The sequence below is a fragment of the Colius striatus genome, chromosome 2 (genome assembly GCF_028858725.1).
Source record: "Colius striatus isolate bColStr4 chromosome 2, bColStr4.1.hap1, whole genome shotgun sequence".
Classification (NCBI taxonomy): domain Eukaryota; kingdom Metazoa; phylum Chordata; class Aves; order Coliiformes; family Coliidae; genus Colius; species Colius striatus.
The window spans coordinates 32,083,774-32,227,952 of record NC_084760.1 but is presented as its reverse complement, the minus strand read 5'-3'; the positions used below and the strand labels follow the sequence as shown (position 1 = coordinate 32,227,952).

The 144,179-nt window shown below is 41.2% G+C and overlaps 3 protein-coding genes across 3 annotated transcripts; 2 read left to right on the top strand and 1 right to left on the bottom strand.

Annotated features, from left to right (window-relative positions):
* Nucleotides 1-44,279: 44,279 nt before the first annotated feature.
* Nucleotides 44,280-59,287, top strand: PDIA6 (protein disulfide isomerase family A member 6). Its single transcript, XM_061990019.1, has 13 exons — nt 44,280-44,353; nt 47,101-47,242; nt 48,294-48,351; nt 49,375-49,501; nt 49,996-50,102; nt 51,517-51,650; nt 52,056-52,170; nt 52,975-53,115; nt 53,845-53,929; nt 54,023-54,095; nt 55,943-56,101; nt 57,978-58,074; nt 58,808-59,287. Exons 1-13 carry the CDS (start codon nt 44,320-44,322, stop codon nt 58,874-58,876), a joined length of 1,341 nt encoding a protein of 446 aa, XP_061846003.1. The 5' UTR covers nt 44,280-44,319; the 3' UTR covers nt 58,877-59,287.
* Nucleotides 59,288-60,279: 992 nt separating this feature from the next.
* On the bottom strand, nt 60,280-80,605 carry ATP6V1C2 (ATPase H+ transporting V1 subunit C2). Its single transcript, XM_010208079.2, has 12 exons — nt 80,456-80,605; nt 78,820-78,887; nt 74,011-74,096; nt 69,290-69,384; nt 68,305-68,396; nt 65,456-65,554; nt 64,317-64,385; nt 63,118-63,210; nt 62,616-62,709; nt 62,230-62,327; nt 61,484-61,613; nt 60,280-60,628 (listed from the first exon to the last, which is right to left on the bottom strand). The coding sequence occupies exons 1-12, from the start codon at nt 80,582-80,584 to the stop codon at nt 60,533-60,535; spliced, it is 1,149 nt and encodes a 382-aa protein (XP_010206381.1). The 5' UTR covers nt 80,585-80,605; the 3' UTR covers nt 60,280-60,532.
* Nucleotides 80,606-87,255: 6,650 nt separating this feature from the next.
* Nucleotides 87,256-141,640, top strand: NOL10 (nucleolar protein 10). The gene is made up of 21 exons (XM_061989803.1): nt 87,256-87,334; nt 87,819-87,864; nt 88,599-88,697; nt 89,802-89,879; nt 91,671-91,708; nt 94,401-94,537; nt 95,294-95,359; nt 96,753-96,813; nt 97,323-97,408; nt 97,765-97,843; nt 98,982-99,131; nt 101,412-101,478; nt 111,542-111,594; nt 127,863-127,989; nt 129,674-129,753; nt 129,936-130,034; nt 130,677-130,766; nt 132,193-132,366; nt 132,741-132,988; nt 138,162-138,264; nt 141,214-141,640. Exons 1-21 carry the CDS (start codon nt 87,269-87,271, stop codon nt 141,331-141,333), a joined length of 2,067 nt encoding a protein of 688 aa, XP_061845787.1. The 5' UTR covers nt 87,256-87,268; the 3' UTR covers nt 141,334-141,640.
* The last annotated feature ends 2,539 nt before the right edge of the window (nt 141,641-144,179 follow it).

Genomic DNA, 144,179 nt, shown 5'->3' with positions numbered 1-144,179 from the left:
CACGTAACAGAGCATCAATTTGGCTAAAGAGTGCAGTGATGTGTGCAGGTAAGAGAGGATCTTTTAGCACTATATGAAAACTGCAGCTTGGCAGTATTTCACACAGACCTATCAAAGGTCAGAATTTAACCTAATAATCATATTTTGTTTAACAAATGTATCTTCTTCTGATGTGGAAAGAGCATTAGTTTCCACGGTGTTTTGAAACATAGCAGCACAAATAATTGCCAGAACCATGATTTCTAAAGCTTTTTGTCACCGCTCCTCACTCCAGCATCTTGAGGTGTTCCACACAGTTGGGATTCTTTCTCAAACGATCTGCTTTACATGCAAAAATATGAACTTTTCATATTCAAAAGCCTCACTCCAGTCAACATGCATTTGAGGTGCTTGAGGAAGGGAAAATGAGGAAATAATGTGCTGCCAGTTACCGTTTAGTCAAACTGATCGATCCATTTCAGAACAGGGGTGACTTTGAAGGACACAATAGTGTTGAGATTTTAAGACATTTTCTTTCACAAGAAGATGAAGATAAAAGTAGCAGATGTCAAAATGCATGAATTGTGAATTACTATTTAATATTTCAGGGAAGTGACACATTAATAAAGACAAGGGCTCCTTCCTTCTAAAAATAACCGCTTGTTTTTAATGTTGTAACGAGAGCGTTCAGCATTTTTCAAGTCTATCAGTTTTTAAATCCAGCAGGTTATGTCAAGCTGAGAGAAGAAAAACTGACTCTGGCTTTTAGATAAAATGTTGGGTTTTTTCTAGCTTAGCTCTGATTTTGCAAACAAAGTATATCCCCCCCACCCCCGAAAGGCAAACCAAAGGCAAGCTATCACCTTGGTATAATGCAAAGCATGAAATCACATCCTAGCAAAGAGAGCTCCTGGGAGATTAAAAAGTGCCTAGTGTCAGGACCACTTCAAACAGTGTAGGATCATCATCCTGCTGTATTGTGCAAGTGGGCTTTCACATGTAAATCTGCTAAGACTAAATTAATAAATTAATATTTGTGAGCTTAGCTCTGATCCTTTCTCCTTGGCTTAATGAAGGACTAATTCCACTGAAGCCACAGGAGCTACACATGTGTGACTGAACCCAGAATTAAGCTCCATACATGATGATTTTTATGGATGATTTTTATGTTTTGAGCCTGCACTCCCAAAGTCCTCCCTTTTTCCATGGAAGCCCCTGACAACATTCAAAAGGGGGAAGTGTGCATTTATACTTGTACTCTGGAGGTAAAAACAGCCTCTTGACTTAGGAGTAAAGAACATAGCAAATGTCATATTTCTAACAGGACATTAGCATTTCCTAAGTTTTCAGCACAAGTGGGCATAATGCCCAAAGTTTCAGAAAGGGAGGTCTTTTTTTTAAAACAAGAGAGATGTTAGGGAATTAAAAGAGAGGGGGGAATACGGCTCAGAATGAGGGAAAAGGGAAAAGAAAGGAACTGTAATATTTTGCTTGAATGACAGGTAAACTTTCTGTGTCTTCACTGCAAAACAGAAAAAGGTTTTGTGACTGTGAGGCATTTCACAGCACAAAATCCTAGCAGAGACAAGGTACTGATTGCTCTCTGGCAAAGCCAGTCAAGGCAAGCTTTACATCTTTATCTCACAAGTTACAGTGAGATAAAACCCACCGTGTCCTGTTTCTGCAAAGGCCGTATGTTAACAAAGCTGTCCTGGTGTCAAAGAACATCTTGATTTTCCATAAGAGTAGCTATGAGACAAGGCACTTTTAAGCATTCAAGAAGAATATCCAGCTACATTGCTTTATAGGCTCAGAATTCAGAATGTAATATTGGCCTGCAAGGTAGGAATGAAGTGGAGGTTTTGTGGCTAGTTCATACTTGTACAGTTCTTGCCCTACCTTCTCCAGAAATACAGAAACTGTTCTTAGCCTGAAAAAGAGGCAAGAAATTCACCTTCTTTCCAGTTAACTAGCATTTTTTCTTTCTGTTCTTTTTTTTATACCCCACCACTTTTCCAGCACCCATGCTGTAGCTCTGTAAATAAACAACATGATAAAATGGCTTTTATATGCAGACCTAGACACATTAACAGATGTAATTATATATAATTATACACGATGTTGACTAGATTTAATTCTAGAGCATAGTGATTTTAGAAAAATAAGTCCTCTTGTTATTCCCATGACCAGTTCAAGATGAGCATAATATCACAAAATCACTATATGGTTGAGGTTGGAAGGGACATCAGGAGGTCATCTGGTCCAACGTCTCTGCTCAAGCAGGACCACCCAGACACAGTTGCCCAGAATCATATCCAGGTGGCTTTTGATTATCTCCAAGGACAGAGACGCCACAACTTCTCTGGGCAATATGTGCCAGGGCTTGGTCACCCTCACAGTAATATGGAGATAGCTCATTTTGGAGAAGCATACATTAGCCCCTTGGTCAAAAGACCATTTCTGCTTCCAAAAAGCCATTCAGACACACTGGAACACCAATGACAGCTGTGATGGAGCTTTTTATGATGACTGAAACTTATTCCTAGAGTCCACTGGAATTCTACATCTGCAGGGGTCAAACTAGTCAGCAGACATCTATGTCTAGGGAAATGAGTGAAGCTTTTATCTTGCCTTGCATGTCCACAGCTGTCACTGTGCAAGACTCTTAGCTGTCTGAGGGAGTTTCAGTTTCCTATAGATTTAGACAACTAAACTGCCTCTAGATCTGCTTCAGCTACAGAGGCTGCTTAGGCACCTCAAACTCCTATAGCTACCAATATGCAGGTACTTAAATGTAGTTACCCCAGTCTTGATTTGAATCCCATCCTGTCTCTGTTCAGTTCTAAGGAAACTTTTACTGACTGTTCCACACCTCAGTGACTTACATTTCTAGCACTGACATAAAACCAAAAATCTACTGTTGAGAGTTTTTAAAGGAAGCAGAAATCTTGCTTAGTTTCATGTCTTTTGCCTCCGCTTATCTGAGAACTGAATTGGGATAGCATCTGTTCTAGGCATGTTTAGAGTAAATAGGGCTGGAGCTATTAGTTTAGGTGATCCCCCGACAAGTGTTACTAGTTACTGAAGTGGAATTGGCTGAAGTCCCCATAATGCTATGCAGTCTTCCTACTAATCACATTCTGATTCTTATTCTCTTGGCCAAGCAATTCAACATTAAATACTCCTGCATCTAGTTTGTTATTGGATCTAGATTTACTCTTCTCAAAGCAGCATCTACCTTGGCAAAACCACAGTGGACCACTGTAGTATACCCTGGTATGCCACATTACATGGCATTGACCCTATTGAGATGTAGGATGACACGTGACACAACTTAGTGAAGAGCTAAACCATGGGGTCCATGACCTGCCCTGAAGGTTATGAGAGATTTACATGAGGAACTCTGCAGCCACTGACATGATGACAGTTGCTGAGCAGAAATGGAGGTGTACATTTTTGGAGAAATGGAGGAACAGAGCTCTCAGCTTTCATTGCAGAAGAGCTAGGAAGGGGAGCCTGTCAATAATGTTTGAAAGGTGGCTTGGGGCGACTCAGGCTTCAATTTCCTAGAAATTGTTGCTGCTGTACAGCACACAATGCTGGGGCCAGCAGCCAGCTGGCGCATCAAGCTCCTGACATTGTCACACAAATGGACTCTGGCTGGTAACCCACAGGAGCAGAGGTGGAGTATTCAGGGGGCTGGTGCTTGACCTCTCATCACTCCTTCAGAAATGTAATCTACTTAAATATCTGAGCAAAGGGTTGCCTCACTATGACAAGCAGATGTCTTCAGTGTTTACTTCTTGCCACTGTCAAGTATATTTAATATCATCTTTCTGTTTTAAGTGAGCTAAAGAGCTTATTTAACCCTAATCAAAAAACTACAGCTTTCCCAGACACAGAAAGGTTCAGATTCAGTGATTCATGCCATCTACAGAAACATCAACAAAATCTGGCTTTCTTATTATTAAAATGATAGATTTTTCTTCTGAATGCCACTTCCCTGCATGTTAATTTTGATCTGGTTGGGAAAGTGAGAGGTTATTGAAGCTATTAAGCAAACATCCCCGAATCAAAACAATGGGCTAATTACTTCTAGAAGCATATGGCTTTTATTATGCATGAATTAGTTACTAATTCACTCGTCCTGAATTTTAATATCCAGCTAGCAAGCTCAGATTGGTTTTACAGAAACTTTTGTGTTTTCCCAAATTGAGAGCTTTGCTGTTTACTGAACAGTTCTAAATAGTAAATAAATATTTCATGAGGTAATGGTGAAAGCATCCAATTTTACACTTTTTAAAGAAAACAGTTTATTGAACAGCAGAATAAAATAGCCAACTGAACCACGTTCTCCTCAAACTCAGTCTAGAGCCTAGGGAAAAATGTGTTGCTTCAACACATCATAGAGTAATTTTCTGGGTGTCAGAAGTGGAAGGGCTGCAAGTGCCTCAAGCCAGCTAACTCCAATTGCTTCCCACTGCCAAGGGCATGCAGTCATCAGTGACTCACAGGGTACATGCAAGAGAAATGAACTTTGTCTGTAACCAGGAGAAAGAGTAGGAGGAAGGGGGCAGGAGGTTAAGGGAAATCTAGTCTCTCTATGTCTATGGGAGGAAACCAGAACAATGAGGCTGCAGTCCCCCTGACAATCCCCCTTTGCTTTTATATGAAGTTACCATGCTCATTGTTACAGACAAGCAGCTCTATTTTTTCTTGCTATTGTCACGTAAAAGCATGATAATAGTGGTAAGGGGCAAGTCATTAATACAGGGACATTTTGTAGGGAGTCAAGCTCCCCAGAACCTCTTGCTGTAACTCCTTCACTGAAAAACAGTTAATTACAGAAATAGATGGGTAGAAATGGGAGAAAATGCAGCTCATGTCTCCAGGTACCTCTAGTAACTCTCACCAGGAACAACAGGCAGAAGATGACAATATCCAGGGCCAAATGAGGGCTGGGAGATATAAGTCCCTCTCAGCACTGCACATGGGGCAGCAGCTCCCAGTGTGGGGTTGTCAACAGTACTTGTGTAGGGTATCACAGAATCACAGAATCTTGAGGGTTGGAAGGGACTTTGAAAGATCATCTAGTCCGATCCTCCTGCCAGAGCAGGCCACCTAGAGTAGGTCACACAGGAACTCATCCAGGTGGGTTTTGAATGACCACAGAGAAGGAGACTCCATAACCAATCTGGGCAGCCTGTCCCAGTGCTCCATCACCCTCACAGTGAGGAAATAAATGTATTTCTTTGGAACCTCTTATGTTCCAGCTTATACCCACTACTCCTTGTCCTATCATTGGACATCACTGAGAACAGCCTGGCTCCATCCTCCTAACAGCCATCCTTTACATATTTGTAAACATTAATGAGGTCACCCCTCAGTCTCCTCTTCTCTAAGCTGAAGAGCCCCAGCTTCCTCAGTCTTTCATCAGAAGGGAGATGTTTCACTCCCTTCATCATCTTGGTAGCCCTGTGCTGAACTCTCTGCAGCAGCTCCCTGTCCTTATTGAACTGAGGGGCCCAGAACTGGACACAATATTCCAGATGTGGTCTCACAAGGGCAGAGTAGAGGGGGAGGAGAACCTCTGTCGACCTACTATCCTGTTCTTCTGCATCATGGGGATGTGGGGCATAGTCTCACCCCAAAACAGCCTCCCAGATGTGACCTGCTCAGTCTGCAACATTGAGCACCAACATATGAACCACTCCTCCCCTACTCCATAGGAGAATTGTCTCTCTAGAGTTGTGCTTCCTGCAGCCATGGGGCACTAGGGAACTGCCTTGGACATTTATTACAGAAGAAGAATGAGATCTAATGAACCAAAATACAGAATTTGGGATACAGCCAGCTAAGGACTTGGGAAAGCAGATGATGATTTTGTTCTTGTTATGGGGTCTTGAAGATCATTTCTTTCTTTCTTTGTAATATGTGTGCATTGTGCTATGTGTTCCTCTCTCAGAGGTGATTTAACAACTTAGCAGGCGGTTCATTTTATTAAAGTGGTATTGAAATCTCCTCAAGCCACTTTGCAAAGTCTCTGGTTACAGTTTTTTAGAGACTGCAAACATGTTTCTATGTCATCTCCTCAGAACAAGACATCTGATAAATCACAACTGTAAGTTTTTTTCTTTCTACTTATTCCAGAAGCCCAGTGGAAGGTTGTAGGAGTCTCTGAAAGAGTGCAGGCAGCGGGGAGAAGCAAAGAGTCTTGTTGGCAGAGCAAGAGAGAGCAACTCAAGTGCTCCCTCTATACCTTGATCTAGGGTGGCCTTCCAGAGGACACAGCATTCCCAGTGTCATTTCTGTGCCTGGCCACCACCAGCACTACTGACTGGCACCAGCTGCTGTAGATGCAGAGGAAAGATGTTACATGTCTGAATCACATCCTTAAAGTCCCACGAACACTTTAGGCTTTGCTGTGTTGGGACCTCTCCCTCAAGGGTACAATACCACATGGTGAGTCCTTCAGTGAGAGAGCCAGTTCAGGAAAGTCCTGCCAAAACCCCAGCTGTGGCATCCTGTCCATCCTCTCTATCAGAGGCTGCCCTCTTGGTTACATCAACCCAGTGTTGGTATGATCATATTGTAAGTCAGAACCTGTGAAACTCTGAAATCATCAAGTTCTTCAGAAGTACTGTTTCGAGTGATGTCACCTAGCAGATGTGGGCTGTGCAAAAGAAGGGCACTCCTCAATACAATCACCCAAAACCCAGGTATTTTGTGAACAGTGAAACTCCAGCTTCTCTCTAGTCAATGAAGAGAAACAGCATCTCCAAAGGGAGATCCAGCTCTGTGTCTTGGGATGAGTCAGCCTCTGGAGATGCCTGTTTCTCTCCATCAACAGATCCAGTATGGTTGGCATACACTGACATCTAGCCAAGACTGGATGAGATAGTGTCCATCCAGATGTTTTTGGAGAGGGAACAGAGGATGGAGTTGCACTTAGTAAGACAACTTCTCCAGGTGTTGTTATGGGGATATCCTTGATCAGTTTTAGGGGCACAAGTCTCAGCCACAGTTCTTCAGCCATAGAAGATCCCCACTGCAGCAGAAAGTGGTCTACAGCCTGTGACTAGAGAATGAGGGTCTCTGGCACTAACATAGCCCAGTCACTCTGTGCAGTGTAGGAGGTGAGTGTCTTACTGTGCTCTGCAGATGCTGCTGGCTCTGGGTCTCTCTCTTTCAGATGAAGGTATACAAGAACAGGAGTGTCTTTTCAGCAGAGAACGTGCCCCCTTCCAGGGTGCCCCCTTACAAACTGTTCCACATCACAACAAGGAACAGCTTTTTGAAATTTCCAAAGAAAAAAATGTTATATTTGTGATCAGTAGAAAAACAACCTGTATGTCTTCAAATTTTATATTGCAGGGAAAATGCTACATACCTTAATAGGGAATATGTGTGTTATTACAATGAACATTTTGGTCTAGTAGTCTAGATTTCAGTCTGATGCATTTATGAAATTGCAATGAAGAGTTTTGGCTTCTCATTGGAAATATCCGAGAAATTGATTTGTTCCTGTAAAACATTGTTTCAATTTAACCACATTTTTCATTGCAATCTGGTTCTTCAAGAATTTTCAGGACATATGAATTACAGATGCTGCTGCTGGTCTGAATTTGTCTCCTATATAAACACATTTCCTGTACCACACTGCATTTGCAGATAAATCCTCTTTCCCAATATAAAATAAGGGAGAAAAAAAAATCAGATTAAGAGAGATGATTTTAATGTTAGAACTGTTAGAAAATAGATTGATGTGTTGTCAGAGTGAAAAAGAGACCCAGAGAGTGAAAGCTAGGGCTGAAAATGTCAGATTTAAAATAAATCCAGCCAGGCAAGTTGAATTTCAAATTGTTTCATAATGCTACAGTGACACTCTGAGCAATAATTAATTTCTCTATTGTTTGCATTCAGTGAAGAATCTTTTAATATCCTGCAATTTATCATTCTAAAACTGAATAGTAATGTAATTCTCTCCATTCTAAATAGAGCTGTAATTGTTAAAAAAATGGTAAAATGCTTTAGTAATTCATTCCAAACTGCTGACATCGTTATTCTTGGGACATTGTTTTGTGATTTGTTGATGAAATATTGAGATTGCTTCATTAGGAGGCCAAACTTGAAGGATTACTAATCAGTAAGCAGAAGAGACCTTCAGGCCTTCTGATGAGGAGGTGTGGGATCCCTTTGCTCCATGTATTTCAGACGTGGGGTGTTTCAAAGTCTGCTCTTTGTTATGCTGGCAACTGTGTTTCCGTGGGGTTATCCCAAGCGTGTGCTGTGTGACTAAGAGCAGAACTGGTCCCTTGCAGCAGTGTACCAATTGGTTACGCACCATGAGCTTCTTGTGTTTTGTGCTGTTTATAGCTATTTGCTACTCAGACTGTGCTGGTGAGCTCAGGTATCTGAATCTGGTACTGTATTAAAAACCAAGAAATGCTCCTAGGATTTGAGTTTCTTTCCCTTTAATTAGACAAAAGTTACCAGAGACATCAATTAATGAGACCAGGGACTCTAATCATTCTTCTTCTTCTTTCTCATTATTATGTCTTAAAATATGAAGTGTACTCATATTTATTACAAAGCTCCAGCTGCTCCTAGCTAACCATGCAGTTTAAGGACAAAAGCTGCATAGGTGGATTAGAAGCAATTTCCCCCCATACATTTGCAGTATCACTGTTTTCTGAATCTCGATGGTATCAGAAAGCTAACCATGCCACCAGTCTCAAAAGCTCATTTATTACTGTCTCAGAAAGAGAAGCAGAGTAGTTAAAAATGCACAGTAATTTACTGCTCTTATGATCAATCAAGCCCAGCCAGCACTGACTGTTACACTGACAGGATGAAAACACGAGTCTGCCCGCAGCACTAGCTCCAGGATTGCTGGCTGGGATCTCATCAGCCTGGAGACAAGCGTGAACGTTGCCAGCTGGAATCTCCAGGGAGTTTGCAAAGAACCAGCTAAGAATGTCTGCTAACTCAGAGGCAAGCAGAGAAGTATTTAACACTTTCTTAATATCCTTCAGAGATGCTCAGATGAACTGAAGGTTGAAACCCCACCAGAAAAAAAAGGGCATCTGGGAGCTGTTAGATGAAGAAAGATTGTCTTCAGAGGGATTCAGAGAACTTAGAGAAGGAGCTGTGGAAAGCAGACAGGTTTTCTTCTGATCTTGTTTACCCAGAGGATGAAAGTTGAGCCAGTGCTGTGCAGCATTGCCCAGCCACCATCACTATGAATCCCTGGTCCCTAGGGGTCATGGAGACCATACTTCCCTGTACCTCTTTGTTCCAAGGGGATATCTGAAATAAGGGAACATCCTGATCATGACTTTCTGCACATGAAGGTACTGACTTAGTAGGAACAGTCACTTGATATCTAACATAAGTCACAAGAAGTCCCTGGCTCATGCTACTTTTCAGATCATGCCCATAAAACCTTTGTGAGACTTCTAGTTGGTCTGGGATTAAATCACACCATGTTTTTTAATGTAAATTCATAAATGATCAAATTTAAGGGTCTTTGCCTATTAATTTAATAGTCTAGAGGTAGCCTTCTGTAATTCACATAGTCGATACCTACCATGCAACTGTGGAATCTTCATGTTCATGGGAGTTTTGGTACAAAAGTACTAAGAACTAAGATCATTTAGCATTGTAGAAAGTTGCAAAAAAATCCAAAATACTAAATGCAAACCATTCTTCTACATCTCACATTTTCAGTATGAGCCTCATAAAATCAGTAGCAGCTACTCTATCCTTTATCTGAAAAGAGTTTACTGTGAAATAATGGTCTTGAAGTCACCTTTCTGTACTGTGAGAAGCTCCTGAACCCATGGACACACAACTCTCCAAAGTCAAAACTGGCTAACGAGTTGTCCCTATGCAGCCTAGGGACAGTGGTCTCATTTGGCAATGTTCCCCAAAGGTGGCGAAAAAGAAAAAGGAATAAAAAGCTTTTAATATTGTTGTGTATTCTCAAGGAAATTTTAAAACACAGAAAATTTAAGGGAGGTGTACTTTTGATTTTCCTTGGTTTAGTCTTTCACTGGATTTACAATAGTTATGGATTAGTACATATTTTCTGCATAGGTATCAAAGCACCATGGTGATGGCTGTGACATAGAAGCTGAGATAAGGAAAATGAATTTGAAGCCGTGGTAGACTGACAGGACTCTTAATCTGCAGGAGAATTATATCTTTGCTAAAATAAGTATTGTAACCATGACATCCTTGCTACAGGGATAACATCATCCATCTTCCTATGAACTTGTAGGATAGTTAAAAACCTTCGGGGCAGACATACCTCTCAGTTCAGCTCCAGCACTTAGAATATTTGTGTATAATAACTGCATAGTTACAGATGAACTTTCAATAAAACCCCTGATCAGCATCACAGCTGCATTTGTGTTATCTCAGAACAATCTCACCAAAAGCAGACATCCTCATTTACAACTATGGGACACATTTCTCTAAACTGCAGCAATGTAAGTGCATCATCTCATTCATCTCTGTATTCCTGATGAATTAAGTCTAGACTACCAGTCAGGGGGTGGAGGAGAATCTGCCTCATGCAATTATCTGCATTTTAAAAGTGAGTGTAGACACTGGGACTAAACAGCAGGAAAAGGCTCTTACTCAGACTATGCAGTCAAGGGCAATTGCATTTGTGATCTGAGTTTCTTGTCTCTAACTTCGTGAGTCAGTTTTGCCATTGCTATTACTAGATAGATCAGTGGAAATATTTTGAGTAGCTCTCTTGTGCTGCACTTTACGCTACATCGGACCCCTACAAAAGATGTGTGCTTAATTTGATTAGATACCAAGTGAGGCTTCAGGTTTTGCCCATGCATGTAGTATTAGAGCCAAGTGATTTTAACCAGAGCTTAAAAGGGACTTGGCTCTTAACTTTATCACATTAGTAACAGCTAAGGATGGATGTGGTTTGGTTGGGAGCATTTAGATTTGCCACATGATCATTGCTTCAGATCCAGTCAGGCTCAATTTACAGATTCTTTTTGTCCTTAGGACAGCTGCACTTAATGTGCTGAGCAAGAGATCTGAATATTCATAAATCATTTCCCCGGGCTATGAGTGAGGGGCTATTTGGCAGGTATGAAAATGGCAGCCTGGAAGGCAAAGTCTGTAAAAGTTCTGAATCTAAAAATTCTCCTAGCCCTTTGGTTTCCAGAAGTGCTTTCACACACAGACACAACAGAAAATATTTTGTAAAGGAGTACAGGGATAGTGAAAACAAAAAATCCTACCACAATGTAATTGGTCCTTATATTAAGCAGAATTGTTACCTTGCAAAGATTGGATTTTGCCCTCATCCTTATTTTACAACATGAAATTCTGTGACTTCTGTGATGCTCTTCTTGACTTCTTTGATGCTTTCTGTGACTTATGTCCTAACTCAAGTCCCTCCGATTCTGTAGGAATGCTTTCACTAACTTAAACAGAGCCATTACACTGAGCAATGTAATAAGCAAAACTAAGACTTCAAAGCCTGTTTTTAATTTAGTGTTTTAATACCTTGCCTTGCTGTGGAAACTGAGGACAAAGAGGACTGAGGATTCAGTCTATTCAATAAAATCTTCCCTTAGCATTTCTATGCCAAATTAAAATAAACCAGTCCAGTTTAATCAATGAAAAGCAGACTGATTGGGAGTGGTTAAAACAAATTACTTACATTCATCTTCTACAACTCAGAGAAAAAGGGGAGCATATGGTGTTAAGTGTGCAGTGAATGCTTTGCCAGCTATTTTGGAAGGAATAGAAAAGCGGGGAAGGAGACATTAGAACATCATATGAAATCAAGAAAATACCACATATAAATGTTTGTGTTGCACTTTATTTAGACTGGACCAACTCTTAAAACACAGTTTCTTGACATCAATTTTATTTGAAAGTTTTTAGCACTTCCCATAACAAGTCATCTTTTTTTGGTTTTTTTGATGCAGTTGAGTACCTATATTGCACAAATCCCTGGGAAAGATGAAAAACAGCAATGCCTGGGCTGAGTCATTAAAACCATTTTATTGTCTGCACCTCATAAGGTCTTTCTGCTGGCCTGAAACAAGTGTCTCAGCAGCTCAGCCACAGCAGCTTTAAACAACTAGCTTCTGCAAGCTACTGCAGGTACCTTAGCTGTCCAGCAAGAAGTTACCACCACAGGAATTTTGCTTGTGAGGCATTACAAGAGCTCACTGCACATGAGCTTAACTAAGGACTCTAAAATCTGCTAGGATGTAAAATAAAACACTTGCAGGCTCTGAGTCAATTGCACTGTCTATTCTGATAACCAAGCAGATTGTACAATGTGCATGATCCCTACAGTAGCTTGCTCTTAAAAACAGCAAGTCAAGTGCTGGCAGTTGTTTAAAGACCAGCATAGTTGGAATTCAGTAGGGAGAACAAAGCTAGGCTGGTTCTTACCTTCTCCCATGTTCTTTGAAGTTGCAGAAGCTGGTGATCCCCACAGTCATAACATCGTGTTGTCTCACAAGATGGGAAAGCCACTTTTCTATGGCCCTTGAGAAAGAGATGTTTGATTCAAGTAACTAGGGAAACGTGTTCCCAGAATACTTTAGACATCCCATCCATGGGACAATCTGATAAAACTCTGCAACATGCTGTAAAACCCTTCACAGAAGCCATCACTACCAGCTCTCAAAGGAATGATGGCTATTAGTCCCATCTCAGCTACCACAGATCCCACAAAGAGCTTGGCATAACCGAAAGGGTGGTCTGGAGTCTATGAGTACTGCCAGAGGGATTTTTCACATAGTGAAGGAGGAGAAGTATTTCTAACATTTCTCCACGCGCAGAGACTGCTTCATCTGCTACATCCATGCCTTGGAGTAAACTTCTTGCCCTCACATACACCTTGAATAGAAACCGTTTGCTCAAATTCAAATGAAGGGTTTGGTCTTCTGTTTCTATGTACCTGCTGGCTCAAACACCTGGTAGAAATAGAAATGAGAAAAGACAGGTACAAGACATCTTTAAATAAGTCACTCTGAGGCAGAGAACAGCAACCCAACTGTTGGTTAGAAAGATACTATTTCAAGCTGCCAGCTATAATTAAACAACTCTTTTTTGTAAGGCAGAAGATCACAAGCTTCCTCTACAGCAAAAGGGTTTGATTTTTAATTAAGTTGCCAAGGCGCTGCTCCCATAGCCAAGCCTGAGTGATCTTGAGCTGTTAGGGTCAGACTGAGGCAGATGTGTCCACATTTGTGGTGGTTTAGCTGGGTGCCAGGTGCCCTCCAAGTCATTCCATCACTCCCTTTCCTAAACTGGACAGGGGAGAGAGAAATATAACAAAGGGCTGACAAGTTGAGATAAAGGGCAGGAAGATCACCCTGCAACTACCATCATGGACAAAACAGACTCGGTTTGGGGAGAATTGGTTTGATTTTATTAACACACGATCAAAACGGAGAAGGGAAATGAGAAATAAAACTTGAATCTTAAAACACTTTCCCCCACTCCTCCTTCCTGAGTTTCTACCTCCTCCCCACCAGCGGTACAGGGGATGGGGAATGGGAGTTACAGTCAGTTCATCACAGATGGACTTTGCTGCTGCTTCTTCTCTGGAAGGGGCCTCCTCAGTCTTCCCCTGGCACAGTGTGGAGTCCCTCCCCACGAGAGACATTCATCCATGAGCTTTTCCATTATGAGTTCTTTCCATGGGATACAGCTCTTCGCAAACTGTTCCAGCGTGGCTCCATCCCACAGGATTCAGCTCTTCACAAACTGCCCCGACGTGGGTCATCCACCAAAGAAATAGTCCTTCAGGAATAGACTGCTCCAGTGTGGGTCCCTCACAGGATCACAAGTCCTGACAGCAAACCTGGTCCAGTGGGGGCTCCTGTGTGTTCCCAGATGCTGTCAGGAATCTGTTCCAGTGTAGGCTTCCCATGTGGTCACAGCCTCCCTCTGGCATCCACCTACTCCAGTGTGGATTCCTCCCCAGGCTGCAGGTGAGCCTCTGCTCCCCCATGGCCTCCACAGCTGCAGGGGCAGAGCCTTACCATGGGCTGCACCATGGGCTGCAGAGGAATATCTACTCCAGGCCTGAAGCACCTCCTCCCCCTGCTTCTCCACTAACCTTGGTGTCTGCAGAGATGTTGTTCTCATGTTCTCACTCCCTGTTGCTGCTACAGTTTAGTAACTGTGCAGCAACTTCTTACCCTTCTCCAAGACATTTTATTCACAGAGGTGTTACCTCCATTGCTAATTGTCTCAGCTTTGGTAAGCGGTGGATCTATCTCAGAGACAACTGGCATTGCTCCTATCAAGTACAGGGGAAGCTTCTAGCAGTGCTTTGTTTAAAGAAGCCACCTTTCTAGCCCCCTGCTACCAAAACCTGGGCACATAAACCCACTACAGTATTTCACAAGAAAAACTATGTATTTTAATGAAGACTTCAATGGTCAGCCTTTAACACATTTAACCTCTTTTATCTTCTTGCTGTGTATCTTTGAACAAACAAGCAGCGTAGTTATTTGAGTAGAGATGCTTTGAATTACCATGGTCTGCCATGAGCCACTCTGTCTGAGAGGGAACTTTCTCAGTAGTGAGGAGCTCACCAGAAGTGCAGGTGAGGGGCAGGACCCCAAGGTGTCTGGAGGGCTATGGAAGGAAGGAAACGGGATTACAGTCAGGGAACAGCACAAGTGGAGGTGTATTCATGGGAAGGGCCTCTCTGTATCACCTGTCCTGCTGGGACCAGTATCTCCCAACACCTGGGGTAGCCACCCTGCATCCCCCTGCCATCTCCTCTCCCCAAGGGTCAGGAACCCATGGACCCCACTCTAAAGCAGGGTCACACCCACAGTGCTGCATTTGGGCAAGATACCACAGGGGAACGGGGAGGGCGAAGGAAGAGACAAACTCCACTCTGCACACCCAGTGTCAATGCTATTTTCTCTCTCTTTCCCCACTCATACCCTTCATTATTTACTCTGATGTTATTGTTCAGATCTGTAATTGCACTGTTCTCTGAAGCATATGTCTAATAGTCAGTGAGATAAACAAAGCCATGTTATTCAGCATAGTACTGCTGCCTTGAGCAGAGCTCCACAGCAAGCTCAAAAAAGATGGGCTCTCTTGTGCCTGCGATTCTTCCTTTTCCAGTAATGTTTAAAGTATATAATTATGTGCCAGATAATGAGTTACCTTATTTGACATTTGTGAAATGTCAGTGTTACGCTTCCTTGCGTTCTCCTGCAAGAAAGGCAACATTTCTGTGAAAGCAGTATGCCGAAATGCCACTTGAGCTACCCCAGCTGAGGAGAGCTGCTGGGATCATCTCCAAATGCTGCACAAAGCCCTCCTGCACAGCACAGAGGGCTGAGGGAAGGTTACAAGTGTGTTTTAGTGTAGGATGTGGTTGGTGAGGGTCAGATAGGAGAGGCTTACCTACCTAGAGACTAGGTTTGCACATGGTACGGAAAACACAACTAAATGAAACTGGGACACTTCTGTCTGCAATTACCAAAAAATATCTTTTTGTTCTCTAAGAGCAGCAAACATGCTGCAATTCCAGTAAGGACTGGAATGCCTCCCTTAATTATTTCCAAGAACCCCCATGTTTTTCCAAGGAAGAAGAAAACATTCCCTAAAAGATATGCTGCCTCCTAAAGCCCAAATAAACCTTTATCCTTCACTTATAATCCAGTCAGTCCCTCTGCTGCTCTTGATATCCTTTTCCCTTCTAACTCCTGTCATGTCCTTTCTAGTCCCCACCATCTTATAGCTACTTGTTGTCTAATAGCAAAGGCCATCAATTGCCAAAAGTGATGACAGCAGTCAATGCATCCAACAATCTCTACATGTGAGAAGGGGAAAGGAGGGCTTTTTGTATTCTCCATACCTTAGGTACCATGAGTCCTCCACTGGGTTCACCCATGAGCACCTTGTGACCAGGAAAATTCAAAATTTGGACCCTGCAGGCAAGACACAGTTATAAGGCTTTGTTTGACTTTGCTTGTGTTAGAAGCTTGAAACTCCGGAGAGAACACTTATATCTCTGTCTCTTCATTCGCCTCATTTTAAGTCTTATCTCTGTATATATAGGTTTCTTCCTTTGGCAGCAATGTTAACCACCAGGAAAAAAATGATGTAGAAAGAAAAGGCATTTATTTACTTGTAAACCTTTTACACACAACTCCCACCCCCTTGGCACTCTGTCAGGAAGTGGGACAGCTTGAGTTGTTTAACAACCCCTCTGTAGTCTGTATACTCTTTTAAGGTTGTGTCTTTGTAATACCTCCTATCTCTAAATAAAACACCAAATCAACTCAGCATATAAAGTGTACCCAGTCACCACCTTATATTTAATGCTCTGTTTCTGAAAACTCTTTTCTGCCCCACAGGTTTTTAAACATACATTGATGTCGTGCGTCTAGAAAAAAGAGGTGACTCAGTGACAGCTAAAACCACTTAAGCAGTCATTTGCCTCCAGACACAGAGCCAGAGGCTACATGCAGACAAGTACTTTTCATAGTTCCTGATGGAGCTGTTCTACACTAATATGAATAATCTCTTTCTGAATTCCTACAGCACATAAATTATTACCTCTGTTTTGTTCTCAGGGGTTTTTTTCTTAGTAATTCTTAATGTTCCCTTTGCAGTTGAATATTAGCTCTTTCCTGAGTTCTAGTAGCTAAGTCAGGGTCCATGGCTGTGTGTCTTGCTAGGGTCATTTCCTTCCCTGTGCATTACTTGCAGTCACTGACATAGAATTTCATCTGTCATTTTCCTACCAGGTCAGTCAATATCATGAAGTCCTCACTGCAAGAAGAGCTCTAGACACTAGATCAAAAATTCAAGTTGAAAACAAACCAAATTTGTTGGCTGAAGTGGTGAAAATGAGAGAAATAGAAGGATGATTGCACATTGCTTTACAGTACCTCATCTCTGAAGAAGCTGTTTTTCAGCTGCCTGCTTGGCAGCACAATTTGCAAATCACTTTTTTTTAACCAGAGAGGAAATTTTCCACCCTGCAAAGGATCCATACTCATACACTTCTCAGGTTCTTAACACAGGCCCTAAGAGGAGCTTAAGAAGTGCTAAATTTTATACTGATCTCAGGAGAGGAAGCATTCACTAAGCCCACGTTTGCTCAAGAAAACTAGAGACTTCTGGGAGAAACCCCTCCTGTGTCCAAGACAGAGGCACCAGCTCCACAGAGGCTCTGGCTGATACTACAAACTGTACCCGGCTGCTCTAAATGGTCACCGTGCCTGCGGCCTGGCAAATGGCTCTTGGAGGTGACATCCTGCCAAGGGCATCACGCAGGAGCACAAGCAGCTGAGCACAGTCCTGTGCTTTGAAAGGACACAAATAAATACCAAGGTGGTCACATCTTTTAGCCACTGAGAAAGAATAAGAGCCAGATGGATTTTGGTTTACATGGTAGTTAAATTATTTTACAAATTGATCCTGGAAGATATAATGCTATACATAGCAGAAACAGAAAAGGAAAAAGCAAATGTTTCCATGAGCAAGAACAAATCCCAGGAACTACAGAGTCTGACAGCTCTAATGGCACTAAATTTTCGAGATGACTTTAGAAGGTAGAGGCTCTACATGTAGATGTAAGGTTCTATTTAATTATTAAGGTCTCCGTGGAGTAATAAGAAAATGGGAATCTACTAGCTATTTAACAGTGAATAGGCATTGAGACATGAAATAAAATAATTTAACCCTTTGTCTGCGTGTGCACACTTACATGTCTGCTCACAAGCATTAGCAAGCCTATAAACAGTGTTCATTCACACTCTATAAACACAGCATTCCACTTTTTGGCTTGTGCAGGCAACATACTTCCCTATCATTAGTATACAGCACTCAGGCACTTCTGCACACAGAAATTAATAGTGAACAGATCACAGCCCATAGCCAGGCACATAAATAAGCTTTATACTTTCCATATATAAAGAAACATTTGTTACTTACTGTAAGCCACAAGAAATTAAATGGAACTATACTTGCAGCTTGAGGACCACTGCTAAATGTCAGGGGTTTCTTTTTTTTCCTAAATTGTATGTCAAAATATTAGGATCGCTAATTAGATCTTGAAATAATGTCTGGTAACTGATCTATGTTACAGCTTTAGAAGGCATTTTTGTGCACGTAGTTGAAAACTAAAGTTATAATTTCTCTAATATACAGGATTCCATTTACAGAAGGATCTATCTGCGTTGTATAGGTTTGTGCTTTATTTTTTGAGGTTGGCAATGAAGGAGCAGATTTCATTTTGGTCAGAGGTGAAGTGCTGTAATACACATTTTTTTTTTTAGATTTTCCACAGTATTGTTCTGTTCCCCTGAACTCAAGCATTTTAGGATTTTTAATCTCATTATGATTAATTACATTACTGTAATTCTAAATAACATAATACAAATATTAATATGGAGAAGTTGAATGCGAGTAAAAAAGGATGCTATTTTTTCTTCAGAATTTGGTTTCTTTCCAGCAAAATAAATTGAATTTTTTTCATTTTTCCTTAAATTTCCTTTTTGTTTAGGTATTAGTCATTTCAGACTTTCACATTTAAAAAAAAAATACCATCTTAGCACATGAACTAACTTGATGAACTAAATAAAAGACCAGAGATCTAAGGAAATTGTTTCCCCAAATTTGATTAGACAAACAGGCTTCCTCTGGAGGTCCTTGGAGACATCCTCCTCTCCACTAGGCACTTTTTGTAGTCATTTCACTCAATTTCTATGTTTTCTTCTCTAGGCACAATTTAAATGACCAGATTATACAGGACACTCAAAACACGTAATAATAGAGCCCCAGTCTTAATGACAGGAAAGTAATTGGGCAGTAGTTATTCCTGATGCTTGCATAGAAATGCATTTCAAAAATAGATGAATGATATTCACCAATATTTCCTCTCATTTATGCTCAGAGCTTTTAGTATCTGCTCAACAGCAATAAGCCCCTGCTAACTACCTATGTCCTCTCCATGCTGCTATGAGAAGAGGACCAATGCAGCCTCTGAATAAATGGGTTTCAGCCATACCTTAGACTACAAGTTTTACACCCAGGATATGGTTTAATTATCCTATAGTATGAGAGTCAGTTTTCATATTTTCATAGTGTGTACTGTGTACATGCAAAGGTATTTACACATTCATTGGGACTTCCAAGTGCATTTAAACCCTTGAAATTGTCAAGAGTTCAATCGTTGTACTCAAGGCCTACACAACCTTCACAGCACAAATTTGCCTTGTTAGGCACTTAAATATTTGTTAAAAACTGGCACCACAACCTTGCAAATGACAACTTTGCCCCAAAACTTGTTTTTCACGTGTTCAATTTATCATTATTATTTTCCCAGTATTGAAAAAATAGCTGATTCCTGTATCAAAGTACTGCTAGAGGTGAGATCTCATTCTTCTGATGAGCTGCCAGCCCAAACTCTGGAAGTGGCCGTGTAGCCTTAACATAACTTCCAATACCCAGACAGAAATAGCCCAAACCTCTTGGTTCTGTGCTGACCCTAAAATTTCTAGCCACTGCTAAAATAGACTTTTTTTCCCCTAAAGTGCACTGGGATATATTATTTATCTACAATGGTTAGGGTTTTTTGTACTGTGTAGGATTTTTCCCCAGTGGGAGCACTGACAACTCTCTCAGCAGTAAGCCATGAGCAAAGCTGAGGTTCTGACTCATATTTCCAGGTAGATTTAGCCAGGGTGGCTGAAAGAGTCATTGCCCTGCTGCCCACACAGCCAAAGCAGCACGGTGGCAACCCTGTCTTCCCTGTGCAGTGCAGCACAGCACAGTGTGTTAGCACCCGTGTCAGCGTGACATGAGAGTGGAGCCAGTTGCACTAGGATGTCAGGCTGTGAATCGTGGCCTCTAGAGGTGGACAAGCTCTCTTTTTGGCTGTTCCTTCTGTGGGGATACTGACCACTCCAAGAAGAGCGGGGCAAACATAGCTCTCCCTGTGAACATCAGCTTTAAAAGCAGCTGGAGCACAGGCAGGAGAGATGTAACAGCTACTGTGCTTCAGAGATATGGCTAAGAGGAGGATGTAAAAGCAGAATCTCTCAGAAGTCCAGAATAGAAATGAGTCTTGTAAGTGGCACAGACCAGTTCCCTCTCCTGCTGTCCACTGTGATGAAAAGCTGGTGAGAAATAGCTGCCATTGGCAACACCATGAAAAGGGAATGAAGTACTTTTTGGCTGTGGCTACATTAATAAATTAAATAAGGTCTCGCGCTCTGGCCCCAAAACCAACTGTAATGCATTTAGATGTTCCCAGTGTTAAACTGGACCAGGAGGCATGCTAACAATTTAGCTGCACAGAAGACTGTGTATCTGTGCTTGGATCTCTGCCATTGCATGTTTTTATTTACTAGAAGGAGCAAAGTCTGCACATAATCCTACACTGATATTCTTCAATGGGCAGTGATTTGTGGGACTTTTGCAGCTCCAAACTCCATTTCCTCTTGGCTTGGGAACTGTTTCTGGTGTTTGCTACAGTCAAACCTTTTTGGATTTCCAAGAATTTCTGCAGAAATTAAAACTCTAGGTGCTGGCATCCTGTTGCTCAGCCTCTAAGAAGAACAAAAAAACCCAAACAAACCAACAACAAACTACCCAACCCCCTCCACACAGCAGGGTCTGTCATTACCTTGCTAATCAAAACAAGCACTGTCAAAGGACCTGCTGAAAGGAGATTTAGGTACATATTCAAAGCTTGCACCAATTAAAAAAAATTGCTCATTGCCTAATTCATTAAACAGTTGGAAGCAGAAATGAAGCTTTAAATTTAGCAGAGATGCTACTGCATATTATTAACCATGGTCTCTCATTAAGTGGTTGTCTATCATTCTAATGAACAGCACGAACAAGAGAGGATAAAATATAATCTACTAATCAAATTGTAATCTAACCATATGTAACCGAACAGCTATGTGGTCATTTTTTCAAAAGATCAACTGGTGGCTTTATCTTGCTATTGCTAATTGACTGGGGTTTCACTGCTTGAAAAGAACATGGATTATTTCCATATCACATTCTTTACTGTCACAAATAAGGACAGAAGAGTGCTCAGCACTTGAACAACAAGCACTGCCAAGGGATGTAACTTCACTTGCTATCTTTGTACTCCTTTGCATTGACAAAGGCCAATTATCCTCACAGGGTAAAATCTCCTCATGTGACTCAGGTTCCATTTTTCTCACGGCCAAAAGAGCTGCTTTGTGTAGATGTTACATGATTGACCTCTTTATATGCTGGGTTCAAAAGCAAATTTGAGCAACTCCTATCTGCCGTACTCATCAAACACAAAAGGCAGATCAATATCCAATTGCTCAGTCTCAGTAGCGAGCTAGTTGTTTCAAAATCACCTATCAGGGTTGTACTGAGGCCAGTGGTTTCTCCCTGTGAATGATGAAACTGTGAAGGTAAATGCTGCCTTTGTGAACCTTGTAGCTGAAGGCAATATTTGTGGTTGGTACTCTTTCCAAGACAATTTAGTTTATAATGACCCTTTTTTTTTTGTAAGACTTGACTGAAGCTGAATCCAAGGGATCAATTTTTGTGTATATGTGTCTTTCAATGTTTTACCTAGCTTTGCAAGTCAGAAGTTGGTTCTGGGGAAAAGTTATGCTCTGTGATCTCTGTGAAATCCTGCCATTGCCTGAACTTAGCTCAAAAGATTCCTAGGAAAGGATATTCAAATTTGAGCTTGCATCTAAAAATACACTAATGATAACTGTCTTCCTCTCAAATCCAATCTCCTGTCTCCTCCCATTAAGGAAATCAATTCCAGACGATCCCAGGGTGACAAACCATGCAAGAGTAAAAATGGTAGCATTTAAGTGATGTAATTGTAGATAATGGAAAGTTAGTTGCTCATGTGTCCGTTTGTTCGGCCACAGTCATATCACAGCCCAGGTGCAATTGCAGAGGGTAATTCATTTGACTCATGTATGCAGATCTCTTAGCCTGAGAGAAAACACCTCCTGGAAAAGCCTAGTTGTGTCCACTGACTACAAAGAGTGTCTCAGTTAATTAGTTTTTGTTTAGACACCTTTTGGGCAGATAGTTAAGCGAAGATGAATGCCACCTTACATCTATCATTCGTGACACAAAGACAACAGTTACATATCAGAATCATTTGTAGTATGGAAGAAACCACAGGTTTGAGTTTTAAGTCTGCACAATTATTTTCTAGGCTCCCTCTTTAATGAGGTCCTCAGTTCTCGACAGGAATGAACTTCACTTGATCCTCCTTTATTTTTCAGCACCGCTTAAATGCATCAATATTTGAATCTGGGTTTCATAATATTTGGTGCTTTTAACAGGTAGCTTTAAAAAAAACCCCTATCCTACACTGCTTTGTTTTGCAGTTCCAAGAACACCACAATTCAACATTTCCTGGAGTTAATTAAGGGTTATCATTTTTCTTTGCTCTGGAGGTTCATTTTAAGACTGATCGAAAAATGGCTAAAAGAGCACTTGAAGATAGTCTTTTCTGAAACAGATTGTTAATTAACCTTCCTCTTTTGTGTGCTTGCTAAAATCTACATTGCTCTTTTTGCTAATTACTCATCTCTTAACCTGTTATTTAACATCTATGCCCTTGGCCTTCAGATCCAAACCTTCGTCTTTCTTTGGCTTGCAGATGGTTCAAAGGACTAGTCCTTTAGTCCTCCATGTCACCCTCTCAGACTTGGCTACAAGGAAGATTTTGGAAGCTTCTGTGAACTGTCAGCATCTTTCCTGTTTACTGCATTTCTGCTTTATTATCAACCGTTTATTATTAGTGCAACATCTTAATTTGTATTAGATTTTGTGACTGTCTAATTATTGTTAGAAATTCAGTACAAAGCTATCCAAAGTCACAGAATCATAGAATCACAGAACCTTAAGGGTTGAAAGGGACCTTGAAATATCATTTAGTCCAACCTGCATGCCAAAGCAGGACCACCTATAGTAGGTTACACAGGAACTCATCCAGGTGGGTATTGAATGTCCCCACAGAAGGAGGCTCCACAACCCCCTGGGCAGCCTGTTCCAGTGCTCCCTCATCCTCACAGTGAATAAGTTTTTCCTTATATTTATTTGGAATCTCATTCCAGGACACTTAAAGGACTAAAACTAAAAGAATTTCAATTACCTATTATAGGAGTTGGGGCTTCAATAGAAGAATCATAAAGGAAAGGAACAATGGTGTGGATCAGTGAGGGAGTAGCCAGAGGAGAGCCTAGGGATGGGTGGGATGCTACAGTCCCAAATTAAGATATTCCTATTCCTTTCATTTAACAAGTTAGCAGTACAAAGAGCTGTTCTAGTCTTCCCAGTCTAGTTAAATAATGCTGTAATGTTTTCCCAGAATATACTGCAAATAACACAACCCAACACCCACCAAAACCTTTCCTGCAGCTTTCATCCTCTGTGCCCCTGTGCCTCTCTGCCAAGCAATTAGATTTGCTGTCTGCTGTCTTCATCTAGCACAGTTTAAGCCTCAACCAGTCTTGTCACTGCTGATCTTGTCACAGCCTGATCACGTTAGCTTGTGATTGATGTTACCACACTGCCAATAGACTTGGGAAGTAGCCTATTGTCTCCAAAGTCCAATACATAATGGGATATTTGTGTTTTCCATTTAGCTTGAAAAGTCTATCACAGTTTTTGAGTTCTAATAGTTTTGGAATAATACCCTATTCAGTTTTGTCTGACCACATTTGCAAATAGCAGCATTTATCTATTAGGTCAGGAAAAAGAAACATTAGTAAAAGATGTCAATGGTAAGAAGACTGGACAGCTGGATTATAGAAACAAAATCACTGATAAACAAGGAGGGTGTCCTTTTGACAGAGAATAGAGAAAAGACAGAACTACTGAATGCCTTCTTTGCTTCAGTCTTCACTGCCAAGGCCAGCCCTCAGGAAGCCCAGTCCCTGAAGGATAGTAGAATAGTCTGTAGAATGAGAGGCTTTCCTTTGGTGGATGAGGAGGAGGCTAGAAACGTGCTGGGAAAGCTAGACACCTACAAATCTATGGGAGCTGATGGGATGTACCCACGAGTGCTGAGGAAGCAGACTGATGTTATTCTAAGCCGCTCTGCATCATATTTGAATGAACATGGAGAATTGGAGAGGTGTCTGAGGACTGGAGGAAGCAATGTCACTCCAGTCTTCAAAAAACACAAGAAGGAGAACCCAGGAAACTACAGTCTGGCCAATCTCACCTCCATGCCTGGGGAGGTGATGGAATAACTCATCCTGGATGCCATCTCAAAACACATAAAGGAAAGGATGGATGGTTATTAGGGGGACTCAACACAGATTCAGCAAGGGTAAATCCTGCTTAACCAATCTGATAGCCTTCTGTGAGAGTATAACTGTCTGGCTAGATGAGGGGAGAGCAGCGGATGTCATCTACCTCGACTTCAGCAAGGCTTTTGACACCATCTCACATTACATTCTCATCAGAAAGATCAGACAGTGTGGCTTGGATAAATGGACAGTGAGATGGATTGAGAGCTGGCTGAATGACAGAGCCAGAGGGTGGTGATCAATAGCATAGAATGGAGTTGGAGGCCTGTGGCCAGTGGAGTTCCACAGGGATTGGTTCTGGGGCCAGTCTTGTTCAATATCTTCACCAATTACCTGGATGAGGGGACAGGGTGTACCCTCAGCAAGTTGGCTGATGACATCAAACTGGGAGGACTGGCTGATTCCCCAGAGGCTGTGCTGCCATTCAGCGGGATCTCGACCGGCTTGAGAGTTGGGCAGAGAGGAACCTCATGAGGTTCAACAAGGACAAGTGCAGAGTCCTGCATCTGGGAAGAAACAACGCCATGCACCAGTACAGGCTGGGGATTGACCTGCTGGAGAGCAGCTCTGCAGAGAGAGACCTGGGAGTCCTGATTGATAATAAACTAACCACGAGCCAGCAATGTGCCCTCGTGGCCAAGGCGGCCAATGGCATCCTGGGATGCATCAAGCAGAGTGTGGTCAGCAGGACAAGGGAGGTTCTGCTCCCCCTCTGCCCTGGTGAGGCCTCATCTGGAGCACTGTGTCCAGTTCTGGGCTCCTCAGCTCAAGAGTGACAGGGAACTTCTGGAGAGAGTCCAGCACAGGGCCACCAAGATGATCAGGGGACTGGAGCACCTTCCTTATGAGGAAAGGCTGCGGGAACTGGGGCTGTTTAGTCTGGAGAAGACTGAAGGTAGACCTCATTAATATTTACAAATATATAAAAGGTGTTTGTCTAGAGGATGGGACACCACTTTTTTTTCTGTAGTGTTCAGTGATAGGACTAGGGGTGATGGGCATAAGCTGGAACACAAAAAGTTCAGTTTAAACTTAAGGAAAAACTTCTCTCCTGTTCAGGTGATGGAGCACAGGCTGCCCAGGGAGGGTGTGGAGTCTCTTCTGGAGGTTTTATAAATCCACCTGAACATGTTCCTGTGTGACTTGATCTAGGTGAACCTGCTTGAGCAGGTGAGTTGGACTTACAGGTCCCTTCCAATCCCTACCATTCTGTGATTCTATGAAATCTAGGTATTAAAAAGTAAGACCTTTACCTTCTGAACTGAGGAGTTTCTTCATGATTGTCAATGCCTCTTTCTACAGTAAGGACAAGAGTCCATCTCCATTTACACTCATGCTGTGGTCTTGTCTTTCTCCTTGGTCTCAGCGGCCCTATTTACAGTTCAATGCCACAGCCACTGGGTCTCTACTCATCAAGGGAGGAATTTATCTGGACTAATGCAAGTGGTCCACTATCTGAATCAGTAACTTGTGCTGTTGTCATCAATGCAGAGGCATGTAGAAGTTTCAGGCTGTGATTCATTTGGTTTATTTAGATGTCTACATTAACACGTCATGAATCACATCTTAAAACTGTCTGTTCCTCACCAAAGAGTTGAGAGTGACAGTGATTTAACCATATATTGTAGATATCTATACCCTGTCAAACAAACCCCAGTAGAGGCATCATCTACACTAATGTTGTAAGCAGTATCAGGGTAAACTGGCAGAAGCAGGACAGACAAATGCTCTCTCAGCCTCCAGGAAAGGGTAACAATGTGTCACCTGTCCACTGGAAAAAGTCCTCAGTCTGGGATTGCTTCTCAGTGTTCACAAGTGGTTTGGGGGAATGCTAGTTGAATGACAGCAAAGCGAACATTTCTAGCAAGTTAACAGGGCACAAGTCAATACCCATGTCTTGATGCTCTTTACTTAATATATATATCCAGAGTGACACAGCTACTATTTAACAGAATCTTGATGTTGTATTTCTCATCTTTAAGTGCTAAAACAGAACTTATGATCAGGAAATTTTGGTAAATTTCTCTCTTTTCTCAGGACATCTTGGAATCTCCAGAATCAACACCTTCTTACAGACTGTATTGCTTTGTTGAAATGCTCTACTGCTACACAAATCACAGTTTAGATCATCCAGTAACTTTAAGGATTGCACACATCTCCATCTGTTATTAAATGTTTGCTTACTGGCCAGGAGATTATCCCTCCTGTCTCTCATCTTGGTCCCCCTGATCACAGAGACAGAGCCAGGATTGACTGGTGTGATGTGGTCAGAGCAATGTGCCTGGTTTATTGTTCTGCTCCAGCTGTGGTGATCAGGCACAGGGCAGCCCATCAGGGACTCCCAGAGAGCTTCACTCACAAGATTTGTGTCCTCTTCCATTCTTTTCCTCATTTCTTGACACTCCTTTTCACCACCCTTGTATGTCCCTTTCTCCACCTTACTTTTCTTTCAACAAAATCATCCCTAAATGCTTTTTTCTCATTGTCCCAATTTTGCTATATCTGCACCTAAATTTAGTCTTTCAGTGCTACATCTTAGTATGTACTACAGTGTACTACAGATACTACACCTTATATGTACATAGTGTCTCTAGGCACTGCTGGACTTGCAAGATTCTACTCCATAAGACGTCCCAAATACTTCTCAAAATATCCCTCCATTTATCTGTGAGGCTCAGCTAGTTCTCACATAGCTCCCTCATAATGACCTATGAAATCCAACCTTCCACAGCAGCATGAGCTCTAACTTTTAGCAGTCTCTCATATTGCCAGCTGCACATACAATAGTTTCTCATGTCACATCCCATAGTCTTCCACATCCTGCTCAGGCAGCCTCACCTCAGGTCAGTGTCCTGCAGTCCTAATAAAGTACATTACTCATAAAAAAGGTAAGCTCATCTTGGGCTAGGAGCAGCTGATGACTATTTATTGTGTTATTTGGTGTTTATTGCTGTTACTACGAAAGCCCAAGGCCATCTGTTCTAGGAAGCAGTGATATTCCTCTCCAAATTACGTGAAGTCCTTTGTTAAATTAATAGATGCACTTTAGCCCTGAAAGAATGAACTGTGTCATGGCTGAGGATGAAGGAGCAGGTAGGAACATCACAGCAGATGTTTCACTGAAATTTGTAATTAAAGCAGAGCTAAAACTCCTTTAGTTCATATTTTTATGATTAAATTTTGTCTCCATAACTCCTGCAGTAACTCTTCAGGGGACTATTATATTGTCTGTATCATATTTTTAGAAAAATATTCCCCCAGTTATTGCTAGGGAACAATTTAAATTTCTCCATTCTGGATTGTAGGCTCAGCTTTAAGATTTCTTCTCATTGTCTGCAGCCTAGCCCACGTGCATCTTTACACCATTTCTTCAAATAGAGATCATCTTAAAACTCGCCCACAAGAATCTGACCCCTACATATTTACCTGACACCAATCCTAGACAAAGGTCAGATTGGGGAATTATTCCCTTTCTGAAAGAGCAGAGCAGAGCAGCACATTCACAGACGTTGTTATTTTTTGACCTCTTTGTGCACAAGAAGTTCTCCGATGCTGCCCCCTTGCTGGGCCTCAGGGGATTCATGAGTGAAGAGTCAGTATTTATCCTCTGCCTCACTAGAAATGCCACTTCTGTGGCTTATTCCAGGTGCAGCCTCAGCCTGTAACAGCACACAAGTCTTGTGCTGACCTGTCTTACAGGAGATGAACAAGGAACAGAAGATAAGTCTACAGTAAGAGACAGAAGTTGCAGTCAAGCCACTGTGCTGACTCCCATGTCCAGTCCCTTTTGCCCAGTTCCCTGGATCCTCACAGCATGAAAAGCATGAAGTGATTTTGAATGACAGTTCTTTATTTCCTTGTCTTTATAGTCTGAATTAATGAGATATGCAGATTAGCAAACCAAAGTTAATTATTTTTTGACACAAACTACAGAAAGATGAATCACTGATGATTAAAGCAAGTTTAAGGTCTCTCTTTGCACAGCTTATGTAAAACCAAGGCAAAAGTGGCAGCCTCACAGAGCTTTGGTGGTGCCTGTAACACCTCTGTGGAAGCATGGGTAGATGTTTCCACAGATATGTTTCACAAATGCCAAAATCATTTCAGTTTTCTGCAACAGAAGGTTTCCAAAATACCTGAAGATTTTGCCATACATGGGCAAAATGTCTGGAGGGGCTAATTCTAGCTATAATGGGCAAGAGTCCACTTGCTCAGGTTCCATTTAGCTGAAGGTTAGATACTGCCTTAACCCACGTACTTGGATAGAAAGAAGTAACTCAGCTGACCTATTGAGATACCTGTTCAGGAATTAAATTGGTAGTCATCTCTCTCAACTACAAAGGCAACCTAAGGCCCCTTCATCATCTATGCAACTCTGACATGGAAGTCAAGCAGATGAATCCCATGCTATATGCTTCTTTTTCTGCCTTTGTCTCCTGCATTTTTCTAATAATAAAGAAACTCGCTTTAATAAATGGCTTTAAAATATGGATTAAGAGCTTTTAGTAATAAAGTTATTGGGTTTTATGGAAGAAGAAGAGTAGTCATATGGAAATTTTGCTTTGCATCTTATCTCCTTGCTCTAGAAGTCTATGCCTACTATGAAAAAGCAAGCTATGCTGAAACCTGTAAGACTATACTTGTACTAATAAACTTACCTACAGGTGCAGGTCTGGACACTTGATTTTCTAGAGTGATCCATGGTACAATTTTGTCCCAGGCCAACTAGCACTTTCATACACATTCTTCATGTACAGTTTTGGAGTTAAGATAAATCAGGGATCAGGCCAGGTGCACACTACATGTTTCAGAAGTGCCCCATAGCTTGGTACTGGCCAGACCAGGCTAATTGGCCTCAAGGCCAAAAAAGGATGCAGGTTTTGCTCAGTTTACCAGCAGCAGTATAACTGCAGCGTATCAACAGCCCAAAGCAACGATGCCAAAAGAGTCATGTTGTTCCCCTAACAGTTCTGCTCTAATTACACTGAATTTGATCAATTTTATGGTCAAAAGAGGAACATTTGCCTTACATGTTTAAGGCAAAAAATATAACATAAAATAACTATAAATTATTTCTCTCTGTGAAATCCAGACTCTGGGTTTTGCATTCACTGTTAGTGTCGTTGTTTCCATATGCAGCAGTGTAAGGAAAGCACCTGGGTTTTTTGAAGGATTTCAGAGAAATATTGATGATCAGGTTACAGCGAGAGCAAAGAAACAGGGTGTAACATCAGAGCTGCACAGGTTCAGATGTTCAAACACAGATTCTAACAATAATAGGAAAAAATTTATCACCTAAAGGATTACCAAGCATTAGAGCAGGCTGCCCAGGAAAGTGATGCAGGTATCTAAAAGATGTGTAGATATAGTGCTGCAAATAAACTCCTCAATTTCACAAGTTCTCCTTTTGAATTTCATAGCATCCATACAGGACCCTGCTCATCAAACAAATGTCCTTCAGCATTCAAGAAACCACTTGTTCCAACTTCTAGCAATGTTGCAAGGTCATGTTATTGCATTCTTCTTCATTACCACATTGTCAGTCTCTTAAATTAACATTCAAGATCTTATTTCCCTGTCATAGATTAAGCTGACAGGAGAACTCATGGTTTTTAATTTCAAACATTGCCCTATTCTCTGCAATTAAGTTTATTTCTCTAAGTTGGGTGAGAAGGAAAATGTCTGATTTTGCAACATCCATTTCCCTTACACCTGATGACTCTGCACTAACATTTGCCTGATATAAACGGAGTGTCCTAATACGACATTAATGATGTTAAGATTTGGAACAGAAATTATAGGATGGGTCCCAGTGAAAAAAGAATGGAAATGTCCAGACGTGGATGCACCAGAATCCATGGAAGAAGTGGAGGTGTAAGTATGGCATGTATTAATGGTGCTTGGATCGGCACATCATCAAGATTATAGCTTATCTATGACCAGCTTCTGCATGCTTCACATTCAGGTTGGAGAAAAAAAGGAGAGACCAAAAAAAAGTACATTATGATGATGAGAGGATGAGGAAGATGACATTCCATTTAAGTGTATGAAAACACTTTTTAACTCAGGGGATAGTCAAAAGTAGTAGTTGTGGATTCTCAACTCTTGGAAATATTCAAAATCCTACTTGACAAGGTCTTAAGCCACCTGTTTTGGTTAACTCTGCTTTGAGCAGGGGTATTGGACTATATAATCTTCAGAGATGTAACCTCAACCATTCTGTGATTCTAACCAGGACAGATCCTTAAAATCCCCTCCTTTAGGCAATAAAGGTCCATGAGTAAAATCTAATCACTGAGATGCAATGGGATGGTGAAGCAAAAGATTAAAGTCACCATCAGTTTCTATGGGTGCAAAAAAACTTATCCAAAACTACCAAATGGTCATCAACGTAAGGAGATCCCAGGAGTACTTAGTAATCAGAGTCCTTTGTACATTTTTTCACCACAAGGATAACACACCAGACCACCTTTTCCACCTGTTCTACTAGATCATCTTCTAGGTGCCTGAACACTGGGCAGGTTACTTGGACACGCGTCTTGGTGCTCAATGTCATATGAGTATAAAGATGAGAGAAACTAGGGCTTTTTTGGTAAATAAAATAACCTTTTCCTTCATATAACATGTGGCTTTGAGCTTTATAATACTGTTTCTACAACGGGGCAGCATTATTTCCCACAACAATACAACATGAGGCAATGAGAGCTTTTTCTTCTACAAAAGCCCAAGGACCTTTGTTTTAACCCAGGTCAGCCTAGACTAGTAGAATGAACCCTTCTTGCCTAAAGTTGATAGCTACATCAACTTATGAATACCCAAAAAATAGCGACACACTATGCCTAATTTTGCACATATGAGTTTCCATTTAAATGTTAGCAAACAACAAAATTTGTCATGTTATTGCAGTAACTCCAACTAATGTTTTGCTATCTTTGATCAACATCTTAAAGACTGTAAGACTCACTTTTGTTCACCTCTTTTTACTCTTCTCCTCCTCTCTCTGTCTCTATTCTCCTGCAGACATCTGTATGAATAAACCTTTTAACAGTATCAAGAGTGCAATGATAAAATATGATGCGTATCAAAGGTAAATAGCACCATCTGGCAGCTCCTTCGGAGCACTGCAAGCAGCAACATGCTCAGACTGAACTTGGGCAAATCATGTCATAGCAGTCAGTGAGAAAAGGAAAGAATATATTCCCCACATGCTCCCCACTTTCCTACAAGATCTTGAGTAAAGATATCTGTTCATGTGCTATAAATTCAGTTTAAACTAATCCATAATTTTTGAAATGCACTAAATCACAACATATTTTTCAGAATATTTCAATTTGTTGCAATGAGAAAGTATTCAAAGTAATATGTTAGTTTAATTTAAAGACTTTTGAAGAAAAGCTTTCGAAGGTCTAAGATGAGTCAGAGAATTCATCCATTTCTACTTCTTCACTTCCTCCAATTGCCCAGACACATCCCCTTCAAGAAAAAGGAAAAAGAAAAAGGAAAAGAAAAAGAAAGAAAAAGAAAAAGAAAAAGAAAAAGAAAAAGAAAAAGAAAAAGAAAAAGAAAAAGAAAAAGAAAAAGAAAAAGAAAAAGAAAAAGAAAAAGAAAAAGAAAAAGAAAAAGAAAAAGAAAAAGAAAAAGATGACATAGTCCTCCTCTAGATCCTTAGCTTTGTCGTGGTTTGGCCCAGCTAGCACAACAGCACCACGACAGTTTCTCGCTCGATGCCCCCATTCACCCCCACCCTCGTTAAGATGGTGGAGGACCCAGCAAAATGGGAGTAAAAAGATAAGCAAGATTGTTGTGGATTGAGACAAGGGCAGGGAGGGCTCGCTGCCAATTATGGTTCTGGGCAAAACAGACTCCAGTACTCGACTTAGAGAGGAAAGTAGGAAAGTTTATTCTACAAGAAACAGAACAGAATAAAAGCAAAAAGGGAGTAGGATGATGAGAAAATTACAACCAGCACTTTAAGATCTCCCTCCCCCATCCCTCCTTTCTTCCCGGGCCCAGCTCACTGCTCCCGATATCTCTACCTCCTCCCCCCGCAACAGCTCAGGGGGGCAGGGAGTGGGGGATGTGGTCAGTCTCTCACAGATGGGCTTTGCCGCTTCTGTCTTCTCAGATGAGGATGACTCCTGGCATTCTTCCCCTGCTCCAACACGGGGTTCCTCCCCCGGAACACAGTCCTTAACAAACTTCTCTGGTGTGGGTTGTTCCCAGCAGCTGCGGCTTCTGCCGATACAGGTTCCCTCACACGGGACACAGTCCTTGGTGAATATCTCTGACATGGATTCTTCACCGTGGTTGCAGTTTCTGCAGTTGCAAGGTCCCTCTCTCGGGACAAGGCCTCTTCTGGGCCTAAGTTTAATGAGCTGCTTTGTCGTGGGTTCCTCCCCACAGTTGCAGCTGTGGATATTGGGTCCCTTCCTCGGGACAGGGCCTGCTCCGGCCATAGTGATAAAGGGCCCCTCCTTCGGGACAAGGCCTCCTCCGGCCAAAATCACTGTCCCTGGCTCGGGGCCTTTAATGAAGTGAATCGCTGCCCCTGGTCCGGGGTCAGCTTTAGCAAAACGAGTCTTTGCCCCTGATGCGGGCTCATTATCAAAATGAGTCTGTACCGCTGATGCGGGGTCTTTAAAGAAATGAAAATAAATCTCAGCTTCACCAGTTCTCTCCATAGAATGCAGGGGAGTCTCTGCTACAGTACATCTCCTCCCTTTCATCACTGACCTTGGAGTCCGCATGGTTGTTCCTCTCACCGTTCCTACTCCTTGCACCACCACCAGCCAGAAGAAGAGAAGAAGGGGCAGAAGAAGGAAAGAAGATGGAGGAAGACACCTCCCCTTCCGGCTTCTTCTTAAAAAGTGATCGTGGAGGCGTCTAATTGGCTCAGCCCCAGAAGTGAGCCTTTTCTGGGCTGGGGAGAGTTGTGAGCAACTTCTTGCAGGAGCCATCTTTGCAGCCCCTTCCCCCATACCAGAAAAGGCTGTCATGTCAAACCATGACAAGCTTCCAAAGAATAAACATGTGCCACAGCTTTGAACTCCTAGCATTACTCTTTTCTGAGCCTGCTCCTCTGTACAGTGGTGATAATTAACTTTCTCATGGATGACATATTTTAATTAGTGACAATAGCAGACTGAGTGAGAGGAAAAGAAGATAAGTTAGTTTGCAGACTTGTAAATTCTGGCACAGAAAACATGTGGCAAAGCAAGAACTAGAATCCAGCAAGATCCAAACATTAACACGAGGAAAACACATGCCTTTTCAGATGCTTAATACAGATTTCACATACTTCTAAATGCCAACAGTTGCGTCCAGACAGAGAACCAGCTGGTGTCTAGAGATAAGGTGCTTTGATTTCTTGCTTGTCACTCGTTTGTCACTCAAATGAAAATCTGCAGAACTCACAAGGCAACTGAATGAATATTTGAAAAATAAAGGGCATCATTCCAGAAGAATCCTGGATTCCACCCATCAAACCAACAAGTGTAGACAGAGGAGCTGCAGCACAGTTAGGATCACAGCTGGTTCTAGTCATGCTGCATACATTAAGTTAGTGGAATACTAAATAAAATTGAGTAGCAAAAAATACACATATGCATCTGGGATGACTAGCTTTTGGGATGACGAGGTTTTGGCTCAACACATGACTGGCCTGGCCAGATTGGCCAGCTGCAAAACAAAAGGGACACCTGGAGATTTAATGGTGGTTCTGCATCCTACTGCAACTTTGCTCACACTCAGCTGTTCTTTTTACCAGTCTTCTGCAAATAGTGATGTTATTAACACCCAGTATTGACTGTATTGAAATGGTTTTGTACTGGAAGGACTCGGTGAAACTGGTTGCTGTTTCATTTTAGCATCTTTCCTGAAAAATACCATATCTGCCACATCTTCACAAACTCATAGAATCACTATGGCTGGAAAAGACTTTTAAGATCATCATGTCCAACCACTAACCTCACACTGCCAAGCCCATAACTAAACTATACCACATCCCTCAGCACCTCATCTATGAGTCTTTTGAATATCTCTAGGGATGGTGACTCCACGACCTCCCTGGGCAGCCTGATCCATTGCTTAATAAATCTCTTGGTGAAAGAGTTCTTCCTAATGTCCAATCTAAACTTCCCCTGGTGCAACTCATGTCCCATAATTTTTTACTGGAGAGAAGAGATTGACCCCCACCTCCCTACAACTCCCCTTCATGTCGTTGTAGAGAGTGATCACGTCTCCTCTCAGCCTCCTCTTCTCTAGGCTAAACATCCCCAGCTCCCTCAGCTGCTCCTCATCAGACTTGGTCTTGGTGAACAGCAGGATGACCATGGCCCAGCAATGTACCCTTGTGGCCAAGAAGGCCAATGGCATCCTGGGGTGTATTAGAAGGGCTGTGGGCAGTAGGTTGAGAGAGGTTCTCCTCCCCCTCTACTCTGCCCTTATAAGACTACATCTGGAATATTGTGTCCAGTTCTGGGCCCCTTAGTTCAAGAAGGACAGGGAGCTGCTGGAAAGAGTTCAGCACATCTCCCCTATGACAAAAGGCTGAGGGAGCTGGGGGCTCTTTAGCTTGGAGGAGACTGAGGGGTGATTTCATTAATGTTTACAAACACATAAAGGGTGGGTATCAGGAGGATGGAGCCAGGCTGTCCTCAGTGATGTCCAATGACAGGACAAGGGGCAATGGGTAAAGCTGGACATAAGAGGTTCCAAAGAAATACATGGAAGAATTTCTTCACTGTGAGGGTGACGGAGCACTGGGAAAGGCTGCCCAGATGGGTTGTGGAGTCTCCTTCTATGGAGGCATTCAAACCCCACCTGGATGAGTTCCTGTGTGACCTACTCTAGGTGGCCCTGCTCTAGCAGGGGGGTTGGACTAGATGATCTTTTGTGGTCCCTTGAGATTCTGTGATTCTGTATAACATTTATATATTCTTATCTTCTTAGAATTAGTTTGATAACGAGAAACCTGTTCATTTGATGTGAGGGAGAGGATGCAAGTTTGCTAAGTTTTGCAAATTCTCTGAAACTCAATAAACATACACCTTCACAGAAGTCTATTACAAAGAGTTTTTTGTCAAAGACTCACCAGATAAAGTTAATTAGATGTGCTGATTTCATCTCTATATCTAAGTGGTCTTTGGACAGGGAATCATCTTACTGTTGGGTGCTGACAGAGGCAGACCAGAGCTGCAGCTTGGATGGAGCTGGAAAGGGGCTGATAAAGAAAGCTTGGGCCTGTAGAAAGACCTCTCCCAAAGAGACTGTTTAGCCTGAGATAAAGGCTTGGGTACCTTGTCCAGCCAAGGGCTACAGTTCTGTTCAGAGGCAAGTCACAGCTGTTGGGGGTTGGAAAGTTCCTTTCCAAGTAAACTAAGGGCTAATGCTAGAAGTCTCTTTAGAAGCACATCATCAGCCCTGCTTCTGCAGCTCTGGGTTTGCTCTTTTTCTCAACCCAACACTGAAGTAAAGCACTGGCTTTACAAGAGTCTTATCTGAGGAATAATGAGTCCGTGGATTGAGTAGGGTCTCTGGTCTATGGGCTTAGCTTATTGCTAAGGGTCAAGATTAGGTCTGAGAGCAACAGCAAGACCACAACTGGAGAAGGGCTAGAAGAAGACAGACAGGGCTGCAAAATGTATCTTCCCTTGGACATAGTATAACTGCAAGAAGGTTTGGGGTGCCCTGTCCAAGGGATAGTCGAGGGTTAGGCTTAGGGTCAGGTTGAGAGAAAAAGTTGGCACAAAACTACATCTGTAAGGGAAAAGGAAGGTGTATTGCAAAGCAAACTAAGGGCTAATGCCCTAAATCTTTTCTAAAGAATATTTAGCACTGGGCAAGCTCTTAGCTTGAGAATAGCAGTGTTTATCCCCACCAGAACTTTCTAAACGTTACTAAAAACTTCTGATTGAGTATTGATTAAAGAGATTGCATACAACAGCACGGGTAACAACACAAAGAAGTAACTTGTCACAATGGAGGCAATGTGAAGCAATATTAAATAGGTGATAAATAGTTGCAACACAGAAGAAGGTGCTGGGTATAAGGGGTTTTTAATAATGCTTAGGTCCATTACAGAGCTCTTATGCGCTTGTGCCCCTACTCAGTAGCCCTGAGTGAGGATTTTACTGACTGTCTACAAGTTCACAGACAACGGCATGTGGCAACTCAGGCTGAGCACAAAGAAGAGTTTGTATGAAAATACTACAAACTTCTTAGAAAATAATGTCCACTGCTGCTTCCTATTTTATACTAGTCTCCTTAGCATTATCTCGCTCTCTGTTGGTTTATATGTACACAAAACCACTCACACACCTTCAAATGTTCTGCAAAGATCCCCATCAGCTAAAAGCATCAGAGTTGCTGCTGAAAGGAACACACTCTGCTGCAGTCTAAGAAGAGCGTGTAGTCTTAGACAGACTGAGAAATGGCATAGTGGTATCTAGTGGGTACTCATTGCATTAGCTGATACATAGTAATAATTCTTCATTCATTACAGCTATACCCTCCATCAGTGCTGAGACAGAGGACTATAAAACCAGCTAAAAGGCAGCGGAGATCCAGAGGTGTGCCCTTCCACCTCCCTCTCCACTGCAGAGAAACCCCTGGCATCAGGGGCAACCCTGCAGGCTTGGCCCTTTTCAATAGTTCTTCCAACAAACAGCTTTCCTGAACTCTTCCTTAATTTCTTCCCACTTCTTCTTCTCCTTTGACACACTCCAGAAAAAAAACCTTCCTTGATCACCTGGATATTTGTACTATATAGATATTCATCATCTATTTTCATCCGTCTGCTCAGCATTTACTCACTACTTAGGAAACAAGTCACTCCAGTTGATCTTTCCAAACTTCTGTCATTTTGATGTCCTTCTCTAAACCAATTTCAACCTATTATTTGGGGCTTTTTTAGCAAAGCAGTTTCATATTTTGTTTTAGTCATGATGCAAATAAATACAGGCTTATGTATTATTCAGCTATTAAGGGAATTTCTGTTGCCCATTAGCAATTTAGCCTAAGAAATTACAGAGCAGTAAACAAGCTCTACACAAGCTTCTTCCAATCCCATCCCCAAAATAATCAACTGCATAATGAAAGATAGATAAGCATTTGACAACATAGAACAGCAATATGAAAGTATGCAGAAGAGTCATCCAGCAACATACCTTGGAAGAAGCCAAAAGTCCAGTAAAAAATAGACACATTTTCCCAGCACAACCTCCATCCCCATCACTTTGTGGTTAGGAGACTTTCCAAGACAGGGTTCATGGCTAGCCATCCATAAGTGGGTCTTCTTTCCATTACTTTGTCCAGTCATTTTATAAATCCATTTAAATTTCTACCATTCAAAAACTCCTGCAGAATGGAGTTCAGTAGTTTAACTAGCCAGAGGAAAAAGTATTTTCACTTTTGGCTTTGGAAAAAAAATCTATTATTCTCATTTGTTATTTGTTAATGATTAACTCTAGCCCTTGTATTACACAATAAGCAGCTGTTCCCTGTCCACTGTCTCCTTGTCACTCAGAAATTAACTCCTTCACTTTTACTCGAAGTTACAAACCCTCACAAGGTTACACAGAACAGCCTTTTCACCACATTCACCTGTAAAGTATCAATGTGTTGCTAGTGAGGCACTAAGTTACAATTTTAAATCATTTATTCTTTCTCTGAGTCTTGTCTTCACCTCCTAGTCATGTGGGAGTAGAAACTATTGAGCTCTTCCAATCCACGCAGTGCCTTGACCTTTGCTTTAGGTCTGCTACTGAACAAAACTCCTTCCTCTGTTGAAGCCAGAGGAAACTTGCCATCGTTTGGAGTAGGATCAGGATTATACCACCAGGTATTACTCAGCTTTGATGGCTCAGGGTGCTAGAAGTTTGAGCCAGTCTCCCAAGCAGAGTGGCCTGCACTTCCTCAGACTCAGTCTCACTGACCTCACTGGTTATTCCTGTAAATCCTTCATCTACTTCTTTGTACTTAGCAACTTCTTCCACAACAGTACTGCCTATGGATCTCATGGATGCATTTTCTTTCTTGAGTTCCTGATTCTGGTTCTAACAGGACAAGTTTCTATTTTATTGTGTTCTTGCCTGTACTATCTACAGCCTATTGGTGTATATTCAGGCTATGCTTCGAAATGATATCTCGCATAGTTTAGTCCTGACACCAATTTTTTGGAGTCAGACTTTCCCTTCACTGTCTTTTATAACTTGTTGTAGTACCTTGTATATGTTCCTGACAGTGCAGAAGATGAGCCACATGGAACAGGCTGCCCAGGGAAGTGGTGCAGTCACCATCCCTGGAAGCATTTTAAATATGGATAGATGTGGTGCTGAGGGATATGGTTTAGTGGTGGATGTGGCAGTGCTGGGTTAATGGCTGGACTTGATGATCTTAAAGCTCTTTTCCATCCTAAACAATCCTGTGATTCTGTGGACAGGTCCAGTCAGGACCACTGGAGGAGATCTTCAAAGACAAAGTTAAGTCTGGCTGCTCAGGGTTACATTCAGCTTAGTTTTCATACCTCCAGGGATAGAGGTTCCAAAATCTCTGTGCTCCGGTGCTCAGCCACTCTCAGTGAAAAATGTTTTCCCAGCATCTAACCAGAACTTCCCTTGTTGTGTTTTTCATTGATTGCAACATTTCCCCTGGGTTCTTTCTCCGGATAGGCAAAATGGGAACTCAAGCTGCAGGACTGAGGTTCTCCTTACCAAGGAGAACAAGCTGTGCTTACTGGAATTCACAGTGAGCTCCAAAGTCTTTCTATACAAGAGGCCAACCTCTGTGATATACTCAAATCAAATCTGTTTTTCTTAATGAAAGACAGCTTTGGTTACTTTGTTACAACAGATTTTTTTTTGTGTGCCACAACTGTCAAATGAAACAAGCCAATCATTAAACTGCAAAATGACAAGAAGCTTACTGGGCTTCCATAACATTAGATACCTATTTTATTTATCTTTTCTTGACAATCCCAAGGTGACTTGCAAAGTGACAGACAGTCTGGCCTTCTATACAACTATATAGGATTTACTCAGCCCTGAGATTCTTGAAGGGAATGAACTTCCATGTTTAACACAAAAATAAGGGCAACTGCAGAAATGTTAATCACCTGGAGGTACTCCTAAATGACCCTGTGGGCTGGGGTATGGTCTCCCCCTCACCAAACAGCATGCTACTTCCTGAAAAACTTACTGGTTTTATTGAAATGGGTTTGTGTCTTTTTTTTCTTTTAACTGAGAATGTTCTGGTGTATGTGTCAGGAAGAGGCTAAATACTTTATTTATCTGCTGAAAATGCTGTTTGTGTCCTGCCAAGCCTTGTCAGTTACCTCAAGCTAGAAGGCTTGAGACTTGCTGTGTTTGCAAGTAGCTTGGTCAAGCTGGAGAAAACAGAGAAATGGACCTAGAATCACATCCAATTTTTTTCAAGAATTCACTTTTTCATTTCTGTTCCTACTCCTGGTTTGGAACTGCGGGCACAGGAAGCACTTTAATCATGTACTCTTCTGGAGAAATTTTGCAAACACTCTCTCTCATGGATTAACTAATTGAATTTGAAAAGCTTTCATACCTCTGACATGCTAACCTGGATGCTCATCTTCTATAATCCTCTTCCTCCCATAAGGAGTTTGTATTAGAGAAGAGCTACACTCTCTCTGATCTCTCGTACCTGGTCTGAGGTCTCCTGCCTCATCTGCTCACTTGCTGCTCAGAAGTTTCCAATCAGCACAGAGGCATCCTCAACAAACTAAATCCTTACTGCCTGTTTTACTTTTGCTGCTGAAATCTGAGAGTTCAGTCTATGGTATCTTAAGTTACTATAAGCCAGGATTGTTGGAGTCTTGCCAGACTCTTGCCTCTGAACCTGCACCTTCCCTTGCGTAACTGGCTCAGGAAACTGGGATAGGTGAAAATGAACGCTGCTGAAAATAAATTAGCCATAATAAATTAGCTACCAATTAGCCACTCATTAGCTTTCAGCTGGGTGTCCCCACATTCCTGCCACCACTTTCAGTGGCACCAGAATGAAAAGGGGCCAGACTAGTAACTTTACCTCCATCAGCACTGGCCACTACTTTCAAACTTCATTACAGGCAACAGTGACACTGGTCTGGCAGCTGTTGAAGTGATACATCTCAAGAAAACAGAAGTTTGCTGTTGTTCTGAAGGAGCGTGTTCTCAGATACTTGGGTAACAGAGGCTTCACAGCTCAAGAGAGGAACATCTAATGGGTTTACTGCAGCAAACAAGAATCCAGTAAAGGCCCCTGGAAGTCCTTCCGAAGCATGTTGCAATCATGCCACCTCTCGTGTGGCCCAGCTGAATGGTAGGTGAACTTCTACAGCAGCGTGTGGCATTTGCTATCAGGATGTAACCTAAGCAAGGAGACATCTGCCTCCTGCTGTTATATGTACAGAAAAAGCCTTGTATTGGTGCACCCTGAGATGTAGCTACACGACAAGGTCAAACTAGGTGCATCTAAAACTCCTGGGTTTTCAATGCCATTTTGAGAGTCCAGAGTGGTTATAAAATGGGTGTGTAACAGGCTAATCCCACATAAATTTTGATACAGAAAAGGGCAATGACAGGTCCTGTTGAGAATCTGAATTACTGTAACAGTAAAGACTTGGGAGAGAAAGATCTAGGTCTGAATGCTCCATTTAAGTAACAGAAGTGGAAAGGTGGCTGATTCCAGCTGTGGTGGGGATAAGGCTAAAATAATCACACCTGTTGAAGCTTGATAACTGAGTTCACTCCTTTTGACTGCCTCACCTCGATCAACTCAAACAGGCATCAAAGCCAACAATGTCTGTTGCAGCTCTGAAATAGCAGATGCCAGAGCCTGAAGTATTTATAGGGCTACAGTGGCCAGTTAATCAAGGCTCCTCACAATTTTTGCTGCTTCCAAGTCTTCTCTTCCTTCTTCAAATACGGTCAGTTCTAGTCATATGTATCAACTAAACCAGCAAAAGGCTATTTTACAGCTTCCAAACCTTAACTTCAGCCTCATCATTAATAGATAACAAAACTCATTAAGCAGAAGATAGCTTGTCTTAAACTCCATCTATCTTTCCTTCTGAGACTGTGCAGGAGCTGTTTACCCTCTGCTAGAAACAATGCCAGATGTTTAGAGCAATCCTTATCCCCACCTTTTTTTACTGGCCATAAGGCTTCCCCTGCTTATTCTCTTTCCAACAACCAGAAAATGAACATTGCTGTCACTGTGAACACTTCTGTCTGCTGCCTTCTGGTAATTACAGGCCACTAAGATTAAATGCATGATAATAACACCAATGAAAAACACATCTTCAGGCAAAGCTCGCTTTACTGTGAACTGCATTCCAGGAACACTCAACCATCTCTCAGTTTTGGAGCCAGAAAGTACCCAGAACTTGTAAAGCCAGGATCCCTGAATATTATGCTCCTCCTACTCATCTGCAAGGGAAGGAACTAGGCAAGACCCTTGGCATACAAAAACATTCCTCACATTTATAATATTAATCCTCACGCTGTCTGTTCTGTGCAAGTGTTCTTCAAACACTGTGTTTCCGTTCTGTGGTAACTGATTTCAGGTTTTATATCCACACATCCATGAGGTCTTATAAACTCCTAGGTCTGCTGTATCACAGTGCTGACCTTGGAAAACTGCAAAGTCCTTTCTAATCCTGTCCCTGAAATTACCTAGACGTTTTTAAATACAGACTCAATAACTTGGCTCATTAACCTCTGCAGACAAAGTATCTTCCCATTATTCCCCTTTTTATGTAGCCATGAGTCACATCAGGGTTTTGGCCAGTAATATCACAGAAGTTCACACTGCAATGGAGAAACAGCATCTAAATCTCTTTCAGAGACTCCGTTCAAGTACTGTCTTCACTGAGACACTAAAGCCCCATGTGAACTCATTAAAACTCTTAATGCATTTTATCTGAAGGCAGCTCATTTATCAAATAGCCTGTATCATTACCCTGTTTTCATCATTCTTTATCACTCTACTAATATTTGTCTTGGTGCAGCTTTTATCAGCACTATCTTAAGTGTATTTCCAGAATACACACAAAAAATGTTGAATTGTTCCTGGTGTACAACTGTTTCCTGTAGAAAGTCACTAGGGATTTAGTGAGCAAGTCAGCGAAGATCTGTGTTTAAAGCTTCTTATTCAGCAGTAAGTATTTAATACATGCTTCTAGGTGTTATAGAAATGTTAAACATAGACATTCAACTTACTGTTGCATGACATCAATTAAAAATTAATTATTTCTGGATTTGAGGATTTTACCTGAAGCTAAACTGCTAGACATGCTAACTGCTCAACGGTGCCCCAAGGTGTCACGTCTACTTTGTTCATCATAGTGGTGCAACACATGAGAAACTTCAGAGAAATATTCCTTCCCTTAGGATTGATGGCCTGCAAAGCAGCTCTTGTTTGCTTTAGGAGTCAGCAAGATAAGAGGTCAGGTATGTTTTATCTTACGACCTAGGAATTGCCACAAACTTGAGGCTGCCTGCTCAGCAGGCTGCCCTTTTATGGATGGAAATGTCACGATGACAGTACTTTGAAGCCATTCTGATCAAAACTTTTATTTCATGCATCCCTGTTTCTCTATTTCTGAAACAACTTGAGGGTGAAAATGGTTGCCTGTTCTCACCACAATGCTAGCAATTTCATACTGTTAAAAAGCAGGAGTTAATCACACTGCAAAGTGCTACTTGTGAGCAAGAAGCAACGGGTTTGTGGATAGAGGTAAAATTCAGGCTTCAGATCCAACTGCTGAGAAATTCTACTTTAATGGTACGTTAAGTCTAGCTACTACTACTACACTAAAGATTTCACAGGCCATTTAATTGTTGAATCCTAGCTCTGCAGAAACCTTTATCTGGATCTATGCCTACCAACATAGCCCTAAGCTTTAATACCCTCCTACAATGTGCAAACATTAGGAGGGAGGAAACAAACAGCTTTTTCTATTGGTTGTTGCAGAAGCTTTTGAACTGGGATGCTGATTTTTCATACAAAATCACCATTCTGCTGCTGGACCCAAACTTTCCAAGTCTCTATTGGATGCACCAGCCCTCTCCTGTCCTGAATTTCATTTCCTTGGCCTACAGCAAAAGGAGCTGGGCTAATTTCTACTTTTACATGCAAGCTTGTGACTTACAAATTAGTTTCACATACAGATGCTCTTCACAGTAACACCACTTAGACCATGAAGTCCTTGAGATCCATGCTCACATTTATGAAGCACTACAATCACAGAATCTTAAGGGTTGGAAGGGACCTTGAAAGATAATCTAGTCCAATCCCCCTGCCAGAGCAGGGCCACCTAGAGTAGGTCACACAGGAGCTCATCCAGGTGGGTTTCGAGTGTCCCCAGAGAAGACTCAACAACCCATCTGGGCAGCCCATTTCAGTGCTCCATCACTCTCACACTGGAGAAATTCTTCCTTGCATTTCTTTGGAACTTTTTATGTTCCAGCTTTACTCACTGCCCCTTGTCCTGTCATTGGGCAAAAGAAGCTCGAGCACCAAACCAGGGCAAATACTGTCCTGCCGGACTGCCTGTCATTTCCATGGGTGTGAGCCCAGGCCCTAGTACCCCGCAGCACAAGGAAGCAGAGAGTGGCTGAGGGCACTCCAGCAGCGGCAGGACCCTAGGAAGCTACTAGAAATAAGCTGAGAGTACTTTCCCCAGCACAGCCTGCTGTTGGAGCTCGCCATGCACACCTCGGCAGCTCGCTGCTAACCCGGGACCAGACCCCAACCTGTACCGGTTCCCCTGCCCGCCAGGCCCAACAGGGCCCCGCCGCCCTCCTCTTCCTCCTTCCCCGCCCCTCGGAGCCTCCTCCGGCCACGCGCGCCCTGCAGCGCCTGACGCGGCCGCCCTCCATTGGCTATTCCCAGTGCGCGAGCGCCGGCGCCGCCAATGGGCGGCGGCCACGGCGGGGAACGCGCGGCGCGTGGGCGGGACGGACAGGCTCTAGCAGCGGCGGCCGAGGAACAGGGGGCAGACATGGGGGCGCGCGCCGCGGGCCGGCTGTGGTGGGGTAGGAGCCGCGCACGGCGGGGGGGAGGGGGGCTGAAGGCCGTCGGGACGCGGTTTACGCGCTTTTCAGGCCCGGCGGGAGGGAGGGAGGGAGGGAACCGTGGGTGGGCTGGGGGTCGCCGTGAGCCCCTCTCCTTGTTGGGGAGGAGCGAGGGCTCTGAGCCGGGTGGGCCGCTCTCCGGGGTGGCCGGTGGGGGGTGGGTGTTGGTAGGGAGGCGGCGTCCGCAGTCGTGTGTCGGCCATTGCCGGTCCGAGCCGCGGGGGTGGGGATGTTGCTCGGTGGGTTACCGGAGCAGAGGCAGGCGGCCTAAAGATCCCATCAACAAAAAAAACAGAGAAAATTTGGTCTTATCTCTCACTCTTTTGGTTTCAAAAGAACCAAACTGCTTTGGTTTCCAGTAAGCAATGATGTTTTCTTTGTCTCCATGCCTGGACCTGGGATCTAGTGGGATAAGGGCAGTAAGAAAGTAACGACTGAGGACAAAAGGAGGAGTCCGTGGGGAATTGTACTTCCCCTTCCCCTGCTGCTGGGTCTCCTGTGCCGGATAAATCGGTAAACCTGTTCCACAGAGCCCCTCGGATCTCTTTATGGGAATACCGGAGGTACAGATAGCGCAGCACAGGGTGAAAGGGCTGAGATCGGCACTGGCTCTCCGAGCACACGTGTGTGAGGTGCAGTAACTTCAGCACACCGAGCCCTGCTGTTGCTGCGGGGGGAGGAGGTGTTTTAAGGAGGAAGGCGGCAGAATCACCGTCGTCACTCAGCAAAAGCTTTTTTTCCCCACACATCTTTATAATTACAGCTTGGTCTTTCAGTGAGGACTAGTAATGCAAGCATGGAGCTGCCTTAGTTGGTTTATCAATGCTTCAGTCAATGCAATTTGCTTATGCTCTAAAGTCACTTTTTAAATTGGATTATCTGAGATTTTTTTTTCTTTGCCATAATAGCAAGGAGAGATTTCTGTTTTCCTGATTTAGATGCTTTGATTTGCTAAAGGTGAATTAAAGCTTGAATATTTTGCTATAGAAAGAATAAAAAATATGCCACCATCTCATGAGTCATAGTTTTAAAAAAATGTGGTGGTATGTGACTGGTGACTTTCACCATGTCCTTTCTTTGGTGAGGTCTCATTAGCAGGTGTTTTTTGCATAAATTAAGACTTTTCTGTTTCAAGTGGCAGAAATGGTTGTGTGAATCTTGTTTAGCTTCTGATTGTATTCTGCCAGAGATCTCTTTAAGTGATGAAAAAATAGGCTGATTTCTGTTTAATGGTTTCATTCCACCTAGAGAAGATTTCTGTCTTGAGTGTGACTATCAAGTTCAAGCAGCTTTTCCCATCCTTATTTTCTTACTCTGTTCTAGCAGCAGCTGCTACTGTAGGTCACCATAACATGAAGTGACAGCCACAGATCGCCTTGGAAGTCAGTTGATGAGGTGCTGTTTGTGTGTGGGCATACTGAAGGGAGAGAGAGAGACAATCTAACATGTAAATCAGGTGGTGGGGACTATCTGGGGTTTCCCCAGAAGAAAAGACCTGTGTCCTAGGGCTAGAGGAAGCCATTCGGATGGGATTGGAGCATTAGATAGGGAACTGTGTTGCAGTGTGACAATTCAGTCCTGATCTCTGGTTGAGTATCCTGGAAGATGTTACTTCTGTCAACTCCTCCCATCTGCAGAATACATGTAGTGAAACTAGCTGTTCTCAAGTGAGACTGGATAAAGCATAGGTGATGCTGTGCAGTCTGTGGACCATGTGCTGTAGGATTTCTGCATCACTGAACTGGAGCTTCCTGCCACATTTAGTCTTTAGAGAGAATGTGCAGTTTCCTGTGCAAGTTACTAACCACTTGCAACAAAGCTATTTTTTTGCCTAGTTCTAGGTTTGATGTTTGAGCTCTTACTCCCTCCTGTCTTTGGTGGATTGAGAAAAGTCTTTTACAGTGTGGATTCTGTTAGGGATGCTTGTCATGTTTCATCAAGTCATATCTCCATCTCTCTGACTAGGTAGAAGGAGGGATTACAGCATTTTATGTGCAAAGTCTCATTCAGAAGTGACTAGAAGTACAAAGTCTTTCTTAAGAGAAAGCAATTTCATTATACCTTTTAGTGATTTTTTTTTTTTTGCATTCAAAGAGTGTTTAATTTGTTAACCAGAGATGTTTAGCTGTTGTTCTCCAGTCTGTTGCTAGAGACATAAATCAATGGTAGACTAAGATCCTCATGAGCAAGAATAAAGTTCTCCTTCCATTACCACCAGATCAAGTGTTGGTCCTAAAGTCCATATAACTGTACTATGACTGATTGGGACAGTCCTATGAAAGATGGATTTGAGTGCCTGTTGTGCAGAAGATGTAGGCAATTGACTTAAGAATTTATGTGAGAAAGAACTCAAAGAAATTACAGCTGATAGTGAGGGTCACTGTGGAAGCTCTGCTGGTCTAGTACCAGTAGTAGTCATTAGGGTAGCAGCTTTGACAAAATGCTGTCTGGAAAGCTATAGTGGGAGTGGCATAACTACAGCTAGCTTTAGGCACAGAGAATATATTACATCATCCTGTGGAATCATGATTTAAGTGAGGAGGGAAAGCATATATTTTGCCTTAACTTCTTTTATTTCTGGTCAAATGAATCCTTGTCCCTTTTTTCCCCTGCTGCCGATTTGCAGGGAGTGAGGAGATGAATTAGCCATGGCAACAAGAGAATCAAATGTTCTACAGGAATGCCAATTGCTTTGCTTTTTGTTCTAGGCACGGTGAGCTGTACGTTATTCCTGGCAGTTAACAGTTTATATTCGGCCAGTGATGATGTGGTGGAGCTAACACCAACTAACTTCAATAAGGAGGTCATTCAGAGTGAGAGCCTGTGGCTCGTGGAGTTCTACGCCCCATGGTAAGACTTAAAGCTATGTACTTGCTTGCTCTTACAGAGGAGCAGCATAGGAATCTGCTGCTCGTCAGTCCAGGGCTTCCTTCAGTGCATGGCAGTACAGTTAATGGTTTGATGGTGTCATGACAACTAGAGCAAAATAGCTGTATTTGGGATTCCTATTATAAATATCCTTTTGAAAAAGGCAGAAATTGGTTTCAGTTTGGCAAATGAGGTCTAATAGCAGAACCTTGTATGCCATTTTACTACTTCAGATTTTTTTTAGTAAAATTGGTGTTAAAATGGCTGATCAAAGTACAAACCTGGTTCTACTGTGAAAGCACAGGCCTGAATTCACACTTGGAATTTCCAGTTTCTGTTGAAAACTACTGGCTTTGTGCATCGTAACACCTCTATCTCCCTTCCTGCTTATGTCCAGAGCTTTGAGTCTCTCCCATGTAGATTCTGCTGATATATGTCACATCTCTGTACACATCTGCTGTGCTATTGCTGTCCGCAACTCCATATTCTGCGAAAAGGGGCCTTTTGTTGCAAGAGCCTGACTGTGTTTAGACTGGGAGGTTTAGGGGAAAATTTATTGACTCTTTTATAGTGTTGTTGCAGCTTTATGAGCAACAGGCAACCTGTCATGCTGTGATTATACGCTAGTTTCCAGTTGGTCTTCTCCCCTAGACAGCTCCAGGAGATATTGTGCCACAAATTCATGCTAGTTAAAGAGTTTCCTCTGGAGTAGTTTTTTCAGGCCTCATCATTTGTCTATTTTATTTTACAACAAGGAGATTAGTGTGCAAATCTGGATTTTTAGCGCTCACTGAGAGGGATGTGTGTATGCACTTAATACATGTGTCAGTTTGTCTTCAGAAGTCAAAGTGATGATGTGATGTTGTGGCATAGCCTCCTACCCTCTTCATGAGTAGATCTTAAGTTTCCTACAGTTGCCCTGTGAGTGGCTATACTGTAACTACAAACCTAACCACTCTTCTGTACTTTGTGAAATAGTTGTCAGAGCTGAATGACAATCACTGCTTTGTGGGGTTTTTTTTCTTTCTAAAAGGTGTGGTCACTGTCAAAGGCTAACCCCTGAGTGGAAGAAAGCCGCAACAGCATTAAAAGTAAGTTTCACATTTGAAATGTTCATGTGGCAGTGGACTGAGAAGAGTTTTGCTGTTTGTCACTTGACTTGGGAACAATGGAGGTGGAGTTTGGTCCCCCAAACCATATCACTTTAATCATGGTTATCACAGAGTCACAGAATCATAGAATGGTAGAGGTTGGAAGGGACCTTTAGAGATCATCTGGTCCACCCCCCCTGCAGAAGCAGGTTCACTTAGATCAGGTTGCACAGGAACTCGTCCAGGTGGGTCCTGAAGACCTCCAAGGAAGGAGACTCCACACCCTCCCTGGGCAGCCTGTGCCAGGGCTCCCTCAGCTGAACAGTAAAATAGTTCATGTTTAAATAGAACTTTTTGTGTTCCAGCTTCATCCCATTACCCCTTGATGTCCAGCAAGAGAAGTAGATAGTCAGAGGTACTTAAAAGTCGGCATTTTTGTGGGCTTCATTTAGAAAAGAAGCTATTGGATTGTAGAAGCAGCAAGTTGATTCTGTCCCTGTGATTTCCCATTACTGTTTTTCCAGGGCTACTTTTAACAGCACCAGAAGACATTAGAATCTGGCCATCCCTCAAAATAGTATGTGTCTCTTTCTTCATCACAGTCCTGACACCTGCCCCTGATATAAAGAAACAGGAATAATTAAAAACAGCTTTGTAAGCAGTTGGTGAGGAGTGTTTCTTTAACTACGGAAAACTTTGTCATGTAGTGATTTGCTGAACTCTTGCCTATGTAAAACATATTCCTCTTCTAAGAAAAAACCCAAACCAAAAACAAAACAAAAAAACTCAACCAACCAAAACTCCCAAACAGTTAAAAATGTAGTGTGTTCCAATGAATTAAAAAATGGACATATATGGTGTTCTGTAATTTAATGCTTTCAGGGAGATAGCACCTCTCTCCTGGTAACTTTTCTTGCCTTCTCTCTCCAACATGCTCAGAGTATAAAATGTGTTAAACCACTGTAGAAGTCTTGTCTTAGATTTTGAGTGTGGTTTTTGTTGTGGGTTTTTTTTTTTCCACAGGGTGTAGTGAAAGTAGGTGCAGTAGATGCAGATAAACATCAGTCCTTGGGTGGACAGTATGGAGTCAGAGGTTTTCCAACTATCAAGATATTTGGAGCCAACAAAAACAAAGCAGAGGATTATCAAGGTAAATGTGATGCTCTTTCATGTGTTGCATGCCTAAAAACCTCCCAGAATACAATAATTAGGGTAGCTTTTAATGCTGTCTTGTATGGTGTTTGTTTCCTGTCTATCTTGTGTAGGAGCTGAGACACAGATGAGTGAGACTTGTTTGACTAAGCTGTGTATGTGTTAGCGTGGGCTAACAATCCCACCTGTAGTTTGTAGTTGGTGGAGGCTGACAGGCATTTCCAAAGAATTATTCATTTCTTCCTGCTTACTGGGAGCTTGCCACAGTCACCCCCCCCAATCAGGTAAAGTGAGAAGTTAAAAAATGGAGTGAAGCCAATCCTGCCATTTGTGTCAGTGGTGCCCCACCACTAGTACCATATCAGTCATAGCCCAGTCCTGCTTTTCCTGCAAAATCCTTAGGCTGCAGGAGTGTTATGTTTGTAATTAAGTCAGGGGCCTACCTCAAGCTGGCTCATTAATGCTGTAGTCACTTCTTCTGCTGTGTTGCAGGTGGCAGGACAAGCGATGCAATTGTCGATGCTGCTCTAAGTGCTCTTCGGTCCATGGTGAAAGACCGTCTTAGTGGCAGAAGTGGTGGATATAGTTCTGGGAAACAGGTATTTGAGGGAATGTGTGTGTTTGTTTTCAGTTGTAGACTGTCCTGTAAGGGAAATTGGAGCTTGTGCTCCTGATTCATTTGACAGAGTAGCTGAAGCTGGAAGGGGCCTCTGGAGGCTGTGTAGTCTAGCCCTGTGCCCAGCGCAGGGTTAGCCAGAGCCAAGTGCTCAGCACTATGTCCTGTCAGGGTGAGTATCTCCAAGAACTAAGACTCCATACAGACTACGCTCTTCGGGCAGGTTCCAGTGTTTGACCACCCTTGCAGTAGAAGAGCTTTCTCTTCTGTTTAAATTCTGCTATTTCAGCTTATGCCTCTTTTGTCCTGTCACAGGGCATTGCAGAGAAGTCTACTCCTTTCTTTTCCTTATTCTCCCCCACTTTGGTATTTATAGACACAGATGGTATCCATGGTTTGCCTTCTCTTTTTCCAGCTGAGCATTACCAGATTTCTCAGCCTCTCATTGTGTGTCAGATGCTCAAAACTTGTAACCATCTTTGACCCTTGACTGGACTTGCTCCAGTGTGTGCATGCTGCTTGTACTGGGGAGCCCAGAACTGACCCAGCACTCCAGGTGTTTCATATAGTGCTGAGCAGAAGGAAAGATCACCTCCTCAGACCTGCTGGCAACAGTCTACCTGGTGCAGCTTAGGAGTGTAATGGCCTCTTTGCCACAGGAGTGCAGTGCTGGCTCACGTTCAGCTTGTCCACCAGGACCTCCAGCTGCATTCCAGCTAGTCAGTCCCTAGCATGCACTGGTACCTAGGTTTTTTTCCCTTTGAACTTTGAGGTCCCTATTAGCCCCATTCTCCAACTGATTGTGATGCCTATTTGCCTAGTCTTAGTCTAAGCTAGATGGATGAGGTTTATTTAATTTAGTGGTATTCTTTTGAAGTTGGCTTACTAGATTTCTCCCTGAAAGTAAATTGAAAAGCTTGTGGCTCCTGCTGCTGTTTCTAAGTCATGGGGCAAGTATATTCCCAACTTCCTGAGGCTGGCCAGACAGAAGACCTGAGTGGACCATACCCTGTAGTGTGTGTTGTACTCAACACATGTTTGTTTTGCCTGGAAACCAGGGCACAGTGGTATGGGCAGGTTGAAGAGCATAGACAGATCAGAGCATGAAGACCTGGGGAACTGTTTGCACATCTTGTTAGCTTGACCTGATTTCTCATTTTCTTTCCTTTTTTCTTTTTTTTTGAGAGAAGGTTTACTTACTGTTTCTTAAAAGTGCCGTGGGAGCAGGCTGGGTGTATTGTCAGTTCTAAAACGGGGAAGTTGTACAACCTAACACTGCCTATTTTGTATCTTAGTCAAATAAAGACCACTTGGTCTGACATGACACACAAGAGATGGCTTGTTTGGCAAACCTGTTTTGGTTACTTCTTATGTGAGGATGTGTTTGTTTCTTACAGAGCCGAGAGAGTGGAGGTGGAGATAAGAAAGATGTGATTGAGCTGACTGATGACAGCTTTGATAAGAACGTCATAAATAGTGATGACGTGTGGATGGTGGAGTTCTATGCCCCGTGGTGTGGGCACTGCAAAAAGTAAATGAGGCTTTTCTTTGACAGTTTGCTTCCCATTAGTGCTCGTTTTTGTGCAATACCCTCAATCCCTTACATCTCTGGTATATCAGAAGTGGGGTTTTCTGTAAGGTGTTTTAACAAAAATGTGTGGGCTGCTTCATCCCAGGGCACCTTGGTGCTGCTCTGGCTGCAGTGATCCTTAGCAGTAAAACTCCCAGTTACCAATGGGAATAAGATGCAGAAATTTTATTAACCTTTTAATTCCTTGAGATGCGGGCCTTCCATCTCTTTTGGAATAACCCTTCTAGCTGTCATTCTCTGCAGAGACTTTGTTTCCTGAGTGGAGTATGCTACATAATGTTGGAATGTGGTATACTTTTGCTAGCTCTCAGATAGAGCACTCATACTCTTTGGGTTTTTTTCCAGCCTAGAGCCAGAATGGGCAGCTGCTGCCACTGAGGTAAAGGAACAGACAAAGGGAAAAGTGAAGCTGGCTGCAGTAGATGCAACAGTCAATCAGATGCTGGCAAGCCGATATGGGGTGAGTGTGCTCTGCAGTGGTTACAATTTCTTTTCCATCTCTAGTAGTTCTCTTTAATGCTTAATCTGGTACTACTTAAATGTTTTGTGCTAAAAATAATGTAACAGATCACCTTTCCACAAATAATTAATTCTTGAATATCAGCAACAATATAAACAAGTGGGACAAAAGAAAATGAATAAATCTGGATATTGCTGACGAAAATGCTTGTTTATTTTCATAAGATCTTGTATAGCTCCATCAGAAGTGGAGCCTCTCCTTTCAGACTGTTCATACGCTGGCTGAGTGTCTCCAGAACTCACACATGTACCCATACATCTTGGAGCCAGCTATCAGGGATCATTCTGACACTATTAGCTGCCCAGATAAGCTCTGTTGTGTGCCCAAAGTGAACTGCTGTTCTTTAATGCAGTACAGGGAGCTTACAGTGATGCTTAGTTTCCCTTTAAGTGCACGGGGCTGACAGCAGGAACAAGTTTTACTGGAGATGTAGCAGAGGGAGCTTAAAGTCCACTTGTTACCATGTAGGCAAGGTGCTATCTTCTCACAGACAAATCAAGAAGCTAAGTTAAGATAGTCCTCAAGATACTTAAACCCAGGGTGCTTGGTGTGTCTAAATTGAGATTAAACTGTTGCTGATCTGTCAGGCCTAAAACTGGAAACAATGTTTCAGTTCTTGTTAACTTTGTTTTGGATTGTTGCACAAGCAAGAAGTTACAAATTTAGAGTACATCAGAGTAGCAGATAAGTTCTACTATAAATATTCGTATTTGTTTGAGCTGATGGCTTAAACTTGTCTTGCAGATTCGTGGATTTCCCACTATTAAAATATTCCAGAAAGGAGAAGACCCTGTTGATTATGATGGTGGGAGAACTAGATCTGATATCATTACTCGTGCTCTGGATCTGTTTTCTGACAATGCACCACCACCTGAGCTCCTTGAGGTACCCCTAATGTCACTTTCTTAAAGTGCTTTCCATCCCATCGTTTGCAGCAGGTTTTACAGGATTGCATTTACTGTGAATAACGCTCTGGCTGTGCTGCTTGTGTGCTGTTTTGCAGCAGAAGTCAAGGATGACAAGCCTAATCCTTCACCTGTTACTTCATTTTTGCTGTGAATTTGTTAACAGTGCAGGCACTGCCAGGATGGCAGCAGGTGTCTTGAATCCTCTCTCGAGGAATGAATGAGAAGGTTGGGTTCTGTGCCCCATCTTTTACCTTAAGACATGAGAGCAGGGCTGTGTCATTTGTAAGCCATTCATTAGGGGATGCACAGTGTTTTCAAAAAAAAATTGCAGCAGCCCACTGGCTCTCCTTCTGCCAGCAGTGTCATGGATGAAACCCATGGGTAGATGCACAGGGCTGGGGGTGCTGCTTCCAGCCCTGGTCCAAGGACACATTTTTTAGCAAGACTTGACATCTTTATTGGCTGTCTGTAAGCCTGGTTTGGTGCGGCTTGCTTTCCTGTTGCCACAAATCTCAGCAGAAGACTTTGAACTCTTTGTAATTAGTCTTGTGTTGGGGGACCAGTGAAGAAGGAGAGGCTTGTCAGCTTTTGTGTCAAGTTGATTCAGTGCTTATTTCCTTGTTAGGAGGGAGCTGGTGGGTAGTTGGAGGGCGGTGCAGTCACAGCTGTGGTAAACAAGTCTTACTGACTTCCTGCTTTCTTCTAGATAATTAGTGAAGATGTTCTGAAGAGTACCTGTGATGCTCACCAGCTCTGCATCATTTCTGTCCTTCCTCATATTCTTGACACAGGTAGGCATACAAACAAGCAGACTTCTGTATGAATGGGTCACATCAAGCATACAGTTGTGGTTTTTCACTTGTCCAATTCTGTCTAACAAACAGGAGCTTCAGGGAGGAATTCTTACTTGGATGTCATGTTAAAAATGGCTGAAAAATACAAGAAGAAAATGTGGGGGTAAGTGTCACTGTAGTCTGGTCATGCTGGAAAAGATGTTAAAATTTTTAAAAGATGACAGAATTTGTATGATAATGGTTAATCTGCAGATAAACCTTGTTCCTTGTTCATGGTGGTATATCATGGGTGGACTGGCTGATTCCCCTGAAGGCTGTGCTGCCGTTTAGTGGGATATCGACCGGCTTGAGAGCTGGGCAGAGAGGAACCTCATGAGGTTCAACAAGTGCAGAGTCCTGCATCTGGGAAGGAACAACCCCATGCACCAGTACAGGCTGGGGATTGACCTGCCGGAGAGCAGCTCTGCAGAGAAAGACCTGGGAGTCCTGGTAGAGAATAAACTGAACAAGAGCCAGCAATGTGCCCTCATGGCCAAGAATGCCAATGGCATCCTGGGATGCATCAAGAAGAGCATGGCCAGGAGGTGGAGGGAGGTTCTGCTCCCCCTCTACTCTGCCCTGGTGAGGCCTCATCTGGAGTCCTGTGTCCAGTTCTGGGCTCCTCAGCTCAAGAGGGACAGAGAACTTCTGGAGAGTCCAGCGCAGGGCCACCAAGATGATCAGGGTACTGGGAGCATCTTCTTTATGAGGAAAGGCTGGGGGAGCTAGGATTGTTCAGCCTGGAGGAGACTGAGGGGAAACTCATTAATTACAAATACCTAAATGGTGGATGTCAGGAGGTTGGGGCATCCCTTTTTTCTGTTGTATCTAGTGACAGGACAAAGGGTAATGGAAAGAAGCTGGAACACAAAAATGATAGAATGATAGATGAGAGAGCCCTGGCACAGGCTGCCCAGGGAGGCTGTGATGTCTTCTCTGGAGTTTTTTTAAAACCCAGCTGGATGTGTTCCTGTGTGACCTGATCTAGGTGAATCTGCTTCTGCAGTGGGATTGGACTGGATCATCTTTACAGATCCCTTCCAACCCCTACCATTCTGTGATTCTCTGAATTGTATCATGGGAGAGGATGCTGTGACTCCAGAATAAACTGCTGAGTTTTCATTCACCTCTCAAATGCTGCATTCACAGCTGAGATCTCAGCATTAATGAGATCAGATTAAGCATCTTTTATTCTTATCTTGAATGCTAAAATATTTTAGAGCAGTCTTCAATTTCTTTTTGAGACTTACTGGTGGGTGAGTCTGCGAGTATGACTGTTGAATTCTCAGAAAGAAATGTAAATAGCAGTTTATTAGCAAGCTTCAGGCTGTCAGTCAACGCAGAAATGCAGAAGGGTTTGCCTTTTCTCTCAAGTGAACATTAGGATCTCTGGGAAATGAAAGTTATTTTGACACAGATATCTGAAGATGGAGCAAAATGCTATGAGAGCCTGAGGGGAAATTGCTGAGACTGGCTGATTCCAGAGGTTCCTCAGAGTACTTGCTAAGCATTAGAGGAACTGAGATCAAACAGTGAGGAAGTAGAGTAAAACGTTGGTTTGACAGTCTTTGGCCAGAAGTCCTCAGCAGTGGGATTTGTACTTTTTTACATTCAGATCTATGACTTCCAGCTGTGTTAAACCTTGCTTAACATAGGCTGTAGTGTAGCAATTTGTTCAGCTTGGTAATATAGTTCCAAGTTCCTGGACTGTCTTTCATGGCTGTTCCTATGATGCAGCCTTCAGGGGCTGTGAGCCTGGGGCTGGCTTGGAGCTGCTGTTGAGCAGGCACTTTATTCTGATAATGGCTCAAGACCAGGACTCTGCTATTCCCTGCTGACTTTAGTAATAGTTGACACTGTTATGGGCAGTTTAGAGCCCATCTTGAGCTCTGCAGGGTTGCAGGATGTGACCTCAAAACAATTTTAGTGCCTATCCTAACTAATCACTTTCTGTGTTATCTTTTCCTCAAGGTGGCTGTGGACAGAAGCAGGTGCTCAGTCAGATCTTGAGAGTTCTTTGGGGATTGGAGGCTTTGGGTACCCAGCAATGGCAGCTGTTAACGCTCGGAAGATGAAATTCGCCCTTCTGAAAGGATCATTCAGTGAGCAAGGAATTAATGAGTTTCTCAGGTATGGAATCTTAAATCTTAAGGCTTAAGTCTTTAACTGAGGTCTCAACTCTAGACCAAAATCAGTCTCTCCTGGATCAGATGAGACTTGCACAATGCAGAGAATTAAGATGACAAGCATGCACTTGTAATTTCAGTGGGGATAGCAACTAATAAAGCAGTTGCTGCTTTTTTGAGGTGGATGGAATATAGAAGTTGGCCATTTAGACTTAAATGGTAGTTTTAACACAACTTCTCAAAAGGGCTTGGAAACAGAAGTTAGCTTTGATCTTGAAAAGTTCTTGGTTTACCAGAGAACCCAGAAATTAATGTGACTTTATAGTTAATACTATTTAATTCAAATGATGCGTTCTAATTAGTTAATTGTGAAGTTCCCAGTTTGGGAATCTAGACGGTGCTGTTGTGGTTCTATATGCTGCTTTTCATCTTTCTGGTTTGGTCTGGTCCTGTCTTCCCTGTTCCCCTGGCATCTGACAAACTAATTCAGGGAGCTGAAGCAATCCTTCCAAACAGTCAGTGATGTTCTTCCTAGCTCACATTGCCTAAAATTTCCTCTTATGTAGCTGGGCGAGAGCCAGTGCTGAGAAGGATTGAGTGGGGAAAAGAAATGCGGAGGACAGAAGGTGGCAGCATCACCAGAACAGAGCAAGTAAACTTTAACTGTTACTTGAGCGTAGTCAAAGTGAAGTAGGAGCTCTGCTGCTGAGTAGAACCAGCTGCCGTAAGGTATGCAAGAACCTTGGGGAGCTTCCATGAGCTTTATGACTTCATGTCCTCGCTTGGAAAGTGGCAGAGGACAGTCAGATTGGCAAAAGCAAATGTAACTGCCTCTCCCCACCTTGCCATAAGAAGCACATTAATTGAACCCTGCTCTTGCTGGATTAATGGAAACCGTGCCATAATCTCTTACCTGGGTCAGTGATCAGGCTTTTTTGTTAATGCCAAAAAGGGAACTTTCTTAGAGCATCAAACTTGAGATCCAGATGCAAGAAGAGTAATACCAGACACTCTGTACCGATGCATATGAGGATTGTCTGTAGAATCCAATAGAATCCATCCTAGTGAAGAAGCCTCTCCTGGTGAGGGTGACTGGTTGATCCAGGACACAATAGCCAACTTCACAGCTTGTGTTACATGAGGTAATGGACTTGGTGTTGTCTTACATCAGAGCAGTACTTGCTCAATAATCTTACTTGACCCTGCGGCTCGGCCGTGCGGCTGAGAGAAGCCATGTGGTGCCAGCTGGGAGAGCTGGCTCGTAACTCAACTTGCTGTGTGCTGCCTCTGTAATCTCACAGGCATTCTCAGCGGTGTTGACCCAAAGTAGGGAAATTTGCACTGAGAAGAGCATGAACATTGTAGACTCCACCTAGGGAGGAATGTTTACTCAGTCTTCTTTGCCTCCTCAAGAGTGCAAAGGATCAGCTTTTCATGGTTTTGATGTTGAGCTGTTAGAGCAGGCCTAACTAGCAAGTGCAAGCTGCAGTGTCTCAAAGCAGCACCTGGTTACCTCGTACCCATTGCAACCTGCAGAGGCTTAAAAGACCAGTAGCAATTTCAATAAAAGCTGTAGGTCACTTCCAAAACTGGAATCATGGTCTCGGAGTTGCCTTCAGTGATAACGCACTGTTAAAGGGGCTGTACGTGTCCAGGGTTGTTACTCTGCTGAAATCAGAAATTGTGTAGCTCCCATTGGTTTTCTCCCTGGATCCTACTGTAAAAGGGCTCTATCACTTTCTGCTTTTCAGTTTGAAAGTTTCCAGACAGTTTAGATTTGCTCCAAGAGTTGGCTTCCTTTCATCTGAAACAGGCAGTGTTCCCGCGGGATGGAGACTGGAGAAATTTCTTAAATTGAACTTCTGCTTGTTTTTTCTCAGGGAACTATCCGTTGGTCGTGGCTCTACAGCACCAGTGGGTGGTGGAGCTTTTCCCAAAATTCATTCAGTTGAACCTTGGGATGGTAAAGATGGTGAGGTAAGAGGTGCTCCATCTCTGAAAGTGCTGATGACTCACGAGGTTCAGAAGTGGCCGGATAGAGCAAGAACTGGCCATCTGAAAAGCCTTGTTCTTCAAGGCTTCTTGGGGGTTGGACTAGATGATCTCTAAAGGTCCCTTTCAACCCTAACATTCTATGATTCTATGATTCAAAGGCAATAGCAAGGCGTGTCAGTGGTTTCCCACTGCCTGCACCCTGGCAGCAGAGCAGACAGCAGATGGAGGGCTGACACTGGGCAGCCCCTCCGTGCAGCCTGAGCACTGGCGCCTGCTGTTACCTGTGTGGAGCCAGGGCCCCTTCTGTTTGCGTGGATGTTGTGGACACATTGGTCTGCAGCTGTCTTCACGTCACGAAAGGGTAAAGCCTGTGTGATAAATAACACAGGGAGTGGGTATGTTCTTTGGGTTCAACATCCCTGCAAAAAACAGTAACTACAGTCCTTTGATCTACTTCACATGGAGTTAAAACGGAATATGGCAGTCATTTATCTCTATTTACCTTTAGCTGGAGTTGTTTTATTAGTAGAAAACAACCTTCCAGTCTAAACTCTGATCACTTGTCCTGCGCTTGCTACACTTTGAGGTTTTACGAATGAAAGGGGGATGGCAGGAGGGAGCTTTACTCTTGAGACATAAAGCATCATTCAGAGTCAGAGATGTCCCAGCATGAAGTGCTTCTAAACACACCCTCAAAACCTTGTCTTTTCCACAGCTTCCCGTTGAAGATGATGTCGATCTCAGCGATGTGGATCTGGATGACTGGGATAAAGACGAGCTGTGAGATCTTCAGGAAACCTCTTTTCTTGGGAGAGTTTGTGCAGCAGTTTTCAACCTGGATCACAACCAGATGGATAATCCAGTGGCCTTTTTATGGAGAAGTCGCCCGTGAGCCGCTGTGCTGTTTGATGCACTGCAGCAGTGAACTGTACGCATCTCAAGAAAACATTGCAGAAATTCTATGAATTGTCATAACCAGTTAACTTGATTGTATTCTGTGTAACAAATATTTTGAGGACAACACGGATATTTCTTTGGAACATCTTGGGTTTTATTTTGTGGGTAGTCTGCTGTTCTGAGTGTTACTGGAGGCTGTTAGTGTAACCAATTTTAAGTGTAGTGGTGTTTTTTTTTCATGGAAGTGGAACCTGGTCAGCTTCTGTTTCAATTAAAGAATAAAACAAAATATTTTTGACACACAGTGTTAGTCTTGTATAGAGTAACAAAGGTGCACATGATGATAAGAGCTATCCTGTCTCGGATGACTCGAAAAACAAACTGTATGAGGGAGAGGCTGGTGCAGAGGGGAGTCCTAAACCGCCCCTTCCTGGGAATGTACTTAGATTTGGTCTAAAGCCTAATTAGATGGACAATCTTAGTTTAAATGCTCCTTAGTCTTCCTATTCCTTCTCAGGGCCTTTCTCTTTGTGCTAGATTGTGTAGGATCATTGATACGATTGGAGGAGGGGGTTGCTGCTGCACTGGGAGACGCCAGGAGCTGTTGGGCTTTTTTCTGCAGGATTAGTTGAAGCTAATCCCCAGTTTGGGGCATGAGGAGCTCCAGGTGCTAACAGCAAAGCACCATGGTGCTGTCTCCAGCAAATCTTCATGGGCTATCTGGCCTTGTTTTCATTTGAAATCGTACTTCCTTGGAAGGGGAACCAGGACTGGGAATGGGGCTTGGCTACTGCTGCTGTTGGCAATAAAAATACACCCTGTTCTCTCAGTCCTGTGTACTGGTGTGAGGTGAAGTGACCCTCCTAACATCAGCTCCTTTGGGAGGAAGGAAGGAAAGGGCTGATAGTTTCCGCTCCTTTCAAGGAGAGAGTTCAGTCTGGATGTTGCAGAGGCAGGGCTGGGAAGCTCCCATGGCCACAGCACCCTGACTGCTGCTCCAGCCCCTGCTGTCCCAGCTGGTGAGATCCAGTGAGCCCCAGTAACTGAAGTGAACTTAGGAGGGCTTGGGCCTGTAGTCATACTGCAGTAAGTTACACTGCAATTTGGAGGATCTTTCTTCTTAAGCTTTTCTTTTTTTTAAATGAAAAAAAGGATTTTGGGTTTTGCTCTGCTGCTTTCTACTTTTTCTGGTTGGTTCCTTTTTGTTTGCTTTGTTAGAAAAACAGGACTGTATACACCTAGTAGATACATTAGCCACCACACTTTTTAAGTTGTTTTATTTCAAGTCCATTAGATAATCCATCTTTGTAACTTACCAAAAAATAAATACTACCATGGTACCTCCTGCCTCTGAAACATGTTTTTGTAGAAGAGATACTTACTTTAAACTTACTGTAAAAATTACTGGAAGGGGTAGAAAGATCTTATGCAATTATCCTACTCTAGCAAATGCATTTTCATTTGACTTTAGCAGCTACAGATTGTTTTACTGTAACATTAGGGTCTTGAAAATGAATAGATGACACTTGAGCAATTTTTTTCTTTAACTGCAGTCAAGAAGACTGAGGTCAATCTTGAAATAGACGTAGGGATAGTATTCTTGATTGGTGAGTTGTAAGCCAGGGATATCCATGGTGGGCTGCAAAAGGAAACAGTGTGACTTCAGTACCATAAACTGTTGCACAGTTCCAGGCTCAAGATCTTCTGAGCTCCTCTTCCACAGGTAGAATGGAGTTTTGCATTTGCTATGTTTAAGGTGAGGAAATTACCACTGGGTGCCTGCTTGGTTCTTTGGGCTGCCCAGTATAGTCAGCACAGAGCGTTCCTGCCTGCTGGCAACTTTGTGAGCATCTATTGTAACTTTGTCTGCTTCGGTTCTTCCTCCTCCCTTCATACACTGAAATCTTACACTCGCTGTCTTTAGGCTGCTTTAAAACATAATGGTTTATCCCAAATTGTGCAGCCAGGGTCTGGGGAGGGAATAAGGAAGCACTGCTACTGGCTGAAGGCCTAGGTTGACCTATTCAGTCAACATGGGACAGAGATGTAATCTCAGCATCTAGTTCTGAATTCATTTTTCTTACTTGCATTGATCTGAATCTTTATTACACTTTGTGTTTTACTCAGAGGAACTGCCCCAATTGCACTAACTTATCCCAGTCCTGGTATCTGCAAACATCGTGTGCATCAACAGACAACGTAAGTGATCTCTGCATGCTCCCCTTAGCCTCACTGACAGCCAGCCTTCCTTCCTCAGCCTCAGACAGCCCTCCTCCCTCAGCTCCTCTGTCGCCTGGGGATAAGAGCTCTGAGTTCCTTCCCTCAGCGCCTCTGTAGTGCCCAGGGGTGAGAGCTCTGAGCCTGTCTCTAGCGCCCAGGCCCAAGCTGCAGCCAGGGCCCCATGCAGGGTGGGATGAGGAAATGGCTGCTGTAGACCCTGGACTGTAAGAGCCGAGACAACCTTCAGTATGTGCCCACAAGTACAAATACTTACATCCATTATACTCGCTGCTGCAACTTCATCCAGGTGTTTGAAGACCACATTTAGGACATCTCTCAGGCGTTTTACAGACTTCCTATTTGGCTGCAGCAGCATGGCTTGGAAATTCACAGGGAGGCCGTACCTGGAAACCCATCAATGTACACCATCACCTGCTGGGAAGGGGCTCCCATTTCGCTCTCACTCTTCCCCTTCTCCAGGCTCCCACCATGCTGGCTATGGGGCACTGCAGAAACCAGCTCGTGGTGGGGTGCTGCCTCCTGTGGAATCACAGCACGGTGAGGATCGGAAGGGACCTCTAGAGATCATCCAGTCCAGCCCTCTGCTAAAGCAGGCTCACCTTCATCACGTCACACAGGAACATGTCCAGGTGGGTTTGGAAACTTTTAGAGAAGGAGGTTCCACACCCTCCCTGGGCAGCCTGTGCCAGGGCTCCCTCACCTCAACAGGAAAGTTTTTCCTCATGTTTAAGTGGAACTCTCCTCATGTTCCAGCTTACTTGTGTTCCTCAGAAAGCATTTTATTTTTGAAGCCAAAAGTCAACTAAAGAGTGTCCTTCTGTTTTTCACTTCTCTATAAGTGCCCTCAAAGAACGATTTATCAGTGACTTTGTATGCCACCCTTTTTATGATCATTTGTATTGTCCCCTATGAGCTCCCAAATAACTTGTATACAGGATCTTCCTTCCCACAAATGCTTCTCCAGGAAGCCCTGCTGGCACTGCAGCTTTACCCACTTACCTCAGGACAGATTCAACAAAAACCCTCAGGGCTTTCACATGAATCCAAGCCACAAAGGCTTCACTGAAGTTCACTTTCAGCCAACGCAGCAACGGGCCCTGTGAGAACAAACACAGTCTTACGGTGCCCTCACTGTGTGAAGCCACTCCATAGCTGACGCAGCTGGAGCCACCGTGGGCTGCCACCCTTCTCAGGCAGCCTGGAAGTGCCCCTCAGTTTATCAGAAATTCAAGTGACCTTGGGCAATTTGTATCACCCATCCTGTGCCTCAGTTTGCTGGGCTAAATGGAACTCACACGAGTCTGCTGGAGCCATAAAGCCATTCCTGAGTGAGAGGTGCTCAGGCACACCGGTAGCAGAGGCTGTCATGTCGATGCACTACTTACATATTGTTGCTTCTTATCAGAAGCCAGTTTCATCAGCTCTTCCTTCTCACATTTCAGTTCCTTCTCATCAAAATAAAATTCTCGAACCATGAACCTGCAATGGAATAACATTTGCTTTCTCAAGCCATAGTCCAAGCAGTGTGTACACTCACTTCTTGCCTCTGGAGAAGCAGGTAGTGGATATTTCAAAGCTGCTAGCCTGCTTAAGTAGGTGGAGGGCGAGAACTGAAGTCATCCCCAGAAAGTAAGCTCCCTGCTGTCAGTAGCAAGAGCAGGAAGGACAATTCCAGGATCTGCAGTTTGGTGCTTAGATAGATCACTCTGCTGCCACAGCTCCTTCCTCCTGTGCTTTCTCAGTGGCTTTTGGGACAGCAGCAGCCCAAATAGTAAAGAAGTCCTAAAACCCAGGGATGGATTCAGCTGTACCACACACAGAACAAGCCCCACCATCTCCTCGACATCTGCCTGACAGCCTACCCTGCCAAGCAATGGTGCTTCTTACCTGTTCTCCCTGGCTTTAGCCTTGAAGTCATCCATCACTTTCCTAAACAGGGTCACAGTGAAGAGTCCTCCCTCTGCATCCTCAGCAATCATTCTGTGGGAGTGAAATCCACTGCTGTGATTTGACATAGCAAATCCCTCAGGATTTTACCTTCCTCTTCTGCAGTTCTTTTTTTTTTTTGCATTTATGGTGCTGGACAACATCCTGCACGTCAACTGTTGTGACTGCAATAGGTAACAAAGGCCTTGCTACCACCCGCCATGCTATCTCCAAGGTAAGACTCCCATGAGTTATGTTTCTAGACCCATCACAGTATACACATATCTGTCTGCCCCATTTTCTCTGGTTCCTGGTAATGTTCCCCCATTTTCCATGCATTTGTGTTTTTGAGACAGGCAGCGGCAGCAAACAGCCTTCTTCTTTCTTTGTGCTTTCCACTTCTTCCATTTCAGATAATAGCACTGTCACCTCTTGTGCCCGGGACAGGACCTTGTGGCCCGAGTGAGCTGAGCAGTGGTATATTCAATACAAGGAAACACAAGGAAGAATTTCTTCACTGGGAGGGTGAGGAAGCACTGGAACAGGCTGCCCAGATGGGTTGTGCAGTCTCCTTCTCTGGGGACGTTCAAAACCCACCTGGATGAGTTCCTATGTGACCTACTCTAGGTGGCCCTGATCTGGCAGGGGGGTTGGACCGGATGATCTTTTGAGGTTCCTTCCAACCCTTAAGATTCTGTGAATTCTATGAATTCCCAGGAAGGATTTTTTACTCCAAGTGAAAGGAGTACACCGAATTATCCAATTCTACAGCAGGAAGCAATTAAAGAGGCAAAGATAGTGTTTGGTCTTTGTAACAAGTAGTTCCCATAAAGCTGTTTGGGATTGGATGTGTCTGAATTAGGCCTGTCTTCCTGTAACAAATTGTCTGTTTCACACAAAAAGCAAAGGCCTTGGTTGAAAGAAGGAAGAGCTACATTACTGGGAAAGGGAACAACAAACTGATTGTAAAAAAAAAACAATCTGTTTTTTTTCTTCAACCGAGTAATTTCTGAATTCAATAGAGAATGAGACTGGGCAAATGTATAAGTTGAGATAAAGCCCATGGGTTACACAAGTGATTCTGTGCAGCAATTTAAGAGGCTGAAATATGGCAGGGATCTCTGAAAGAAACAGGGCCCTGAATTTGGAACTTCACTTACTTGGTGGAGCGAGGCACTACCATGTCAGAGAGGGATTCATAGGTCTTCTGCCACTGTACGTAGCTTGACCTTTGAGCAACACAAAATAAGGCACAGTAAATGAATAGTATACACCGGAAAGCAAATGTGTTGATAAATACAGTCAGTGAAGCCAATGGCTTAGGGTAGAAGGGTTGGAGCTCTTTGTGCTAGTTTATGTGATTAAGATATATTAAACCTCTCCTATCCTTTCCCTTCCTAGTCACCAGCTAGAGAGATATTTCCCCCAGTGCTGCATCCTCAGTCCTCACTTTGGGTCTCAGCATGAGCAAGGGCCCAGAGCAGGATGGTGATGTTGGGAAGAATGTGGCTTTTGGCATAGACTTCCAGGCTGTCCCATGGAGTCCCATGCCCCAGGAGGCTGGACAAGTGCCACAGAGCTGCGGGGGCAATCCCAGAGCCGAGCTGGTGCTACATGGCAAACATGGCAAGTGCCAGCATGGGGACAAAGGGTTCAAGAGGACGGTAAGAGCTGGCAAAGCAAGAAGTCTGGTGATGGGGGGAATCTGAAAGAATGTTAAGTTAATGAACTCAACAAACCTTCCTCAGGTGGCTTTTTGTAACATGATTTTCACAGACAGAAAAGTGGTGGTACCAGCAGTGTGTGTGGGGAGAGGGCTATATGGAGAGGAAAAGTCTTGTGTAGGCCTCTGAGGAGGACATGGCATAACTTCACAACTGATGGTGATGGCAGTCGTCCTACACGCAGTCACTTAGAATGCATGGCCAGTAGAGGCCTTGTGAGCTTGACAGCTCTGACTCCTTTAATAAACTGGCTAAGCTCCAGTAAGAATCTGGTTTTCTCTTTTTTTTAAGACTGGTACTATTGCTACCATGAGGCTGTTTGTTTGAAACCCACGCTGTAACCATTAAAAACCTACATCCCAATTCTGTCCTGCCTCGAGTTCAGAGCAGACTTTGTCTCTTTCTTTTGTGCCAGCACCTCCTTTGGCAGAAACTGTTCTTCCCTCTCTGCTAACAGGTCCCACCATGCCCCAGCCCTGGCCCTACTGAGCTGCCTCAGCCTGACCCAGTATTGCTTGGCTCGGGCCTGAAACCCAATGCCCCACGGAGCGCCTGGGCACACACTATTGCCTTACTTTGGCACCACAACGAGCAGTGTGATCAGGTACTCAGAATTCAGAACAAAGTCTTCTTTATGCACGATGTCTGCAAGGGTCCGAGTCAGCAGATTTCCCCTACGGTGCAGAAGGGAAAGAAAAAAAAAAGCATGAGCAGGAACCCAGCAGGAGCACACTGGAGGGGGATGTGCTGTGGGTTGCTGACAGTGTATGTTCTGTTTAATAGCCTTATCCACGATTTGGATGAGGAGATCAAGTGCTCCCTCAGTGAGTTCACATATGACATGAAGTTGGGCAGGTGTGTAGAGCTGCTTGAGGACAGGAAGGCTCTTCAGAGGGACCTGGACAGGCTGGAGCGATGGGCCAAGGCCAAGTGTATGAGATTCAATAAGGCCAAGTGCTGGCTTCTGCACTCGGGCCACAATAACCCCAGGCAATGCTACAGGCTTGGGGGTGTATAGCTGGAAAGCTGCCTGGAGGAAAAGGGCCTGGGGGTGTTGGTCAACAGCCAGCTGAACATGACCCAGCAGTGTGCCCAGGTGGCCAAGAAGGCCAATGGCATCCTGGCCTGTATCAGAAATAGTGTGGCCAGTAGGATCAGGCAACTGATTGTCCCCCTGTACTCTGCACTGGTGAGGCCACACCTTGAATACTGTGTTCAGTTCTGGGCTCTCATTACAGGAAGGACACTGAGGTGCTGGAGTGTGTCCAGAAATGGGCAACAAATCTGGTGAAGGGTCTGGGGCACAAGTCTGATGAGGAGCAGCTGAGGCATCTGGGGATGTTTGATCTGGAGAAGAGGAGGTTGAACTCTCTACAGCTACCTGAAAGGAGGTTGTAGCGAGATGGGGATCAGTCTCTTTTCCCAAGTAACAATAAGAGGAAATGGCCTCAAGTTGCACTACAGGAGGTTAAACTGGAGATTAGGAAGAACTTTTTCACTGAGGGTTGTTAGACACTGGCACAGGCTGCCCAGGGAGGTGGTGGAGTCACCATCCCTGGAGGTATTGAAAAGCTATGCAGATGAGGTGCTGAGGGACATGGTTTAATGTTGACCTTGGCAGTGTGAGGTGAGTGGTTGGACTTAAAAGTCTTTTCCAGCACAAACAATTCTATGATTCTATACTGGGGTAGAAGGCAGCCAAGAAGGAGATGCCCAAAGGACAGGTCTACACTTCTAAAGTGGACATTTAGTTGTTTTTACTGCAAATAAAAAAGAAAAAGGAAACTAAACCTAATGGCAGAATATTGGTGATTAGCACTGGGCTAGTTTGTGCCCTTGGTGTGAAATGCCACCATCCTGCTGCTATCATTTCCACAGTCAGGGTGCAGGTGCTCAGGATGCAGAGGTCACTGCCACATCTGGCAGGAGGCCTCACGCTCTCAGGTGCCCAAAATGGTTTTGTGTGGACCTAAGCCACGGGAGCCACCTTGGCATCCCAAGCTCTGGTGACAAGCTGAAGGTCACTGCAGTGCAGCCTCATGTGCAGGTGGGACCTGCAGGAGCAGGTCTCTTCACAGTCTAAGCCTACCTGTTGGCATTGAGTCCCCATGGCGCTGCAGCCCGGGCAGGGCAGGGGGCTGTGGGAGCTCCTGGCATGCTGGTAAGCACTGTCTGGGCATGAGGGGAGAGCTCAGGCCTCCTCCCACCAGGCATGGGGGAAGAAGCATCTAAACCACAAAGCCTCTGCTCTTCTCCCCTGTCACCTTGGAGGCCTGGCACTGCTCATGTTACTCATACAGAGCTTCTGCGTCTCTCCAGGTGCTTACAGCTGACGTGGCAGCTGGAGAGATGCTGCAGGAGTGTGCTGGGAATACAACAAACAGTTCCCAGAAAAGGGAAATGGGAGCTAATATCCCCTTGTCCCTCCAATCCACAATTATCCACATGCACACAGCCTGAGACAAACGTGTCTATCACTGCCTATACCAAGCAGGAAGCACAAGGCTGTGGTGCTGGCTGGCAATGGTGAGGCATGGACACAGGAACAAGGCAGAGCGAGGGAACTGTAACTATGGCATGGCTCTGCTGCCTCGTGGGCACCACAGTCCCCGCTGTGAGCAAGTCTCCAGGAGGGACTGTGGGTGTGAGCTCCTGTGAGTATCCTCCCTGGGCAAAGGCTGGTTTCTAGGCAAGCTGCCAGTCTGGCTGGCTGCAGTGTCAGGAACCTGTGTCCTGTGCTCAGTGCAAGAGGCCTGGGTGGGAAAGAATGGCACACATGAGCACGTGTTGGGCAAGGGCTTGCACAGCATCATCTACATTGCTTTAAATTTACCATTTAATTTACCATAATAGGATTCTCCCCAGTGACACCCTGGGGAAAAAAAATCCAAGAATTAGCACTGACAAAGGTAAAGACCATAAGCTGTGGAAGACAGAAGAGAGAACAGGATGGACTAAACAGAATGAGGCAAAGAACAGAAAAAGTGTAAGTGGGACACTGGTGAGATGCAGGATCAAGGAAGACAGAGCTGCTTCGTATGGGAGCTCTGCAAACGCTGTTCAGAACACAGGAAACACCTCTGTCTTGCAAAGGAATCCACCAGTTGACTCAGCTTGTCTGATTTCTGAAATCTCATCAGAACAATACAGTGCATTTGGTTCTGACTCTTTCCGAGACTGCTCATATTGCAATTAAATCCTATTTGGAACTGCCATCTCCCTGAGCTGATTTTGAGACATGCTGATCCCATGAGTGCCTCCCCAGCTCTCTCTGGGGCTGATGCTCAGTATGCCCCAAAGCCAGGAACATTTCTTCCCCCCCAGAACACACGTGGTCCACTGCACAGCAATGGGTGTGAGCAGGCCCCATCCTCAGTTCAGCCACATGGTGTCCCAGAGGCAAGCAGGCCCAGGCTAGACTTACACAGTTTTTTTCTCCAGGCTTTGCAAATTTCCTTTAACGTTGTTGTACGCAGCTGATCGGGTCTTTAGGTCTGTTTCTATTTGAGTGACTTGCTAAAACAAAGTAAAAAAAATGAGTCAACTCGGTGCTTGATGCATTATCTTCACCCCCCTCCCACCTTAATGAAAAGACACTGCAGCCAGCCCCTCACACAGGCACCTGCGTGGGAGGCAGTGCTGCAGCCCCCATGGCAAAGGCCCTACAGAAGGTGGCATTCAGGTGCCCAGTGCTTTCATTGGTTCTCTGCCCAGAACAGCACATCTTGCCTTTCTGGATGGACTGGTGGTGGCAGTAATTCATCCAGCCCACAATGCCTTTCCGTTGGTGGCAGGCCAACCATCTCAAAAAAGGTATCTTCCAAAATGGAGAATAATATGGCAGTATATAAAATAAATGACATAAATGTGACACTGAAGGGGATTAAAGTGCAGAAAGCACGGCAATGCACTCTGGTAAAAATCTGCTGCAGTGCCTTACACTTGCAGGCTTGGATGGTTGGATGGGTTTAAACACACGTACCATTGTTACCACAGTAAAGATTCAAACAATATCAGCTGCTTCAGTACAAAGTGGGTGCTTCTGAGCCTGTTCCTGCCCAAGCGAAAGGCAAAGCTCTCCCTGACTGCTGTGAGTAATGGGATGAAGCTGGAACACAAAAAGTTCCACTTAAATATAAGAAAAAACTATTTCACTGTTCAGGTGAGGGAGCCCTGGCACAGGCTGCCCAGAGGGGTTGTGGAGTCTCCTTCCTTGGAGGTCTTCAAGGAAGGCCTGGACATGTTCCTATGTGACCTGATCTAGGTGACCCTGCTTCTGTAGGGGAATTGGACTAGATGATCTCTAAAGGTCCCTTCCAACCCCTACCATTCCATGATTCTATGATCACAAACTGCCAAAAGACACGCTTCCCCATGATGACATCTTCTTAAAACCCAGAGCACGTTACCTTTGCTAATGCTTCTGATATATTCTTCAGCGGCTGCTTTATGGGATATTTGGCCATGTCCCACTCAAACTGTGTCAGGTAGCTAATTAGGTCAACTGAAAATGCAAAGAGATGCATTAAAGCAGGTAGTTTACCAGATGGCAGGTCAAAATTGGGGTAGTTGCCCGCAGCTATAGCTTAGGCATAACTTTGATTAACATTACAGACGGGAGTGAACCCCATCTCTGAATCCTCTTAGAAATTTGATCTAGATTAAATCTGCCCCATATGCTTAATCACCTGTCTAAACATTCCCAAACATAGAAGCTGAACTAGCAACCTTTTCTGCATTACACCTAACAGTTCAGAATGACTGTCAGTGTTACTGCAAAATTAGCTGTACTAGCTGGACACAGCAATGTTGCAGCTGGTCTTCTTCATAGTGGAAACAGCTTCATGTAACTTCAGTCTTGAGTACTGGAATACGTCTGAGTTTAATTCTGGCAAGAGCTATCGAAAGAACACTCTGTGCCCAGGCCCAACAGAAATACTCGGGGCTGTTAAGAGTTTCATCAAAGGTATTAAGAGCAGGGCTGATGTCATATCCTTGTGAGTCAGCTGAGTGCTCACCAGAAACCAAACCAACTGAGGTCCAAGGAGGAATTTCTTGTTGCCTTTGCACACAGAGAGCTCGATCTCGCACAAAGCTACTGGAGGTTTCTCTAAATGGATAAATCCAGTCACAGCATGCAACAACATAAGTTCACAGAAAGGCCCTGCGCATGCAGCCCCCCAAAACAAGGCACCCTCGGAGCTCAGGGAGCTATGGCTTCTTCCCAGAATCAAGGGGAGGTGACATATATGACACTCAGCCCCTAGAACAGGGTCACGTTTCACTCCATTTGAGGCTTCTTCATATTAGAAAATATTAAAGCTTGATACATTCTGGTACCAAATAAGGAATTCTCCTCTAGCAGCTCATGAAACCAGAGAGCCCCAAGAGCCCTTCGGATGCCAGATGCACCTCTCCATCACGTTCTTGGGCAAGTTTTGTGACAGGATGAAGTCATGCATGCTGTTGCAGCAAGCAGAGGGGCTGGGACTGTCCCCAGCAGGTCAGAGGGGATGGAGACAGGAAGCAGGCAGGGGCTCAGTGTTTAGATAGAGGACAGAGACTCTGGCCCCTGTAGGACAGGATTCTTTCCAGACCAGAAGTGTAAACATGGAGAATATCTGGGAAGTTGCTCTGGGGAGATGGGGAACAAAATGAGCTCAAGGTGCCAAGTAAAAGGAAGGGTGTGCAGGGGCCATTTCAGTGCTCTTTGCTGCCTTGTGCAGAGAGTTAATTCAGTCCTAGAGTGAGGTTTGAGCACAATTTCTTGTGGGCTGGGCTTCGAGGGTGAGGGGAAAACTTTATGAACTGAGATGCATGAGAAGGAACGTGAAAAGTTGTGTAATTGCCATACTACCAGGCTGAGGGTGCTACCCCGTCTCGTGTGATATCAAACACCCTTGGCAGGAGAGTGCTATCCTTTCCATGGGCTTCTCTCACCCCACAATAGAGTCAGTTTACCCTATTAGATTTCCAAAGCATGGAAAGTCTTATGTTAGGAGGAAACAGGCTTCTTAGCAAGGAACAAATGGCCTGGGAGGCAGAGAATGCTAGCACGATGCTGTTCTTCCCCTCTTTCTAAAATCAGAGCTGTGTAAAACCTCCCCAACGTCCAGTGGAGATGAGTCACAAGGCAAAGCTCCTACCCAGGCCTGATTGGGAATCAGCAAATTCTCCTGCACTGGGAAGGTGCAGAAAGGGAGCAAAACTGCAGAAGGCAGGGAGAGCTATCACATAGCTTGCACACTCACAGCTCTCCGGCAACGCCTGTGCATGGTCCCTGGGGCAAAAGCAGGGAGGGCAAAAATACTCGAATGACAAAGTTCATGGAGCATTTTCAGCACAGGGCACACAACACGAGGATTTCATCCTCCCGCCTCTCCTCCAAGCTGTCTTGCTTAGGCTCTGCTAAATTGGGAATGAAACCTGCAAAGAGTATGGTATTACTGCACTGTGCGGGGAACAGCGTATGCACAGGCTCTTCAAAGACAGACACTCACCTATTTATAGCTGAGCAGATACGAAAGTTCCCTGAGGACCTACACATGCCCTTTGTATCCTCACATTCCTTGAATCTCAGCAGAATTCAAATGGTAGGCAGTTAGGCACAGCATGAGTTCCTTTGACAAGTCCACTCCCCAGCAGTGCTCTGGCACTGGTGCAGTTTGGTTAAGCAGTCTGGTCTCAGAGAGGGCACAAACTACCCTGAGCACATCAGCAGAACTGAGCTTAAAATGCCAAGTAGTCCTGGAACAGCAGCCCTCATTTACAGAAGTCACTTCCAGAAGACTTTACACAGCTGCCCATCCTGGAGTGATACACCCTACCTACTCCAAGGCACTCACAGCTGCACAGGAATCCTGCAGCCCAAATCTCTTGTAACTCTGGTTTACTCACCCAGCTCTAAGAGCCAATGTTAAAGACTTTTCCTTCAAAACACTTCATTCTTCCAAATTGTTACACTTCCTATTTTGCCTTGTTTTGAGCTTATTATAAAGAATGGAGTTACTCCACCACTTCACAAATGTTAAAATTCGTTTGGGTTTAACATTGCTATAAATGGAAGAGAATTTGGTCCAAATCTTTGAAGAAAAGCTTTGCTTACATTTCACATTTTTTATTCTGTCATAAACAAGAAAGCATTTCTGGCTGTTGTGATATACTAGAATTCCCTTTATTACACAAACACACATTTTCCTCTTAAAGAGGGAGATCTCCACGTGTCTGCTTCCAACTGGCACCCACTGGAAAGCAGTCTGTGTGCTCACTTAACTAGAAGTGCTGTGTTTTCTAGTAATTTCCACTTTTCTTCACACAAATCTAATCAAACGTTTGTTAGACACATACAGGCACTATCAGTTCATGGACCAGGATCAGTTCGTGCTGTCAGGATTAATCACAACTGAGCTAAAATCAGAAAACCTGTATAAGTGTAACTTAAGATGAGTTGTGCTGGTCTTATAGTTTGAAATGGGACCGTGCAGCAATAAGTTGTGTCTTATCGTTTTGATTTCATGTTCTCAAGGAAGTCTTTGACTTTAGGGACCTTTTGCTAATCAGAAAGGGGAGAAGGAAGAACGTGTACAGTAAAGTTTCTGCTGCTTATGAAGAACAACATTGGAATATACTGGGGGAATCCTCATATGCTAAAACTGACACCATTTTTTCAGATGCAGTCAATAATCTGGGAAAGGTTAATTTCTTATTTTAAAATGACTTGTCTGGATGATCAACTCCAGACACAGGACAGAAATTAGTAACACACACAAGTAATTTCCACATCCTTCTATTACAATACATGCAGAGCTGATAGGAAAACAGTGTAAAAAGAAGAAATAAAGAAAATAAGTGAAACCTGTTGTTTCTCAAGTCATAGGGATATCGTGATCAAGCTACGAGGTTGTTACTTGAGAAATCCATCGTAACCTGATCACTGTATCTCTACAACCAGACCAAGACTTGTCTCTAGCACTAATCCACACAAATGCATGCTTGTAACAACACTGCAACCATCAGTCCTCAACATACTTTTGAGACACTTCATTTTATCCTTTAGCCCTGAAACACAATAAGTGGGATTATTGTACTTGTCAGGCAGTTGCATTCATCGAATGTCAGTCATATGTCATGCACAGAGGACATCTCTAAAAGAATTTCCTCCCCATCCTTCACTCATATAGATCTGAAGTACAACAAAGGGGGATGGTGTGTGCACTCTTGGTTTATTGAAAAGCATCACTCTACGAGCCTGCCATCAGCACGTGGAACACCTACCATTTTCTTGTATATGTCCAGGAGAGCTGGGGAGGAATTTGCTCTGAAATACACTAGGGTTTAATGAAATTTGTGGGGATCTAGGAGACATGAGTTTCTAAATGCTAATTTTTTCCTTGACACAGGCTCTCTTTAGGGCCTTGTACTAGATAACAAAGGGAGAAAATTATGTCATGGAAGTTTTAATAACACTGCATGGACTACTTAGAGATGATGTTGGGGAGCATACACTGAAGTAGTGGGCTCCCACAGTCCTCTGCCATGTCAGAAGTGCCCCTACTCTCACTGACTGCTCTTCTCTCCCACACAACTGCTGCCAGTCAGGGCAGGATAATGCTGGAAGGCATCTCCTCCTAAGAGGAGTGGCAACTGCAATGGCCTGTGGGCTCATGGCACGACCTTCTGAGTGCAGCCCTGGCTCCAAGTTTTGGAGCTGTTGCCTCACATGTCCATCTGTGATATCAGAAACCCACAGCTAACAATATGGTCTACCCTAGCACTGTAGGAGGGAAGGTGAATCACTAACAGATCACTGAGAGATGCCATACAGAACAAGGTTTAGCTGCCTGTAAGAGATCAAGCCCCTACAGGGTACAGAAAGGTGGTAGGTCATTTTAGGAATGAAGGAGGATGTCTCCTGCTTTCCTCTTCATTTCTCAGCTCTGGTGTTAAAAAACAGTTCAGTACTAGATGCTAAACACCATCCTGGGAGTAGGCTAGATGTCCTCTTAAAAATGTTGCCAATGGCTATACTTTCTAATGGAGCATTGTTTCAATTCCACACGTTCATATTCTGAAGCAACCAAAGGCAGCATCAATGCATGAAAAAAAGCCAAAACACATTCACAGTACCTACCTCCCTTGGCCAGAAGATTTTCCTGGACTTTATCTTTTGAGTCCTCCATAACTTCTCCTAGGTACTGGGCTATTTTCTTTATTACGCTTAGGTGTAAACAAGAGAAGCTTTGTTAGTGAAGAAATAAAATTTATACAAAACAGTTGCCACAGTGATCTGACAAACACGGAGATGGCCAAAAAGCCCATTTCTGAAGCAAAGTGGGTTAATTTGCAGTTCAAATAATGATAAACAATCTGTAGCACATCACAGAACTAAATGCCTTGTTTCTAAATACATTGATCTCTGCAAACACACAGGTAATTGCATCTCCCCATGGCTCTAGAGTTCAGAAGTTTGAGCCTTCTGCACATTCATGATACTCATAGCAGAAACTGGAAGGCAATAAATCCATGTTTAAAACTCCAGAAGTGATGGAGAAATAAGAGGCTACATACAGACAACATTGGCTGAAAACCTGTTCCATGGAATGCTAAATAAATCCTTAGGGCTTGCCGAGATAAGGTTCTTAAAAAGTACTCAGGGGAAAACAGCAATATCCTCTCGTTTGATAGGGAGAATTTCCTTCTTATTCTTCCTCTTTAAGAGACTCTTTCTCTCTTCTCTTTAGCAAGGTGGACAAGACACTCTTTTTAGATTCAAATCCTCATTCTGCCTCATTCAGAGCAGTGATTTGAACACTGTATCCACACAGGTGTTGTTTTTTGCTTATTTTCAAAAGTGGACTCATAAAGTCTCTCCAGCAGTAGATCCCCCTCGCCCTAGTCAAAGTACCTATCTCACAAAAGCCAAGAGCCTTTCTAGTTGTTCTAGTATCCCTTTGCACTCAGAAATATTCACAGAAATTGGCCTTCAGTTTCCTAACCATTCCAGGTTGACTACATCATGTAACAAAAAACCCAAACACACCTCAAGACAAAAGAACAGCAAGTGCCTGATCATGACATTTTCGGAGACACAAAAGGGGCATAATGCTTGGCGTGATAACAGGGAGTGGAGCATAATGGCAGGCTGCTTCTCCCTTTCTTTCCTTACAGAGGGGAGACTACTACAGCTGCAGGTGAGTTGGAGACTTAAAAGGACACCTACAGTGTTTGGACAATGTGTTTTGCGACATCCTGTGGTTTTCAAGAGATCAGGAAAGGGACTTCAGGCCAGATACAGATACCATGAAAGCATCAGAGAGAAGGATTTTCTTTTATGTGCTGCAAAGCAGCTATACAGGCTATTTAAAAGCAGCAATTCATAAACATCCTCTCTATCTCTATGCCTGTGAAGAAACTTACAGTGTTTGGAAAAGTTTTCAAATCCTGTGATAAGGAGTAAAAATCTGAGATTGCTGACACTGCCAAGAATGCAGTAGTCAGAATTCCTACTGTTTCAGGTCATTCAGCCTGGAGAAGACCTTATTGTGTCCTTTCAGTATATAAAGAGGGATTAAAGAAAGATGGAAAGATACTTTTTACCAATGTCTGTAGTGACAGGACACAAGGCAACAATTTTAAACAGGAAGAGGGTAGATTTAGATTGGACAGAAGGAAGAAATTCTTTATGATGAGGGTGGTGAGACTCTGGGACACGTTGTCCAGAGAGGCTGTCAAAGGCTGGAAGTGTTCAAGGCCAAGTCAGGTGGGGCTTTAAGCAATCTGGTCTAGTGTAAGATGTCCCTGTCTGTGGCAGGGAAATTCAACTAGATGATCTTTAAAGGTCCTTTCCAACCCAACCCAACCCAACCCATTATTCTCAAGACTCTGGACAGATACAGTTCTGTAGGAGGAATCTACACCATTGTGCTCCAGTTCACACTCCTCTCTCAGGGCTGCAGCAGCTTTTCCCCCATCTGGCTGCAGCCAGCAAGGATCCTGGTGCCAGCACAGTGCTGCGGGGGGACAGTGTAGGTGGCCCAATGTTGTGCTGCAGGGAGGCTGCAGGAATCCACACAGCACTGCAGGGAGGCTGCAGGGAACCACACAGTGCTGCAGCTGGGACACGTAGCTGGTTTGAGCTCCTTTGCAAGGCTCAGGGAGCCCAGAGGAACTCGGAACAAGACAGGACTCCAGCCCAGTTGGTAAGAACAGTATAGCAGCAGGCTAAAGATATAATTACAGAACCATTTTGGTTGGAAAAGACCTTTAAGGTCACCAACCACTCACCTCACATGCCAAGCCCACCATTCAATCATGTCCCTCAGCACCTCATTTATACATCTTTTAAATATCTCCAGGGATAGCGACTCCACCACCTACCTGGGAAACCTGTGCTAGTGTTCAACAACTCTCTCAATGAAAAAGTTCTTCTTCATCTCCAACTTAAACCTCCCTTGGTGCAACTTCAGGCCTTCTCTTGTCTTGTCACTCATTACTTGGGAGAAATTAATTGGGAGAAGACCCCCACCTCACTACAACTTCCTTTCAAGAGTTGTAGAGAGTGATCAGCCTCCTTTTCTCCAGGCTAAACATCTCCAGCTCCCTCATGAGACTTTTTCTCCAGACCCTTCACCAGCTTCGTTGCCTGTCTCTCGACACACTCCAGCACCTCAATGCCCCTCTTGTAGTGAGGGGCCCAAACTGAACACAGTATTCGAGGTGCAGCCTCACCAGCGCTGAGCACAGGGGCATAAGACGTTACACAGAAAGCAGCCAACAGGGAAATGTATAAACCAATAGCTTTTCCAAGGGTCTGGTGTGTTTCTGTTACTGTTGAGAGCAGTTGGTGGCTAACCTGATAGCTGGGACAATTAGCTTTGCTCTCTCCAAGGGTATGGACAATGGGACAGGTATGTGTGTTCATACACCTGACAGCCCTAGTCACTCCAGGCAACGCTTGGCTCCCTTCCAGCCCACAGGTTCCAAGGCCCCTGCAGCAGGATACAGCTAGAATATATGAATACAGTGATCCAGAGAAATGCTCTCCAGTCCCTGCTTAGTCTCTTGTGCCTTGTCCCTTTGAGTGGGATTTACTCAACCAATACATTCCCCATGCAAAGACAGAACACACACCCTGTGCACCACTGATATCTGAGGCAAGCGAGAGGAATCAGAGCCCTGGAGAAGCTCCACAGGCTATAGTGACATCCAACAGCGAGCAGCTTTCACATACAACCCTTGAACCTCTGCCTTTAGATGAGATGAATCCCTCCTTGAGCAAATAGCAAAGTCAAATGATGCGTTATAAAAGGAGCGCTTCAGCTAAACTGCCTCGAGAAATAGTAATAAAAATGAGGAAAGAGAATAACTCCAGTCAGCCTGGTATCACAGCAGGGAAGACTTGCATTTTGCTTCTGAAATTGCTGCAATGTCAAAAAAACCCCAACAACAGTCCAATAGTCACGAAAGGATACTGTGTATTAAAGGGTGCTACCGGCTAGGTGTCCAAAATTCTGCAGGGAGCAGAAGCCCTGCAACCTGAGGCCAACACAGAATGCTCCACTGAATGAGGGCCTGGGATAACCCCCAGGTAAGTGAGGGGATCATCAGCTTGAGCGAGCCCCATGCTACCACACGGTGACATGGAAAAACACTCCACCTCCCTGCGTAAATAAATAATAAAAGTATGTGGAAACAATAGATCCTGCAAACTCTTGCCCCTTCTCTGCTGTCCTGGCAGGAGGCAGTGCTGACAGGTTTGTGCTGCCTGGCTTTACTGGCAGTTGTGTTTATCTAGCAACAGTTGAGCAGGCAGCTGGTTCAGAGAAGCAGGAACATAAATGCTCAGGTCATTTGAACAGGCTTGTAACCCTTTGGATGCCATCTGCTTCAGTGAAGATTGTTAAGTGCTTGGCATTTTAACCCTTGAATCATAATTCAGACTCAAGACCCTGGGCATTTATTTAATGCAAAATGCTTCTATCTGTCATTCCAACTTGAGATATTCTATCATTCTAAATAGATCCATGTGTGTACAATCCAGAGTGATCTATGCATCAAAGACAGCCCTGCTGTAGCACCAGTAAAGACAAAAAAAAAATCCAACAGAGAAATGTGTTCTAGCAGATATAGACAAGAAAATCCATATCAGTCCTGGCTGGGGAAAAAAAAGACAAGAAAGCCCCAGAGCTAACACATGACTCTATGATCAAGATCACAATTATACATGAGGTGTGCTTCCAAAGCAAAAAGAAAATCCCCCAAACCCCTAGAAGCTTATATTTTCATTGCCCCAACAACAAAGTCTACTTTGTCTCATGAAGTATCTTATACCCTGGCATTTTTTCAGCTCACTATACTATTCTTTGCACTATACTATTCTTTGGGTCAGTTTGACCCAAAGGGCAAACTAGGCATTGATCAGCTAGGAGATCGTGTGAGTCTCTGCATAAGTAGGTTTGATACAATGTGAGTCAATATTCCAGTTTTCTAGGAGTTTAAAAGTCTGAGAGGGAGAGCTCCAGATTTCATTCAGAACTTATTCCTTAGAACTCCTAGAACTGGTTGAAAAGGGGCAGAAGGCTCAACAGAAATATTCTAGGAAAATAAGTTCAGGGAGGGCTGTTTTAAGTTTCTGGATGAGGTGGGGAGATATTCTTAAAAAAACTCCAAACAAACAAACCTTTTAAAGCAGTTTCAAGAAACATCTTCCCTGGCATTGCCACTGAAACAGACTGCTATCATGGACTTAATTCAGCAAAACTTTAAGGAATGATACTTTCTTTGAGATGACACCATGACAATCAACACAAGGGTTAAATAAAGCTAGCCCAGTTGTAGTCTGGGCTGAACTGAGTCAGACTGAGGTGAACACAAGGACATATCATCCCATAAAAACAGTGTCTGTTCCTCTTTTGTAGGTAGTAAATAAGATCTATTTTACCTTTCAGCAAAGCTATCAAGTTTTCCCAACTCATCTGACAGACCAACAAGATCATCCAGTGTCCCCACCTGCACAAAAGATGAGAAGTAGGTGAAAGAGGCACAAGTCTGTCTAAGGCTTCTGTTGGTAGAGTCTTAGAGACAATGTCTAGTGTTCAGCACTTGTGAATTCAACAGTTTGGCAGAACTTTATTTACTTAGTGGAAAATAGTATCAGCTCCTTTACCCAAGACTTGGGGCACAAAAAACCTTTTCCAATAAAGGAAAAAAAGCATGTGTAGTCTCAAGATTACACATCAGTGTCTTCCTTCCTGTTTTCATTCCCATATCAAGTTGCATAGATTAGTCTCTAACCTGATAAAACGCTGGCTAGAAATGCACTCACTACACATACAAACAAACCAGACGTACTGAGAGAACCAAGGTAGGCAGCCCTTACTCAAAAAGCAAGTCTCTGCCACCTTTGCTATTACCAAAGACTAAGCCTCTCACAGAGCCATTTCCTCCAAGATCAACATCTGCTTTTTGTATGACTCTGTCATAGACATAATGGTGTTGCAATATATTGACAAATCTTGTTTTTTGTAATGTTGCCAGCTCAACATTATCAAGGGTCAAGCTGAGGGAGAAGAAATACATTTAACATACAACAATCAGCAGAACATTAATGGGCTGGTTGCCTCTTCAGACACTGCAAATGCTTTATTACCTTTAGCATTAGCAGACTCGCATCAGCACCAGTTGGGTAAGCCCATAGATGGTAAAAATCATATCAATCTCAGGTGCACATGCAAAAAAAGCAACACTCCCAGTCTGAAACATTCATGTAACAACTGAGTGGGTTATTATTTGAGAACGGGCCACATTTCCCTTTCACTCGCATCCTTATGTAATTGGAATAGCTCAAGTTATAACTGTTAACAATCTTTTTGGATTAAAGCCAGATCCTGGATGCACTAAGCATAGCTTCATTAAGCGATGGATGATGGCAGGTTCCCAAGGAACTGAGTTCCATATCTGTGGCAGCTTCGTTGACTTTAATGCAGCATATTTGCTTTTTCATAGCCACAAGTGAAATAAAAAAAAAGATGTAGATCTTCTAAAATAAGCGTTAAATAACAAAAAGGTATTTTTTAAATCATGAGTTAATACTCTTCCTATTTATATGATAGTATGAAGCTAGGTAATGGAGCTGAATGTACACACAGATGTCCATTTCCCAAGGTGTAACGTGCATTATACAGCACTGTTTTCTCTGTCAGCAATCTTACTGGCATGGCTCTAGATACTCAGCCATTCCCTTCGCATTAATGATCCAAGAGGTACAATGCTGTATGACTTTCATGACAGGGAGCAAAATGGTACATTAGATGCAATCGATGAGTTATTTACCCCACCTCACTCATCTTCATTTCTTATACAGATATCCTTCCAATGTGAAGGTCAGCTTCAAGCATCGTGACTTCTTTTCTCTCTGATCAATTTTCAGTTGACTGAACACAATTCATGCCCCAACTGCAACCTTCTTCAAGTCTGCATATTATCCCAAAAGATAAATACCACATCTTTCCCAAAAGTCTTTAGCCCTGGCTAATGCTGCTGTATTGCCTATACACAATCCTCATTTCCTCATTTACCTTTAAGTCTGGAATATGGAATCTGCTGTTGCTGGACAGGTTGGATTTAGATGTCACTGTGTTCATTCTCTCCCACGCCTGCAGATTGTTTTCATCTCCCGGGGCGGAAATCAGCCAAAACTCTGACATGATTTAGTATTTCCCTTCACTCCTGGTCACTGTAGAAACACAAAGCAGGTAAGTGGCTGAAACAATGCGGCACAAAAAGTGCTCTTCCCTAAGAACAGAAAGAGTTCTAAGAGATCACAAGTTTGCTTTATCCAGAAACTCCAGCAGTGAGTCAGTCCTGTGTTTTGGGCTGAAATGGAACATGACCTCCAGAATGTCACGGGAAGAGTGCGGCTGTGCCTCTTTTCTCAGGGTTGTTCCATCCAGTTTCCGAATGAAGAAATGAAGGTTCCTCCTCCCCTTTCCCCTCCCAAGCCTGTTCCAGTTGCCTTGCACTGCAGGGCCAGCCTTCATCATGGATTTTGTTAAACCATCCAGATGTAATTTAGGATTTCTGCTTGATAAATATCGTCTCTCCAATTGTTTGGACAGTTGTAGGCAAAAAGAGAAGGCAAAAGGTAAAAAGACCCCAGCTGAACACATAGGCTACAAAAGACGCCACTGGCACGATGGAATATTGCTTCCTAGGTTGGATAGGAAGGAGGAGGAGGAGGAGGAGGAAGGCAAGTCGTGGCGTGCAGAGCCACTCTCAGCAGAACCACACAGCTGCGACAGCCGCAAACCCCACGGGGTTAACTCAACCCAAGACGTCAGGATACCGAGACACCAGGCAGAAGCCTCCCGCTCCTCTCCGCAGGCTCTCCCCGCCGTGCCCCCGTGCCCTCCTTCGCTCCCGCCAGCGTGGGACAGGGAGGATTTGACACTTGCCTCTCACCGTGGTCCCGCGGTGCCCGAGACCGACCCTTCCTCCACCACGGGGTCCGGGGCAGCGCCGAGAAGCGCAGAGGGGCGGCCGCTGCCCCTTCCTCGGTACGCGGAGGCGGGCGAAGGGACGCTGCCAGCCCGGGCACCCTGCGGCCGGTACCTCACCCTTCCCGCCCGGGCGCCCACGGACACGCTCAGTGAGGCGGCCGGGGCGGGCCGGGCGGGCCGGGCGGGGCGGGGCGGGGCGAGCCGGACCGGACCGGGCCGGGCAGGGCTGGGCTGGGCCGGGCCGGAGGCAGCGCGGAACCCACGCGGAGGGGGCCGGAGGAGCTTGTGGCACCCGGTGAGACATCTGCTGAGAGCCGCAGCTCTCGCAGCACCGCAGGATCACAGGACAGCTGAAGTTGGAAAAGACCGTTAAGATCATCGAGTGTCTCGCAGCTTTTCACCTTTTAGACTCGCAAAAATAACGCAGAGGCCATTGGTTTTTATGAAGCACTGACTGCCTTCTGCAAATGGGAGAGTTTGCGATAATCGAAGAAACCTTTAGGAAAGTCTTGTTTGTGGGACTTCCCTGGGCGCCGTATTTAACAAATAAGCGGTGCAAAGAGCCTGCCAGGTAGGGATGCTCCTCCCCCGGCGCCGCTGCTTCCTTGGGGGAATAAAGCATCTCTGGCTTTTAGTCCTTATCGAGTCTCGATTTTGCCTTATGTTGCCTTAAGCCTAATTAAGTTACTGAGGGTGTTTTGTAGGGAGTACTGTTCTCCAGAGCCCTCTAAACCAGACATGCTATGAAGGAAACAAGTCTGTAGATACTTGGAGTACCTATCTTTGAGGGAGTTTAACCCCTCATGGCACGTCCAGTTCTCATTTTCCAATTGAGTGGTCTAAAGCTGTCCTATGGCACTTTGGCAATCTCTCCTGTTACTAGTGGTTTATTTTCTTCAAAAGACAGTGCATTTTTCCCCCTCATGTTTCTCAGGATGTTTCAAATGTAAATGAAGCCCCACAAGACATTATACAGAAGGATGTTCTTGGTTTTCCACATGATCTGTCCTCAACTGAGAGGGCAATTTGAGATGCTGAGGCCAGGCAGATCTGGTCGTGCCCAGAAACCGAGCTCTCCACACTTCCACTTAAATGCAGACCCCTGAAGGGTTTAAGAAGCCCCAGTGAAGCAGCTGATAAAAGACATCCCAAATCATTGGACTGTGCTTTAGGCAGCTAACATGCAGGTCAAGGCTTTCGACTCTAAATTTATAAACTCTCTGGATTAGCTGTGGATTCATCTTCCTTTGCTTCTCTTTAACATTTTTAGTGATATAAGTCAAAGAGGAGAGTCTTTACAGAAAGCTCTTCAGAAAAACAGGCTGAGAAGATTTGTTAGGTGAAATATCAATCCTATGGGGTGTGGTTTTTTCCCTGCTTTTTTCTTTGTTTATTCTTTTTCCTTTCTAGGCTAATTAAGCATTCAGTACTCATATCTGTGATCACTCCAGTTGTTTTCAATCACAATGTCTCCTAGGACACAATAAAGGACTTTCCAGAAGTTATGCAAAAAGCCTAACATATTGATGTGTGCAATGGCATTCATAGAAACAGTAATTATTGTCTAATCTGCCCTTTTTTTTTTTGTTTGTTTCTTTAGATTATCTATTTTAATAATGAAAACAAGATTAGCTGATGTTTGAGTATGTACATCATATAGTTTTACCTACACACTAGTGATCTGAAAAGTAATAGTAAACCATCACCTAAGTAAAGCAGTTCTTTCCCATCTCAAACAAAAAATAGTTTTCACTGGATCTTTGGTGCATGCTTTGCATGATTAACTTTAGATATATTACATTATTGTAAGCAGCTCAAATTTATAATTGCATCAGTTGACACTAGTGTTTATGGATGAGAAATGCTGCTTGCTGTAGAGGCTGTAGCTGTTGGGAGTGCTTCTGCACACACGGAAATTAGAGTAAGAGAAAATCAAAGCTGAAAGGTCATCAGATTTTCAGATTATAGAATATACATTATTTCCATCCTAAATGTTTATATTGCAGCAATGTCATTTATATTTTCAAATGGAATTGTTGGTTACTATTATTAAAGTGGAAAACATTATGCTATGTAATTCATTGTTTTAATAGAAAATGATCAAGGAACTATAACGTTAATACCTAAGCAGTGTCCTATTGAGTGTTTTCTATTACCACATTATGTTGCTTTACTGTGACTTTTTAATCTTTTTCTCCCCCATTATACCCTTTTTTTTTTTTTTTTTCTAGGCTGGATGAAGCAGCAGTGAAAGTGGAGGAGGGAAGGAGCATACAGCACCACATGACATGAGATATGGAGAGTGTGCTGCACACTCTGGTGGTAACACAGCTATGACAGCTCATGTCTCCCTTGCCATTTCCCTGGCTGGTCCTGCATGCGATGCCATGTGATCTCTAAGCTGTCTAATTCCCTCATGATCGTCATGTGTCTTTCCCCTCCCCTTGATCCATCAAGACAATAAGCCTTTCAGTAACTTTGCCTCTCCTTTTGTTAATGAGTACTTCTTCAGATGTCACGCTAAGGAGCAAAACTCAGCCTCTAAACAGTCATTAAGAGTACTGAAATATTCTACTTGAAGTAACTCTCAAGGCAAATATCTCCAACATATAACCCAAATTAATTACCTAGACAATTACAACATGAATACTGGTGGGAAAAGTTATGTTTTAAGCTTGCAAAACAACAACCACAGAGCTGTAGTTCTCTATAAAACAAGTTCTACATCTTGTTTAGTCTTCTAGTAATGGAGGGAGGTATTCTCTGTGCTTGTGCTTAGAAAGAATCTTTAAAATCTTATTCCCTACTCCTGTATGTTTTACTATTATTGTAGAAATGCATTTAAAATTCTAGTCTAAAACATTTCAGTGAAGGCACTCTTAAATAACTTCATAATGGATAATAAACATTTTTCTGTGTAGTCTTATGATTATTGTACAAACTATCTTAATTCCTTAGCTGTGTATCTATTTCTTAATTATGTTAAAGGATATTGGAATATTGGTTGCTCACTCTGTCTGTACAATGAAGTGCAGGAGAGCCTTCCTGATGAATTGCTTTTATACACTGAACTTAAATGCTGTTTCAATGTGAATGAACCTGACAGCTCATACTTAATGTAATCACATGTACATATGTACTGAAGAGGCACTGTCTGGTTGTCGTGAATATCAGCAAAGACAGGAATGAGTGTTGTCAGAGTGCTTGCTGTTGGTTGAAAGCATCCTATGTCACATCTGTTTGCTGTCAGTACACCTACCCGCTCATCTATGTTTCAACGGATAATTTAAAAGTATATTGTACTACATGCAACAAAGGTTTACTGTCTACAGGAAACAAAATGCTTTGTCAAAGCTTCTCCTATGTCATTCAGATCCTCACTTGTTAAACTCTGTAGTAAGTGTATCAGGCAGATTTGGCTGCTCTAAAGTTATCTGGATGGAAATTTTAATAGTCCACATTCTAGTTGATTTTTTCCCATTTAATTTTCTAAGAAGTCTTAAATGTGTGACTGGCCAGGCTTGGATTTAGCAGCTTTGCCTGAAAACTAAATTTGACCAAAAAGAACAAGTCATTTCAAGCATGTGGAAGGGCACTGCCTAGTGAAAAAATACAAGATGAAAGTCATGCTGCCATTACAGTTATTCTCCAAGAATAACTGGGGAGGATAAAAGAATTCTTGAGCAAGTGGGCTGTGAAGCAGACATCTCTGAGATAACATTGTTGCTAGAAACCAGACCCTTCCTGCTAACTCAGCAGACATGTAAATTCAGCAACAGACCACTGACAGTCTATCACTTTATTCTAGGAAAGCCCAGTCCCATTTCTGTGGAGTAGAGGATTCCTACACATTCCTCTTTGGAGTGTGTCTGGAAACCTCCTCCTTGAGTGAGGATGCCCCTCAGGGTTACCCTCCAGAGCTGAGTGAGAGACACCTGCTGTCATTGATATGAGTAAGTAAACACCATTCTCTATGAAATAAATAATCATTGAGCTAGCTTTAAACTGTTCATTCAATTAATAATTAGTAGCTACAGAACTAATAGCATGTAACAAGTGTTCCTCTATCCCATTGCCTACTTAAACACAAAACCTGTATTTTTATCCTGATTGAGACTATATAAAGTATTGTTTCCAATTCTAATCATAACATTCTTGTGTAAAAACAAAATCTGTTTCGCTATATTTGCTGAGTTTGCCAATGTTATCCTGCAGGCAGGGGACAAAGTAACTTGAACCCACTGTGCACCCATATACTCCGGGTTCTACCCCTCTTTTCTTGCACTGTGGTAAGTTAAATACATCTAGAGAATGGATGAGAGGGTCAGGAATCCTTGAGCAGTCTCACCTAAAGAACGTCTCATAACCCTCCAGCCTGTAAAGAATCTTCAGTGTTTTACACCTCTAAGAATTCTTTGAAGGTTCAGTCCTCTTGCCTAAACCCTTTTGAGGTGCCCTGGAGCATCCTATTGAACCTTCAGCTGCTGTTCCACAATGACACTGGTCTTCTGCACATCTTGTGTCACACCAACAAACTCCCTGCAGATGTTTGGGATTCCTTAGCTCACCCCAAATAGCACAAGACTTCTATGTGTGAACAAGTGAATTCAACTTTAAATGCCTATTAATTTCTAGTAGTGGTCTGAGAAATTAGACAGTGGCAACTATAAGTAGTGGAGGTCACCCCAAAGAAGACACCTCATGGGTGCTGCACTGCACTGCTCCTCAGGCTTCAGGAACTGCATTTACTACATATGAGATGCAGCCCCCTGAGCTCCCAGTGCCACCTGAGGTGTCCTTGCACAGCTGCCAGCTCATCCTGCAGAAGGGCATGGGTTTTCCCAGTTCTTGTGTTAGCCCCATCAAATGCCACCAGATGACCTACATTTGAGCAAGTGAAGCCTTTGCTCTCTGAAATGGGAGCCTAGACATCTAGCACTCACCTAGGCATCTATATTTACATGTGTTGATCTCTCTCAAATCTCACTCACAATTAGAACGGAGTCCCTTCTAGTCATGGTATTGGTATCATCATTGCTGAGATACATAATCCAGGGAACACCATATCTAAGATTTATTTAAAATTGCTTCAGTTTGCATCTTGTGCCTTAGTTATGCACTGTTGTTCTAAGAATTTATTGTGATTTTCGTTGTTTCTTGAAGATGCATACAGATTGGATATACATTATGTCAGTCCTTGTCATTGCTCTTGTAAGCCGGAATGTTCAGAACTTTGCATGTCTGTTCTTTTTTAAAAGCAACGAGTCTTTTACATTTGCCAGCAAGGTTCTCATCAACCGAATCCTGGATTCCTTGCTCTCCACAGACAACAGACATGGTCAGCCGTAGGACAGGAACACTGACCTCCTCCACCGAGCCTGCAAAAGCAACTGCTGCCTCTGTGGTTTAACCTTCAGGCCATCCGGCCGCGCACGGCAGCCTCTCACGGACATGGAGCCCGCTTGATGCTGGCACGTTACAAGATGGGGTCTCGCCTACGAGGGATGAGAGCTGCCTGCTGTGCGGCCCACACGGCCGTCCCTCCTGGCTGCCATCCCCAAAAACGCGGACGCCTGGCAGCGCCTTGCACGGTGGCTTTTGGAACCTCAGACAGGAGCGCCCGAGGAAACTGTCAGCAGCTCAGTGCTTTCGCTACGAGCGGCGGCGCTGGCAAAGCCCGCGTTCCCATGGCTTCGCTCCCTTCCGTACGAGAAGGATTTGCCCCTTCCCTGTGAGAGGCAGAGGGGTAGGGTCGCCCTCTGCCGAGGTGCCTCGGCGTACGAGGACCGGTCGACCCCCTGAGGCCGGCGGCGCCGGGAAGCAGCGATGGGCCGGAAGCGAGGCGCCTTCCGCTTCCCCTCCGCACGGGAAGAGGCGGGCACAGCCGCGGCCATGCAGGTCTCCAGCCTCAACGAGGTGAAGATCTACAGCCTAAGCGCCGGCAGGAGCCTGCCGGAGGTAAGCGCCTACACCGGGCCGGGCGGGGGGACGCGCTGCCAGGCCCTGGGATGCCTGTCCTAGCACAGGTACGGCACAGCTGTCCGCTGGCAGCGGAGGCTTTGCGAGCGTGTTCTGTGCTTCGGGCCTTGAGCATCCCGGGCCAGGGCGGCTCCCCGGGATGCTCCTTCTCCACATGCCTTTGTGTCGAAAGCAGGAGTCCTTAACTGAAACCAGCTAAGGACATCAACTAAAAATGCGCTTTGAATGCGTGCGTCTCTAACTAGAGGTGTGGACTCTAACTGTAGATGTGTGTAGACTCATAAAAACACGACTTTGGAAGTTTTTCTGGCGTGGGATGGTTAAATTTACCAGGGAAAACTTAAAACTAACCAAGAAAAAAAAAAGAATAAGCGACCTAAATGTCTTATATTTACAAATTGGTTAAAATTTTGGTTCCTTTATGAGTAATGAGCTTGAGACTGATTGATATAATCTCTTACAGTGGCTTTCAGACAGGAAGAAGAGAGCTTTACAGAAGAAAGATGTGGGTGAGTTTTCCCATTGCCGGGTCCTCAGTAACACTTGGCTAAACATACACAACATGCAAGTCCAGAAGGAGACACTTTACAAACTTGCACAAGGAAGTTACACGTAGCTTGGACTTTTAAAACTACAGATTTAAAGTTATAAATAGTTTTTTCAAATTCCTGTATAGCTGTGAACAGGATATTACCAGCGTTGTTTTAAATGTCAGATGCTGGCTATTGGGGTTGTAGATCGTGCAGAAACGTGATGGATGAGTTCCATGTATAGCTTATGATAAAATCCAGCTATAAACTACTGTATGGTATCACACTAATCTAGGAGTGCAGGGACATTGTGATTTTTAGCCTAAAGTTATGCAAAATGAAAATGGCTGTTTACATCCCATAGGAAGTATTGTGTAAGAAGCTCAACCAACAAAAACTTGCATGGAGTTAACAGGAGATTGGAATGCATTATGTAACATCTTAGTTAAGTGTATGATAAATACTTGCTACTACTTTATATAATAATTTGGTACATAGTTACCTCTGAATAGACACTTATTTTGCCTGGAGGTAGCCTGCTTCTCAGGATTAACAGACTGTATTAATCTACTTAAAACGTGTTAATTCTACTTAAAAGTTACTCCCTATATTCATTTAACTCAACATGCTTCCTTAAGAAACCACAGCAGTGTTTTGGACCAATACAGTCGTGCTACCTTTACAGCTTTTATTGGTTTTTTTCTCTTTTACAGATATCCGTAGAAGAATTGAACTTATTCAAGACTTTGAAATGCCCACGGTTAGCACAAAGATTAAGGTATCAAGAGATGGACAGTATATTATGGCAGTTGGTGAGTTAACAAAATGTCTCTCTGTAGTAGAGACCAAAAGTGCTAGAAAACCTTGATTGCAGAATGACTGAGCATTTCAGGTAGAATTGATAAGAGTTCATTTTTAAATGTAGCATTGAATAGAGCTTGGAAGATGACTCATAAGATGTGATAGAGTGGCCATCTTGGTAGGGATGCTGTGAAATGCTTTTGTTTTAGAATACAGGTGGTCTTATAATCATGGAATCACAGAAATGTTTGAGTTGGAAGAGACCTTTGATGATCATCTAGTTCATTATCCCCCTGCCATCGGGGCTTTACATACAATTAAAAACTAAACTGTTTATAATAGTTAAAAACTAAGTTCTTGATTATTGTATGTACGTACATTTGCTTTAGGTAACTTCTTAACATCATTGTTTGAGTGTTATTTTAAAGGATGGAGGGTCATGCTGCAATTTGTAACTGTCAGAGCAGGATCCAGACATTCAGTAGGCATTAATAGTGTAAGGAGGTTTGGTGTTTCAGACTTACTGGAAAGCATTACTGAATTCTGTATAATGTATGTGGTAATAAAAGGAACCTACATACAAGTAGGGTGCTTTCAGACAGTAAGGACAAAAAACGAGCTGTAAGGTTATGTTGCTAAGAGGCACGTTTTTCTAGCTACCGAGACTTTAGTCCACTTTAGTGGATGTCAGGAGGTTGGGGCATCCCTTTGTTCAATGATATCTAGCAACAGGACAAGGGGTAATGGGATGAAGCTGGAACACAGAAAGTTCCATTTAGACATAAGAAAAAACTATTTCACTGTGAGGGTGATGGAGCAGTGGAACAGGCTGTCCGGAGGGGTTATGGAGTCTCCTTCCTTGAAGGTCTTCAAGACCCACCTGGACATGTTCCTACGTGACCTGATCTAGCTGACCCTGCTTCTGCAGGGTGGTTGGACTAGATGATTGCTAAAGGTCCCTTCCAACCCCTGTGATTCTAGTAATGATCAGAATACTTAGAGCTGAAATGCAATGAAGGCTCTAAGTGAAAGATATTATCCTTTTTTTTTTTTAAGGTGCTTTATTGTTATCTTTGTGTTTATTTTTTAAATTAAAGATCAAATTGTTATTTCAGGGACATACAAGCCAAGGATCCGCTGTTATGATACCTACCAGTTATCCCAGAAATTTGAAAGATGCTTAGATTCTGAAGGTTAGTATAAGCTGTGACTGTTAGTACAAGATACCTTTCATAAATAATTTGGGTTGAATTTGAGTAGGAATTTCCCTGAGTGTGCTCAGGGGACAGATTGTACTTTGGGGAAACATAAGAATCTAAAGTGAAATATGACCTAGTTTTTATACCTGTATTTTCTTGTCTTCCTCTGCCTTCCAAGTTCTTTTCACTCTTGGAGCTGTGTGAGGATTTTAAGATTCACCTTCAGCCAGTAAGCATGGGGCTCAGAAAACCAATGTGGCGGAAGTCTGTGCTGTGTTTGGGCAATGCAACACAGGTACAATGGCTGGGTAGCAGCCAGCTCTCTCTTTCTCCTGCTGTGAAGCAGTAAGGTAGGAGAATGCACTGTGGTTGCACTGTTGTTAGTGAAATGAGCTCTTGCCACTTTCTCAATGGAACCCAAGCTCAGTAAGTGAGTTACAGGGTGAAGTGAGATCCCCGAGTACTTTTGTTGGGTTGATTTGATTTTTGTTTGTTTTTTTCTAGGCAAGGTATTTAGGGGTAGATGGTAACAAGGCCAAGGCCCTCATTGCACCTTGTTTAGTACTACTTTGGAGAGAGAACAACTATGGCGAGGAAAGCAAGGAGCCATCTAGACAATGAGAAAGGGAGAATCTAATGGCAGATAGATGAGGTGAGGAGGTCAGAGCTGCTGTGACTCTTGAGTTTTAGGGTGCATGGATTTAGGGAATGATGTTTGATTTTTGTGGAAGGATTTTTTTGTTTTTGTTGTTTTAGTTTGGTTTATGTTAGCCTGATGGCTGAAAATGGATACAGGGTTGACCAGAGCAATGAGGAGGTGTCAAAGTGATGTGAAAAATAAAAATTAAGAACTACTGCGTTAGGTTAGGAAAAGGAGAGTAGAGTATGGTGGTGTTTCTTTACCCTGTCACTGCTACAAGAAGTCACATGGGGTGAAGGCACAGTGCTACAACATAGTGACAGGGAAGGTATTAAGGGCAGGGGTTCAAAGAGCCTGGAGATGAAGGTAGGGGAAGAGTGAGACCAGCTTTAAAAGCGTAGTAGTAGTTGTTGTAATAGTAAGTGCTTGCTGGTAATTACAGCTTCAAGGAATCTTTATTTTTTTTTTTAGCTGCAAAAAGTACATTTAATTTGAAATGTAACATAGAGTTACTTCAGGTAACTTTAAATGAACTACCTCATTTAAATGGAACCAATTTAGTTCAAGCTACTGCTCTTCCTGATGTTCCCAACCCAGCTTATTTAAAGCTAGACAAAGTTCAGTTCGTTGCAGTGTTCAGCATGAGTAGTAGCTTTCACTATTTTTTTGGAGCCTTAGAACTTTTGCTGTGGAAATACTGACCCCTTAGAGGAGTCACATGTGCAGATTTGTGTGTAGTATGGCCAAAACTCCTGTAATTTTTTATCACTTTGGATGAATTACCAAAGGGCCATGGACCACACACTCACTGAAAACCATTTGATTAAACCTCCCTCCTTTCCCATAGCCAATAAATACATGGTTGGGCATTGTATTGGGGAACGTGTCAGGTATACAAGAATGATAAAAAGATTACAAGATGCTTCATATGTTTCTAAAGTTTTAGAAAACTGTTTACTGTTTTGCAAATGAAGTTACATAATTAAAGATTTTATCACAGTGCCTGCATTATGCATTGACACCTGTGGGGAATAGTTAATAACTGAAGGTTAGCATGAGTGTAAATGTTTTCAGGATTTTTGCCAATGTTTGCAAGTAAGTTTGCTTACTTAGTTGACTTAAAATTCTCTTGTTCTCTCCTCTAGTGGTTACATTTGAGATTTTATCAGATGATTACTCAAAGGTATGTTTAATGTTTTTTCAATGTATAAATGAAAAAAAATGTTTAATATGTGTATTAAAATGCATTTTCATATATAGTAAGGGCAATCAATCAACAACTTCTGGAACAGAAAATATTTTAAAAAAAACCCCATTTTTGTACCTTCAAAATGTTGATTGTTTTGTCTCTGTCTTGTAACTTGCCTTATTACTTTTAAAGTCTTTTGTCTGTAGTTAGAAAAAAAACCTCTTCAAATAATGCCCTGTCATGCAAACAAAATAATGTGAAAAATGGAATTAGTTATTCTTTGCAGGATAACATTTAATCACAATTTAATAATATTATTTTCCTTAAACTTAACAAATCATTAAAAAGAAAATTGATTTTAGGTAACTGTTTTGAACATTTTAGAAGGAACAATATTTGATAAATTACACTTGAAATGCTTCAAATTATAAAAATATTGATTGGAAGGATACCTTCAGGTGTCATTTAATGCTTGAACAAGATTGTCAGAAACTGCAAGCACTGTGGTTCTACAAATCCACTGAATAAATTGCACTACCTCATCACAAATAATTTTTCCTTCCTATCCAACCTGCCCAGGAAAATCTGAATTTGTCACTGTTGCTACTGCAAAGAGTTTTGATTCTTGTTGTTTTTTAACTGTGCTTTAGTTGCTGGTTGCTGTTATGTTGTCCTGCAGCAGGGTGTTGTTTGCCTGACTAAACAAGCTAAGATTCTTCCAGCCTTTTGGTGCAAGTTTTGTGTCCTGCCCCTTTGTCTGTCTGGAGAGCCCTCTTGGTGCTGTCAACATCCCTTTCGAACTGAGGGGACCAACACTACACCCACTGCCTTGTGTTAGTAGCGCAGGGAAAATAGCTTCTTTCCAGTCTGCTCCCCTTATCCTCGTAAGGTCATGTTTTGTAGCTTGTTTTGCATCTTCACAGAGAGAGCGTGTTGTTGAATTTCAGTCATACTGGTAACCGTAAGGCCGACTAGTATTCTGTGCTCTCCTAAGTTTTAGACTTGAAAGTTCTGAACTTGGACTGAGTTTCAGACTTAGGATAGAGTGATTTTCTCCTTTTCCCCCACAGCCTTTTGCAAAAAGACATATAATTCTGCTTTATATTTTTTGCCACACACTGATGGCTATGCTTTTGCTACTGTGAATATCAGTGATCTTTTTGGAGGCAGAGTGAGTGACAAGAAAATTCACTTTTCTCATAGAAAGCAAACTGCACCTTCTCTCTTCCTGGTAGCAGGTTTTTGATGGTATGTGCTACTGATTGAATTAAATGTAGTTTAATTTTGTCTTATCTTAGTTTATGTAGCTTCTGTACTGTATGAAAATGCAGACTTTTCTTCTTTTGCCATGATGATAGAGAAAATATTTGGTCTAGGCATTGTTTGGAACAGAAAAGAGCTTTGATTGGACCGCTGTAGTTAAAAGCATAGAGGCATTAAGCACAGGATTGATTGGGATGTGTGTTAAAAAGTCATAATGTAACATCAGCTGTGCAGCTGCATCTGTAATCTCCTACAAAATCATAGTTATGCTTCTGAAAGATGATTCTCTACTTGGTCTTGGACCATGATGAGTAAGTCTCTAAATAAAAGCTGAAACACTGGGGTTTCTGATATCAGAAAAAGCATTGGTAAGGGAAGACTTAGTCATAAATAGGCATGAAGTACTAGTTGAGGTCAGTACTTTTCTCATCTTGTAAGGGAAGAATATACAGATGTGTAAAGGCAAAAGAATCAAAGTAACTGTGTATCTCACCTTTCCTGAGCTTCCCATCCCTATGTGCATTGCTAACTATGTAGTCCAGCAGTAGGAACTTTAAAATCTTCATTTTCTACTACTTTTAAAAAATCAAAGGACTATACATATTCTAAGCTAAACTAACACTTTTCTAAGCTAAGCTAAACATGAATAAGACTCATAGTCAAGAGTTAGCTTGTGATTACCCTGAACATTATTTTGTATACATCATGGCATGAATTTGGGCCAGGATGACTGTTTCTTATCACACCGTGCCTGGGAATGGTTTGAGGTACAGCATGAGTGTAATAGATAGTGAAGATTATCCTGTGTCTGTTTGGAGTGAGAATAGTTTCTTTATATACATATAAGTTGTGGCATGTTAACTTGCCATTAGGACTATAGTGGTAGGTGTAGATTTACTGGTGTAGATCTAGCTTTCTAGTAATGCCTCCCCGTGGGTTCTCTCAGGACTGAGATGTATGTCTAAGTTTCAGAGAGAAACAATGTGCTTACTCAATTGGAAAACCACAAAAGAATGTACAGAGGTTGTTGATATCTTATGGGAATGCTGCCGTGCATCAGGATGTGCTTGTTAGTACATATGAACAGGTTACTGTCTGCATGGCATTGTACCTGGAAAAAACAGTTAATTCTGATATCTGAGAGAAGTATAGATGTTAATTTTGGTGCAGGATAACACTGAAGTGACTGTACTGATTCTGACTGCAGAATCACCTTCAGGATATTGCAGATACTCTTTGCTGTGGCTAGTGAGAATGATGGAGCACTAGTTGATTCTATCATTTACCAGAGATGGTTTAAATGAGTTGTGATAAACATGTGTGACCGTGAAAAAAAGAAATCTCAGGAGTTTATGCTACAAGACAAGGTGAGAAGATCGTCCTCTGCTTCTGTATATTTCAGTGCTTTCTATTTTATTTTCAGATTGTCTTCTTGGAGTGTGGCAGGTTTGTGGAGTTTCATTCACAACATGGCCATTACTACAAGACGAGAATACCAAAATTTGGTAGAGATTTCTCTTACCACTATCCATCATGTGACCTGTATTTTGTAGGAGCAAGGTATGAAGTGGTTTTTATTGTTTCCCTTCTGTCAGGAATGTTTTCTCAGAGTTTATGAACTTCAAAATACCAGAAAAGTTAAAAATTGGAAGAAGTGGCAATTCCTTACAAGTTGGTAATAAAGTCTGTTTGCAAAGAGTGGAAAACTTGGGAAGCATAAGATTAATTCAGTTTCCTGTAGTGTTTTAAGACTTCTTCTTTTCCTTTGATTCTTAAAAGGAATCAAATCCGGTATATCATGTATTTTCAAATTTGTTACAATAATTACAATTCACTATATGGATTTAAAGAATGATTAGCACCTAGGTAAGGAAAATGAAATAATTTGTTTCTCTCCTGATTGGTGTTTGTTGCTGCTAAAGTGTGAGTCAAATCATGTAAAATAATTGAGTCTGTGAGAAGATATGGTAAAAATAAATGTGATTCTTTAGGGTTTCAAACAAAAATTAAGTATAATTTCAAGATGTTACACAAATCATAGGAATTAAGAGTTTAAGAAAGCAATTAATGCATCTTTTCCCTGGAAAAAGAATAACTGATAGGATATTGCAGTGTAATAAATATCTTAGGTGAACATGCGCATTTTTCTGTGTACTTTTAACACTGAAGGATGGATGTGCCTTATGTTTTAGAATGTGAAGTCTGAAAATTGTGTATTTGGTAAAATTAGACTGTCAGCATGAATCTTAAACTCCTAACTCAATATTTTACAGTATTCATAAGACAAAGGAGTAACTTTGGATTTTTCCTTTGTAGTTCTGAAGTATACAGGCTAAATCTGGAACAGGGAAGATTTCTCAACTCCTTGCAAACTGAGGCTTCGTAAGTTATCTGTAGTGCATGATGTCTGTCTGTCTTCTTTCCACCAGGTGGAAGCAAACTACTAGCATGCTCACCATCAGTAGTGTATCTGAGTATTGCCCAAACGCCTTGTGGAATTGAAAAGGAACATATGCTGAGTCTGAGCCTCATTTTATTTTATGTTCTGTAATTCTTGTTTTTAGGCTTTAATTGAGTTTGCTTTTGTGAATACTTCAAAATTGCTTAATATAGACTTGTACTAGGTGTTATATAACTTGATCTTAAGAGCATTTCATTAAAACTTTGCTATTATTGCTCAATTTAGCCATCACATAGAGATCTACCCACAGGGTATGTACTTTCCCAGGCATGTCTTTGTCCTTCTGCTCTTGGAGTAGCCCAAAGAGAATTTTTGTATCTGCAGCATGTGTCTTGATTTTTTTGAAAACTCTTTTAGAGCAGGAGCTGGGCTTCTTTCATGTCGGGGGAGCAGAAGAGAAGAACAGACTTGATTAGATAAAGTGGCTAATTAGTGGGCAACAGCTGGTGTTTGGTGTTTAGTAGGTAGGGTAGCTTAATGGATGAAGCAGTGTTTGGGAAGGTATAATATAGAAACTGAGCAGCAGGGAAAAAAAGGGTGATTTTGGAGTGGGAGAGCTTAGAGTGTATTGTACATTGAGTTAGAGAGGAGAGACTTGAAGTTGTGAGAAGGCTGTGAGGTGGGGGAGTTGGATGAGTTACAGAGTTAAGGGTGGAGAGCTTTAAATGGAAGAAGTTGGGAAGCACCAGGGTGAGTGGTGTAAAGAGAAATATTTGTACTTGGGAAGAGTTATTGGAGAAATACAGGGCTCTTGGGTGCCCTGTTGAGAAATAGGATACTTGGGTGAGGGAAAGACAGACAGACCAGTTGTCAGCATATCTTGGAGATATACCCTTCAGAGCATAAGTAATTTGGAACATCTTTTGACAGAATTGAGTTGTTTAAGGATATAGTGGAGCAGGGCAATAGGACAAGGGTTGGTGGTAGAAGGTGGGTGTAGGAGAGAAACACAGAATCATTCAGGTTGGAGAGCTCGTCCTCCTGCTCAAGGCATGGTCACACTGAATTCAAATGAATTTTCTCAGGGGAATCTCAAACTGCAGGGATTTTAGCACTTAATTATCTGTGTCGACTAAAAATGCTATCCCTGCATCCTGGTTCAAGTAATCAGCACTGTTTTTGATGGCTCCGAATTCTTGTTAAGCTCCTCTGGAGTATGGGAAGCTGCTATTAGGTGGCCATCCCTCCCTCCAGCTTTTACCTTTCCAGGCTGAGCAACAGTGCACGTGATCACTGAAATTTGTTTAGTTTTTCATGTGTTAAATTATTCTGAGAACATTAAAGTTGTTCTGTTATTTTTTTTTTTCCCTTTAGAGAGAGTAATGCCTGTGACATAAATCCTGTACACTTCTTGTTTGCTATGGGGACAGCTGAGGTAAATGTTTGCATTCCTTTTATAAAAAGGACAGTAGTGTTTGTTTCTTTTTTTTTATATTAGTTTGCATGAAGATAAGAAAAAATCATGTCAGGAACCTAACTAATTTGATCTCATTTGCTATGTTAAGTATAGATCCGTTAAACGAGATGACTTTATTTAAGGCATGGTACAGATATTGTTTCTGAGCTACCTTGGTTGCTGAGATACTTGAGATGTTGCAGCTGAGAGGGAAAATAATGTTATCTTGCTTTACGGTATAGCCATCTGTAGAAATTAGCTGGTATCTGTACCCTATTAATCTTTGGAAATTTAGTGTTAATGATTTTGATACAGATCACATTTTAAAAAGCTATAAATGAAATATCTGAATGTCTGGAGCTTATATGCTGTTGTTAGAATAAGTCATGTCAACCTAGGACGTTAAATTAGTTATTCATAGGTAAAATAATTGATATTTTTATTTAAACATTTTCCAAAGCTTGAAATGTATTTTCTAAACTGCTTAGGGTAGAGTGGAATGCTGGGATCCTAGAACAAGAAACCGAGTTGGGCTGTTGGACTGTGCTTTAAGCAGTGTAACAGCAGACACAGAGTGAGTAGAGGCTACTTTTTCAAAGTGTGTTCTGTTTTTTTCAGAAGTATTTTGCTTTCAGAAACAAATCTCACTTTGCATTCAAATGACATGCCCATGGCTGCCTCTTCTCATTGGTAGTGTGACTAAAGAGTTTTCGTAGTCATAAAGGAGTCTTACTTATTGATCTGGGTACTGGTAGCAAATTTTCTATACAACCACAAATTGTGAATGTAAACTATGCAGCTTTTTGAAGTAGTATTTCTGAGTGATAGCTGTAAATTATTTGCATTAAATGTCTTTGCTATTTTTAATGTTAAAAAATTATATGCAGTTTTATTGGAAGAGTATCTTACTGCTGGCATTATGATTTGCAGGATAGAAGGTTTACCATCCATTTCAGCACTGAAATTTGATGGAGCTTTGAATATGGCTGTTGGAACATCTACTGGGCAGGTAAACTTAACTTCAGTAGCAACATTTCTTAGGAGATTCTGTTCTTGCAATTGCCAGTCCAAGTCTATCATACACTTATTGTAATATAAAGATATATTAGTGCAAGTATTTATAAGAACACACATTACATAATAATCATTCTTGAAGTGCAAGTTAATTTTGTCTTATGGTCTTGCCCTTCAGAATACTGTGAGGACCACTAAAGTCATCACAATCTGATACCACTGAACTGCAAATCTTGCAACTTTATTAAGTATTCAGGGAAATTGCTGCTTTTTTGAGACAGTCAGTACCACCTCAATGCGACGTATGTGCTTTGCCTTATCTTGATGGTGGCTAAAGAAACAGAAGTGATTGTCTTTCAACTATGTTTTTTACTGTCTTACCTTCCTACTTCAACTCATTTGGTCGTTTTTGCCATCATATTTGTGAGATGGAGTGTGAGGTGTTTTTTCTGCCTTCATCAGTATTTTCACCAGTTTAGGAAACTGTAGCTTGTTCAAGAGCAGATATGTGTGTAAGAATTATATTTAGGATAGTGTTAGTACATGTTAGATTGTGTTTTTATTAAACTGATCATATTTTTTTTCCCCAAATTTATTAGCATTCATGCTTTACATGTGAAAGATTTAAGATCTTTCTCAAGTTTCATAGGAAACTTTGGAGATAAAAATGCAAGTATGTGGGAGACAGGGCCTGTGCTCTGATTTCCTTGACATAAAACATTACATTCTGTTGTTATTCACAGGTGAAGGTGAGACTCATTGAATGTTGGAGTCTGAAGATTTAAATCTTTTAAGAGTGATATAATAGTAATTAATACCAAGAGCCTTGAAAATACTTCATTTTTCAATGGAAATTAAAAATACTTTAGAAAGATAGTGAGCTCTTAAATTTGTTCTTAATTTTTCTAGATTGAAGCAGACTGAAACAGAAATATATTGCCAGAACAAACTAGGCTCATTTAATAAGCAGTTTTCAGAATTTAAAATTATTTCTTTTATGTAAATCCTGTTCATTTATTTAAGTAAAAAAGAAATCTCAAGTTTAATTAAGTCTTTAATGAAGATCTTCTGTGCATGAGTTCCCTATTGACCTTGCAATGCTGTGATTTTTAATCTGTCTTTTATTCTTCAAGGTTTTATTATATGATCTCCGGTCTAGTAATCCATTAATAGTCAAAGATCATCACTATGGCCTGCCTATTAAGTCAATTCAGTTTCAGCATCAATTGGATTTAATTATCTCTGCAGATTCTCGAATCATAAAAATGTGGAACAAAGATACGGTAAGTGTTACTGTATTGTTGCATCCAGGTTTTTAAATTTTTACTTGTTTTTTGGTTTTGCCTGCAGCTTGAATAACACAGCTAAAATTCAGTGTAGGATGTTGGAGTTTTAATGTGTACTGATTTATATGGCATTTTGTCCTGTCTGACTAAATAAACCAATATCTGGGAAGTTGTTCAGTCCGTCAGGCATAAAGATGTAGTCTTAGGTATTTCTTTAGCTGTTTGTCAGTGTCTGCCTGAGGTGCTTCTTTCAGTAGAAGGATTTAAATATAAAAAGTAGTATCTTAGCTGTTGCCCTGGTTTACCTGTTTCTTAATCAGAGAAAACGTGATCCTTCATATTCTCCTCAAAGAAGGGCTAACTTTAAAGGTAGATAAGTTAGTTTATGACCTATTAAAATTGGGTGCTGCCTATTTTCACAGAAACCTATTTGGTTATTGAAGCAGACACTATGCCTAGATCCAAGTGACAATGTGTGTTATGCTGTATTGATGGATTATGTTGCAGTAGGCAATGGCTTTATCTCTGCCTTTTGCACATCTTAAGTGAAATTGAAATCTCTTAATTTTCGTAACAATTTATTTCATTATGCTGTGTTTTTCTTTTTCTTCTCTTTCTGTCAATGAAGCTTGCACAAAATGTGTTACCCTATGGATTCATAGTAATACTGCTGTAATTTGGTTCAATTTGAGGGGCTGTCTTCAGTCGTTGTATTCCTTCTAAAAAACAAGCTCTGTCTATGCTTTTCTGCCTTTATAGTGAAACATGGCAAGAACGGTTTTAGCTGTTCAGAGGCACTTTTTTCAGACTGTTTCAGACAGTCACTTCTCTATTGTGCTTCTTCATGAACTTTCAACAGCCTCTCATTTTTTCTGTGATCGCAAGCAGTTTTTTTTGTAAGCTCCTCTGCAGTCAAGTTTTTTCTTATTTAAAAGAGCAAATAAATTACTGGCTATTATTTAAAACATCTGCAGCAGCCTCTCCCCCTCTTTCCAAGGTGTATGTATCTCCCTCATTGAGAGTGAAACACTGCACGGTTCGTCAGGTGGCCTCTGCAGTGGGAAAGGGAAGGTTTCTTTCTGCTGGAAGGCAAAGATAGCTTTGGACTCTTTCCTAGAGTATGTTCCAGCTGGCTCCACCTCTCCCAGATGTTGGTTCCTGACTATCTCTGGCTGGGAACCAACTGCAGAGGCAGACTTGTGGGGTGGAGAGCATATGGCTTTGATACCAGAATAGCCCCATGCTGAGACGTGCCTTGGGGTGGGGAGCATCAGGCTTTTGTCTGCTGAGACTGGGGTGGGGGAGGACTCAGATTAATCACCGGGGAGGGACCAGAGGTGGGTGGGGTAACAGCATGTAACTCAGAGGGAAAGGAAGGGCCCCGAAAGGTAGGTGGGATTGCTGCAGGGAAAGAAAAAGGAGGACTAGGATCAAAATTTGCTCTGTTCATGTCCTTCATTTAGAACCGTGTAGGCATGTACTCTCATGCTTTGGATTCTGAGGCCCAGCTCTTAGAGACTTTTCCTTTTCTGGCTGTCTTGTGTGTTGGCTTATACAAGCACCTGTATTTTGTCTGGGTTTTTCAGACTCTATTCCAGTTCTTATTTTTTTGAGGATGCTGTTTCCTGCTTTTACCTCTTTCTTAAGTAACCTTTATGACTTCAGTTCTGATCTAAGCTAGATACCACTGGATGCTTTTACTACTTTTATTTTATATTTCGACCTCTTTAATACTGAGTTTATAAATTAAGTGCAGAGCCATATTTCATTTCATGTAGATATGAGCAGAGTGGATGAACCAAGCTCCGGCATCAAGTTTCACTCCCAATCTCTCTTTTCAGCTAGTTATACTTAGCAAAATAAAATTGTTTAAACTTAACCACATTCAAAGCTGAACAAAATAAAGGTTACACTGACAATGTTCCGGGAACTTATGGATCTCGCCTCCCCTTTTGCAAAAGCTGAGGTAAATCTGATGCATGTTTTCAACACAAAAATGTGAGATGAGTAATTGGAAGTGCGATTGTACGTTAATATGTCTTCAATGACCAGGAGACTACACATCCTTGTAAGAGATTGGATTGGAGACAAAATACAGTATTGAGTTTGTTGTATTATGTTCAGATACTTGAATAACATTTTATTGTTCTGCAAAATCTGTTCTAATTCCATCATATTTCTTAGCTTCTATAGTGGCTATTCTTAATATTTAGATTTCCTAAATATAATTATATTGTTTGGAGTTCTTTATAATGTATATTCTTCCTACAATTTCAGGGGAAGATATTTACTTCAATGGAGCCAGAACATGAAATCAATGATGTCTGCCTGTATCCAAATTCAGGTATGTTAGATGTATTAAATGTCTTAGTTCAAAAGGAAAAGGTTGTGTTAACCCAAGCTGTGGTCTTTGTTTTCTTTTTTTTTTCCTGTTTAGCTTACATGAATAAGGCCTATTTTCCTCCCTATGACAGAACTTGGAAAAAAAAGATGCTTGTCGATTACTTTCATTGTTTCCTCTGCATCTGTATTAAATCTGAGCCTCTTTGCAGTTGGAAGCTGTTGTGCTGCTGTTAATTGAGTGATTGACCTGTTTTGCTCTTCCAAATATCAAGTGTTTTGTTTTATAAAAATAGGAATTTTGGCCTTTTGTCTCAACTCAGTCCCAGATGAGTTGAAGCTTGCTTTCAAGAGCTAGAAAAAAACTCTTTACAGCAAGTTTACAAATTTTTGCAAGTATTTACAACTATTTGATCCTTCCTTGTTTTAAATATAGCACTTACTATGCCCTCCCTTAAACTGAATGCTTTGGCTTTAATTGTAGATTCCTAAGTGCAGAGTGTTACATGCTTTTTATGACTGCCTTCAAATTTATTGCATCTTATAATTCTATGTTTAAAGGTGAAAACTGAGGGTCACTTTTAACCAGTTTCCAGATCCTGCGTTATAAGTAAAAATATTTTATCCAATGGTGATTGTATGTGCACGTGTGCTTTGATTGTACGTCAGGTTGCAGCTGGACTTAATTTTCCTTGCTTGATCCAAGTTGTGTAGTTCTCAGTTACCACGTGACACCTGCTTATTTTTTTCCAAAGCAGTACTGAAAAAGGTGAAATAAAATTAGGGCCACTAAGATTGCACAAGGAAAAATTCTTGATCCAGAGAATGCCTATATTGTTATCTTGATTTTAGAGAGGTAGTAGCAAAGACAGACCAACTTGGACTTCAATTCATACTAGCAACTCAAGTCCAAGATTGTAGATAAATGAGTTTGAGTTTTCTAACGAGTTAAAACTTATCTTGTCTTTTTTGCCAATTTCAATAAAGAATATGTCTTCTTTTTTTGTAAGATGAACACTCAAATGCTGATCCCTGCTGCAATGGTGCCATTTTTGACCTTAGGCAGCAGCAAAACTAGTGGTCTGCAAGACCTCGCTGAGGAAAATATTAACTCACTTCCATGCTGCTCAGGTTTGGCCTTGTCTGAAACAGAATGATGTTTCACTGCTGAGGAACTGGACTAGATGTTTCTGAGCCCTCAAAGACATTGATACTGTTTTCATTTGTGTTTTTTCCAAATTATATTACAAGAATTAATGTAAGCAAAGAATTGAAGCCGATCAAAACAAGGACTTTATGGCACAGCACTGAGGGTACATCTCTTGTGTCTCAGTGTTATGTAAGAGTCTATTTTTGTGTATATTTGAAAATAACTATATGGTAACAGTATGGACTATGCAACATGAAGGTAGACAAAACTGATCTCATCCACACTGGCTAACAAAGAGAAGTCGTTGGAGTGAGTGATATTTAGCATTTAATCCAGATTTCACTATTTGAACTTGTGAGTTTTCTCTTTTGGATAAAATCAATGTGTGAATTAGCATCCATGCAGCCTTGATCATGAAGGTATCATGACAGGGAGTGAAACAGAAGTAATGTAGATTGACAGTGTAGAATCTTAGCATAATGTGGGTTGGAAGGTATTTCTGGGGGTTGTGTATTTCCTACTCAAACCAGGACCAAATGATGTTAGATCTCACTTCAAATTTTGATCGTGTTGCTCAGGTCACAACCAGTCAAGTTTGATAATCTATAAGGATGGAAGTTGCTTGACTATGGCCACTCTGTAGCCTCTGTGGTATGCACACATGCCTGAAGTGCTTCTATGCATTCCAGTCATGTCTTATGTCTCCTCCCCAAGTCAGTTCTTATTGTCCATTCTTTGACAACACCTGTAGAAGGACAGGATGATATCTTATGTAAAGAACTGTAGTGGGATGAAAACCAGGTTGTATTTTATAATCATATGAAGACAGAGGGGAGAAACTAGAACATTTTGCAGTGGAAACGAGAGATAAAAGATGGTGCATTACACCTTTGTCGTAAATGCTGTTGCTACAGAATTTAACATGTCTAGCACCACCTCACACTCATTCAAGTTTAAGGAGTGATAATGACTGAATATTTGAAAATAAAGAAATGGTTTCAGTAATATGAGCTTGCAGCTGTGGAAATCTAATGCTACATCTGATGCTACAGTATCATTTAACTACCATGTATGGCTACATCTCAGCACTGTCATTGGTGCCCCAGCATTCTCAGAGCACTACTGGATGTTTGTGAAGCCAGCATGGCACAGAAAAACCAAGAGATCTTTGCCTAGCTTGTGTTTTAACATTTCATATGAAACTGCTGTTCAGAAAGCCTATACCCTAATCTCACCCTTATGAAATAGTTTTGAATTGTCTGAAATAGTTCTGAATTGTCACAACTATAAAAAACAAAATAAAAAAAAATTGGAAAAGTGAAATTACATTGTAACCTAAACCATTCTGAAATATTTCTGAAATAGTGACTATATCAGTGGATAAAAAAAGAGCTACAAATGCCATCTCTCTGGTCTTCTGTCAGGCCTTTGATGTTGTCCTCCCTCAACATAGAGATATAGACTTTATGGGTGGACTGTTCAGTGGATGAGGAGTTAGTTGGATGGTCACATCCAGGAGGTAGTGGTCCATGGCTTGATGTCCACATGGACATCAGTGACAAGTGGTGTCCCTCAGGGATCCATACTGGGACCAGTACTCTTTAATATCTTCATCAATGACATAGCATTATCAAACTTGCTGAGGGTGCATTGGAAGATGACACCAAGCTGAGTGGTGCAGTCAGCACACCTGAGGAACAGGACGGTATTCAGAGGGACCTGGACAAGCTTGAAAAGTGCGCTCATGTGAACTTCATGTAGTTCAACAAGGTCCTGGAGTGTGTGTGGAAGATAACTTCCCCACATAGCTGGTGAGAGAGCCAACGATGGAACGTTCTTAGTTGGATCTGGTGTTCACAAACAAAGAGTGTCTGGTGGAAGATGTGATGGTTGGAGGTCGCCTAGGGCATAGTGGTCATGAAATGATGGAGTTCTCAGTCTTCGGAGAAGCAAGGAATCAGCAGATCTGCCATGTTGGATTTCTGGAGGATAAATAGAATCTCTGATCTCTCAAAGAAAGGTCAGGAGCCCAGGAGAACTAAAAGGCTGTGGTGAGATCATGTAGGGAGAAAATTAGAAGGTCTAAGACTCAACTAGAAGTTAATGCTGGCCACTACTGTAAAAGACAGTAAGAAAAGTTTCTACAAATATATTAGCATCAAAAAGAAGCCTAAGGGGAATCTTCCCCCTTTAATGGATGAATGAAGAAACCTAGTGAGCAAGGATGAAGGAAAAGCTGAAGTACTTAATGCCTCCTGTGCCTCAGTCTTCAATAGTAAAACCAGTTATGTGGGCACTCTTCCACTAGAACTGGAAGACAGGGATGGGGGACAAACTGAAGCCTCCGTAGTGCAAGAGGAAATGGTGTGTGACCTGCTGCTTCACCTCAACACCCACAAGTCTATGGACCTGGATGGAATCCACCCAAGGATGCTAAGGGAGCTACTGGAAGTGTTCACCAAGCCACTCTCCATCATCCACCACTGATTCTGGCTCACTGGGGAGGTCCCAGAGAAGTGGAGGATGGCAAATGTGACACCCACCTACAAGAAGGGTTGGAAAGAGGATCGTGGGAACTACAGGCCTGTCAGTCTGATCTTGACACTGGAGAAGATTATGGAACAGGTTATCTTGAGCGCCATCCTGAGGCACAGACAGGATAACCAAAAGATCAGGCCCAGCCAGTGTGGCTTTATAAAGGGCAGGTCCTGATTGACCAATCTGATCTCCTTCTGTAACCTTCTTGGTGGATGAGGGCAAGGCTGTGGATGAAGTCTTCGTGGACTTCAGTAAGGCCTTTGACACAGTCTCCCACAGCATCCTCCTAGAGAAACTATCTGCTCATGGCTTGGATGGACCTGCTCTGAGATGAGTGGAAAACTGTCAGCATCGGCTGGCCCACAGAAGGGTGGTGAATGGAGTTAAATCTGGTTGGTGTCCGGTCTCTAGTGGTGTTCCCTATGTCTTGGTGCTGGGACCTGTTTGTTTTATCATTTTTACCAATGACCTGGATGAGGGGATTGAGTGCACCCTCAGTAAATTTGCAGATGACACCAGGATAGGTGGGTCTGTAGACTTGCTTGAGGGCAGGAAGGCTCTTCAGAGGGACCTGGACAGGGTGGATAGTTGGTCTGAGGCCAATTGTATGAGGTTCAACAAGGTCAAATGCTGGCTCCTGCACTTGGGCCACAACAGCCCCAGGCAATGCTACAGGCTTGGGGTAGAGTGGCTGGAAATCTACCTGGAGGAAAAGGACCTGGGGATGTTAATCAACAGCCAGCTGAACATGAGCCCCAGTGTGCCCAGGCGGCCAAGAAAGCCAATGGCATAGAATCATAGAATGGTAGGGGTTGGAAGGGACCTTTAGAGATCATGTAGTCCAACTCCCCTACAGAAGCAGATTCACCTAGATTAGGTTGCATAGGAACATGTCCAGATGGGTCTTGAAGACCTCCAAGGAAGGAGACTCCACAACCCCTCTGGGCAGCCTGTGCCAGGGCTCCCTCACTCTCACAGTGAAATAGCTTTTTCTTATATTTAAGTGGAACTGTTTGCATTCCAGCTTTATCCCGTTACCCCTTGTCCTGTTACTAGCTACTATAGAAAAAAGGGATGTCTCAACCTCTTAACACCCACCCTTTAGATATTTATATCAAAAATAGCGTGGCCAACAGGGACAAGGAAGTGATTGTCCTATTGTACTTGGTACTGGTGAGGCTGTGCCTCAAATATTGTGTCTAGTTCTGGGCCACTCACTGCCAGAAAGACATTGAGGTGTTAGAGCATATCCAGAGATGGGCAGTGAAGCTGTTAAAGGGTCTGGAGCAGAAGTCTTCTGAGGAGCAGCTGTGGGAACTGGAGATGTTTAGCCTGGAGAAGAGGCTGAGAAGTGAGAGAGCGTTATTAAGCACTTGAATGGGCTGCCCAGGGAGGTGGTGGAGTCACCATCCCTAGAGATATTCAAAAGACATGTAGATGAAGTGCTTAGGGATATGGTTTAGTTTAGTGATGGGCCTGGCAGTGTGAGGTGAGTGATTTGACGTGATAATCTTAAAGGTGTTTTCCAACTGTAAGGATTCTATGATTCTGAAGGCTGAGAGAGTTGGGGTTGTTCAGCCTGCAGAAGACTCTGGGGAGACCTTATTGGAGCCTTTTGGTACTTAAAGAGGTCTTACAAGAAAGATGGCGACAAACTTTATAGCAGAGCCTGTTGCGACAGGACAAGGGGTTATGGTTTTAAACTAAAAGAGGATAGATTCAGACTAGATATGGGGAAGATGTTTTTTACAGTAAGGATGGTGAGGCACTAGACCAGATTGCCTAGAGAGGTGGCAGATGTCCCATCCCTGAAATCAGTCAAGGTCAGGTTGGATGTAGCAATGGAGCAATGTGGTGTAGTGAAAGGTGTCCCTGCTTATTGCAGATAGGATTGGACTAGATGATTTAAAGGTCCCTTCCAACTCAGACTACTCTGATTCTGTGATTTATGGTAAACTGTGGATCAGTATAGTGTGAATTATTCTTTTTCAATAATTCTATGGGATTTTTGTTGTAGTTGTTTTGTTTTTGGTTATTTTTTAAATAAATTACCTACCAGCTTGAATATCACTACCTTTCATGGGAAGCAAACCCTTACGTGTCTTTGACCAAAGTATATGCTGACAGTTTAAAGGGTCTTTTAAACTAGTTATGAATCTCTCTTCTCTGATCATACATGCACAGAATAGAGCTAGGGGAAAAAGATTTCATCACTTACTAAGTAGCCTTGACACAGCTACACATAGATTGTAGGATATGAATGGAACTTAACAGCACCTTCAGTGTATGGAAATCTGTGTCTTATTTGTATCAGTTATTGTAGAAAATGTTTACATCAACTTTAAGTTAAAAATTTACATTTTTGCAAACTACTTTCCCATTTACTGCTGCTTCATATTCCTATTTTCATTCCTTTAAACTAATGACACTGCATTGCAGACCACTTTCCAAAGATGGTCTTATTAAAACCTCTTCTTTGACAAAAAAGTTCCCATTTGTTTCCTCTTTCAAATGGTCAAACTAGGCTTCTGTGTCATTTCTTAGGGTGTGGTCTCTCTTCCCATAAAAGTTGGTTAAAACTAACAAGCTGCAACAGTGAAAATGTGTGGAGTAGATTTTTTCCTTTCAGAGTTGATCTTTTTTTAAAAAAATCTTGTCTTTCCCCAGTAGTAGATAGAATGATAGAATGGTAGAAGTTGGAAGGAACCTGTAGAGATATCTAGTCCAATGCCCCTGCTAAAGCAGGGCCACCTAGATCAGGTAGCACAGGAATATATCCTAGCAGATCTTGAAAACCTCCAGAGAACGAGACTCCACACCCTCCCTGGGCAGCCTGTGCCAGGGATCCCTCACAGGAACAGGAAAATAGTTTTTCTTTATGTTTAAATGGAATTTTTCTCTTCCAGCTTCTTTCCATTACCCCTTGTTCTGTCGCTAGAGACAACAGAAAAAAGGGATGCCCCAACCTCCTGACACTCACCATTTAGATATTTGTAAATATTAATGAAATCCCCCCTCAGTCTCCTCCAGGCTAAACAGTCCCAGTTCCCACGGCCTTTCTTCAAAAGGAAGATTCTCCAGTCCCCTGATCATCTTGGTGGCCCTGTGCTGGACTCTCTCCTAGAAGTTCCCTGTCCCTCTTGAGCTGAGGAGCCCAGAACTGGACACAGGACTCCAGATGAGGCCTCACCAGGGCAGAGTATAGGGGGAGCAGAACCTCCCTTGTCCTACTGGCCACACTCTTCTTGATGCATCCCAGGATGCCGTTGACCTTCTTGGCCACGAGGGCACATTGCTGCCTCATGATTAGTTTGTTGTGAATTAGGACTCCCAGGTCTCTCTCTGCAGAGCTGCTCTCCAGCAGGTCAGTCCCCAGTCTGTACTGGTGCATGGGGTTGTTCCTCCCCAGATGCAGGACTCTGCACTTGTCCTTGTTGAACCTCATGAAATACCTCTCAGCCCAACTCTCAGGTACTGTTCTGAAGTCTGCTTTTCCCTGGTTGTGGTTTGGCCCAGCTAGCTCAGCAGCACCACAACAGTCTCTCTTGGTGCCCCCATTCACCCCCACCCTCATTAGGATAGTGGAGACTCCAGCAAAATGAGAGTAAAAAGATAAGCAAGGTTGTTGTGGATTAAGACAAGGGCAGGGAGGGCTCACTGCCAATTATAGTTCTGGGCAAAACAGACTCCAGTACTCAACTTAGAGAGGAAAGTAGGGAAGTTTATTCTGCAAGAAACAGAATGGAATAAATGCAAAAATGGAGTAGGATGATGAGAAAATTACAAGCAGCACTTTAAGATCTCCCTCCCCCATCCCTCCTTTCTTCCCGGGCCCAGCTCACTGCTCCCAATATCTCTACCTCCTCCCCACTCAATGGCTCAGGGGGGCAGGGAATGGGGGATGTGGTCAGTCTCTCACAGACGGGCTCTGCCACTTCTGTCTTCTCAGATGAGGATAACTCCTGGCATTCTTCCCCTGCTCCAACATGGGGTTCCTCCCCCGGGACACAGTCCTTAATGAACTTCTCTGGTGTGGGTTCTTCCCAGCAGCTGCGGCTTCTGCCGATACAGGTTCCCTCACACGGGATGCAGTCCTTGGTGAATATCTCTGGCGTGGATTCTTTGCCACGGTTGCAGTTTCTGCAGTTACAGGGTCCCTCTCTCGGGACAAGGCCTCTTCTGGGCATAAGTTTAATTAGCTGCTTTGTTGTGGGTTCCTCCTCACAGAAACTGTAACTCTGAATATTGGGTCCCTTCCACGGGACATGGCCTGCTTTGGCCATAGTGATACGGGGTCCATCCCTCAGGACAGAGCCTCCTCCGGCGATAGTTACTGCCCCTGATTTGGAGTTCTTAGCAAAATTAGTCTCTGCACCTGACACAGAGTCATTATCAAAATGAGTCTCTATTGCTGATGCAGGGTCTTTAAATAAATGCAAATTTCAGCTTTACCAGTCCTCTCCATAGAATGCAGGGGAGTCTCTGCTCCAGCACACCTCCTCGACTTTTTCATCACTGACCTTGGAGTCCACATGGTTGTTTCTCTTTCTTTCTACTCCTTGCACCACCACCAGCTAGAAAAGAAAGGACAAAAGAAGGAAGAAACAGGAGGAAGCCTCCTCTTCTGTCTTCTTCTTAAAAAGTGATCGTGGAGGCGTCTAATTGGCTCAGCCCCAGAAGTGGGTCTGGCTCAGAGCTGGGGAGTTTTGAGGAACTTCTTACAGGAGCCATCTTTACAGCCCCTTCCCCCTTACCAGAAACAGCTGTCATGTCAAACCATGACATCTCTCTTTCAGTTATTGGTGGGAGACTCTCAAAGAAGAGGTTTTCACCTTACAGTCTTCTTCGAAGCACCTGCAGAGTAAATTTCTATCATTTTATCTCTAGTGATTCATATTCAGTCGAGGACGAAATGCTTTATCTCTTGAAATTGCGAGCATATTGATGTGTTAAGAGAGCACACAATCTATATACTATAATATAGTATGTTGTGTATGCATATGTATATATATATATATACACTATAAATTCTTGCTTTTTCCTTAAACTGTCTTCAGACCTCTCCAGGTATGGGTTTGGGCCTCAGTTTGCTGACTGAGCTTTCACAAATTTCTGGCTTTTCCAGGAAAGCGAGACCTCTTTTTTTTTTTTTTTCCTGATATTATAAGTCCAACTGCATTGTATATATTTAATAAAAGGATTAGGTAGGAAGGATTACTCCACCCGTGTTAATTACGTTCCTCTAGTTGGGTGTAAATTATATTTCTACCCCCGGGGGTGTAGTAATTGACCCAATTATTCACAGTCTCAGTGGCATATGTTACAGTACTTCTAGATCTCAGTGTTATCTAACTTGATTCCTTTTTTTTTTTCCTTCACATTCCATCTCTTGTATTACCTAGTGATCAACTGTGTTGAAAATGCAATTTGAGATAAACGTAGAAGTATATGACAAGTGTCCCTAGTACTCTCTTATGTAGAAGGAAGTTGAGAGTATTTTTCTTGTAGCAATTGGAGATTTTTCCATGGATTTTAATATTTCTACAGTAATCTTTTAATATAAAAGTATCTATAACCCTTTTTCATGGTGCTTCTTAGGTATATTCATAGATATTTCAAGTTCTACATTTGCTCTAGTTGGCTAATATCACTAATCTTACTGCATTTGAAGCAACAATACTGTCTCTCATTTTGTGTTGAGAAGCTACTGTTATGTTGAGTTCCCAAGGTGAAATGTGAATAATGATATAAATCATGTTATGATTTTGTTTAGACTATACATATGTGTTTAAAAACAAAACAAAAAGACCCTCCTTTTTATTGATGATACAAATTATACCTAGGGTAGGTGTTAAGTGCAATACTAACTGCATTTGTTCTAAACGGTGTTACGGGTTGAGCTATTTAAATTTTATATGAAAGTTGGCAGCCCACAGTTGTGAGGACTTAGTGTTGCTTGAAGTTATGCTGAACAGTTAAGATAGAGGGTAAAAGAACATGAATAGGTAGGAAAGGGAGCTTCACTAATTCTGCTGCAATCAAATCTTTATTTCCTTAGCATCGGATGCCACAATTTATTCTGGGTCTCAATTATCTGTTCTACTGCTGGCCAAGAATATGCAATGTATGAGCTGCTGGTAATGGGATTTCACCCCTCCTCTCCTAACAAAATTTTCCCTACAAATACTCAGGTTGACATTCTTCCCAGTGCCAGCAAATTTTCCATTTTTTCCATTTCTTTTCCTGGGAAGATATTTGAAGTCCTATGTACAAATCTACTGCATGTGAATTAAATGCCTCAAGTATACATTTAAAAAAAAAAACCCCTAGTGTTATTCTTTTGTGACCAATATTTTTAAATGTGGAAATCTCTTTCTAGGAATGCTAATGACTGCCAATGAAGCCCCTAAAATGAATATCTACTATATACCAGTAAGTAATACAAATTGTTGCTGGTATTCCTCTTTTAAAACTCTGTTGTTTGGTGCTGTTCAGGTGTTAATGTTGGAAAAGTACTTCTGCAAATTCATATTTACATTTTCTAACTTTTTATGATATAGTAAACTTAATCTAACCATAATTTATTAATGTCATATACAGAATTACTAAAAAAAACCAGCCTGTAACTTGCCTTTTGCCACCAATTCCGAAAATGGCTATTGGCAGTAGGAAATTCAAGTGTTTGCAGGAAAATGTAGGGTTTTTGATAGCTGATAAGAACAGAGTTCCTACATAGGAGCTTTAAAGGTAATAATTTCACTTTGTTGTGAAATCATGTCACGGCAGTAAATATTATTCTTCATTCAGAAATGTTATTATGTGACATCAGATATGGTTCTTGACTGTATTGTCACTTGAGAAGCTCTTCTCTTGAAAGGCTTAGCTGTAGGTTAACTCATATTTCTGCATGTTGTTTTCAGGGAGACTTAACAGTAAGCCTTCTGGTGTTAGGGAATGGGACAGAAAAGTACTGCATTTCAGTCTTGTTTTGATTTTGAATCTGTAGTTTATTCACTAGGGGGTTTAGCCCTCATAGAAGTTAAATAGTATGATATATATGTGAATGTTAAATATAGAGTAGCTGACCAGACTCTATAAATGCATACAGGACTTCTTAAGACACTCAGATTTTGGACAAACCATAAAATTTGTTAATTTTGAAATATAGTTTTAACTGTTTTTTAAATAATTCAAGAAGTCTCAATTCAGATAATCAAATTTAAATTAATTTAAATTTCATTTTAATTTTCTTCAATTTGTTTCTGAGTTGTCATATTGTCTTGCCCCATCATCTGTCTCCCCCATATGACCTTGATTACATTTAAGGTGGAGATTCATCAGTTTACATTTTTATTTGTGGAGTAGACACTACATAGGTGTTGTACATCTAAACACAATGGTATACCCCTCTAAACAATTCTGTAGTCTTGTTATATTTACTTGTATTATTTGGTTTTTTTTGCACTGAAAGGGAAAATTTCATACATGGGATCTTTGTATATCATTTATGTCAGATTGTTCTTCGGTTCTTTCTCTAATTCAGCTCTAACCCCGTATTTTATTAACTGGAGTTGTTCTCTGCTTTGGATGACAAAGTGAGTGGAGGGGACAACAACTATTTTTGTGTTTGAGACAAAGTATTGGCTGTAGTTAGAAGCCAAACACTTTGTTTCTATTTAGCTCTTCCATGATAAGGTTTAGAGAGCGGGTCTCCAAGGGTATTTATTTTTTTTTAACCTTTCTTTTTAATTAATGGATTGGGACAGACAACCTTCCGTATTTTCGAAGTCTGATTTGTTTTTAAAACTTGTATGGACTAGTTTGTAAATTTAAATCATTCAGTTGGAAAAAGCATTCCTCTGTCACTAAAGGTAAGGTTCAACTTCTCTCTGAAAATTGTTCACTGAGATTTTTTTTTTTATGCAGGTGTGCATGATACATAGTGCATATCCAGCATTGACACTTAGCCAAAAAATTATTTCATTGACTTGATTGTCACTAGCAGTGGCTGTTTATTAGAACTTGCTCTAGCCAATATTATTTTAGGTATTCTTGCACATATTGTAAATCAAAATGAAAATCACTTTTTTACTCTCGGAAATGTCACTCTGTGTTTCTGGAGTCAGATAAGTAATTTTTAGCTGAAACGTATAAGCACTCTGTTAGAATTGAGATCATACTTAACAGACATTATTGCAAATCAAAATATTGACTGTCTGGTGTTTTTTGCAGCCTGGTAGGCTACAGGCTATTCTGATGAAAATTAACACAAATCTTTTCAGGAATAATCTTCCTTTGTAATGGAAAGAAGCTGGAAGACAAGAAGTTCCATTTAAACATAAGGAAAAACTATTTTTACTGTGAGGATGAGGGAGCCCTGGCACAGGCTGCCCAGGGAGGGTGTGGAGTCTCCTTCTCTGGAAGTTTTCAAGACCCGCCTTGACCTATTTCTGTGTGACCTGATCTAGGTGGACCTGCTTTGGGAGGGGATTTGGACTAGATGATCTCTAAAGGTGCCTTCCCACACCTACTATTCTATGATTCTGTTATTCTCTGATGATTGGTACATGAATCTGCCTGAACTTGTTTGGATCATACCTTTTTATTTTATATTCACGGTGACATATGACTATACAAATGGACCCAAATGATGAATGTTAAAGTATAAATCCAAATATGAGTTTTGTTTTAGAAATACAGTTGTGTATAAGAGAAATGAAAATTTTATTCAAAGGCTACTGCCCAGACAGAATTCCGTTTTTTAATTAGCTAAACTATTTCAGTTCACATCAATAGCTTTGACTTTGGAGGCTGCTGAAGATATTAATTATTGGCATAACTTTGTTGTTGTTGTTGTTCCAAAACATGAAATGCTTCTTTTAAGCAACGGAAAAATTAAAAGTAGTGTGAAGCTGTTGCTTCAAAATAGAGACAGAGGTCTCACACCACAAACTGGCTTTTTACCCTATCTGTCTTTTCACAAACAAGATTGAAGGATCTGGCATAGATAATGTCATATAATTGACAGGTTTCTTACTATTTATCCTGAAAATCAAGTATGCAGCTCACTAAATCTGTTTTGCTTGGATCTTTTGATTTTTTTTTCTTTAATCTTCTTTCTAAATTAAGAAAATCTAAAATGGAGAAGTTGTGTTGGCCTTAGACTGCTCCAGGGCATTTGTTATTAAGGAAAGCTCAATGTTATTAATGTCTTCATGTTACAGTTTTATTCCTTGATCTTTTGAGCTAGTTATTTGAGCTCAGAGATGCACACCTGTCCTTTGGTTTCTATGTCAGTAGATGATTAAGACATGGGGTTTTTTCTGTCCTTGGAAGACTGAGTAATTTCCTTGCACAGACAAAGATGAGTTTAGTTGAATGCAAAACTTTACAGAACTAGAGATTTGCTGTATTACCTGATATCTTTTCATAGTCTTGTTTTCTGGGTTTTTCAAAGAGCTAGGGTTTACTGTTTTTCCAGTGAATAGGTTAATTTTCTATTTGTTTGTTTACTTTGAGATAGACTTGAATACTACTTAGTGCATCCTCAGTTTTTGAGATGTTGACAAGAACTGAGTTATAATTCTTGAATTCCAAACCGGAATAAATGCCTGGGGAAAATACTGCTACTATAAAGGACAGTTGTGTTTCAGAGCTCTTGGAAATACTTTTTTATGTAAATGGAAGCTGTTCAATTGCTTTTGCCTCTCATTTCCATGTAGTGCTAGTAATTATCGTCTTTTTTAAAGTCTATGTTGGAACAGCTACAAGGAATTACCATGGCTATGGTCAAGGGGAATACTTAAAATCTCAAATGTGTGGTGCTATGCTCTAGCTCTCTAGTTTTTTCACAATAGAAAAAAAAGTCTTCAGAAGAAAGGATGCACAGAATTTAGAATCTTACAGAGCAGTAGTGCTTATATAAGCAGATGGGTGCAGACAGACTCCATCCTCTGTCCTTGATTGGAGTTGGCCAGACAGTGTAGGACTGTGCCCAGCCTAATCTACCCTGCCTCTCAGCAGGTTTTATTAGTGTGGGCATAGTACTGTGCTAACACAGCTACATGACTTGGGAACTAGAGCTGGCTCCTGTCCGGCCAGCTTGGAGTACGGTCTGACTGAGCTCATGTCTGAGTGTACATGTGCCTATTCTCTCTGTTGTTAGTGCCAAAGCTAAATTTCCATTGCAGTCCCCAAAAATGACTGGCTGGCGAGCTTCAGGATTATAAAAGAGTTGACAACAGGTATCATAATATTGTCTGTAAATAAAATGACATACATCAGCTTTTCCTGTAGAACTGTCAGCAAGATAAGTTTCACATCTGAGACTGGGAATGTCTGAGGTAACTGCATTTCTTAAGGGGGAAAAAAAGAAATGAATGCATTTATTTCTTTTTTGTTAGTAGAGGGGAAAAGAGATGATTTTTGGTTTACTACAAAGGGCAGGTTGGCTTTTAAATGGCAAGAAGATGCCTTATGCAGTACATAGAGCAGGCCAAATTGAGCCTGACTGTTAAAATGAAATGTTTGTTTTACATAGGTAACATTTAGAGTGACTTAGCTTAGACACTTTGGTTTTGTTTTATTTTGTTGGGCTTTAATAAGGGCAAGTGCCTCTGACTGGAATTGGGCTGTTTGCCAGTAGTTTAATAGTTAACTTGCAGTTTATGCAAACATTTGGAACCTACTTCTTGCCAGCTGGCTTCCTGGTATATCACTTTGATGTGTGCCTCGGGAAGATTGAAATGAAAGTTGTGTGTGCCTTGGGATACTTTTCAGACTACTGACTCAGAAGCATAAGTTGAGTCAATAGTGCAACTAGGTCCTGGCCAAAGGAGTAGAAGAGAGGAAGAAGCTCTGCTAACACATGGTGGTCCCCTGGCATGGGATCTACAATGAGTTGAGCTGTCTTAAATTTAATAGAGACTGTCAGCTTCCGTGACATATAATGTTCCCCTTTCAAGTTGTACAGAAAAATCCCTACGAGTTAGCTTCTGGATGCTTCGGGAGCAAAGTAAGGGGCATAGGTGTTTACTACTGGTTACCTGAACATGTTTGATCTTAGCACAGACATTTCAAATCAGTCCTGTCTCATTTATTGGACTTAACTTTGGGCTACAGATATATATATACTGAAACTGAAACTTGCTCTATTCATTAGGCTGTTAAAAGAAGAAAGCAATTAAGCGTGCAATTAATTGAGTATAATAATCTGTGTTCTAGATTTTTTTTTACTTTCCTGCAGTCTTGGCAGAAAACTCCATGTTGAGGCTAGAAGCAATGTACTTTTGGTGTAGAGAAGATATTAAGCTCTTTAAGAAAAAAAAAAAAAATCCTGGAGCGTCTCTGGCTTCTTTTCAGGTGGTTTTGGAAAATGATTTATCCTAGCACTCTCCTAGTTCAGGGTTGTTGGAGTTATAAACTGGAAATATTTCAAGGACAAGTATTTCTTGCCCACTCAATGAATCAATTTCTTCAAGAAGATAATGGTTCTGGTTTCTAATACAATAACTAATTTAGATATGTTAATGTCTTTATTGCTAGAAATATTTATTAATTTTGTCCTCTTCAAAATGGGTGACTTTTCAACTAAACCAGGCATTCCCAGTGCTTTTTTCTTTTCATCATACATGCTATTTTAGACTATCTAACTTCTCCCTTTTTTTTTAGGTCCCCTATTTGCCCAGTGTAATTATTCTTTGTCACTATCTTTTTGTTTTGAATATGCCTTAAAAATGGCCACTCAAAGGTTTTTCCTTAGATTTGGAAATCAAAGTTTTAGAAAAAGCTAGTTTTTTCTTAATAGTTAACCCTTAAGTACCATAATCACAGATTAAGGCACCAAAACGTACTAGCTTGCATGTTTCCATTTACTGTACTGGATAATTGATGAAACAAATCTGTGCAGGGAACTTGTACTGAAAGAAATACAAGTGGGGACAGTTTTTTAATACCTTAGTTCAACTTCTTTATTACTTGCTTTATACTAGTTTGGAACAATTATGGGTTATAAATTAAGGATACATGTGCTTTGGTTTGATTGTAGGCTTTGTTAGCTGCTTCTAAACTTGTTACTTAATTGACTGAGTAGTTGTGTTCAGTTCACTCAGACACAAAAAGCAGATATCTGAAATAGGTTAGTATTTTCTGTCAGTCTGGGGACAATGCTCTCACTAGTTCTTCATAAGGGGCTAGGATTATCAGATACCTATTCTTACAGTCTGTCATTTTTCACTTTAAAACACGAGAGGTTTCTCATCTGTGGCACTCTCCACGCTTATCTCCATAGTCATAGCCTTTCAGAATAGTTTAACCACCCTAAGACTGACTGTCTCATGCTTTCATTGTTTTGAGATCTACTAATTGTCTTTTTTTCTCTCTTGGGTCTTTATAGAGTGGGAATACAATTAGAGAAGAACATTTATCCACACCTTGTGCTTTATGCCCTTAGGACCAGTGTTCTGTATAGTCAGCTGTCGTTCAAGTGGTTTATGGGTGCTGTTAGAATTACAGTGAGATCTTCTGAACTGATTTTTGGCTTCTGCATGGTAAAAGCTATAAAGCAAATTATGCAATTCTTTTTGTATTTGTGGCTGGCATTTTGACACTAGTAGAATGGATTAGGACTAGAGTGTTAGATTTTGATTTCTTTTAGAATGTTTTCATGTATTCTGGTTGGCATTACTAGATAAATCTGGTTTAATGCTGCCCTGCCTGTCTTCTTGAAGATCATATGATGAGACTATACATTTTGGAAGACAGTTGTTGATCTTCAATATGAGCCTTGACTAAGAAGTTTTAGGTAAAGTGGAAATCAGCCATCAAACTGAATTGCGATTTATTTATTTATTTTTATGTTAATGGCCTGAAACTATAGATAGTATAGAAAAAACGTTTCATTGCCTGGGGATGGGGGGAAAAGTTGTGAAATAAAAATGCAGGAGTTACAGAATGGGAAATGTTGATCTTAACCTTAGTTTCCTAATTTTGAGAACTGTGCAATGACTAGAAATGTTATGAAGTAGTGTATTACAGTTGTGCTTTGGGGCTGTGCTATTGTGTTAAAAGAAAAAAACTTTCCATTAATAAAAAGACACTGGAGTGCATCTTTGGTCTTTAAGCTAATTCTGAATTTTGGTATATCAGTTTTTTAGAACTGTGTTTTCCATCCAGAGCACTCTAATCCTTTAAACAGAAAATTGTGCAAACAATATGAAAATAATGCCTAGTAAATGATACATTACCTACCTCACAGCATTCACAAGCATAGGGAAAAAACTTGTTTATCTTCACAAACAGAAATGTGAGTTTCCTACTTTTAACCTAAACACTTTTGCACTGAAAAATAACATACTGGGCTTGTTTCCAGCAAAGGATATCCTCCATTTCCCATGCACTGGCTGAGAAAGGCTGCACCACTTATCACACATATATAGAAGGAAAACATCAATGTGTGATAATCAGGAAACAATTTCTGATCTTCCTGTAAAACTTGGTTTAGATGTTTCTTATGATGTTGAACTACTAGATCACCAGCACTATGTAGTCTGTGAAGGTGTATGATCCCTTCTTGCTGCTGTTGTGGATGATATTATGATAGGCAGCACTTCATTGTTTTCTTAATAGATAGCAGCATGCCGTTAAGTCCATTCTTTCTTGTAGTTTATGTCATATTCTTCATAGAGCAAAGGAGAAAACTCTTAAAAGCATACATTTTACTGAACTACACAGATGACTGCTCTGCCAGTTGACACAGTCACAATGTTAAATGTGGGAGTCCTCCTGAAGCAATTGGTCGTATGAGACTCTCTGTTCTTGAGTTCCTATTATAAAAAACAGGATTTGAGGTGAGACTGTCCTCCCCTTTTTAAGCTGTAGAAACCTTATGCTTTGTTTATCTGAAAGATTTTATTATTAATATTAATTATTATTATTTCTTAAGTCGCACTTGTCACTTCCTTTGGGCCATCTATTCTTCACCTGGTTTCTCAAAATGTAGAGGCGCAATTGCTCAGCTCCAGTCAGTGAAGAAAGAAGCATTCACAGATAATGAAAGAAACGTAGTTGCTGAAGGGAAGTTTTGTACTATACTCTGGATGTTATGAGAATTGATGTCTTTTTTAGCTTTTGCATCAGAAAAGACAAAACAGTTGAGAGTTTTATTTGATAATTTCAACTTAGTCTTTATTTCATCATATTTGAAAGCATAACAAGTGATTCGTGTGGCCTGTCTGCATTATCCTCTTCTGTGCCGTGTTCAATACTGAGCCAAATGTGGTTGTGAGTTGTGACAATTGTATACAAAAATAATAATAAAATTGTGAGAATTTAAGATGTCTATCACATAAACCTGAGAGAGAAACAAATACTTGAAATCTTTCAAATATATATTTGAAAGATGTTTCCTACTCAAAATTGTTTCATAAGCTATTAAAAATTTCTTATCTATAATATTATGCTCTGTAAAGAGTAGGTTGGTTTCTGCTGAGGTTTTCTTCATTATATTTTGGAGTCACAACTGTAAAAAATGCAGAGGGAGAGCTATTCTTTGAGGAGTGTTGTGATAGCATGGTGTTGCTAGGCTTCATATAAGATGTGAAAATCTTGTGTTTATGAGGTGGGTTGTGCTTGTTCAGTGACACTGAATCACTGAACAGTAAATTGGAATTGGTAAGAGCATGAGGTCAGATGTAGGGAATGGAAGGTGTGAATGGCCAAAGCAAAATGCCTTTGCTGCCTTTTATCATCAGCAAAAGTTAGATCAACTGATGGTACCTGATTTGCACCTTGTTTTCACAGATGAAGGAACAGACCAGCAGATGTTCACAGGTAAAAAAATCCTGTGAAATGAGTCTCAGATAAATTAATTGCATAGTATTTAAGTAACTTACCTAAGTGCCTCTAGTACTACAGCAGAAACGCAATAGAAGCTACCATATTGAATAAGAACAGACTTTGAGGAGCTTTTAATGAATTTTCAACTGATACTTTCAGGAAGGTGCTTGAAGCAGGTCATCTTGTAATGCATGCTTTAAGAAGTCACTCTGTTCTTATGTCAAAATAGTGGATTCTTAAAGTTTCTCAATTTGTCTCAGCTCTGATTTTCTGAAGACATAAGACTTGTAGGGAGTCTGTTAAAAAAATCCATTGCAATAGTGACAAGTATGTGTGTCAGCATGTCAGAACATGATAGGGACATTGGTGAAAGCACGAGACCCTTATTCTTCATATCTTGTGAGGAAGAGAATTGTTCTGTTAATCTTACTTAAAATTTTTAAGGAGTAACATTCATACCTGTCAGATCAGAGAATACGCGATTTTAAAAGCATCAAACCACTAGAAAGTCAAAGCTCTTGGGATTAGAAAAAGAAGTGCTTACTATCTGATAACTACCAGGGCAGAAACATTTAGTATCTCATTCCTAGAAGATGTGTGCAAGTTCCTCTAGCGGTTTTTGTTTAAACACTGGGAAGATCTTGAAAGCAACATTTCCTTTAACATGCTCTCTAAGGAATAAAACCTCCAAATTGCTGATTTGGCAGGTTCCATAGCATAGCACAAGGTAGGAAAACCAACCTCTGATGAATGAGCTTGCCAAAAATGTCTGCATGTGCTGGAGTTGGGATAAGAGAAAGAGCCAATTCATTGTATAATTCAGTAAAAATTTATGAGTGTGTGGGCTTAAACAGAAACACAAGGCTGTTGTTATAGTATGCTGACAAGGAAAAATGGGCTAGTCAGTCTCTCTTGATCATATCTGTGCCTCAGTGAGCCACTTAATGGCCATAAAAAGCATCAGATCTATGCCATATAATATAATGTGAATTAAAGCACGAAAATAGGAGAAATGGAAATAAACGGGAGAGTTGTTTGGAGTTTCTTCCCTCATTTAGTTTAGAGAGTTATTTTATTCAGTACATTAAATGGAATTACTTAAGACATTTGAGGCACAATTGGGAATTGATTGTAGAATGTTCATAGGGAGAAAGTAGATTGAAAAGGAATGGCAGAATAAAATCCTAAATCACAAATTGCTGGGAGCACATTGGTTGCTAAGGGAAGCACTGCGTATTGAAATGTACATAGAAACATAACAGGACAATGTGGTCCCAAGGCTCGTTTCTAACATGAACTAATCTCCTGGGCTCTTTGAAGCTCTTGGACTGAGTGTGACTGAAGCTCAAAAGCATAGAAGCGAGCATGGAGAACCACAGCTTTTCCTGTCTACAAGCTAGAAATAATCCCATCTAATTTTTGAAAAGATATAACAATTGCAATTAATGTAACCTTAAGCATTAACAAGATCCCAAAGTGTTCTTTCTTCTTTTGCCGTTTCAATACGTATAGATGGAAACTTTTCAAAGTTATTACATATTGAGATCTGTCTAATTCTTAAAATTAGAGAAGAAAACATTGGAAACAGTATTCTTAAAGTGAATAGTAATTAATTACTCATGTAATTGCATTAATTAAACTTGGCTATGCAATTAGGGAGCTAATTATGTTTAAAATGCAATTGCACATTTCAATCACTGCCCACACCCTGAGGATCACTTATTTTTTTTATCCTCTCATTAGACTTTCCGTAATCTCCTGTTAAATGGAGTGATGGAAGAGGAGAATATGCATAAATGTACGTTTACTTTCCCCAGCAAATGTGTCCTGTTAAAAGTTTACAATGCTTTTTGTTGCGTCACTTTATTAAAAAAAACAAACAAACACAAAAGGCCACCAAAATTTAAGATATTGTTATTTTTTGTATCTGTGAAAGAATTATTTTTGTCTCCTATGGGTAAATACGTATGTGAAGTTGTTGAGTCATATGTATAAATTGTATTTAACTTGAAGAAATTATAATCTAAAAAATAATCTCTTTTTGTTAAAGTGCTTTTAAGTTTGGGGTTTTTTGTTTTGTTGGGTTTTTGTTGGTTGGTTGGTTCATTTTTTATGGGAACAGAGGAATGGGGAAGGCTGCTTATACCAGGGAGTCTGGTCCCATCATCTTATCGTGGGCAATCTCATTGATATTCTCATGGGAAAGTCTGTATAAGTTTAATTTGAAAGTTGTTTCTTTCTTCTTCATTATTTCCATTTAAAAACCGTTGAAGAGTCACATCCCTCTGATGTTTAGCTAACTGTTTTAATTTACACTATCACTTTGATAGCTTTGCATGTATTTATTCATGTGTGGGCACTACTGTTTCAGAAATCATCCTAGCAGCTTCTCACTGTGCTTACTACAGTTTGCATTCACATATCCTGAACATTATTGCCTGGAGTTGTGCAAGATGTCTCTGACGAGTCGTTAATGCTATCCTGTATTAATACAATGGCCTTATATGACTATTTTATTGTCTTGTGATTGATTGGTATCATTTTTTCCTATTCTGCTCTTTACAGCTAATAGTAATTGGCTATAAATTACATCCCATTTCTAGCATCTTAGTTTTCAAGGTAGATTTTCTTTCTGCGAGATTTTGACCTTTCTTGTCTGGCAATTTGTCATCATCAGATTTTATTGACGTTTTCCTGCTTTGTGTCAATCATTACTGAAAACATTTAGTAGGATAGTTCTTGGAGCTTCACTTGTAAACTGCTTTCTGTGCAGTAACACCCCTTTCAGCATACAGTTTCTCATTAGCCAGTTCCTATCTTGCCTTAGTTATTAAAATTAATATCTTAGCAATTTTACACAATTCACTGTACCCAAAGCTCCGTTGAAGGACTTGAAAATATGCCAGCTTTATTGTAATTGCCATTGTTCAAACGGAATGGCAGAAAATGATCTGCTAGTATATTTTTGCTACAGTCTAAATTAAAATCCATAGAAAGTACTGCAACAGGCAATTTAAAGGTTTTTGGAAGAAGGTTTTACTTCTAAAATATGTTGTGAAAGAGCAGTGGTATGTTTTGTTTCCATACTTGTTATTAACTGTATTGCTGTCTTAGGGCATAATATGGCAATACAGTGTTAACCTTCATGAAACTGCAAAGTTTCTGTAAAACTACATGTCTTCTACAGCCACAGCAGCTAATACTTCTGTTTTCCAGAGGCTCTGGAAGAATTTTGTTGAATGATGTCAACATACAGTGAGTTAATTGTCTAGAGGGAATTCAGGCAGTGTAAACTCTACAAATTCTAGTTGATTATTTTCAAATCTGATTTATTCTGTCTGTGAACATTTTTCTTATTTTTTGGTTGTTAAATACATCAGTAAAGGTTCAGAGGAGTTTCTGATGGCTGACATCTTATTTACAGCTGAAGAGTTTATCACTGCCTTGTACGAAATCCTCCGGGGACTTGCTGTTTAACATCCTGAAAAATAGATTTTTTTAACTGTTCTGACTTCCTGAGAAGAAAAGAGCAACTTACAATTAATTTGTGTAGAATTGTCCCCTGAAACCTTTAAACATATACTTGATGATACTTGTCTGTATGTGCATTCAAGGTAACTTAAATCTTGTATCATCTCACTTTGAAAGATTCCACACAGCCTAGGCTGCCTTTAGGTTGTAGAGCGTGTTTAACACTAGTTAAGATTGGACACAATTTCTTTCTGTGGCTCTAAGGACTCTGTGGAGATGGCTGTCAAATTGTTGAGTGGCATTCAGAAGTGTTACAAGTGCAGTCTGGTGTTCCAGACTGAGGAAAAAGAATATGTGTTGTGGGTTGGGAATAATATCTATTATGTCCTGGGTTTCATTAATGTCAGGGGAATTGCAGACTGATGGCGGGATGATATTTTCTACACAAATGCTCAGGAGTTAGGCATGGCCAAAAGAACAGAGCATTTCAGAGCTATACCATTTGAGATTAAGTTAAACATCTTGTAAAATATATATATAAAAAAGAACTGGTTTTTGAAGTTATTTTTACAGTATTAAAAAAAAAATCTTCTCTTAAACAGTTTGGCCTTGCACTTGTCTCCACTCAGTTACATGCTAGATTGCTCATTCTGGTTTGCTCTTTTTTGTATCTAAAGTTTAAAAAAAAGAGATTCTAATGTATACTAACAAAAATTTGACATTACATGGCACAATACTTATACAGTCTACATCTTTACTTCTTATGGCTTGATATAAGACATGACAGGCGATGGTGAGATGTCTGTATTACCTGTGTAGGAAGTCTGTCTATGTGGCTCACCTGAGGAGAGGGCCCTGGCTGCTCCTCATCTCCTCTCACTCTGTTTTTCAATATGATGGTGGGACATGGTGTGGGATAACTGCACTTTGGTCACTTCATGGGCACTATTTCCAGTCTGTTCAGGAGGAGAGCCAGTAGCAGCCCACCCAACACTCTGCCAGAGAGGCTTAGCCAGGTGAGGCTTCTCTATTGATAGACAAAAACAGTTTTGAAGAACATTCTGACTTTCACTAGCAGTTGGACTAGATGATCTCTAAAGGTCCCTTTGAACCCCTACCATTTTGTAATTCTATGATTCTAAGTGGTTATGCTACCAAGAATAGGAGAATCATGAAAATATAAAAAATATTGGTTGGGGATGACATCTGGTTTTGCTCTTCTATAGGAAAATATTAACATATTATAGATATATTTGAGCAAAAGCCAGATGTAGCTTTACTTTCTGATTTTTCCCATTAACTGTGTGCAACTTTTCTAAAACTTGCAGAGAAATCATGTAAAAATGAGATCTCAGTTTATTCACCTTTGGTTACCTACCTCAATAATGTTTTCTTATTCTTGTTGTGAATTCCAGTGCATTTTTCCCCCTCAGATATAGTGGAATTTTTCTTTCCCAAACTAAATTGACAAATGTGTTAATTAGCCTATCAAAACTCCCCAGTGTTTTGGCTATTTTTGATGGGTACTGTACCCCAGGTCGAGGTGGTAGCAGGAGCTCTGAGGGGTCCAACCTGTGGTGCTGTGCACCCGCTGTATGGAAACCTGTGAACTGGAGCAAGGGAAAAACAGGTTTCACCTCTGCATCTCATCCTTAGAGTCCTGACCAACTCTCTTGCCTGTTGCATTTGTACCTGGGCACAGGAATGTAGGAGCCTGCCATTTCAGAGTGCTCTCAGTGCCATCCTGGGACGTGCTGACTTACAGTGGGTAACAGAAACATTCAGCTCTGCAGTTAAAAAGCAGTGGCAATTAAATTCTGTGATGCATTATTATTGTAAGAGAAGGACATTTCTTGTTTACATTTCTGTCATTGTGGCTGGTATTGCCTTCTCTATTTTAAAATTTCTTTCTCAGCTTTAAAAAATGTTCCATTTTAACGTAGAAAGTAAAGATCCTAAGATGTTCTAGAACAGGTAGGGAAGTGATTTCAGTTGGGTGGTGAGAAAGAAAAGCAATATAAACATACACAGACGTCTGCGCATGGGGTTTTCCTTTTTGTCAGTTTACGTGTGAAATTTGAATACTAGTTGGGCTTTCTACTTTTTCCTGGTATTCTGCCGCTGCTTTTTTCCCATTAATTATCTCATCTCCTGTGCCTTGTTTTGTATGACCAGATCATCCAGATCATCCAACTCGCTCCACAGATTGTAATGAATAATCAGGTATTTTGGCTTTGTGTGTTTCATGGCACAGATTGGGTGCCATAAAAGGTTTTAGTCTCACTATCAAGTTGTGAGTACAGGGATACTTGAAACAGTGAATGGAGCTACAGCTGAAGACCAGATAAACTGTTTTCTCTCATTTGTGAGTCTCCTGCTTTAGTTAATTCATTCAAAGATTTACACAGGTTGAGATCCCATCGGGGGATTACCCTAACTGATTGGAGTGGCCCTAGTACTAATGAGTAATGTATTCTTTGTAAAGTTTGAGCAGATAGTGTCATAGACATGGAAATGATGAAAAAGGTTTACTGAAGTGATAGAGATCTTTACGTGATGTGTCAGCAAGAGAGAATGAAGGGGAACTTTTTATTTAATGAGAATGGATGTGAGTCAAGGATTCTCTATTCTCATTTTTAATAATCTTCAGTGGGGAAACTTGTACTTAAATTTTATTACAAGATAAAATTTTAATTAGTAAGCATCTTGCTTTTTGTAACAAGAACAAACGTCCCTGTCCCAAACAAAACTATAGGTAAACTTTTGAGAGGATTCCTCCACCTCAGTCATGCTTTGTTGTTCTAGTAATGAGGTGCACATAGCTGATTTCTTGAATAGCATGAAACCCAGTGATACATTTACTATATCTAGACTGCTTTCTTAATAATATAAAAGTTTGGCATTTAGATTTGAAGAAGTGGGTTTTTGGGGAAACAACTGAAAAATTTTTAATCTGGGTGGAGACAAGATGAGGATAAAAACTTCTGGAACATTGACAAGAAATCAATCTGATCTGACTCTGTTATTATGTAGTGTTCAAACTGAGTATTACATAGAAGCAGATGGGGGGGATTTTGTTAATTCATTAAGTAGGTGAAGCCTTTCCTGTTAGTAATATCTGAGCTATTTCCTTGGAAGCTTTTCCCAATTGTAATAAAATGTGCATCACTGTTAATTTTTTTTTCATTTTTTTCATTTGGTGTGTTATGGTTCTCAGCTAGAGCTGAAAACATGAAGATAAATCATACTTGGTACAGAGACAGTGATGGTCTGGAATACGATATTGCTATTGGGAATGTTACAGTCTAGAACGTTAGTAGAGTGTTATGGCCTAGAATATAATTTTTCCACCTTTTTTGTGTAATTGTCTTTTGAAAACTTTTCAATGAGTAGTAACACTTTTTAAATGAACAGCATTATCTCATACTGTTACCACATTATCATGTTAAAACAAAGTATGTGTTTTATATAAATCTTAAAATCACTTCTACTTGTTTCCATAGTTGAATAGGATCTCAGTGCTGCTGAATCACAACCATTCCCATGGCTGTGTTAACTGTGGGCTTTTTAATGTGCACTTTTATCAAACAAATCAGAAGTCTCATTAAAAGTCTCACTCTAGGAGTTAACTGGCCACTTTACATCCTAAAATGTCAGCTGATTTGCTCTAGAGAAAAACATAGCATTGGATTTTTTCATTCATCTAACTCACCTATTAAAATATTAGTACTGGAACAGTTAAGTATGGCTGCATGCATCAGGATAGAGAGGAATTTCAATCAGAATAGAGGGAGGGAAAAGCAAAGGCAGCTGATTGTTAACTTGGGAAATTAGAGGAAGCCTATGTGGAAACGTACATTCATGGTGTAACATAATGCTGTTCAAATAAGTCCTTTGCCTCGTGGTGGAAATAAGTTTTTTGATGTTTCCCATTATCTGTTCATACAGTCTGGGTTTATCCTTGAAGAAAAAATATATTAAATATACCTATGGTATTTGAATTAAAATAAATAAGGCAGAATAGAATTTAACATGATTGCATAGTGAACCTAATGAATTCAGATCCAACAGGCTTTACAGATGAGTTGCTATCTAGTGCCATTAGTTAATAATTTTATCTGTAGTGTTTGTCTCTGAGCTTTTAATAAATTTATCAATCCGACTGAGACCACTTGAAAGAGTTAAACTTGGAACTTCTAGATTGTTGATCTCAAGTCACCTAAGTTAAAATACCACTTGTAATGCCAGCAGTAGCTTTAATTGTGTTCTCTAACTGCTGTTTCTCTTAAGGTCTATTTGATTTCAGTGCAATTAATTTGTTATTGACCAATAGCCTAACTACAGATTCTTTCTGTAAGAATATAAAACGTTATCACTTTCTGTAATATCCACAGGTTTTAGGGCCTGCCCCGAAATGGTGTTCCTTCTTGGACAACTTGACTGAAGAATTGGAAGAGAATCCAGAGAGCACAGTTTATGATGATTACAAATTTGTTACCAGAAAAGACCTTGAAAATTTAGGTAAAACAGTAGAGGTTTTTTTTCTCTTTAGCTGACTTTGTTCAGTTTTGGGATCATTTACACATGTAAATCTTGTAATTCTGATGTGACATATGAGGACTGTTGGAAGTTCACTGGCAGTAGTTCCCTCCAGTCTTCTTGGTTATTAATATACCAGACTGATGGCTTTATGTTCTTTGGTTCCCAATCAGTGTAACACTAGATATTTGCATTTCTCAGATTTTTATCCCAAGGTGATGATTGATATTTGCTGATGTAGTATGTCTAGGAATCGGTTGTGTATGCTTTCAGACACTAAATGGAAGTCACAGCAAGAGAAAGTAGTTTAGTTTTCAAAATATTTTGAAGTGCTTAAATAGTATGTTGGAACTCACAGCAAAATCTGCCAAAGGCTGCTGTATTTGAATTTTGTGATTTCTGGAAAATACAAATCATTGTAGTCATAATAGAAACACAGTTTCCAGAACCTGGAATGCTGAAAATGATACAGCAGAGAGGGTAAGAATGCTTCTCCCAAGGTAGTTAGTCCTTCCTCCGTCCTTTACATGTTTTGATTGTAATGTTTTGGACCAGTTTAATTAAACTGAGGATAGGAGTTGGGCTTGACTTGGGAGGAGGCCCTACAAGGAGGAGGTCATCCAAAGCACCTGCATCTTCAGTGTTGGAGTTCTGGAATAGATGGTCCTCACGTAGCCCACAGACCCCTATCCCAGTTGTGAGGGAGTAAGTCAATGTAATCTGCACAGAGACTTGGCTGGGAATATTTATTCTGCTTTATGTTCCCTACAACTTTGTCAAATTCATTTCCTCATAAATGCAAGCATTCAAATGAGGAACCAGCTTAAGTGGTATTTTGTATGTCATATGTCAGGGTTTCTTTGTATTACTAGCCATTAGTTGGAGCACTGTTTTTGGAATGTGCAGGAAGATTGTTTCCTGGAAACAGTTAAAAAACCTTTTAGAGACAACTTTGCTTTCTAAGATGCACAGTGGTTTCTCACTTATTTTTGACATTTAGTTCTAGAAGTTTATTAATTCTTAATTTCTGAAAATTTGGGGTCTGTAGAGGATATTTTGCTATGAAAAGCTTTTCCTTTTATCAGTCTTGGAGTTTTGTGAAGATACGTGGAAGGAAAATCAGAGACCTCTTAAGTATTTTCGTTCTTATTTAGGTTAGTGCCTAGGGTGACAGTTTTATGACCTAATGTGGTACTGTGGGGTTTTTTTTCAACATGTTGATTCTTCAAAGACACTGACCCAAGGCAAAACTCTTTAATTAAAAACATCTGTATACCACACTAAAACAGTGATTGTCAAACATCTATGGACTTTCAGAAAAACCCTCTCAATTATTTTTTTTTTTTACTCTTTGAAAACTTTCATGGAGCATAGCACATGTGGGCATTTTTTAAAAGTGCACAGGAACTTGTATTATGACAAGAAAAATGGATTTTCCTCCTCTGAAGAAGCTCAAATTTCTTGCAGGCCAACCTGATATTTTTTTTTCTGTGGTTTTGCTTAGTCTTGATGTATTGGATGTGACTGTTAGATTGATGTGTTGCATTGGCAGTGCTTGTTTGTCTTGAATCAAGTAAGTGAAGTGGGTAGCTTGGAATAAGAGTTCTTTATATATGAAAGCTGTTTCAAATCCTCTGTAACTCTTATACTCTTTTTTTTTTTCCAGGCCTTGCTCATCTCATTGGATCATCATTGCTCAGAGCATATATGCATGGCTTTTTCATGGACATAAGACTTTATCATAAGGTAAATAAGGCTTATCGTTGACAAGTTTTACTCTTAAAATAAGCATGTTGGGTTTTTGCTGGGGCTTTTTGTGGAGACTTTTGTTTGTTTGTTTGTTTTGTGGGGTTGTTTTTTCTTCCAAATAACTGAACGTGCCCTGTATTAATGATATTTTACCTTTATTTCCTCCTGCTTGTTCAAAGGCAAAAATGATGGCCAACCCCTTTGCCTATGAAGAATACAGAAGAGAGAAAATAAGGCAGAAGATAGAAGAAACACGTGCACAGAGAGTTCAACTAAAGGTAAGTCTTGTAAACAATGAATATACTTCTGAGAGGAAAATTATTCATTAAGAGTAATATGTTCTTAAGTGGAACTCAGAGAGATACTGGTGACTTAGGATTTGACTCTCTCATCAGAAACATAAAATAATTTACAGAACTTCTCGAATGGAACTGTAAATTTCACGTGGTTTGTGATTCCTACAGGTGAGAGAGACTTGATACCAATCTGTAAAAGAGCAGTTATCACATTTGCCTCGAGTGGCTAACCCACTGGTAAAACTTGCAGTTTCTACTTCTGTCATAAGGCTAAACTACTTAAGCCATTAAAAAACAGTACTCTGGAAAGAGATATATAAAAATAGTATTTTATTTGTAACTAGTAGCTTTTTAGATTTAACTTGCTCAACGTGCAAGGAGAAATATATACTTTTAAAGTACTAAAGCTGATGCATTTCAAGGGGAAAAAAAAAAGATACAGAAGTTCTGCTTAAATTTTCTCCAAGCACTGTTGCTTTTCTTGTACCTAGAAATATTTGGAACCAGTCAAGATTTTCATCAAGAGTTGTAAGAATTCTCTCTTCAGCACACTTGATGTAAAGCATATAGATTTTTGCATGTGTAAAAGAGTAATTTTCTGATTTATCACTTTCCTCTCTTTAGAAACTTCCAAAAGTCAATAAAGAGCTTGCTCTCAAACTGATTGAAGAAGAAGGAGAAGAGCAGCAAGTTGCTAGAAAAAAGAAACAAAAGGTGAGCTTTTGTTTTGGAGACTTCTCTAGCTGGAAGCACAGAAGTAGTAATGTATCCAGTATTGATTTTATGTTGATTTTTTTTTTTAATGTGTGTGATCTGTCCAAACAAATTCAGAAATTCATTGTTTCTGCTTCTCATAAGTAACTTATTCTAGTAGGTGGCTTTAAGGTGAATGTCACTGTAGCTGCGGCACCAAAATGGTTGTGTATTAGCTTAAAGCTTACAATGATGAAATACTCACTGTGAAGATTGTGGGCTTTGTAGTTCTCCAGAAACTAACTAAATGCAGAGTCAATAACAAAGTTGCTCAGAAAAGACCTGTTGTTTGCATTTGTTGATATTTCTGTGGTGACCATGACAGGATAGATGTTATCTGTAGAACTGAAGATACAAATGCTTTCCTTTGTGTACACAGTTAACTGCATCTTTATAAAACAGACAAAATGATTTGCTCTTATGCAACAAGAATTCTTCCTCATGTTGAAAATAATCCATTTTTATCCTAAGTGAAGTCTAAAGGAAAAAACGAGTTAATGCTTAGTATCTGGTGGGAGGGAGGTGCTTTCTATAGGTGCTCGTTCCCACAGGAATATAGCTGTGTGACTGCAAGCTACACATGTGCAACAGTTTCTGAGTTTAAAATTTATGCTTGTTTTCTGGTTGGGTTTCTTAACTTCTTAGGTAACAGTGAAAATTTAATGCTGGGGTGGGATGAATGTGCTAGCATGAATTTAACAATATGGAAGGATCAGCTTTTTATAATAATAAACTATGAATTCAGTGATTTTTTTTTTTAAATGACAATAGCAGGTATTTACGTAAGCTGACATTGTAGCTTGAACAGTTCTTAATTCAACAGCAGTATTTACATTGAGTTCATTTTACTTTGATGTGAATGAAATTGCCTTCTCCATTCTGTATGCGAAGGCTGTAAAGAAAAAGTGTTATAAGATGTATAGAAACACTCTTAAGTCTTTACAGTAAAACAGTAGTAGCATTGCATAAAGACATGTTTACAAACTTAATTTGTTGTATATGTTATGGAATTATCTGTGTCAGGCAGGGTATTTCCCTTGCAGGTACTGCTGATTAGTCAATAGATATCACCAAATCTCCAGACTAGCTGGCTGAATAGATGAGAAACATCAATTTCTAAATATTAGTAATTGTGTATTTAAGGTGTCTGTAGTGCAAATTAAAAATCGTGTCTTGCTCACAGGTAGCTTACAATGACATTTATTTGTTTTTTGTGAAAGTTGTAAAATATACTAAGCATAAATCTTGATTTATTTTTTATGACCTGCAAGGATTAAAGCAACTGGCATTTTGCATCCTGATTTTGAGTTTTGTTTGATTAAAAAGATGTTACTTATGTTATAAAATCAGAATTTTATAACTCACTCATGCTTTTCTTATTTTCCAGAACCTGCCTAGCCTTCTCAAAGATGATCGTTTTAAGGTCATGTTTGAGAATCCCGATTTCCAGGTGGATGAACAGAGTGAAGAATTTAGGCTACTTAACCCACTGGTTTCTAAAATAAGTGAGAAACGAAAGAGGAAACTAAAGATCTTAGAGGAACTGGAAGCACAAGAACAGGTAAAATATTTTCCATTTGGATTAAGAAAAATCTTTGGGTTTGTTTTTTCAAGCATCCAGAATTTCACCCTAGAAAGAAGGGAAGATGGAGGCAATGAGAGAATGTCTTACCAGCTACACTAAGTGTAATTTATAATGATATCCTAGGTTTTGGCTGTGAACAATATTGTGTCTACGTGAATAAGGTTTGAAAAACATGAAATATATAGATGGAAACAATTTTATAATATATCTTCTGTTTCATTTGCTGTTATTACTTTTGTTCAAATGTTAGTTCTCGTCACCTGTATATGTGCCACGTGCTCTAATTGCAGGAATGGTTTGAAAAGAAAATTAGTTGATGATTTCTTGTTTCATACTATTTTTGCCTGCAGGAAGAGGAGGAAGAACCAGAAGGAAAAGCAAGTGATGCAGAAAGTTCTGAGAGTTCAGATGATGAAAAAGGCTGGGTTGAAGAGGTCAGGAAACAGCGCAAGCTTCTGCGCCAAGAGGAAAAAGTAAAGCGGCAGGAAAGGATCAAAGAGGATCAGCAAACATTACTGAAACCTCAGTTTTTTGAGATTAAAGAAGGAGAGGAATTCAGAAGCTTCAAAGACTCTGCCAAAAAACAAAAATTAATGAAGTAAGACTAATGTTTCTATTTTAGTAGCTAGGGGTAGACAATTCTCAAGTATGTCTCTCTGGTGCAGGCCAGTGGCATTTTGCCTTGGAAGCACTTACTAGAAAAGAGCCACATCTGGCAATTCAGGGACTTATCTTAAAATGAAACAGTTGTTGAAAACTTTGTTTTGTAGTTAAATAAATATAATGTTTGAAGTATAGCAGAGAGACATCACAAATAAGACGAGTAAGAAAGAGGTTAATATTCTGAGACAGATTTGGAGATCCATTACTCAGTGTTGGTGAACTGTTGCTCTGGTAGTGACAGCACTGATGTCTTTGAGATGTATTATTTCTCTACCAGTGTCTGTATGAGGTTGACAGTCTGTATGCGTTTCATCTGACCCTCTAGAAGGACATTACATACTGCATGACTAGTCACTATTTTGGGGATAGAATCAAAGTGGCAAAAGAAAAATTGTTTTGTTTGCTTTTTTTGATGGCATACAGAAACTTTCAAAAAGCTATGCTGTCTTCATGCTGTTAGGTCTTAACAATTTCTGGTTTTGTTTTTGCAATACAAAACATCAGACTTGGGTTGGTTTTGGTGGTAGAGTGGTTTATTATTTGGATTTCCTTGAATTGCTGGTGACCAACTGAGTAATTGGGTACTGTGTAAAATGCACGTCAAACTAAAGTACTTGGCTTTGAGATGCTTAATGCCTGCAAATCTCATTGATTTTTTTTTTTTAGAGGTGAGTTGAGCCCTTCAGAAGATGAGATTTAATAGCCTGTTATTATTTGGAGTGCAGGCACTAGTATTAAAATGTTGAAAGACAATAGCTTCAAAGTTCTTGCAGCACACTGGATCCAGAGCAGAATTTTGTCTAATGTTGGAAACAAATTGCTGGGCTAGATGTATCTCGTAACAGCCATTATGGTTTAACTTAAAATGAAATGATACAGCCAAAGAAAAGGAAGTGAATAATATGTATAATGGGTCCGTTTCTTTACGTCACTGGTGGCTGACTACAACCCAGTTGTTTCATAAGAGGAATTTTCTGGAGATACATGAAGAAACTTTTGATAAAAATTCAACCTGTCTCTTAAATGTGCAAGATTTTAACTGGAATTATCATGTAAAGTGGTCTTCAGTAGACTGTGATTTCCATTTTGTAACCTAAGACCTCTTTAAATAGAAGAAATGGGTTTCATAAATTGGGATTTATAGCAGTTCTGCAGAACTGATTCCTATGTTTTCCTTAGCTATTTTTTATCAGCAAATGTTTTCACACAGGTATTTTTCTTTGTTCTTTATATTGAATATACTCACTCATTCTGAATTCTAACTTTCTTAGATTTCTGCTTCAACTTTCTTCTGATTAGTTTTCTTTCTTTCTTCCAAAAGATGAACCAACTTTTTTCCTTTTGTCATTTTTTTTCTTCTTTGTTGGGAGAAAATCAGCTCTGAACACTCTGACAGAGCATTATTTTAAGGCACTTTTTGACATTGTACATAGATTTATAATCATGTTTAGCAAGTGTCTTCAAAAGAGCCCAAGACTCTGATCAAATAGCACTATATTCCCATTGCCACTGAAATAAAAGGCAATATGGCTGCAACCTATTTACATACAGTTCTTTGACACAAATTCAGCCGCTGACCTCGAAAGGAAATTCTCAAGGACACTCCGTTTGAGGTATTAAGATTCCATTTTGCTCAAAACATGGAAGGCTTAAATGTGAACAAGGATACTAGAAGTGAAGTAAATAAGCCAAGACAGGTGTAAGGAAGAGAAACAAAAAATAAAGTATAATGTGAAACAGGGCTGAAATTATTTCATCTAGTGTCTAGAAAGAGAAAAAAAACCAAACCCACTGCTTCACCTAGGGGAAAAATGAAAAAAAAAATACTGCAGACCTGTTCAGTGAATGGAGGAATACCACTGATGACACCTTTTAAAAGACTGCTTTTAGTGAAAAAAGGAATCTATCTTTAGATTTACTGCATATTTTTGCAAATTGTGGTGCAAAATTAAAGTGGTTTATGTTAGATACCCTCTGTGTGGGAGGTGCGCAGGTGACGTGTAAAATGCTTAAAAGATAAAAAAAAAAGATAAAATTGAGGATAGAATAAAGATGACAAAACAGAAAGGATATGACATTCTTTATGCTTTTCTGAGTTATCATCGAATTCTCTCTCCATGTGTTTTAAATCTTTAAGCGATTAGCTCTGTACTGCCTGATGCTGTTTGTGCTCATCTAAGCATTGCTCTTAATGTGGAGTTTGATAATTGTCAAATTTGTAGAAGAAATTTAGAAGTTAAGAACTGATATCTATTTCTTGTAAGATATAACCAATATGATTCTGCAGTCATAATGACTTAGTCTGTGTTGTGAACTAACATGTTTGGTGAATAAGCATTTTTACATCTCAGAATTTTGTGAAGAAAAGACTTAAATATGTTTTGCGCTGGTGTTATTCGGCGATAAGTAGTCAGCATAAAAATAATTAATTCAAATAACCTACTGAAAATTGGAAAGACTGTAGTGGAATGTACAATCTGGTGAGGCTGGCATGTTTGTCTTTGATTTGATTTATCCAAGTTACGGAATGGTCTGTGACCAATATAATTAAGTGTCTTAATACCTTCACTATGCATTTAATGGCTAGGTGTTCTTTTTTCTCTAATCGTATAATGTTCTACCTGAGGAAACAGTTTATGACTTATATAAAACTGGGTGTTTCTTTTAACATGTTCCTGACTCAGCACGGCTCGCAGCCCAACTTCTAAAGCAGTAGTACGTACTATAAATTGCTTCATAGACCAAAAGTCTACGCATTTCTTTGCACAGGAAAGCTGCAAAATCTACTCATGGTTGTAAAAAACCCCTTGTCTCAAACCTGTCTGCATTTAATTTTCCCCTATTACTCTCTTATGCTTTCACATGAAAACCCATGAAATTTTGCTTTACTTACTTTATAAGTTCCTTGCATAACTTAAAAGGAAGCCATAGAAGGAAGAGGGTTTTTTATCTCAGTGCTAAGCTAAGAGCTTTTTGGTGTCTCCTGAAAAGGTTTGTTATTGAATTCAATAAAAACTACAGTAGTCATGCTTTATAAAGTGTGACAGTCAAGGTTTATGTCTTCAGAGGTGGCCAACAAAATCACCAAAAGCCAACAAAAACATAGTTGAGATTCCTAGGTATAGCTGAAGTAAAACAGCTGGAAAAGTCTTGCAAAGCTATTGGCCGTTTAATGAGGAAGAAACAAGTGTCTGGGCAGGTGGGGTTCTTTGTTTTTTACTGTAGGGCAGGGGAGATTCCTTTTAATAACACTGCTAATGCATCCCTTCAATCAATTAGTTGGGAATAATTTTAAACAAACAAACAAACAAACAGCCTAGCTGTCAGAACTGTGTACTGCTGTGCGTGATTCCCTATTGTTTGAGGCTTGCACGTTTTCAGATAAATACAGCCTTTACCTGAAGCTATTCAATATGATTGAAACCTCACAGCATTTTAATTTTTCTCCTGACTGATGCAGTATGTAGGCAGTCATGCTAAATAATTGCTGGGTAGTAGCCATATTTCTACAGTTCACCTTCAAAGGGGAGAAAAATGGGGCTTCACTTGAATGTAGAAATCCCACCACAGTGTCAGTGACTGATCTTCTGCCACAGTTAGCTCTAAGGCTTAGCTTGTCTTCCCGATTCACACAGATGGAACGAGTTTTTGCATGTACTCAATGAAAAATATACTGCAGAAATAATACAGTCAAAGTACCTAGTCGTGAGAAATAAAGTAATGCTTGACAGTAATGTTTAATTGTTAATCTGAAAAGCCTTTGTTACATAAAATGGCTCATTAACCAAAACTCAGCGGACTTCAGAGACTTCATGCATAGGCCACAGTCCATGAGCCCTTCATCAATAGCAATTGCTATTGGCTTTGGTGGCTGCTCATCGTCTGAATTTTTATGATGACTTATTTTCCACTTTGAAACTTGAACAAAAAGTGTCTCATAGCCCTCTTCAGAGAGATCTAGTAAGGCACTAATAGCAGTATCTCCAATTGCAGAAACTGATTTTGTTTAAAGTTAGGCACGTGTTTTTGAAGCACGTCAGAGTGCGTCTCATCATTCAAGCCATGTTGTATTCTCACGTGGCCCTACCTACTTGTAGGACCCACATTGTAGAGGAAGGAAGAACTGTTTTAGGTCTCACAGGTGCCTTTAGAGAGACTGACTTAAGCCAGCACCCTACCTGCCTGCCTGCCTGACCTCTGCGCTGGAGGCTACGCAGTATCAAGGTGTATTTCCATTCCTCAGCTGTTCCAGTTTACCACCCAACTTACTGAAGTCTGCAAGGGTGATATTAAATATCAGCTGTCAACTTGGAGCAACTGGGGCATGTCTGTGTGCCTTGCTTTTGTAGGGGCATTAAATTCCAGTGAGTGAAAGCTGAAAGTGGTGTCAGTTTCAACTGCAACAGCCACCTCCTCTGTGGAAATGCTAAGAGTTCAGTGCTGGAGGGAGAGGCTCTAGACCAGCTTTCTTACAGAAACTAACTGATAAGTACTGTGTTCATGTGGAAGGCCTCTTGAGGGTCAGGGTCTCTCTTTGTTTGTCACATTCACTCATTTGCATTGTCCTTTTATTTAGAAAACTGTTAGACTGCAACAGTCATTTGTATTTGGACTAAGTAGTTTGTATCTCTAAGTGAAGCGATTCATTTGGTGATGAATTCATTCTGATGTATCATCAGAAAGAAAACTCAAAAGTGTTTCCAACTGGAAAATGATAAGATTTCAAGAAAACTGTATACATAGCTTTACTGAGTGTTTTATTTGTGTGTGGATCTGTTGCTGCAGATGAGTATTCCTGACTTTTTCTGACATTTCATAGGAAACTATAGCAATAGAAGGATGTGATTTCTTTCTCAACGACAGTCCTGTTGCTTTCTTAGCAAAAAAAAAAAAAACAATGAACTTTACATAAATTTTGAAAGTATTTCTACTGAAAGAAATATGTGGAGGGAATGATTTGACCTTGTTTTTCTCTTTACTGAATGCTTATTTTTGTGACATTTCAGGGTTTCAGAGAAGTTAAGACTAGTTTTGACTGTATTATCATCAGCCTTTATTATAGCAGAAAGATGGCAAGAACAGGGACTAATGTTAATTATTCTCTGCAGGAAAACTCTTGGAGATCGTTTAAAGCTTGAAGAAAAACTTGGCACCCTCGATGTGTCTGATACCACAGTAGGCAGCAAACAGGCAACATTCAAATTAAAGAAGGTGAGCTATATAGATATATAATTTTTTAAAGATAATATGCAAGTAACTTTAGTTTTTGCATGAAAGAACAGGAACTTTAAAACCGTCAAACAAATGTCCCTCTTCATTTCTTTATAAGCTGCCAACTCTTCTGCTTCTTGCCAAGAGAATGAAAGCCTCCGGTAGTGCACTGTGTGTTTATACCCTTATAACTCAGGCAACACTCATAAAAATACTCAAATACTTCTGTTCCGGTGGAAAATACTGACTTCCATCTTTTAATAGTTTATTTGCAGACATATCATCTTATGACCTTACCTGACTTCTCTGCCAGGACTGATAAGACCTTGATCTCCAGGTCCAATTGCATTCAGAGTGCTGTAGGTGACAGAGGTTTTCTCTTAGTTTATAATGTTGCTACATCTCAGCACAATAAAAGCAGAGCTCCCAACTACCTTTGTCATTGAACTTGTGTGACACAAATCACAAGAATGAGCTCTGGTTCTGCTCTACTTGCCGAATTCCATTTGAAGAGCGTAGTTGACTGCTGGTTATCTACCTTTCCCAAAGGGTTTTGATTTCCCATCCCAAGGAATTTTGTAGGTCACGGACAGGTGACACGGACAGGACTTTATAGCGTGAACAGAGTTAGGTGCGTGTGGGCATCTGCTGCTGCTGCTGTAGAATACTTAGGGATTTTTTTGCTCAGTTCACTTTAGAACTGAGGAAAAGGCACATTGTAAGAACCAAAGACCCATATGAATTGATATTTGAGCTGTCAAAACATGCTTCAGTTAAAACTATTTTTCTCAGGTAAGCCTGTTTGCTATAGTACAATTCTCCTTACTGGTGGTCAAATATTATTCTTACTGGTAAAACTGCTGTCACAAGAATGGGTAAGTAGTTCTTGGATTGTCACGTTGGATATGCCTGATAATTACCTGATAATTGTCTATTTGCAGACGTTTTTTTTTTTTCATCTGATTTCTGATTCCTGTATTGCTGTAATGTAAAATGGATTGCTTGTGGAGTAAGTCACAGGTTCCTCTGCAGTGCTGCGTAAGATGCCCATTCTGGGGATTTTACCAACTGCTGCAACTGATATGTTAGTTTCTTGCAGCTAATTCAATGGGCTTTGCTGGGCTTTGACAGCACAGTCTGTTTGATAGTAGCTTTAAATTAGAAAGCTCAAAGTCACAAGGTTTATTGTAATTGGTAGTGAGCAATGAGCTGTCACCTTTTGCTAACAGTTTTGTGAAGATTTGGGAGCAATGTGAATGAAGATGGATCCAGTAGTGGTTCAGAATGCCAGATATATATATTCAAAAGCCCACGGAATGGAGCAGGGAGAGCTAGGAAGAAGTCATGCTATGCATTATGCTTTGTCTTGCCACTTTTCAGAGTATGCAGAGATGAAGTTGGCAAGCCAAATGGGATTTTAGTGTTTCTCTGATCATCGGCTTCTGCACTGTGGTCGCCTCTCCTTAAAGTGCAGCTGTGGTTAGGAGTAGGTAGAAAGACTTAGTGAGGGAGAGAATTGTGCTTCCATAGGATTAGTATCACTTGACCTTGTAAGTCAGTGCATTTCACAGTTCAGTAGTTTTCAGGGAGCTTTACTATCGTTCCTACAGAGTGGCATCCAGTTTTTCAATTTCAACGCACTTTACCATAGCAAATACATATCACAAAATATCAGGGTTTCTAAAACACTTCAGTCCTCTATACCTCCCTAGTAGTGTAAGTACATTTAAAAAAAAAGCTTCAAATGCAAGTCAAGATCATTCCATTTCAGTACACTGGTGGTAGCAGTCAGCATTCTATTAAGTAAAAGTTCTCAAGACTGTTCCAGACCAAGTCTGGAGACACAGAAAAACTACTTTCATTTTCACATAGTGGATTTTTTGTTACCTTACTTGAGTGGAAACAGGAGTCAATAAATTTCAACGAAGTCTAAAGACCTCTTAACTTCTACTACCACGACAGGAGTAGGAGCTTATCGACACATTTGGTAAACTGGTTTGTGTCTCAACTCAGCCAAAATGTTGTGTCTATACGTGTAAATCTCTAGCTGAAGTTTAAATGGTACTTTAACGGAGGTTCAGGGAGAGACAGGCTGATGCAGGAATGTTACTGTTTACGGAATTAGATGCACTGGGGTTGCAGCTGCATGTTCAATACTTCTGTCACACTGTTACTGCAGTTTATCCTGTGCTGCTGTTGAAATTGCTCTAATTACTTGAGTATTTTATGTCATGGACAGTTGCCTGAGCTTGGCTAGTTCAAGTCTGCTAGTTACAGTTTATACTTAATTTGAAGACAAGCCTTAGTCTTCCAAAGAAAACAGTAGTTTATGACTGTAAGAGCCATTTCATCTATGTGGTATGTAAATTAAACTCTTTCAATGTGTTTTTGATCAAGGGGAAAAATATTACTAGAGCATGTGCCACAGGAACAGAGATTTTATTTTCATGTAGAAAGTCTTTCTAGAATTGCATACAGCATATCAAATACTTTCAGGAGCTTCCAACTAAGAACAGTTCTTAGAAAACCTGTATTTTTCGGCAAATTTATTTAATTGTTCTATTATTTTAAAAAACATGTGTGCAAATATTACATGTGGTAATACTAGTTAATCAAAGTAGATACTAAACAGCCTCAAATTGTGCTCTACCTTCAAGGCATTAAAACGTACATTCTGGGGTGTAATTTTACAGTCTATTGTTAGAAATACATTATTTTATTCACTGTTTTTTGATATCTGTCTTAAGTGTTTGCTCTGAATTTGTTGGCATGACAATGCCTAGGGATATCCAGAATCAGTAGGTACGATGTAAGATAGGATGGGACTGTTTGCAGTAACATTTCCAGATTTCCCTAATGGAATTCTGACTTAATATGCAGATACATGAACAATGAGGTGATGTCTAAGTTTACCAGACATCTGAATCTGTTTTTGTTTTCATATTCTAGTCAGAGCAGCAAAAGAGACAACAGGAAGCAGAGAAAAAACATCGTCAAGAAAGAAAGACTCTTAGGCGTTCTGCTAATCATCTCAAGAGCAAAGGTGGAAGAGGACGACTGTTTCGTTGATTTGTTTTATGCTCTTTTTTTAAAGAAACTTTTTTAATCTCGTTATTTGGAAGAGGAACTTTTTCAAGTTGAGACACAGTAATGCTGTATTTGGATTTGGATTCATGGATGAATGCAAACCCCAGAACTTCCTAAACCTTGTGTTAATTATTGTAAAGTTAATGGAAGTAAAAGTATTGACCAAAGGTCACTATGAGTATTGTGTGTTACATGCTCTGGTGTGAACTGTATTTGTGCAGAAATCACTAGCAACTGGTTATTGTGTAACCCTAGATGTTTTCTGTGTAAGAATTTACATACACAACAAGGCTGTCTGTCTGGTTTGGGTTTTTTTGACTTAAGAGCTGTGGATTTTTGCTTTCTAAATTCTTTATTTGTGACTGCTTAGATAAAAGATGAAGGGTAAGTTATTTTGTCTAAGAACTTATATTTACAAGGATGCAACAAATTTTTCTGTAATGATTCTTGGAGGATGACACATGACTGTCTTTTTCAGAAGCTGACTTTGGCTTTATATCCTTGGGTTGCCTCAGTACAAACTCTCATCATGAGGGCAATTGATAATGCTTGATTTAGACTCCTCTGAGTTAATCATAGAGTCATAGAATGGTACGGTTAGAAGGGACTTTTAAAGATCATCTAATCCAACCCTAGAAGCAGGTCCACCTAGATCAGGTCGCATAGGAACGTGTCCAGGTGAGTGACTTTATAAGGAAACCTCTCATGCCACACTGACGTACAAAGGGGAATCTCAGAAGCATAGTCCAGTTAAGTTAAATTTTGTGAATATTGCCTTTACTCAGAACCTGTAGGACCAGGTTTAATATGTTTTGGTAAGCCAACCATGGTTCTACATAAGTCAAGTGGTATATGTTCACATAACAAGCACATTAAGGCTGTGCCAGTAGCCTCCAATTCTTCAAAAAGTTAGTTCAGTTAACTTAAGAAATTAGAACCTACATTAAGGAAATGACACAGAAAAGAAATCGGTAATCTTATTGATTCCCTGAAGTGTTTTTATGCTGACCAGGATACAGCATCTGTCTTTTTTTCTGTCTTTCAAACCCACCATTTACATAAATGGTTCACTACTTAAGCAATTTTTTTTTTTACTTCTAATCCTAAAGGAGCTGTGTTTATTACTTTTTAGAAGGCTTTATAAATTGTCTTCTTGCTAAATCCAAGAAACTGTGAAAATCAGATCCAACAGGAATCAGTGGCTCTCCACATCACTGTAAATCTTTTTAAGAGCCTTGGAGGTTCTTAAGTGTTCTACTTTGTAAACCAAAGAGTTATTAATCTGGTCAGGTCTCTGGACAGTATTTATCATAGAAATTTTGTGGTTATTTTCACTGAAAACGTTGTTCTCTCATATCCTGATGCTTTTTTTTTCCTTTTTTTTTTTTTTTACAGCAGTCACATGGTTACTTTTATTTTCTTCTCCCCTCTTTAATTTACCTGCTCTAATTCCTTGCTTCTGTCTCTAATCATGTTGTTTCCTTTAGTTTAAAAATGCCTTTTGCACATGGCATTTCCATCTTTAAAGCATACATAATAATCATCTCCTCTTTGTCCTTGCATTCAACAATGGATGAGTCTCTCAATACTTATTTTTAACCTCTAGCTGTCAAATTCCTGCATTGTCTGTAAGCTACCCACTCTTTCTGTTTTACACAGAGCTCTCCAGTATTCCAAAGTCAGCCTGTCCCATGCTGTGGATGAAGAAATACTGTTCTTACTTCTCTTTAGCCACTGAGAACGTGTGATGCTGTTGTGGTTGCTACAGGTTGTGTCCCTCTTTGTGGAGTCTTGTCCTCTGACAACATTCAAGCCTCTGAAATTGAAATACAATGCAATTTAAAATTCATACTAGTGAACCATCTTTCCCTTGGAGGATTGTCTTATGTCTTAGAAATTATCTCTGTGCAATTCAGGTGTGTTTGCTTCATCTGCATGGCTAGACCGAGACTGGAAAGATTAGTGGTGGAAACTTGCCACCATTCTGGTTGATGCAGAGAGAATTAAAGATTAGATGGACAGAACTACTGCTGTAAGAACAGGAACCTGGAGGGGTTTGCTCCTCCTCATGGTAGGCCTAAATCTCATTATGTTTGATTAAGAGATAGAGGTGTGTTTATGGCTTAAGGCTCCCATATTTCAGCAGTGATTTTGTTGACTGCTAAGAGCAGTAAAAAAAAGAAGTGATTTGTCTCTGGGATAGTAGTAACTGGGTTTGAAATGGTTAACTTTCTCAAAACAGAAGAAATACACTTTCTAAACTGATTCTTGTGATAGACACCTGGTTTAGGTTAGTCTTTGTCTTCTGCTTTGTCTTCTGTGCCCTTAAGGAGTACATCACTATGACAGTACTGATCATGCATTCAGGTTGAGGCCTATACGTTTAGAGGAATATACTTCATGCTGCTAGAGACAAGGCACGTGCAGACTGTACTTAGCACACCATTTATTTCACATAAACGGTATTTGGGATGGACTTTAAACAGTGCTTGAATGTACTAGGCATAGCCAGTGAGATGCTTAGAAAGATAGGACTGTGACTGATTGAGGCTAGCTAGAGATAAAAGTGTAATAGACATCAGCCATTCTAGAGAATCGTTGTAGAAAAAATGGAGCTCACGGATGTAATTTCTGAATGAGAACATTTAAAATTGGCTCAAGAACCTGAATATTTGTGAAAGGTGTAATTGCCAACCGGTTGTGATGTGCCCCTCCAAGGAGGAAGACTGTGCTGCTTTGTAGGTTTCTCTGTGTCTTTGCCCAGAGCATCTGCCTTGTGGATGGTTCTTCATGCAACAGTTTCTTCATTTGTGTCCTGGATTCCTCAG

Bases quoted from the DNA above. Each gene is read 5' to 3' on its own strand.
- PDIA6 (XM_061990019.1), top strand. From the start codon at position 44,320: ATGGGGGCGCGCGCCGCGGGCCGGCTGTGGTGGG. The intron at 49,502-49,995 runs GTAAATGTGATG...GCTGTGTTGCAG, and splicing joins CAAAGCAGAGGATTATCAAG to GTGGCAGGACAAGCGATGCA. The intron at 51,651-52,055 runs GTAAATGAGGCT...GTTTTTTTCCAG, and splicing joins TGGTGTGGGCACTGCAAAAA to CCTAGAGCCAGAATGGGCAG.
- ATP6V1C2 (XM_010208079.2), bottom strand. From the start codon at position 80,584: ATGTCAGAGTTTTGGCTGATTTCCGCCCCGGGAGATGAAAACAATCTG. The intron at 74,097-78,819 runs GTAAAATAGATC...TTTACACCTAAG, and splicing joins CTTGATAGCTTTGCTGAAAG to CGTAATAAAGAAAATAGCCC. The intron at 60,629-61,483 runs GTAAGTATTTGT...TTCCTTTTGCAG, and splicing joins CAGCAGCGAGTATAATGGAT to CCCACCATGGATATCCCTGG.
- NOL10 (XM_061989803.1), top strand. From the start codon at position 87,269: ATGCAGGTCTCCAGCCTCAACGAGGTGAAGATCTACAGCCTAAGCGCC. The intron at 95,360-96,752 runs GTAAGTTATCTG...TTTTCCCTTTAG, and splicing joins TCCTTGCAAACTGAGGCTTC to AGAGAGTAATGCCTGTGACA. The intron at 130,767-132,192 runs GTGAGCTTTTGT...CTTATTTTCCAG, and splicing joins CTAGAAAAAAGAAACAAAAG to AACCTGCCTAGCCTTCTCAA.